This window comes from Balaenoptera physalus (assembly GCF_965194825.1).
Source record: "Balaenoptera physalus genome assembly, chromosome: 4".
In the NCBI taxonomy this organism is placed as follows: Eukaryota; Metazoa; Chordata; class Mammalia; order Artiodactyla; family Balaenopteridae; genus Balaenoptera; species Balaenoptera physalus.
The window spans coordinates 20,705,917-20,828,479 of record NC_138891.1 but is presented as its reverse complement, the minus strand read 5'-3'; the positions used below and the strand labels follow the sequence as shown (position 1 = coordinate 20,828,479).

General features: G+C 40.6%; 1 protein-coding gene and 1 pseudogene across 3 annotated transcripts; both read right to left on the bottom strand.

The window, feature by feature from the left end:
• Positions 1–8,385: 8,385 nt before the first annotated feature.
• Positions 8,386–61,617, bottom strand: CLDN18 (claudin 18; the record flags this gene model as incomplete). 2 transcript variants are annotated; one of them, XM_082459192.1, is made up of 5 exons in its annotated part: positions 8,386–21,140; positions 22,149–22,259; positions 24,276–24,393; positions 25,013–25,177; positions 45,227–61,617. In XM_082459192.1, the coding sequence occupies 5 exons, from the start codon at positions 45,672–45,674 to the stop codon at positions 20,969–20,971; spliced, it is 1,014 nt and encodes a 337-aa protein (XP_082315318.1). In that variant the 3' UTR covers positions 8,386–20,968. The 2 variants fall into 2 exon arrangements, with proteins under 2 accessions (XP_082315318.1, XP_082315317.1); XM_082459191.1 differs by lacking the exon at positions 45,227–61,617 and adding an exon at positions 35,582–35,801.
• A 6,275-nt stretch (positions 61,618–67,892) lies between these two features.
• On the bottom strand, positions 67,893–74,141 carry LOC309659446 (14-3-3 protein gamma-like; annotated as a pseudogene). The gene is made up of 2 exons: positions 70,482–74,141; positions 67,893–70,369 (listed from the first exon to the last, which is right to left on the bottom strand). The product of its transcript is annotated as a 14-3-3 protein gamma-like (transcript).
• Positions 74,142–122,563: the final 48,422 nt, after the last annotated feature.

The following is a 122,563-nucleotide window of genomic DNA, read 5'->3' as shown; positions in this document are numbered from 1 at the left end:
AACAGTATACTAATAAAAGTGGATTAATCATGCACTGTGGCAGTAACTTCTGCAGTTTAAGGTATGATAGCAAAACTAGCACAAATTTCTTTTTCCTTCTTCACAATTTCACAGATAGGAAAGTCATTCTAACCATAAGTCTAACCGTAAATATGCAACCTCAGCATATTTTTTCTTTCCTTATGTCAAGAACTTTCATCTTTTCACTTAAAGGAAGCGCTTTAGGGCTTCTCCTTGGCATATCTGAGTTGCCTGCAACACTACTCTTCCCATTGGGGCCATTATTAAATAAAACAAGGGTTACTTGAACACAAACACTGTGATAACATGACAGTGGATCTGATAACCAAGATGGCTACTAAGCGACTAATAGGTGGCATACGCTGGACAAGAGGATGATTCACTTCCTGGATGAGACAGAGTAGGATGGAGTGGGGCGGAGTGGGATGGCATGAGATTTCATCACATTACACAGAATGGTGCACAATTTAAAACTTATGACTTTATTTCTGGAATTTTCCATTTAATAATTTTGGACCATAGTTGACTGGTGGTAACTGAAACCACAGAAAGCAAAATGGCAGATAAGGAGGGACTACTGTAGCCATTAATATGTTTTGCTTCTTTTTGCAGTGCATTTGCCCTAGAACTCAGACACAAGTTTATGCACACTAGATTAGAGGACAATCAAAATTACACACTACATCCAGAATCATCCCTACTCATGCTTGAAGTAAACCTGTTCTTTGTCATTTTTCTTCTCTTGAGATGGGATTTTCTAGGACATACTTCATTCCTTATGCTCCTCAAGTCTACCAAACCCACTTGGCACAGTGGATATTTCTGTGGGAGCTGTACCCACTCAAGGTCTCTGATGAAAGCCTGGCATGGGTGTCCATGTTTCTTTTAATTAAGATACATTGGCTTTAAGTAGTAGTAAATCCCAACTGAAATTTGGTTATGCAATAAAGAAGCTAACTATCATACATTACAAAGAGTTCAGAGATGGAATGTCTGCAAATGAGGAGCAGAATTAGAGTTCTGTTTCCACTTTCCCTAGGCTTCTCTTCTGCTCTCCTTCATCTTCAGGCTGGTAGCAACCTGGCTTCAATGTTTCCAGTCATCACATATAATCATGGTTATGCTAGATGGAGGAAGAATGTGTGTGTGTGTGTGTGAGTGTGTGTGTGTGTGTATTTGGGGGATGGGTCTGTAGGTTTTGCTGTCTTCTCATTAGGAAGTGAAGAAATCTTTTCTTAGAATCCTCCAACAGACTTTCCTTTACAAATCACTAGTTAAAACCGGATCATATTCTCCATTCCCTAAACCAATCCCTGGGAAGGGGAATGAGCCACTATGATTGACTTAGGCCAATCAAAATATATCCTTTGAGCTGGGGAAAGGGCCATAGGATGGAGGGTGGATATACTTCTTTAGCAAGAAAAAGTGATGGTAATAGGACGGATGTTGAGTAGCCAAGGCTACTACAGGGACAGAACTGATTGGATCAGAGGTGCACCCTTCACAGAGGATGACAAAATTTTCATCAGTTAGTGGTCAGTCAGATTTTCTCTCGTGAGAAGAATTTAAACTAAGAGAAACATAGGTTCTGCTTAGATTGTAGTAGATACTTTAACTAAAAGTTCATGCAGAGTTGGATCTGGGTGGGGCAACCATTTTTAGTTGAGGAGTAAGCAGCTGGCAGAGAGGCCCCAAATCATACAGTGGGTTTTCTGCTCCTTGCATACAAAAAGACTTGACCAGGATATCCATATATGCTTGAATCCCAGGTTGAGCACAATGTAGATTTAGCTGGTCCCTCTGCCTACCTAGAATGTGTTATCTTTGTACTTCTAAAACTAATGAAGTAATTTTGGTGGGTAAAAAGCACTAAAGCTAAGATGATGCTTGCTCTTCAAGGCCCACCTGTTCTTAAGTGTCTGGATATAATCCTCAGTAGTATTGGCTTGGTAATACCCACCTGATAGAGTCAACAAGACCTCTAGTTCCTCAGACCTGACCCTTTTCCACTGGGAGAATTCTGTGTGGCTCACACAGTCACATTGTGTTTCCTGAGCACAATGACAGCTGGAATGGCCAGTACCTTCTATGCTGGTCCCTGGAAAGACTTCATCTTGCCCTTACTTTGGAATGATAGTTTAGCTGGTTGTAAAATTCTAGCTTGACAACTGTTTTTCCTCTGAACTTTGAAGATATGATTACAAAGTCTTCTGGCATTTTTTGGTACTGATGTCAGTCTCATTGCCATGGATTTATAATAAATAATTTTTTCTTTACTTATTTTAAGATGTTCTTCTTATTCCTAATATTCTGCATTTTCATGACTATGTCCCTAAGTATAGCTTAATTCTCCTCAGGAAGCAGTGTGCTTTTCATACCAGAGAATATGTCTTTCTCCAGTTCTAGAGACATTTCCTCTCCTCCAGGTTGACTAATCTTGTCTCTTGGATCCATGTTAAGTGAATGTTAAAGCTCCTCATCTTGTGTGTCATGTATCTAAAATCTTTTTTAGGCATTACATCTCTTTCTCTTCTTGTGCTGAGTCATTTCCTTTACTCATTCTTCTGAGATACCATGCTATATCTAGTCCGTTATTTAACCTGACTATGATTCTTACATCAATGACTATATTTTAAATTTCCAGCATTTCTATTTGGTTCATTTTAAAATACCACCTGTTCATTTTTCCCAATTCTTTTTTTGGGGGACACATTTAAAGTGTCCTTATTTTACAGCCTCATATTTTTCTATTAGCTGTAGATCTTGATTTTTGATTTCTCTTGGTTTTCAAATCTGGTGACTTTCTCATCATGATTTATTTCCTCACATGCTTTATAATTGTTGATAGTAAGCTTAATTTTAGTGAAAGATGTTTTAGTGAGGGAAGCTTGTGTATGCTGGGATGTGGATGCATCCATATGGAGTACCTGCTCTGGGACCTTATAGTTTCAGTTATTTCAGGCTATTATCTTCCTTCCTTCCTTCCTTTTTCTTTCTTTCTTTTTTCTTTCTTCTTTCCTTTCTTTCTTTCTTTCTTTCTTTCTTTCTCTCTTTCTCTCTCTCTCTCTCTCTCTCTCTTTCTTTCTTTCTTCCTCTCTCTCTCCATTCCTCCCTTCCTCCTTCCCTCCCTTCCTTCCTTCCTTCCTTTCAAAATTTTAAAGATATTTTGCTACATGGTTTATAAATATTTTATTTTAATGGCAAATTTTCTACATGTTTGTGTAAAATAGATATTCAGTACATGTTTGTTCAATAAGTGAATACAAGTGAATCTTGAAAGTATATTATATACATGAAACCCATTTGGGGAAGAAAAAATTAAGTGCCAATTCTCCTGTTCATAGAAAGAAGAGCTAGCTTCCATTTAGGAAAGAGAATGTTAAAGTGTTGCACATCCTCTCCAAGTGTAGGTGCCCCATGTTTAGCCTATTTTTGGAGTTTCCATTCCATTGCAACATGAAATCAGGGTAGAGCAGGAGAACCAGAGGGCAGCCAGCTATTGGGTTTCACAATAGTATCTTTACACTCTTTGTCTCATCCTCCTCTGTGAACCATACTCCTCAGTGACTGCTCTGCGGTTAAACTGTCAGCAGCAGGGGCTATAATAATTCCCTTGAGGGTGTCTAACATAAGGACTGCTGCTTCAGAAAGCCTTTTCTTCCACATTCAGGAGAGAAATATGCTTAAAGGGAGAGGAGAGTTGAACTATTTGCCATCAATTATGATGAGTAATTGACACTTGTAATCCTTTTTAAAAAAAGTTTCTAGGTGATTAAAAGCAGAATGAATTTAGTTTCATTTCTTTTAAAATCTTATTGCCCTACAACTTTCATATATACACATAATTCTCCCACCATCACCCTAGAGTGAAGAAATTATGTTAGCAGATATTTTCAATCAATCAACTCAATGTACTAGGCATAAAATTACATTTTTTTGGCTGTTATTCTTCTAGGAGTCCAGAAGCCTCCCATTCCTTAGCACATTCTGGTTGAGAACCAAGGACTATGAAATTGACTTTGTTCTTACTGATACACATTTCATCCATAAGCACAAAACAAAGAAACCCATGTGTTGCTCAAAATATTCAGTGTTAACACACAAAAAAGAGAGATCAAAACACAAGAAGAGATGTCTAACAGACCAATAGCTTGGTGATGAGTATAAAATGAAAACAGATTTTTAAAAAGCTGACACTATCTCCTAATATGAGACAAGACACGCAGAGAATAGCCATTGATTTGTTCTTTGTCTTCTATACTGTCTTTGTTTATCACCTAAAGACCTACTCAGTGATACCTTTGAGATATGGGGATTGTGAGGAAATTCTCATCCTGGAAGCTTCCACCTCTGTATCAAATGTGTAAAGTAACAATTTTGAAAATATTCTTTCAATTAAGTTTTCAAAGTTAAGAATTTCCTGGTTTAGTATCGGATTTAAAGACTGCCAAGGTTTGCCTATTACTATTACTTATTCAGTGCTCTTGTGTTTCCTCTTTGTACATCAGCAGATATATTTTTCTTTTTTTTTTAACATCTTTATTGGAGTATAATTTCTTTACAATGGTGTGTTAGTTTCTGCTTTATAACAAAGTGAATCAGTTATACATATACATATGTTCCCATATCTCTTTCCTCTTGTGTTTCCCTCCCTCCCACCCTCCCTATCCCACCCCTCTAGGTGGTCACAAAGCACCGAGCTGATCTCCCTGTGCTATGCGGCTGCTTCCCACTAGCTATCTATTTTATGTTTGGTAGTGTATATATGTCCATGCCACTCTCTCACTTTGTCACAGCTTACCCTTCCTCCTCCCCATATCCTCAAGTCCATTCTCTAGTAGGTCTGTGTCTTTATTCCCGTCTTACCCCTAGGTCCTTCATGACCTTTTTTTTTTTTTCTCAGATTCCATATATATGAGTTATTTGTAGTGAGGTGGTTGGACCTAGAGTCTGTCATACAGAGTGAAGTAAGTCAGAAAGAGAAATATCCTTCTTAATGTGGCTCTATTGCTACTCCCAGCCATGTGGGGGAGCGTGGGAACACTGACAGCTGCCCAGAAATGCTGTGGTGGTGGAAGGATGGATGTAGTGCACTGATTGTCTCAAATTCTCAGGCTTTGAGCCTTGCATTATATCTAGTGATATACAATGTCCTATTTAATAAGATTTGTTTCTAGTGCTCTTCATTTCTTCCTGAAGATCCTAGTTTCCATCTGGTATCATTTCCCTTCAGTCTGAAGAACTTTCTCTAGCAGTTTTTGTAGTGTAGATCTGTTGGCAATGCATTCTCATGATTTCCTTTTATCAGAAAACTATATTTTGCCTTCACTCACTTTTAATTATTATTAAAAGATAATTGAGCTCAATATATCATTTTAGCTTGACAGTTTTTTCTTCCAGCACCTTAATTATATCATACCACCGTTTTCTGGCCTCCATTGTTTCTTTTTGATATTGTCTTACATGTCACTGTTCTTTTTCTCTGTCCTTAGGTAATTTCTACAGATCTATCTTCAAGTTAACTGATGGTTTCCTGTCATCTCCATTTTGATTATAAGTTCATACATTTTTTGTTACAGAAATCATATTTTCAGTTTTAGAATTTCATTTGAAAACAGTTTCTATTTCTGCTGATATTTCTCATCTTTCCATTCATTATGAGCATATTTTCTTTTATGTATTTGAGCATAGTTACAATAGCCACTTTAAGATCCTTGTCTGTTACTTCCAGCATCTAGGTTATCTTGAAGTCAGTCTCCATTGATTGCCTTTTCTATTAAAAATGGGTCATGTCATGTGCATGTAAAATAATTTGGATTCTATTCTGGATGTTGTAAATGTTATGTTCTAGAGACATTGGATTTTACTATATTCTTCCAGAGTATTGATTTGTTTGTTTGTTTGAGTTGACAATTAACTTGCTTGTATTTGAACTGCAAACTCTGTTTCCTGGGGGGCATCTCAAATCTCCATTCAGTTTTTTACCTAAGGCAGCTGTTTTTAGTCAGCCCTGCACGTGTAGAGTTTACTCAGAGATTTGGGGAAAATATTACACACAAAATTTAGACCTTACACCTCTGGGTGTCTTTCTTCCAGTATTCTCCCCTCACGTTATAGTGGCTGTAGTTGCCCTGACTCTTTTCTCTGATTCTTCAGTCCATAAAGACTATAGATTATAAAAAAAAACAAAATTAATTAATTAATTAATGGCTGTGTTGGGTCTTCGTTTCTGTGCGAGGGCTTTCTCCAGTTGTGGCAATCAGGGGCCACTCTTCATCGCGGTGCACGGGCCTCTCACTATCGCGGCCTCTCTTGTTGCGGAGCACAGGCTCCAGACATGCAGGCTTAGTAGCCGTGGCTCACGGGCCTAGTTGCTCCGCGGCATGTAGGATCTTCCCAGACCAGGGCTCGAACCCGTGTCCCCGCATTGGCAGGCAGATTCTCAACCACAGCGCCACCAGGGAAGCCCCAAGACTATAGATTTTCTAATAGAGTTTTAGCTGCTTTTTGCTTCCTAACTCTGTTCTTCCCTTGGGCTAGAAGCCACAAAAACCTGCTTTGTGTGAGTTTTCTTTCTTCCAAGTGTAAACTACCCTCCAGAATATGCCTGACTTTGTTCACTCTCTAGTGGCTTCAGGTCGTTGCTTTTTCTATTTTTTACAGCGTTTATATTTGTTATCTGCAGGAGGATCAGTCTGGAAGGAGCTTTCTAAGCCATACTGGAAGCTCCTCCAGACGACTTTTGGTAATAATTTTTGTGCCAGGCAAAAACCCCAAGCCAAGAAAAACGTGGAGAAGCACAGATTGTAGACATGAAGTTCTATATACAACATAGAATGTGGGTTCATTTTTCTCACAGGTGATTTCTTTTCCATCTTTGGTCCACAATCAGTGGCACGTAGCTCTTCTGTGTTTTGGGGCCAGTGAGGGCAGTATTCCCCTTTATGCAGTGAGCTCAGTGTGGGGGCTGAGACTTTCCAAAGGAGGTTAAAATACAAACCCCATGATGTATGTCTAGTGGAAACCCCCCTGGGAGCCATCAACTCCCACTTATCACTCTGCCTTTGAGTTCTTTTTTCATTTCCAGCACAGTTTGGCTAAAGAGTAACAAAATATTTTTGTTTAATTTTATACAGCATACCTATGTGTTTGAACTGGGTGTGGGGGTGAGCTTCCTGTGTCAGCTCAGCTTGCCTCATTGACTGAGAGGCAAGGGTTATAACTCCAGTTGACACAAGCATCAGTTTGCTTAGCTACCTCTGTCTGAGCTGGGGGGAGGCTCTCATCCAAGTGGAACTTCACTCACCCAGTTCTAGCCTCCTCTGCCCAAAACTTGGCATAAGCTCCTAGGGGCTGGTGAACAATGCCAACCTGTGTCTGACTTAAAAACGTTCTATACCAGATATGCTGAACCACTGTTCCAGGACCACATCAGGACACCCTGCCTCTCTCCTGCCTCAGAGTGACTTTCCTCTCTCCATGTATAACCCCTCCCTTTATAACTTTGGAGACAGACTTTGTCCTCTCTTGTTGCTAAAGCCTTAACGTTGTGTGCCAGGATCTAAGTGTCAGTGTCATAGACATCTGCAATCTTTCTCCCAGATCCTCCTGCAAACAGATCTCCCTCGTGGTAGATGTTCTGTTGTGTGAGAATTCCTCAATGGATATATAGGCTCCACTCAGCTCCACTTCTCCTGCCCTCTCCTCTCCCATCCCGGTCCCTTCATTTCCCCTAGGGTCCTACTTTCTTCTATATACACACAAAAAGTGGTGATTTTTTCCTTTCAAAATTGTCTGAAATTTTACTTCCCTAAAGGACTTGCTGTGGGATTGGCACACTTGCTGCAGCAAAAAGGTTAAAAGAAGGAATTTAATATGCTCCTTTCCCATTCCCTCTGGTGGGTAGGTGGAGTATTCACCTGGGATGGACCCTAGTGGGGAGAGGGCTGAGGGTGAGGGGGCTCAAGTTCCCGCTCTTAGCCTGGGGAGGGGAAAGAGAGGGAGAGCCCACTGGTGACATAGGCAAGCATGTCCTACTCGGTTTTTTTTCACAGCAGCCTCAGTGATAGCTTTAGCTCTCTCTTGTCCTTTCTTCCTTCCCCTCCTCCATTTCTGTTTAACAGCAAAAGAGGAACCAAAAGGAGAGTGTATTAGAGAGAGAACCATTGCTTTAAACATAATTAATTCTAGGGCTTTCTTACAGCAGGGTTTCTCAAATTTTAACAAGCATAAGAATCACCTGAGGATCTTATTAAAATACAGATTCTGATTCAGTAGGTCTGGGATTGGCATCAAGAGTCTGCATTTCTAACAAGCTCCCAGGTAATACTGTTATGGAACCAAACTTGGGTCTGCTTGCCCATGCTCAGTAAAGTCAGTGTACTGACTCCAGCTTGTGGTGAAGGAAAGTGCAGTGTTTATTGCAGGGCACCAAGCCAGGAGTCCAGGGCAGCTAGTGCTCAAGTCACCTGAACTCCCTGATGGGTTCAGCAAATCATTTTAAAAGGCCAGGTGAGGGAGGGGAGTCCCAGGGTATGTGATCAGTTTGTGCACAATTCTCTGATTGAGTGATTGATGGTGAGGTAACAGGGCAGTGTCACAGGAGTTAACATTATCAGTCCTTAGGTACCAGTAGGTCAGGGGGCTATGTGCTCATGGTCATCAAGTAGTTAACTTTTTCCGTTTGGTGGTGGTTTTAGCATCTGTAAAACAACTCAGGAAATGTGCGTCAGATACTACTATCTAGGTACTTCAGAGAAGAGCTAAAGCTAAAGGATATGGAGGAGGGGTCTTTCCTGGGAAGGTCTTAGAGGGTCCTGCTCAGTTACAATACCAAAACTGCTGGTCCACGGACCATACTTTGAGTATTAAGGTATTACAGTTCAGACGTATAGCCAGGTGCTAACATCAAGGGGAGGGAGCCTGGGGGCTGGCCAGGATGTGATGTGGGATTTTTGCCGTAGTTCCTGGTCTCTACCACAATGGGGGCAATACCAATGGAGGCATAGAAGGAATGAGAGGGCATGAAATTGTAAGTTTGGGGGCTCTCTCTTGGCAATGAAACTGTACTTTTACATACTTCATAAATCTGTCTTTACCTGGGTGTGATTTCAAAGGGGGAAAAGTCCACACTGAGAAGGAGAAATATCTATGTGACTATTATGTGCTATGAAATTTTTTTTGCTCATGTTTTCACACATTTGGGCCAGCCTTAAGAAGCAGTACAATTGCATCAGTTAGGAATATATCCAACTTCTAGTAACAGAAAATCCAGTGACAGTGGGGTTTATTGGTTTCACTTAATGGGAAGTCTGAACCATTGGCTAGTGGGATGTTGTCTCAGACCTCATCTTCTATATGCCTCCAGAACTTTGTTCTCAACTCTGGCTGAATGACCTGGGGAATTAAAAAAAATCATGTTGTCCAGAGCACAGCCCAGACCAATTAAATCAGAATTTCCAGGGTCAAGACCCAGGCATCAGTATTTACAAAAATCTCACCACATGAATCTAATGGGTGAGAACCTCCACTCCTGGACTTGCTGCTGCACAGCTTTCTCCGACACTTTGCATCATGTTCTTAACAACTCTCAGCTGCTGGCATTGGTTCAGTACCGGACTGTGTTACAGCCAGCATATCTGTGAGTCTCTTGGCCTATCCAGCTTGGTTCCCAGATGCTTGATGCAGCCTCAGTCACTACATTCTAGACAAGAAGGAGGAGGAAGGGGGAAAGGCAAGGCTCAGACTGCCACATCTTATTGGCTAGAATTGTGTCAGGTGTCTTCTGTTAAGACAGAGGTGGCTGGAAAAGTGACTACTTCACATTTTCCAGCCTCTGTAGTAGAAGTAGACAAGAGCAATGTGGGTTGGGAATAGCTATGAGGTAAGAGATAGGTATTGGGTTTTTAAAAGAGTTGATTGTTATTGCAAACATAAAAATTACATGCCCGTTATAGAAAACCTGGAAAAAATGGAATAGAAGAAAATATACTTACCCTGGTCTCAGCACTTCAAGACAAGAACTGTCAATAGTTTGATGCATTTCCTTCCAGATTCTTACATGTTTTCCCTATGATTAAATTATATTGCATTTACAATGATGAATTTTACCTTTTCTTGTAACATGAAAGGATGAGAATTTCTCCATATGTTACGATGATTTCTTAAACATCATTTTATTGTCTGCATTATATTTCACTGTGCTACTGCATCATAGTTTAACTTTTTCCTTGCTGTTAAGATTAAGGTTTTTGTTTTCCCTTTTCCAGTTTTACAGAATTAAAAACAATGCTGCACTGAACTTCTTCGTGCCCAAAGTCTTCCCCCCGCTTTGTTCCTATCTATCTATCTATCTATCTATCAATCATCTATCATCTATTTTGGTGGGAGAGAGGAGGAGGCAAAGAAAAAAAAATTTTGTTTCTACTTCAAAGAACTTTCCCGAAGAGTGGGGATTCATTTACATTATACATCCTCACGGATGAACACTGTTCTCCTGGTCTTCATGACAGTTTGAACTCAAGGTAATGTGTGTCATGTTTTTCTGAAGTCCAGTGTATTCATTTGGACCTATGTGGGGTGTTTCTTGTGTTCTTGATCTCATATGAAAGGAGGGGGAAGGGTAAGCTGGGATGAAGTGAGACAGTGGCATGAACATATATACACTACCAAATGTAAAACCGATAGCTAGTGGGAAGCAGCCGCATAGCACAGGGAGATCAGCTCGGTGCTTTGTGTCCACCTAGAGGGGTGGGATAGGGAGGGTGGGAGGGAGACACAAGAGGGAGGAGGTATGGGGATATATGTTTATGTATAGCTGATTCACTTTGTTATACAGCAGAAACTAACACACTATTGTAAAGCAGGTATACTCCAATAAAGATGTTAAACAAAACAAAACAAAACAAAACAAAAAACCAGAAAGATACATGTACCCCTATGTTGATAGCAGCACTGTTCACAATAGCCAAAACATGGAAACAACCTAAATGTCCATCGACAGATGAATGGATAAAGAAGATGTGGTACATATATACAATGGAATACTACTCAGTCATAAAAAAGAACAAAATAAAGCCATTTGCAGCAACATGGATGCCACATGTTGGAGATGATCATACTAAGTGAAGTAAGTCAGAGAGAGACAAATATCATATGATACCACTTATATGTGGAAACTAAAATAAGGCACAAATGCACCTATCTACAAAACAGAAGCAGACTCATAGACATAGAGAACAGACTTGTGGTTGCCTAGGGGGAGAGGGGAGGGAGAAGGAGGGACTGGGAGTTTGGGGTTGGTAGATGCAAACTATTACATTTAGAATGGATAAACAATAAGATCCTAATGTATAGCACAGGGAACTATATTCAATAACCTGTGATAAACCATAATGGAAAAGAATATAAAAAAGAACGTGTATGTATGTATAACGGAGTCACTTTGCTGTACAGCAGAGATTGGCACAGCATTGTAAATCAACTATACTTCAATAAAAAAAAATTAAAAAGAAAAGAAAGAAAGGTATTGACATTTTGGCTTCAAGAACAAATTAAAAAATCATAAATACAACTTGTGTTTGATTTGGGTCTGGGCTGATTACCAAGCAACCATTCAGCAACAATGGTCTCAAATATTTAAACACCCTGTGAAACCGCAACTAATTTAGCAACTGTTGATTTGAAGAACTGTGCAACCAACAAGGGAATGAGGGGAGAATTTTAAGTCTGGATGCCAAGTTCAGAGCAAAATATTAATAGTCTCTTGCTCACATCTGCCATATCTGTAAATATAATAGAGGGAGAGGATAATAAGAATCATATGAATAATGTTAAATAAAAAGTGCAAATAAAGCAGGAAATTTTTTCCATTAAATTTGCCACCTATTCAAGTTCAATAAAATGGTTGTAAGGAAAATAACAATTTAAGGCAGAAGGCTTAGTTACATTGTTGCTATTCAACTTCTTAAGGGCGGAAGAATGAATACCTATCAACTCCCCTGCTTTAAACTTACTTATTTGCCTTAAAACATGTTATTTTGTAACTTGAACATCTATGTTATGCCTTGAAAAGTCCAAGAAGAAAGTAAAATCATACTGAAAGCCAGCAACTGCATCAATACATCTAGACAGATGTTTGCTGGTGGTTTTTGGTAACAAACCCTTTTTCCTCACATTGCACAGATATTCTTTTTATAGGCACAGCCCTGGCAGTAATGAGAATGCGGGTTGGTGCACGGAAATGTTACAAATTCTGCAAGTGGAGAACTTATTCTCTCCATAGGGGCTGAATTTTGCTTTTTTTAGAAGGTAAAGTTTTATTTTTGTTCAGCTTTCTCTCACCAATTTCACTAGCATTTCTTGCACATGGAAAGACATATATCTGGTGTGATAATACTATCAAAAGTACTACCAAGTACCTTCAGCTGATGGTTCCCTTAGCCACAGAACAAGCTTTTTTTAGAGTCAGGATGATTTCCTTTGGGCAGATTCCAGGAAGGGACCACTGGGTCACAGAGAATGAACCCGGTAGTGACTTGGAGTATGTTGCCAGAGAGGCCAGGAGGGTCATTCCAATGCCAACTCTCCAGTGAACACTTCACTGGCTTCTCTCTGCTCCGTTGGCTGTGCCCTTTTGCAGATGGATGGGGCTGGTCTGTCTGCACAAGGGCTAGTGGTGGGAGGGTTCTGCCAGCCCTCAGGAGAAGACACAGTCACATACACCCACCCATTCTGACGCCCCACCCCCATCCCTCAAAATGCTTGTTGGACATTTTTCTTTCTCTCATTCTCTCTTAATTATGACTTAACTCCTAAGACTTGGGCAAACACTCCCAGTACCCTAAGGGGGGCTAGCTGGGTGGCCTATGCCCTATTATTGTTATTTTATTCACCCTTCAGCCAGACTCCATCCTCCTTACCAGAGCCATTGCCATGGCAACTGTCCTCCTTTTGGCAATAAGTATGGGTGGCAAAGTCCTACATGATTAATATGTTTGATATTTTACCTTTCAAAAAAATTCTTTGGGGAAATTCACGTTGGATTGTTGAACAAAATAAATAAGTTTTTATTGTCAACAAGGGCTAAGGGTGGCAGCTTTGATAACAGGAAAAGCCTGGACTGGTCACAAACCTGAGACCAGAGTGAGCAGGTCACATCCAGCTCCAATTCAGACAAGAAAGGAATGGAAAAACTCTCGATTGATGGAAACTGACTCAGAACCCAGTGTGTTGGGGAGCTCTAACATAAGATTAGTGTTGAGATGAAATGTGCCTCAGCCCAAACCCAATCTCAGTGACCTTTGGGTGGCTTTTGGCTGTCACCACTGGAGGGATCAGGGATTTCACCTGCAGAGAGTGCCCTTTGGGGGCCCTGGGCCTTCCCTGACCCTCTGGCATCACACCACAGGTCTCCTCAGCCTTAAAAATGCACCCATGTCACACAGCACACTGAGAGTTTTGCAGAGGCTGAATGTGTCAGCTCAGAGGGAACAGCTAGCCTGATGTCCTCCTCCATCCTCACCATCTTCTGTCCACCATTTACAATAGATTTGCTCTTTTTTGACATTTTGTTTAAAATTAGAGAATTAAAGATTGAAATTTTACAGTATGTTGTTTTAAGTATTATGCTTCTCGGCTTCATAGGCAAATACTTTTTCCTTTAAAGTAGACTTATTCCTCCCTCCCTCCCTCTCTCCCTTCCTTCCTTCCTTCCCTCCTTTGTCTGTATTTATGTATGTATTTTGCCTTAGTGGGATTCACTCTGGCATAGTGGAAAGAGAGTGAGGTGTGGAGCCAGACAAACCTTGGCTGGAGTCCATGCTTTCCTATTAGCTACGTAGCTTTGGCATAGGGTGACCAGATGTCCTAATTTGCTGAGGACTGAGGGGTTTCCTGGAAGACAAGAGTTTCAGTGCTAAACTCAGGACAGTCCTGGACAAACCAGGACAGTTGATCACCTTACTTAGGCAAGCCACTTAACCTCTCTGAGCCTTGGTGTCTTCATATGTGAAATCAGGATAATAATACTTGTCTCTTGAGTTATTTTGAGGATTGGAGCTAGTGTACAAAAAGGGCCTGAAGCTATGTCTGAGATCTACTAGATCTCAGTAGATGATACTGTTAGTAGTATTAATATTAGTAATTTTCTACATATTTTTTAAGGCTCGAAGAGATCTTTCATCATCATTCAGTTCTGCCATCAATGCTTTTCTCTTAATTTCTAATGTCTGTTCAGGAAAGGGGAGTTTAGTTTGTTTTCTTCAGTTTTATGTAAGCCTAGGTTTCTAAAACTTCACTTTCCCAATTAAAAAAAGGCTACTAAATTTTGCATAACATCTCTGAGTGGAGTCTAAGGGTAACACACCAACTGAGATTCAGATTATCTTTTAGAAACCCTGAGAAAGTCACTGAGGCCCCTAAAGTCTTCCTCTTTAGATACAAGACATATGGCTTTTACCAAGCCCCTTCTTTCCCAGATGCAGGTCTGATGTGTGTCAGGTATTGAAGGCTTGGGAACTGATGGTCTGCTCTGGATACTTCCCTACACAGGAGAGTGGAGGTCCAGGCCACCTGCCAACATTAGATCACCTGCCCCACAGCAAGCTTGTCCTTGCTCTTTTGAGTTGGCCCTTTTGTCCAGAAAAAGGCGTTGGGAACCAGGGAGGCCAATGGGGTGGAAACGTGTGGCCTTGGGGAGAAAGAAAGAGGTTAAACCTGCGTGTGGACTCCAACACTTGTTCTAGCTCCCCCTGACTCTTTTCTGGTCCTTGCCCACTATCAGGGTGTTGGTCTCTGTCTCCCATCTTCAAGTTTGAGTAGAGGTGATGAAATGGAGAAATGAATGCCAAAGTATCCCCAAAGGGGAAAAACTAAAACAACCCAGTAGAGGTCCAGTTTCTGGGCTCGTAAGCATTTTATTTTATTGGTTCAGAATAAACAGAGAGCTCTATTCAGCCAGGACTTATCAGCTTCCTCCCTCCAAGCTGTCTGAGATGGTCTGGTCTCCAGGTAACAGGCTGCACCTGCCCTTGTGGCCTTCCTGCTTGGATGTTATTATTATTTTTAAATTGTGGTAAAAAAAACCCCACATGACATGAAATTTACCATATTAACTATTTTTAAGTGTATAGTTAAGTATATTCATATTGTTGTGCCATTTCTGGATGTTATTTTCAAGTTTTTGATCCTCCGTAAGTTCTTAGTTTTGTTTTTTTCCTCTGGATAGGAAATGACGATATTCTCATTGAAGAAAATTTGGAAAGTACTGAGAAGTGTAAATAAAGAAAAAGAATCATTATATATCACTATAAAAACAACCACTTTAAAATATTTTGGAATATATTTCTTTCCAGGGCATTTTTCAATGCACTATTTAAAAGAATTAATATTTTAAAAAGTCTTAAGAATTTAATGGCTGTGTATTAATTTACATGTATAAACTATTATTTATTTAAGTCTTCCTCTAGCTGGATTTTAGGATGATGCAGTTTCACTATTCCAAACAATTGATATATATCTTTGGGCATAAATATTTATGATTATTTCCTTAGAGGATGTGAAAAAAAGAGAATTGCTGGATTAAAGAAGAAATATTTTTAGCCTTTTTCATATTAGGTTTTACATTATCTTTACATTTCCTCCCAAAATCTAAGTTAAAAGATAAGACAAAATATGATATTTTCTATAGAAGGGACTTGTACGTTCCTCATCTCCAGGCAGGTCCCAACTCTCCCTGGAAGGTTCTCCAAGGAAGAAATCTCTGATTTCTTTTAGCAATCCTATAGTAGTGGTGGCTAAGGGTTTTCATCTTATTTGATCATTAGGTAGTAGCTGCCTTTAGTACTGAGTATTGTGGTGGTATGCATACTGAAAACCATAACTGTTAGACCCTTTTTTTCTGTATCTAAATTAAATACTTTTGCTCCAGAATAGGATTTGAATACTTTTGAAGAACTTTAGTGACATTTTGTCTCCATGATATAGTGTCTTACACTAAATACTAAACCCAAAGGAAACTCTGTTTATCCCTACTCCTAATTCCTCTTTTACTCATTTCATGTTAATTTGGACTATTCTGAAGAAAATAATCCCTTTCCTTCCTCAGGGTGGATTGGGAAGGATGATAAATCAGCCTGGCTTCAGCTGGATGAATGGAATAGTTCAAAAGCAGCTCTGAGGTGTATGCAAATGCCTGAGAACTGAAAAATCAAAGAAACTGTGGACACCGCTGAGGACACAGAGATACAGCTGACTGAGTCTGTGTGAGTATCGGTGAGTGTATGTTTGCGAGTGTGTGGTTCCTGACAAGTATCTGGGAGCTTTGGGCCACTCAGACTGGTCACAGGATGGTGGTTGATGAGGAGAGATCAGGGTTGTTGGGGGATTAGAGATAAAGTATGTAAAGCACTAAATGCAGTACTGATGATCCCAAGGACTCAATAAGGAAACGAAATAATGAAAACATGTTGGTGAATCATTGTGATTGATCCTTGAAGGTCACATAACTGGTTGGCCATGGAGTTGGGACCAGAAGTTCAGGTTTCCCCAAAGACTGGATTCCAAGTCCAGTGCAATGCTCCAACTCTGAGATGCCAGGCACTTTGGCAAAAATTGTGGTCATTGCACTGGTTGACCCTGTATAATATCTGTGGAGGCAGGATGGGGTTGAATATTACCCAAGAAAAAAGGTAAAAGAATTGGGCATCTCATGGAAACATTGATTAACCCTCTTTCTTTTGGACCTCAACATGAATGACAGTGAAACACTAGCCCACTCCTTGGGATTCCCCAGGGATTTTTATGGATAACAGTGATGAGTCATGTTTTGAGCTTGTACATTATGACTTGCACATACTGTCTTTGCACAGAGTCTTCAAAATGTCCTTAACCTTAGTTTTCTACTATCCAGTGTGGTAATCCCACTTGTTTAAAATTGAATGTGAAGGCTGTTTTTTTTTTTTTTTTTTTGCCATTTTTAGGTTGTAATTATCAGTTTCCTGTGAGAACCAAAGAAGTCTCCCAGATCTTCCCTCTCTGTACTGTAAATACTGTGCTATTCGGTAAATGGTCAGAGAGGTTCAGAGGTTGTGCCTCTGAAGTTTTTCTTGGAGTTCAGTTTCAACCAAAGGGGTAAAAAAAATAAAATCAAGGCAAAGCAAAGAGGGCATGATTGCTAAGGACTCTGGGTCCTTAGGATATAGTCTTTGTGGTATATGACAAATCTCCACTACTTTTTAAAGATTTATTTATTATTTGTTTATTTTATTTATTTTTGGCCGCGTCGGGTCTTCGTTGTGGCGCGCGGGCTTCTTTCTAATTGTGGCACAGGATTTTCTCTTCTCTACTTGTGGCCCGCTGGCTCCAGGGCACGTGGGCTCTGTAGTTTGCAGCACGCGGGCTGTCATCCAGGCGCGCGAGCTCAGTAGCTGTGGCGCGTGGGCTTAGTTGCCCCGCGGCATGTGGGATCTTACTTCTCTGACCAGGGATCGAACCCACGTCCCCTGCATTGTAAGGCGGATTCTTTACCACTGTAACACTAGGGAAGTCCCCATCTCCACGTTTTGACTGTGGGACCCAGGCTTGGCCAAGCTAAATACTACTGCTCTGGCTATAGGAAGAGATGATGGATGGATACCTGGATAGGATTAGATTCATGACTCAAATAGTCCAATGAGTTTTATCAGGATTTTTTTCTCCTACAGATATCAGGAAAGAGATACCTCCTTTTCGGCAAGTTTCCCTAGCTGAAAGATGGCCTCCGCCTGGAAATATGAGCAGCCATCAGTGCTAGCCTGTGGGAACAACCTGCCTGAGAAGCACACCAACTGAGAGGAAAGCAGAACTGAGATGTGAGCAGAAAAAGGTAGAGTCTGGAGCATATTCCTTGATCCTTCTGTGCCTGAAACTAATCCTGGCCTCACATGCTAGCTACACAAGCCAAGGCCCTGTTTGTCTTAAAGGTGTGCAAGTCAGGTGTTTTCACTTAAATAGATCCTTTACTCACATAATTCCATTAGCCTTATTATCCCTATTCTGTAGATAAGGAAACAGATTCTGAAAGGTTAAGTGTTTTGTTCAAGCTAACACAGCTGGGAAATGGTGCGGCCTGGATTTGAGAGTGGGATGTTCTGCTTCTATAGCTCATGCTGTTTCCATAGCCTGATGCAGCCTCAGTGAGTATGGCTAATTGAGCTGGTCAAGCCAGACCTTGATGTCATCAAGGGGACAGGCATTGACTCTCTTGTTTTACTAGCTCATGGGCTTACCAATGACATTAGACACTTCAGGCTGGCACACTCAGGGTCAGACAGGCTAAACTTGGTTTCTGGATCCCACGCTGCATGCCTGGCAGCTCTGGGAATCCCTTTTTATTCAGGCTTCCCAAGTTGCAGAAACTACTAACTGGACTGGATCAGCCCTGGCTGGCCTCCAGGCAGCCAGGCTGCTGCTGAGAAGACAGAGATTCTGCAAACAGAGACACCCCAGGGAGATGTACTCAGCTTTGAGGTGCTGAGACTCCCACCTCCACATTCTGAAGCTAAGGAAAAAAGACCAGAAGCTGTTCGAATGTGAGATAACAGTATCTTTAATATTTAAGTAACAAAACATGTCGGTCAATACTCAGTGCATATACAATAAGACAGAGCAGCAACAAAACAAATTTACAAAGCACACTCTAACTACACGGAGGCTTTCAAACAATTAAGTGTTGGATAGAGAATGTGCTAATTAAAAACCCAGCTGAGCCACACCTCAGGGCCTCAGACCTGACTAGGGACTTGGTGGTGGTGCGGGGGAGAGTTAACTGTGCCCATGGCCTTCAACTCAAACCCTGAGAACCCTGAACAATCTCTATGTCCTACATTGCTCAGCTCTCTCTCTCCCAACCTCCACTTTGTGTGTGTGCATGCACTTGCTGACATTTTTTAATTTTTAATTTTTTTTTTTTTTTACAGTAGGTCCTTGTTGGTTATCTATTTTAAACATAGCAGTGTGTACATGTCAATCCCAAACTTCCAATCTGTCCCTCCCTCTTACCCTTGCCCACTGGTGACCATAAGTTCATTCTCTAAGACTGTGAGTCTGTTTCTGTTTTGTAAATAAGTTCATTTGTATCATTATTTTTTTAGATTCTGCATATAAGCGATATCATATGATATTTGTCTTTCTCTGTCTGACTTATTTCACTTAGTATGACAGTCCATCCTGATTTTATCTGTTCATCCTTTACCCCATCTTAGACAATGATTTTCATGAGCGCTCTTATGTGGTTTGCCCTAAAACCATTGCTGTCTCATTGAGAAGTGTCTCTGGGTTTACTGTTTGGGTTCTTGGTGAACACAATTCCTCTCTGTTGAACGGGCCATGATCTGGTCTTCCCCCGGATGTAGTCTTTACAGCCTGAAGACCCCTATGAATATTCCCCCATCTCCTTGGAGGCCACTTTCATATGCACTATTGGCCTGAGGACTCCTTTCCTCCAAAGAATAACCCAATGGTCAGATTCCCCAGTGCCAGTGCTGTTCCCTGACTAGGTAGTTTTGAGAGATTGGCTTTACCTCAGTTTCCTGGGGGGGAGCCTATTCTGGCTCTGGTGCTGGGATGGGATCCTGGTGGCCTGGAAGAAGGAGGTTAGGCTTTTGGCAGTAGTGATGCAAACACAGGGAAGGCGTGTGGCTGCAGAGAGTTCTTGAACATCCAACGGTCCAACCACTCAAGATGAATTTAGTGAAGGGACCAGCTCTCAGGGTCACAAAGCTGACCACAGTGCCAAGTAAGTGCTACCCTCAACTCTTAGTGGCCTGCAGCCGTGGAAGTGTGGACACCTGTCACTTGGAAATATTACATTCAGGCTCATCACTTTTTTAAAAAAGAACCAGTTTCAACTCACTTCCTAGGACCTGCTGTGTTCCATTATTTGGTTTTTACATGGATTACACTGATTCTATCATCTATAATCAGAGCCCAGGAGACCTCAAAGGGAAGGAAGTAGGATCAGTGAGCATTTCATGAAATTTGGACTTAAATGTGATTTTACAAAGTACATTACAACATCAGAGCAATTATTTTTTCATTTTCTTCTATTCATGTGCAGGGGTGAGGCTAATTCACAGAGACAGTGTATAATTTCACTAATACATTATTTATTCTAAGTATATTTAGAATACCAAATATATTTAGATTACCAAAAAAAGAAAAAAAAGAGGAAAAAGAAAAAAATTCTTTTCTCATTCCTCTAGGGACAGTTTCTGGCCTGTGACAGAAAGAGGACCTGCAGTGGGGATTCCAGCTAGAATTAGCAGATGTTAGCAGAAGTGGAAAAGGTTGGTTTCCTCAAACTGAAATCACTTTGGTCCAAGTAATGTTCAAGATCATAGTGGAAGAAAACTCAGATAATGAGCTGCAGATATGATAAATATTTTTCCCTACCAACTCTCCTTCAATCAGTGTTTATTAGTAGCCAAGTTAGGGCGGGGGTGGGGGGAAGGGGCAAAAATCAAATAGCAGAAAATGATGTCTTTTGATTGACTCTTTTTTTCCTTTCAGAATTGTTCTGGGGGATGAGTTGGGAAATAGATCATCAATGGGCCATTGGCTAGAAGGAGGAGGGAGAGTCTGCCTAAATTACCTAAGTGACTGATAGGAATTCAAACCACATTCTATCATCAGATTTAAAAGGTTATGTTAGAAAAAAAGAAATAAGAGGATTGGAAAATGTGGGCTATAGCCTCTAATGCACATCTGATAACTCAGCTGTTTTGTGATGGAACATTTAGAGACAGAGAACGGTGGCCAAGACCATCTGGCCTCACCACAGGTGAAACCAAGGCTTTCTAACTTCCAACTGTGAGTCAAAAGCAATGGGAAATCAGGGTAAAAATTCCTTGTTTTTGGGTGAGCTCTAGTTGGGGGATTTCTTCTGCTCCTGCCGAGGTGTCTTGGAGGGCTACACGTAGTCGTACTTGGAAGGATGAGATTGTCCCTCATCTTCTGTGCGGGCACCCCCATCGTATATCTTCTTGGTTTTGGTGTTGGACTCAAAGCCAGTGCTGGCTTTGAAGCCTCCAGGCCTGTAGGCAACATTGTGGCCCGAGGCGTGATAAGAGACGGCTTTGTAGCTGAAAGCAAAAGAAACATTCTATGACCATAGATGTATTTGGTAGGAGGACAAGCTACTCATTTTCCCTAGGATGTCTGACTTTTAGCACTGAAAGTCCAGTGTCCCAGGAAACCTTTAGTCTTGGACAAACTGAGACAGTTGCTTCCCTGGGCTTTGGGACACTGGCTTTTCAGCCTCTGCAGTGGAGCAGAATTTCTTGCTTTGTATTGGAGCTGGGGGGTTAGTGACTAGTGAGTTCCCTCTGTTCATCAACTAAGATGAAGCTGAACCAGAAATGATGTCCAGGGGAACATGGTTATGCCAAAGAAGCATAGAATTTGTGAGCTGGGAGGTATTTACATGCAACCCATCTCCCCTAATCTGCTTCGTACGTGGATGAGGTAACAGAGGCTCAGAGAGGGCAAATGACGGGCTAGAGGTCACGGGACTGGTGAGCAGGAGAGCCTGACTGGGATCCAGGTCTCCCAACCCCAGGCCCAGTTACAGAGGTACAACAGGTATTCTCAGCAGCTGTGCTACTAACATTTTGGAACGGATACTTCTTTGTTGTAGGGACCTGTCCTGCGCTTTGTAGGATATTTAACAGCATCCCTGGCCTATACCCACCAGATTCCAGTATCACCCAACCCTTCCACCCCAAAGCTGTAACAATCAAGAGTCTTCAGATGTTGCCCAATCTCTCCTGGGGACCAGAGCAGGGGTGGGTGGGGGTGGGAGGTGGGTAAAATTGCTCCCAGCTGAGAACCATTGAGTTACATCATGCTGGAGTCGGGGGGTGGGGGAAACCTAGAGGGCTGGGTTTTTCCTTCAACAGCATCATTTCTAAATCTGCTCAGGCAGAAATAGGCCTGTTCTGTTCTTTAGGTCTCCTCATAAAAGATAAGGTTCATGATCCTTTTGTCAGTAGAGTTCTTCCATGTACCTATACTGATCATTCTGCCTGCAAATGATGTGTTAAAATGGACTCGGATAAAATGTCTGATTGCATTGGGATGGGGAGACTCACTTGGTTTCCTCGGGCGCCAGGCCCCGGCAAGCGATGCACATCAGCACGCCCCCAATTAGCGTGAGGCCTCCAGCGACCCAGCCAACAAACAGAGCCGCACCAAAGGTGTACCTGGGTGGGGAGACAGTGGCTGTGAATGTGGTTGACTCAACTCCCCGGGCTCTACCCAGTGAACTTGGCCATGCCCATCCTCTCTGTCCCCACTTTTGGATTCCACATCTATCCCAGCCCGCCCCTGAACACAGCCCTTTGGTTCGCAGTCAACTGCATCAGGTGTCCTGGAGAACAGAATTGGGACTGAAGTTACTCAGCAAAACAGCTGTGGGATTCTTAGGCCCCTAGCATCACTCAGGCATAGAATTAATTGTAAACTTCTAATTTCAGAGAAACATCTCAGGAAATCCCTCTCCCTCCCTATTGGCAAAGGGAAGTGTCTTGACGGTTTGGTAAGAGAAGTTTGAGACATTATGGGATCGGTCTCAAGTTATTATTTCAGAAGGAATTTTGGTCTCTTGGGTTCTTACTGTGGGCCAAGAAGCCTTTATCTTCTCTAACTCAAGTAACCCTGGTAACCGTCCATGCTGGTAGGAGCATTATGTTTAGAAAGAACTAATGTGAAGAGACCAGTCATTCTTTCATTCATTTCTTCACTCATTTGTTCAACAAGTATTTATTGAGCTCTTACTATGTGCCTGGCACTGCCTGGCACTGGGAGAGAGGGGTGAACAGAACGGACACAGACCCCGCCCTCAGAGTGCTTCTGTTCCAGTCCGCCAAGGCTGGTGCTCTTCCCCTTGGAGGGTTGCCTCCAGTGGGACTCAATTACATCAAAACAGGATTGTCTGAGATCAAAATCTCTGAAGTTGCCTGCCCAAGGGACACAGGAATGTTCTAAGGAGACGGTGTAAGAGAGTGATGGCAGGCGTTAGCGCTGGGTGCCAGGCGGGTGGGTGACTCCTCGGGCAGGGGCAGTGACACCAGGCACCCAGATACTGCAGCCAAGGTGGGCTCTTCAAAATAGGGTGACCAACCATCCTGATATGCCCATGACAGAGAAGTTTCCCAGGATCTGGGACTATCAGTGCTAAAACTGGGAAAATCCCAGGAAAACCAGGATGAGTTGATCAGCATGCTTCTAAGTTGCCATTGTAGTCAAGAGACCATGGGAAGACGGTAAAGGAGGTTGAGGGCAGCTTATGGGGATCACATTTTTTCCTATTCTTGAAATAAAGCAGGAACATGGATGGCGAGTGGAGTTCCAGGGAGCCAGAGAGTAATGGATTTATCACGTGCTCACGCTCATCTGTCTCCCATGATGGTGTTGCTAGAGAAATACCAAGTGTATCCGCTCCAGAGATGACGGGTCACTTTTAGGTATAATATTTACATTGCTCTCCCAGAACAAGATCTTTCTCCTTCAGGAATTTGCTGCTGCTTCTTGCTATGAAATACATCCCTTTGAAGTGGCTAAATGAATATAGGTGTTGGAATTGCTCTTCCACCTTTGAAAAGTTCTACTCTGCTTCCGACACCAAATTACAGTGAGGTTTCATCTCCCTCCACTAGACCGTGACCTCTGTGAGAACGAGGACCTTGTCGTTATCCCCAGACCTCAGAAGAGTTCCTGGCCCACAGCAGGTGTTCGATACATTTGTAGAATGAATGAATTAATGAATGCGAGAAAGAGCAGCTGTACAAGGAAGAAACATTACTTTTCTCATCTGTACTGCACCTCCCTCATTTCGATTCCAGCTTTTCCCTGTCCCTAGCTGGGTTCCCGTCATGGACTGGAGACGCGGGGGTGATGCCCATTTACATGCTTGGGTTAACAGTGCCTGTTTCGTTGCCACCACAATGGGGCCTGTGTAAGAGTGTTAGATAAATACTGTGAACTGTCGCTATATTTCAATGCAAATGTCAGATCAGCCTCAAGTCATATCACCAAGGATATTTCACTGAAATGAAGTTTATGAATTTACAGATCATTGTTGATTTATGATATGGCATGGTTGCCTCTGGTAAATTTTTGCTATTTCAGGCGCTGACAGTCACATTAGGCATACGTGTTTAATCAGATTTTTACAACAGTGTTCACCACGGAATACTGAGACTCGATTAGGAGGTTACCTGGTCTGGACGGTCTGCACCATCCCACCCATGCTGGTGTACATGTTAGCTGTGGACATCCAGAAGTTAGTAACCAGCATGTTGGCAAACACAGACACTCCAGCGATTGCACAGAGACCTGTGGGCAAGAACGAGAAAACTCCGGAGTCAGCTTTAAATGGATCACATTGTTTGTGAGGCAATGTATGTTTAAATGAGTTTAGAGGAGCAGGCTGCAGTATATTCCATTCCTATAACAGGATGGTCAATCCAAGCATTGATTATTGAATTCCCACTATGAGTCAGACCCTGTGCTAGGTGCCTACACTCTCTTATCTCTCTGGTTGAGGAAAGATTTGTATGTGCGCAGAAAGAGATTTTCCATCTTGGGACCAGGTATCAGTAGTACAAATATTTTGGGTCTGGTCCTTTGATGATGTCAAGGGCTTTTCCCTTAAAATCATTTTCTAAAGTCTCACCAAAATAATGCCTTTAGGGATTGAGTCACATGTCTACCTAGAGTTGAGAATCTCTCATAATGAGGCGAGGGTGGCAACTAAGAGGGACATCAGCACTCATGATAATTCTGTAGAGTGTAAGTGAGCCTTAATCTCAGATCTTGAATCCCAGCGTGTAAAGCTCGGATCCATGTTCAAACCATGCTCACTAGGGAGAAGCCCTGTCCTCTGCCAGAATGATTTTGCTTTGACATTCCTGGATGCGCATTTGAGAGAGGGAACCCCAGGCTCCTTGTTTACCTGAGATGATGAACATGATCCCGGAGGTAAGTGTCATTTTGGCTTTGGCAGAGTCATCCATGTTGCCAATGCGGATGCACTTTAGGGCGAAGATGGCCACCAGGAGGCCGATGACACTCAGGACGATGCCCACAATCATCAGGGCTCGCACTGCCTGCAGCATGGCTGCGGGTCGAGGGGCAAGACACAAGCAGACAAGTAAGACCACCTCAACGTGATTGATTAGGCTCTGGTTTAATACAACAAAACAACTACAACCAACCAGCACCAAACCGCTGAGAAACGGCAAGTCCATAAACTGTGAACCTTATCATCATCAGGGGATATGAAATTGTGAAAAATACAAAACCATCGCTTACACTTCCCTGATTGATGAAAGACATGCACGCAGAAGTCTATAGAATGAGAAAATTATGAACTGTTGGAGCTGGGAGGGCCAAGGGAATTTAGCTATTTCATGTCCTCATTTTAAAGCTTGATAACCTGGGGTCCAAGAAGGGGAAGTGGCTTGACTAAGGTGCCATTAAAAATTATTGATAGAGCTTATAGTAAAACTGTGTTGCTTTGACTTCTAACCCAAACATCTTTCTTCTCTAGTCTTTCCATAGGAACGCAATGCTTCATAGGGTTGTGTCCACTTCCAGAAAGCTCAATACTCATTTACAGCCTATAATGAAGCAAGGTCACTAGGTAGTACACCAGGGGCACTGTATTGTTGCCTCCTCCCAAAGGGACTACTAAGGTCATGGTGAGCTGTAGGTTTGGGGTCTACATAAAAAGATGATTATATCAATTATATCAATCTCAAGCCTTTCAGCACAACCACAATTTATCAGCAGTTCCCTTTCCAGGAATCAATGGAAGCTGTACGTCCTGCTGGGACTCTCCTGCAGTGACCTCCCCTCCAGATATTTCCAAAGAGGTTTCTAGTGCAACCTTAATGTGCAGTGACTCATCCCAACAGTTTTTTACTGAGCCTGCATGACTAGGCATGGGGATGACGGTGAGTAACAGGTCAGATATGGTCTCTGCCCTCACGGAGCTTATGCCAAAGTGGGGAAAGAAAGTCATTAAACATGTCCACCACAAGCATAATTAATTTTACAAAAGGAAGATAAATTAGTTCTTGTGTCTTCCAGAGGGAAAGGCCACTAGCGTGGGTAGTTCTGGTAAAGCAGAACTGAAGAACCATGTGAAGCAAAGCAGAGAGCTCTGCCCTATCCTAGTTGTCATAGCCAACTGCTACTTTTAATTGAAAGCTATTAGGTACTTTTCAACATTAAGAGATTGAAGCCATATAAAAACTCCCTTGCAATGTAGGTAATATTATTATCTCTATTTTATAATTGAAGAAATTGAGACTCAGAGGTGAAATAAGCTGCCCAAAGACACATATCAAAGGAAAGGCAGAGCTGGGGGTCAAACCTGGAACTGTTTCAAAATGGTTATTTTCCCATCACAATACATTGCTCTGAGGTACTTTATCCTTGAAAAACAGGTAGAGTTCTGGCTGCCAGCAAGGTATAGGGATCTGTAAGCTCCTAACAGAATGTATCCTTCAAACTTGGAGACTAGACCATAAAATGTCATCCTCTGAAATGGATGCTAAGAATGTATAAAGGAATATTCTCCAAAAGTCATCTCAGGGAATTGCCTGTCCCAGGAGATTATTTATAAATGTGACTCTCAAGACAAGGGAGCCCTGGGAGGAATTCTCTCCAATCTCTTCGGGAAGATTTCATCTCAAATATGGCCAATATCAGGGGAGCTGCCTGCTTATTCACTCTAACGTGTGTATCATAAAGCAATTTGTCATGATGGAAGAATTGGAAATCAATGAAAGATATTGAAAACAGGAGAAGTAGATCATGCACAATTCATTAAAGAGCCTTCTGCAGTGTCTGAGGAATGGAGGCCCTGGCAACTTTCTCATCAGGTAGCGAGACAATGGTAACCAGCTACTCTAGTTCTGTGCCATTGACTTCCATTCACTTAATTCTGATTCTCTTCTCCCTAAAGAAACTTCTGCTTTTAACTTTGCTTCCCTGCTGGGAAGAGATTTCTATAAGCATCCATCATCAGTCTTGGTCCTATTAACCACTATATTCTGGGGGTAAATGTGTTGGTGTATGGTGTGGATCAATCTTCCAGGATCTGACCATTCATTCCTAGAAGAATTGATGAACATTAGCGTCTTGGGCCTGCAGTTTCCTGATGCTAGAGCCACGGTGGCCCCAGTAAGGTGAAAAGAACTCGTGAGGGCTTAAGAGTGGTCTCTGGATCCACTCCTTAATATAAGAGGGCTCTAGTGTGTCGCCTCTGTTTTCCAAAGCCTTGCCCAATGGCTATGTTGACCCCACTCATACTGGGAACAAACACACCATCCATTCTCTCATTAACAAATGCAAGCATGTGACATCTACTTGTGTATTTATTTATACCTTTGTGTATTCATCCAGCACATGTTGGTATACTCTCATAGTCAAACGTTAACAGATTCATGCGCTCATCCATGAATTCATTCATTCATTCATTCATCCATCATGTATTCTTAAGCTCAAATTCTCTGCAAAGCCCTTTGCCAGATGCTGTAGGAAGAATAAAATTTCATGAGAAATAATCTCTGTCTTCAAGCAGCTTACAACCTGGAAAGATTATATTTTCACTGGAAATCCTGAACCTCAAATTTCTTTTCACCTTGGGAGTACTTTGGCTAAGAAATCATAATAGAACCCCTTTCTGACAGTCACTCATGGTGTGGTTCTAGCTCTCTTTCACACACACAATTAAATTCTAAGGCTGTGGTTCAGGACAGCTATGGAGAGGAAATTTGTGGGGCAGCCCCAGACTTCAGGAAATACCCTCAGGGCTCTTCTATTTTTGCATGTTGCTACCAGAAAACTGGACTTATGAGAGGCGGAAGGGACTTTGACTTTCCTTCCGTCTTGTCCTCATGGGCCTCTTATGAACTTCAAATCTACTCAGGAACCTGTTAAAGGTTTTAAAAACTGCTCTTGTTCTGATATTTTAAGCTTTAAGCCATTCAGAGAACAAAATCTTTTATCCCTTTTGAGAAGCACCTGGCAAGGCATCTGGTTAAAACAACCAAAACCCAATCAACCAACCAACCAACCAGCCAACCAACCAACCAATCAACCAATCAACCAGCCAAATAAACAATATTAACCAAGTAGGATAAAAAATATCCCTTCCTCATTCTATGAAAAATTTTACTTATCCTGGACTGTTGGCAAGGATGGGGTCATTGAATCTCTTTAATTGAGTGGTTCTACTATTTGTCCCTGGAAACATACCACATATGTGCTGTGGTTGTGGCTGAAGTATGTGGTCTTCCCTGACATTGTTGGATTAGAAGGGATGACGATGCCAGCTGGTGGGAGGTAAAAGCACCGGGCTTGCCTGATGTGCAGAGCAGCTGCTGCTGTGTGTGCCACAGGATTCCTTGGGTACTGAAGCCCTAGCCAGCCTGTCTTTGCCTTTGCAAAGACAGCCTTTGCCTCAGGCTCTCAGATGCCCTCTTGCCTTTGCTGGGTCAGGTTTGCATGACAAGACCTCATTCTTTACTGCTCTCTCTTGATCTCTGGATTTCTGATGAACACTGGTACCTGCTTTGAACCAGGGGTCCACCCTGACCCTGAGCTCCTTTTTATTTTTTAGAATCTCCTTCTAGGGTTAGGGTTAGCTTACCACTTTCTTTTAGCCTGTGGTTGGGCAAAGACACAACACTGTCTTATATCTTGTGGGGCCACTGTCAGAGCCACAACTCTTGACCTGGATGGATGAACCAAGATCTTCCTTGCTTTGGAGACCCCTTGTGGGTGTTCTTCTGAGGGTGGGAGCTGTGATGGGGACAGCTGCCAGGAAGCAAGGGGAAATGTTCTTCACTACTCATTGCTAGAACTCCCCTATGTCTAGTAATGACCATGGAGATGCATGGTGGTGACCCAAACTTCCTTTCCATCTGGAATATTCTACCACCTGGAATACTAATCCGTCTCCAAGGATAAGTCACCAGAGGAATTGCTTCCAAAGGAGGTAGATTTCTCTTTTAGCCTCTCTGTCTCTCTTTTTTTTTTTTTAAAACATCTTTATTGGAGTATAATTGTCTCTTATTTGATATTCTGAGCAAGAGGCATAGGCTTATCAGCTGATAACAGGTGAGTCAACGGGTTCTATAGACTGATTCACTGCACCAAAGGTGTGACTACAGCATTCTTTCCAACGAACAAAGACGTATTATCAGACATGAAGGGTGGGCAGGATTCAGGGCTGACAGAAGCAAACAGAAAAATGGGAACTCGGTGTCCCCCACCCCCACCCCACACCATTGCAATATATCTTATTCCCCCAAAGTAGCTATGAACTGACAGGCAAGGCGTGGTTCCCAATCCTGGCTGTACCTTAGCCTCTCCTGGGGAAACTTTTAAAGAAACGTTAATGTTTTGCCCTGATCCCTAGGGATTTTCACTTAATTGTTCAGTGACATAAAATTGCAAGGAATGATCTGAGAAAACAGCCCTCAAGAGGGCTTAGGAGGAGGCGCTCAGAATGGGGAGTTGAGAGGAAAGAGTTCCCAGTGGCTGACATCACTAAGCTGGCTAGGGGGTGTGGGTGGGGCTGATGAGACCGCAAGTCACAAAGTGCCAAAGACTGGACACGGGGCCTTTGTTGGGGTGGGGCCGGGGAGGACCCATACCTTCAGGCACAGCTTGGCTTCAGACTGAAGGCTGGAATGGCTGGTGGCGGAGCCCAAAGGAGGGGATCTCGGAGGAGGGAAGTCTGAGGACCTTCAGAACAAGGTAGGAAGGCCTCAATTCTCCAGAGATCCCAGGGAACCGATATGGAGGTCCTGCGTATCTCATGAAATCCTGCAGACTTCATGATACCAGGTGAGTGTCATTAGGCGAGTCTTTTAACCTCACGGAAGCCAAGTCTCCTCAACTCTGGAGTGGGATAGAGATATTTCTTGAAAAGAAATGTTGTGAGGATCAGATGCTGCTTGGCCCCAGCATGGAACTAAGCCAGCCTCAGTAAGTTTTAGTTTCTTCCCCTTCCCTAAAAAGAAGTCATCTCTCCATAGAGAACAAAGTAGTGGTTACCAGTGGGGAGAGGGGGAGGGGCAGTATAGGGGTGTGGGAGTGGGAGATACAAACTATTGGGTGTAATCTAGGCTACAAGGATGTATTGAACAACACGGGGAATGTAACCAACATTTGGTAATAGCTGTAACTGGAAAGTAAGCTTTAAAAATTGTATAAAAATTAATTAAAAAAAATAAAACAATTTGAAAAAAAGCAGTTATCTCTCTCCAACCCGACATGGCTTTGATTTGTGCTAACCGTGTACAAACCTGAATCCTCTTACATGGCGATAAAATATGGTTGAGGATTTGAAAGCCATGGGTGAGAGAGTGTGAAGGGCAGGAGTGGAAGAAGACTTGAGAAGAGGGGGAAGAGAAAGGCCTGGACCAAGGTAGGGGGGAAGATCAGGAAAAATGGGCTCAGGGTCTGGCGGGCGATGAGTGGGCTGATGGTGGAAGCAGCGTAGGCAGCTCCTATCCTATTGCCCTTCCTTTCCAACTCTAAGGTGGGCTCCAACTACATAACTCTGACCGTGTGTGTCCCCACCAGGAAATGATGCCCCACCACTGACCGGTCCATGCTAGGGTGTGATGCTTTGTGGATGGCTGCCTCCGCTATCAAAGCCACAGGCTGAGGAGGCATCCTGATTCCTGGGTCTACATAGCTTTGATCATAGAGAAATCAGAGCAACAACTTCCTTTTATATGTAAGGTACAGGTTCTCTTGGGCTTTGTACTTGTGTTCTCAGTTCTCTGTGGGATCACCTTCAGAGGTACAATAGTGTGTACACATTTAGATGTTTGTCCACATGTTGAAAAAGGCATGTTTGTGCTAAAACATGTCTCTTTTTTGAAGAAAAGGAAAGCAGCTTGACCAAGAGGTTCCCCCAGATCTCACTTCAACTTTACAACTAACTTATAATCATTCTACCTTTTAGGGCCAGTTTCTTCCACCTGACATTGGGGAAAGACAAGCTGGTTTCACAGAATCATGACTTTATGTGAAACATTCAGCCAATAGTAAGAAGAAGTAAACAAGGCAGCTCCTTTAGAAAGGATACATAAGAACATTTTCATATTTTTTTCCCTTATGGATTTTAGATTTTGTGGAATTGTTCTCTCTGTTAAATGTGGTTTCCTTATCCGCCCTCCCCTCAGCCATTGCCGTGTGTGTAAATATGATTGACAAGTTGATGGGACGCTCCCTAGCTCTCCAGTGGCTGTTGTTTTTTCACATTGAGGTGGTAAAGGGAAAATGCAGCCAGTTGTGTGAAAAAAATCAAGACCCTCAGTGCCTGCAAAGGGGCTGAGAACCAGTGAAGTGTTCAGAACACAGGTGGAATGGGGGATGGAAAGGAGAAAAAAGGATCCTAAATAATTTTTTCTTTGGATATTTAGATGCATAAAAGGTGTTTGATTTTGGAGAAGAAAAAAAACCTGGAAGATAGAATGTCCTGTTCGAGAGCTTTGGGTGGTATAGACATGACAGTAATGATTTAATGATGCCAAGAGCCAGATCTTGTAAATGCGTCGCAGAGCACTTTCACACAAATGCCTTCCTGTGAGGCACTGCACACCTGGAGAACACGAGGTCAAGAGATGTAGGTGGCCAAGCTATACCCTTGATACCAACTCACTCGCCTCTAACCATAGGGCCCTGCCACTGCACCAAATTCGGTCCAAATATTTGCAAACACGTTAGAAAAAACAGTGCTTGACTATGATACCATCATGGAGGCCAGAGACCTGAGTCTGCCAGGCCTCCTCTCCACCCTGCTCATTGACTGCCCTTTTCTTTTTCTTCCCACTGTCTCCAGGGCGGGGAAGTGGGAATGACACACAAGTCATCCACTCTTTAAACTTAGTATTCTTAATTTTGCATTGTTAATGATATTGCTATAAATGGGTCAAGGTGCCGAGGTACCCTCTACTTTTATTGTGCTCAATCTCTTCAACCATAAGGAAGCCCCTTCTAGCTGAAATGAACATGGACAGGGGAAAAGACACGATTTGGAAGTCTTTTCAGCCCTGTGTTCATACCCTGCTTCTGCCATCTTCTACCCATGGGAGCTTGGGCATGTTATCTTGCCTCCCTCTCTGAGCCTCAGTTTCCACTTTTGTAAAAAATAAAGCTAATACTTCTTTCCTTGTATTGTTGTGAAGATTAAACTGGAGAGTTTATGTGCAGTCCAATAAACCAGAGCTGTTTTTATTTCTGGGCATTGTCTCTGTAGAATTACATGCTACATTGGCTGTTTGGAATCCAGTGGAGAGAATCTTGGGCTATAAATTATACAACACTTGTAATATACAGGTAAACAGTCCTGCTACCACCACCATTTACCTCATTCATCTCTCTGTAGATTACGTAGTACAGCTAGATGAATGGAAACAGGTTATTCTATGGCTGTCAGTTCCAACTAAAAGTGATACATTTTTATCAGATGAATGAAAAGTTAAGTGAGATTTTTGCAAGAAAAGAGCTTCTACTTAGGAAGAATTGAATAATTGGTAGTGATGATTACAATGATTAAAGCATTATATTGGTATCTGCCTCATGCCTTTACAGCACTTGAAAGCTTACTTCCCTGAGTTCCAGGTCAAAATTAAACTCTCTGCAACCTTCCATTTCTACCTCTGGGCATTTCTCCCGGCTCCTCTGCTTCAGGTGTCTCTTCCCAAGGCCCCTTGTCAGGCTCAAGAGCATGCTTTCAGCAGCCGTTTCCACTGGCCGAGTCCCCCCTAGGCGCTGGGTCCTGGCTGGTTCATGTTACTCCTTTCAGTCCCTCTGGGAGCCCCGCAAGTGTCCACAAGCCATCCTCTGGCCTCCTCTCTGGCTGCTTCATTGCCTTATGTTCCTGCCTTTAGCTTTTGAGTTTCTTTCTAGCCTTTTCCTCCTGGTAATCCTGCCGCCCTTCCCTCATCTCAGTCAGTCAGCTACGTCTTAAGTCATCAAAAAAATATTTGCATTTCAGGATGCCAATTGACACTGTAGTCACTCCTGCTGCCTTGAGGACTGGCTATTCTTAAATCCACACTGTTCTCCAAGGCCATACGTGATCAACTATTTAAAGTATCTCCTCTTCCACAAACTCAGTCCCAAGAAATGTCTTTCCTGGCTTTTGGTGGGATCCTGTTCCCCTGACGCAGACTGGCAGGGCTGGGGTCCCCCTCTGTGAAGGCTGCCTGGGGCTTTTCAGAGTTTCAGATTTGTGAGCAGTTGTCAGGAGGGGTACAGGATGTGGTACAGAGATCTGTGGGATCCTTTTTAATTTGGGGATGTGAGGAGGCTTCTTCAGGAAGGAGATGGTATTTGAGCTGGACCTCACATATGGGAAGATTTGTGCAGATGGCAGTTGGGGTGTAAGAGGGGGGACATTTGGGCAGCAGGGGCAATGGGTATCCAGGACGAAGCTCATGGTATAGTAAATGGACAGGGAAAACCTTAGGCTGTGGGCAAAGGGCTGGTAAGAGATGGGTCAGGGAAGGGAGGTGAGCAATGCAGGAGGGCGTGGGTGTCAGGCTGTCATGTCTGCACCTAATTAAGCTGGGAGTGGGGAACCATGGAAGCTGTTTAGGTCTTGAAATATCCAGGGAGATGAGAGGTGAGAACTGGAAGTTGGTGACTGGAAGATTCTGCCCGACCTTCTGCCACAGTCAAAGCAGAAAACACTCTAAAGAGATGAAGGATAGAAACCAGATTGTGAGAGGTTAAGAGTGAGGGGTGGTAGAAAAATTTAGTCTTTTAATTTGATTGTCAGTGAGCCGAGGAGAGACAAAAATTGACAATGATCCGAATCAAGAGAAGGTTTTCCAGGAAAGGAGGATATAAGCATAAGAGAGGAGGAAGGATGAAAGAGGCAAAAAGGAGAGGGGCTGATCAGCGGTGATGGCCAGACAGGAGGGCATGGGGCATTCATAGCCGGGATGGAGAGGTCGGCCTTGGGTGGGAGGGAAGGAGGGGATCTTGTTCTGCAGAGAGGTGGGGAGATGAGGAGAGATTCTGGGAGGGCTCAGGGAGGATGCGATCCCTCGGTGGAACAGGAAAGATAATGAGAGTGGCAGCGATGGGGTCTGGCCATTTAGGAGAGTGGGGATATTTGGGAGCCCCATGTGTAGAAAGATACAGAATGAGCAAGAGATTGATAACATGTGATGGGGCCCTGGGAAGAGGTTAACAAGCTGAAGTCATGGAATGTCATGCCTTAATTTTCAACATAAGGTCAATCTTATTTTTTCATTTAATAGTTAAAATTAGCTAGCAACTCAACAATCCACGGTCTCGCATCGCCTCCCTTCTGACCTTTGCCCTCGCGCTATAGCATCATTCCTCCTCCAGGGTTTCCTTCCCTCCGGCCAGGTTCTACCTCCCTTGATTCTCTAAGCAGGTCTCAGTCAGTGATCTGTCTGTCCTGCAACACAAGTGGCTTCTAAAAATGGAGTCAATACCCCAATTCTTCCACTCTGCCACCCACCTTCTATTTCTTTCTGTTCATGGAGATGAATTAGTTGAATTACTCTTTACAATTCAATTTCAAGGGCTTCACAGGCTCTTAACAGTTTTGTGCAAATTTATCCCCATCTACCTGTCCACAAAGTGTTTGTTTCAGAGAGGCAAAACCCAGCCCTGTTTTCCTTTCCTCACCAAACTCACATCTGGGCCACTCCTTGGAGCCACTGATTAGCCTGACCTTTTATTTCTTTTAGCTTAAAAAAAAAAAATACAAGTAGAGCTCCCATAATATCTAGAATGCAAAGTTCCTATGATTCCTATTTGAAATAACTCTCTGTATGAGAAACAGGGACTTAGCTGATTTTATCTTCAGGGGTGAAACGATGTCACATTTATAATTATATTTATATTCTGAAATTATTATAATATCATTACAGTTCTATAATTATATTTTGACATGTATTGTTTTTTAGGAGTGCATACCAGAACCTCTCAACCCAAATGCAGAGAAAGGATATTTATAGTTTAATGGCAATGTATACTTTCTGGCACCTACAGAGACTCCAGTTTTTCAAAGGAAAAATTAATTGAATTGATAATGAAATGATATTAGCTCCCAATAAACTTTTTTGACTGTAAGAAAATATTCACCATCCTACCTACTCCCATGTGTGTGCAGGCAAGAGCAAGTCACATGCACATATACGCACACGATTACTTTTCTCCTTGAGAAACATGGTCTATTCTAGTATCATGAGCCTGTCTTCACAACAGACCCATTCTTTTCATGACCTGCTTCCTTACTAGCAATTCCTTTGACCTGAGTATGAAATCGCCGATATTCACCGCTACGACTATAGCCCTCTTTGACACAGGGTCAACTTCTCCTCTTATTCACACCTCTGATCCGGAGCCCGTGCTGCGAGGGTCATGCCCTGCGCCCATCTCACCCAGTCCCTCCTGGCTGCGGTGAGAGAAGCAGGCCCTTCCCTGCCTCACCTGTGCCCTCGCCTACCTGGCAGGCCCAGGATGGTGAAGTAGGGCCGGCACTGGGTGAAGCCGGAGCTCTGCTGCACGCAGCTGCGCCAGAGCCCTTCGTACTGGAACACGGCGGTGACAGGGTTGTCGTACAGGTCCTGGGTGGTCCACATGTCCATCACCGTGGCGGCGATGCAGCCGGCCAGGCCCAGGATGGACAGCAGGAAGCCCACCACTTGGCATGTGGCGGTGGACATGGCCTGGGTCCCCGTCCTCCCGCCCAGCTGCCGCCTTCGTCCTGCTGTGCGCCCGGGGAGCTGCTCTGATTAGATGGTTTCCCTCAGCCCTTGGTGTTTGCTCACAGTGTTTTCCTTAGATAGTTCAGTTTCACTCTTGGTTCAAGGGCATTGTTTTTTCATTTGTTAGGGAAGCAGTCCCAAGAGGCACTTGTCCCGCTGAGCCGCGCAGACCCAGCTGGTTCGAGGGCGAGGCGGTCTGGGTGGACCTCCGCCCCCCCCCCCCCCCCCCCCCCCCCACCAAAAGCCCTTCCTTTAGGCTCTGCTCATCACAGGAAACCACTTCGCCTGACCTCACTTAAAAAAAAAAAAGGCTCGGGGCTTCCCTGGTGGCACAGTGGTTAAGAATCCGCCTGCCAATTCAGGGCACAAGGGTTCGAGCCCTGGTCCGGGAAGATCCCACATGCCGCGGAGCAACTAAGCCCACGCACCACAACTACTGAGCCTGCGCTCTAGAGCCTGTGAGCCACAACTACTGAGCCCATGTGCCATAACTACCGAAGCCCGCGCGCCTAGAGCCTATGCTCCGCAATAAGAGGAGCCACCTCAATGAGAAGCCCGCGCACCGCAACGAAGAGCAGCCCTTGCTCACCGCAACTAGAGAAAAGCCCGCACGCAGCAACGAAGACCCAACGCAGCCAAAAATAAAAAAATTAAAAGATGATGTTAATATTCATTGAGGCAAGTTACCTTAAAAAAAAAAAACAAAACGGCTCCAGGAATCTCCTCTTACACCAGATGTTAACATTTTCTCCTCATGACTAAAACCACGTTTCACTGACATAGTTCCATTTTGTTCTTACAGAAATAGGTAGGGCAGGTATTATTATTTCCCACTCATATTTTTGGGGGGGGGGGGCTGTGAGTCAAGCGACCTACAAACAGGTTAAGAAACTTGCCCAAGTGCCTTGAACCACAGCTACTTTAAAGATGACAAAGGTGGAGCTCCCATCTCAACTTCCAACCCGGGGCTCTTTCTCTGTTTCCATATGGAGTGACAGAGACAGGCAGAATTGACCCCTCTTTTGAGAACAGGAAGCCAAATCCTAGAGATAGGCTCTCAGTCCACCGGTATTGGAACTGGGATGAAGAAGAAGCAGGGCATTGTGTTGACGGCCATCTCACCCTTTCACTCCTGTTGCAAGAACCACATGAAGACCACGTGGCAGGCAGACATGGAAGTTCCACAAAGGCCAGGAGGAGGGAACAGGGCAGGCTGGGCCAGAGACCCTGACCTGGTTACTGAGAGGCCTAGCATCTGCTCCTGACACTGTCCCTAACACGCCGTGTGCTGCATGAATTGGGACAAATGGCTCAACCTCTGTGGGTCACAGTTTTTTCATCTGTAACATGGACAGATTAAACTAGAACACTTCAGAGCCCTTTCAGGTCTCACACACTGTCATCTTCTACATTTTGCAAAAACGGTTTTCACTACAGTTGGTCAAAATATCAGGATTATATAGTCACACAAAAGAGAGACTTGGCTGGAGATCAACCATGGCGTTTTGTCTACATAATTTGATTTTAGAATTATGTTAGAGAATTGATGGACCTGCTGCTTCCTGTAGGTGGTGTGTGTCTGGCTTCTGAATTCAGACACATTTTAATGAGACTTTCCCCAAATCTGGATGTCAAGGCCCTGATACACAGCGCCACACACCCATACCCCAATCTCTAGACTGCAGACAGGTTCTCCCGGAAACAGGCCTGTGCATCTGGACATTTCAATGTTATCTTGGGTGCACCCAGCCACCACTCCCATGGCTTTATTCCCAGCAAACACAGAAGGCAAATATGCCAGGTGTCCCCTCTGATTTGAATGGAGGCAATGGTCCCCTCAACCGTACACCTTGCTTTAAGTTCTGTGATCAGTGTTTGTAGAGAAAGAAGAATGAGCCAGGAAACCCAGAAGAAGAGAGCAAGCAAGAGTTATATGACTAAGGTCAAGTCGTGGCTCTGTATCCCCTGAACTGAGCTACAAGGCCAAGTCTGAAAAGTGGGTAGAAGGCAGCTAGAAGAAGTGACTCTGGTCTCTGCTGGTGGACAGGGATTGACCGATTCAATTGGAAAATGTTGGAGTAATTCAGGAATTATTCTGCCACTGTCTCTGTGGACAGAGCTCATTTTACTCTTTTTTTCAACTAAGAGGCAGGCTTTTTATCCACAAAGAGATCTGTAAGAGTTTGGTTTCCAGTTGTTCATTTTATGACACCTGTCTACCCCCTCCCCACACATTGACTACAATACCACCAGAACAGTAGATTGAAAATGGAAACATTAAAACGAAAAAGTTATTATAGTTATCTATTCTGATTCGTGGCAGTTTCCCCACTCACTCTCCTATGCAAATGTCTTTATGCAAAATTTCAGGACAGAAAAAACAAAATTATTCAGGTAATAATGAATTAAGCTTTCTTTCTTGTTTGAAATGGAGACAGTGACTTTATGTTTTTGGAGGAAGGAAAAACTAAGTTTAAAGGATGAACTAAAGCTCCCTCTACCTAGGCAGAATACTGAACGAATAGAGAGAAATTCTAAATCTATACACTTTTAAAAATATGAAATAAGTACTAACATGTTTTAAAACATGTGAAAGATGGGATTTTTCACTTCTTGGTGAGTTTTCTGTGCTCCAAAATGAGTGGACCACTGCTTTAGCTGTCACTGCCAAAGAGTGAATGGGGGTCTGCAGAGGAACATCTGGCTTTCTTGTTCATGGCAATAGGCTTTGTTAAAATATATTAAATGTATCTCTAATGATAGTGATAGTTTGTGGTCTGATTATAATAGTATATAATAATAATGGCAATAATTCATGGTCTGATTGTGTTTAACAATAATGGGGTTGTTACAACTTTGTTTAATCACCTTTAAAATGGAGCAAAAATTTTTGCTGACTTCTTAGGGGGAATCCTCCCTATATTCAACTTTAAATTTGGTTCTGGTGGTGGCATTTCAGGTTGTAAGTTTCCAAGAGCTTATATTATTTTACTGACATTGGAGAAAACATTTCCCCTACCTTTTCTTTACCTCATTTTAGGAATATTAATATAACACCATCTATGGTAATTAGGCAAAATGGTGGTCAAATAGCAATATAAAATATCATAGCTAGGAATATAGGAGGAGTAAAATTAGTATTATTAGCAAGACAAATGATTGATACATCTATTGATTTTTATCTTTTAAACTGTTAACACACTTCATATTCTTAATTTCTGACTCCACCTTTTGGTGCTCAAAATAGAAAATTTAGAAGTAGGGAAAATTAAAAAAAATCTTACTCACAGTTTTAAATCCTAGATAAAATATCTGGCATACTTTCTTTTTAATCCATTCTCTGTATCTATTTTTACATGATTAAGAGATTATACAATTTAATGTTTTGTGCTTTTCACTTGATTGCATACATGTGCAATTAAAGTATTTGGTAAACATTGTTTAATATATTTAATTTAGTATATTAATATCCCATTATATAGAAGTGCTACTATTCACTAAAACAGAATCTATTCTTATATAGTTAGATTATATCCCTTCCCCAGTTGTTTTTTTTTTTTTTTTATGGAAAACAATGTTATGATGAACATTTTTCACATAACTCTTTGCTAGCATTTATGATTACTCTTTCAGGACAGATTCCTAAGAGAGGAATTAAGATGTCAAAGGGTGTGAGGTTTTAAAAAATCTTTCTTATGTAGAAGCAGATTTTTTTTCTGTGAATTTTATTCCTAGCAGCAGTATTTGAAAGATCTTGCCTCATTGTATCCTTACCTACACTGTGAATTTGGTAGGTTATACACGATCACTTGTTTTGATTTGCATTACTTTGATTACTAATGAGTTTGAAACTATATTTTTTAAACAAATATTTATGGTGCATTTGTTTTTCCCTTTTCTTGAGTTGTCAGTTTGTACTTCTTCCTCATTTATTTGCTGGAATTTTAGCATTTTTTTCTATCAATTTATATGAATTATTTATTTGTTAAGGATCTTAATATATTGCTATGATTACTAAAAAGATCTTTTCACATCGATTATTTCCTTTTTAGTGTTTTTCATGGTTCTAGAAAAAATACAGCGTATTCCATTTATATGTTCACACTACATGGTGCATAATAATACGTGCTTAATAAAAATCTGTCAAATGATGTAGTAAAATGACTGTTCTTTTCTATGCTTAGGAATTTAATTTCCATTTAGAAATGATATTAGAATTATTTTAGAATTTTAGAAAGTTTAAAAGTATTTTATGTATCTTTACATTTAATTAATCTGGAATCCATTTTGGTTTATAGTCTATGATTCTTTTTTTCCCTCAAAAAGGTTAATCAATAATTTTTACAGCACTTACTGAATAACCTTCCCTCTCCCCATGCTTTGTAAAACCTCTTCTATCTATATTAAATTCACGTATATGTCTTTCTTTAGACTTTGTTCCATTGACCTTCTGTCCATCTTTGGGCTGAAGCACCCTTTTAATTATCACAGCTTTAGAATTTGGTTGAATATCTGGCCGAGTTAGCTCTTTACTTTTGTATTATTCTTAAAAAAAACATTTAAAAGTTAATTTCATCTACTTTCTTCTTATAGATAACCACTTTGTCAAGTTCCCAAAGGAAAACTCTTACTAGCATTTTGATTAGAATTCTTGTAATATTATCCGCACAAGCTTACACTCTGCAGAAATTCTTCCTGGGTTTGAATTCTCACCTGCTACTTACTACTACAGTGTCATTGGGCAAATTCTACAGCCTTTTTGTGCTTCAGTTTCCTTATCTATAAAATGGAGGTAATACCACTACTTACCTCATAGTGTTGTTGTGAAAATTAAAGTAAGTGTAAGGTAATTTATGTAAATTTATACAACCATGTAAATTATATTTTAAAATATAAATTAACATATGCTAATTTCTTGAGCCAATGCCTAGCACAGAGTAAGGTCTTAATACATTTTATTATTATGTAATTAGTTAATTATATTATTTATTATTATACATTAATTAGGAAAAAATTCACATCTTTATAATATTCCTATCTAGGAACCTGTAGTATATATTTCCATTTAATTGACATTTAAAATTTTCTTAGTAAACCTCTTTTTTCATCTTTATCCTTGCCTGATATTTACACTTGATCTTAGCCAAAAGGCCGAGAAGTGATCCTTGCCTAATATTTAAAGATATTATTCCTAAGTGTTTAACACATATTGTATTGTGTTGCCTCACAAAGAGGTCTAAGTTATTTTAATTCTCTTAATACACTACACTCTCTCATGCCACTGTGTCTTTTCCAATGATGTTCCTCTCTTTCTAGAAAATTCTTTACCTCCTTATCTTCCTGGGTAACTCATACTTGTTGTTAGTAACTCATCTCAGCTGTCATTTCCTTTAGGAAGTCCCTTCCCTCATGTCTGCACCCTGTACCATACAAGGCACTGACTATGCTTTATTGCAGTGATTCTTAACTGGGGCTGCTTTTGCCCCAGGAGATATATGGCAACTTCTGGAGACATCTTTGTTGTCACAACTGGGGAGGGAGAGGTGCTGCTACTCCCATCTAGTGGATGGAGGCCAGGGATGCTGTTAAATATCCTATAATGCACAGAACCGTACCCTACAAAAAAGAATTACATGGCCTAAACTGTCAGCAGTGCCGAGGTTGAGAAACCTTGCATTGCAATGGTTTGTTGAGTCTCTGTCTCTCTTTCTAGATTTGTGAGCCTTTTGATATCTATGTTCCCCATGTGCAGACAGCTTGGGACATAGTAGGTGCTCAACAAATGTTTGTTGAACAAATAAACGTTCTTTCTAGTGCCACGATTTCTGTGTTACTGGGTTTTAAAATTTAAAAAAATTTTTTAAAATTTAAATTAATTAACATATTTAATTTGTGTTGTTTATTTCCTGTTATTTCTGCCTGTGTAGGAGGACCAAAGGCTTTGCCTTTCTTTCCTTATCCCTGCCAAGAGGAGAACTTGTTCAAACCCGGTCAGCCCAGGAGAGGGTGGCTGCCAGTAATGGTTCTAGTAAAAAGACTTTGTCTAGGAAGGTTGGCTGCCAGTCCTATGGCTCAGATTTCTCTGGAGGGTTCGGTTGTGCCTGATTTTTTCCCTCTGAGCCTGAGTATCTGTGTTTGCGTTCTTGGGAGTATGTAGCTTCTCCATGGAAATTTAAATATTCTGTGCTTTCATTTCAATGGCAATGGAAAGGAAGTTAAAACGAGTATGTTCCAGATCCTCAGGCTAGCCACTTACGGTTTGGGTTCATTTTGGTGTTTATGATCATGTTTATATCAGGGGTCAGTGAAGTGATAGCCTCAGCTGCTACTTGAACAAAGGGTTCATTCCAGCTCAAATAGAAATGGAGTCAGGGGAATTTCTCCCTACCTTGTGGCACTGGCACCATGAGCTCAGACACCTGTGCCCTGGTGGTCAATACACAGCATCACCAGCAGCATTGTTCTGTCCTGTCTTTGCATAAACCCGATTGCAACAGTTAGTGGTGGTAAATACACAGCAGAGAACTATTCCTCCCCAATTCCAGAAATAATTGGGTTGATAGCCTTAGAGCCACATTCAGTAGTTCCACATCCCAACCTCACCTCAAATGAACAAGACAATTGCAAAAAGCAGTAAGTCACAGATGCCTCATCACCACAGACTCAAGGGGATGATTCTCTGATGGGGCGGTGGCTAAGTGTAAGATGTGAGTACCTCGAATTTATTAATACCATTTTGTAAAACAAACCCACGTGAATAGAGAATCTGCATTAATAATACTAAAGTCAAAACATTGAGAGAGGTGAAATACAAAATCGGACTTGAGGCTGTCTCTTTATCCTGTTAAACTCCAAATGAAAACCAACAATATCCCTAACACCAGATGAATTTTGACATTTGTGTTTATTAGTTTTTTAGTGGTATTTACATTACACTTGCAAGTGTGGCTTTGGTCCTTGTATAAGATTTATATGCATTAGGAATTTAAATCTATTGTTATACGTGTTTATATTAAAGTGACACTAAAATGAATATAATTGAAATCAACATTGAGGGGCTGCAAGAATTTTTTTCTTTTAAAAGCGATTCTTACAAAATTCTCTTTGAAAAATCCTTCTCTGAACTATCTAGTCGCAGGATCTTCACATATGAACACACACAAAATTTCTAAGAGAAGGTCCTAGAGCAGCTTCAGTCTGGCTCAGTTTTAGCTCTGTGGACGTGGGCAAGTCACTTTGCCCTTCTAAGTCTCCCTCTCTTGACCTGCAAAATAACTACCGGGGTTGTTGACAGCTGTTGCTAGTCCAGGACACTCCCCAAGACTGCAACCCCAATCTTAGGCAAGAGGGGAGGATAGGAAAGGTGCCTTTGCACTGGGGATTTCTGCTTTGTGTCTGAGAGCCTTGGGGCTCCCAGTTAGGGCTGCGAGCTGGGGCTTAGGTGCAGGCAGGACAGGGTCTGAGCCCTGGCTCCATTTGCATGTGACTTTGGGCAAGTTACCCCAGCTCAGCTTCCTTGTTTCTAAAAAGGTGGTAGTGATAGCACCAAGTTCACAGGGTGGCTTGTAGAGATTGCACAAAATATTGCAAGGCAGTTGTTGGCTCAAGCGCTAGTGCCAGGTCTGCCATTGTTATTTGCCCTTTGTGAAGCCTTATGACTCCTCAGATGTCACGTGGGTGCACTGTGCGCGAGAGGTCAGCCTCAGGCTGACTCTCTCCTTCGTGGCCTCTAGCTCTGCATGGACACAGGTCCATGGACCAGACCTCTGAGAGATTTGGGGCATTTTGCATTTGAGGTGAGGGAGAATCCCAAGGGCAGATGGTTAGCCCCGAAGCTCAGGAGGGGTCAGCAGGACATAGGGATGTGGGAATGGCTCGCCTTCCTCCAGTCCCTGGTGGAGGGAGACCCCACTGAATCGGCAGCTGGTCACCCACGGATCTGACTCACATTCTCCTGTTTGCACCCAGGCCCTTCATCTCTTAGCTTGGCATTCGATGCTCTTCATCATCATCTCCGTAAAAACCCTCTTCTCCAGCCAAGGTCATTCCTTCATTTTCTCCCAAGTAAGACTTGGGTGGAAGCACCCCCATGCCTTTGCCCATGCTGTTTTTCCTCCTGGTATGCTGCCCCTCTAACTCTTAACTACCTTTCAAGGGTCACTTGTGGGATTTCCTTCTCGGTGGGTCTCTTCCTGAGCAGGTCATCCTCATCTCATTTCCTGCAGCACCGGCCTTCTGTCCTCCTTACTTGTCACCTTGTCATACACAGCCTGCAGTGCACTTTCACATTTTGGGGGGCGGGGGGGCGCGCCAGGTCCACAGAATCCTGAGGTTGTAGTGAGCTCTCCATCCATAAGTGTGGAATGTATGAAAGACTGAGTCACTGCGTCACTGAGTCTTTACCTCTTACCTTCTGTGCGGGTCTAAGTCTTGACCCTGCAGCCAAATGGGAAATTCCTGCAGGAGAAGCCCTAGTTTCTATTTCTGATCCTCCTTACTGTGTCCACCTTAGGAAATGCCTCTCTCCAGACTTTGATGTATATTTATGGAAGGAAAAAAGAACTAAGAAATAAAAATGACAAGTGTATTCATTGTCTTACTATGTTACCTGAGTGAAAGACACTTTTAGCATTCTCTACTCTCGAGACTTGAAGTTTTCTTCATTATCATGACCCATCTACAAATCCTTGAAAACAAATCCTTGTGTGGCTAATATGCCAGTCTGGACATCACAGCCCACACCCCTTTGCCCCACACAGTGGAGTTCATTTTCTACAAGGGTCCTCTGTGCAGAGAGTGCCCTGAAGCTGGTTCCATGTGTCCAATACATTCCGGAGGTCAGGAGACGTGGAGAAGGGGCCCATCTGGTGCCCCCGTCCCTGAGAAATGCAGCAGAAAGAAATGCAGTTCTTTTTCTCTGTCCCTTTCCTCTGCTCCCTTTCTGTTGCTGCTGCATGCTGAGGTGCCCCCTGGAAGCTGGGACCAGGCACAAGGGGGGCTGGAGATGGAACTCTGTTCAGGAGATTCACAGTTCCCAACTCAGGGAGGGGAGATCTCAGGGCTAAAGGAAGGAAGTGCCTATGATCTGGGCCTCCTGAGTCCTGTTCCTGTTGGTGATTGAGACAATGCTATTGCTTGCATAGGAGTTATTTTAGAAATGTGCCCATTGGGGAGAACTGGGTACCATCCGGTTAGGGATACAGGAGCCCTACCAGCTCTAGGAAGCTCCTCTCCCTAAGTTTCCTGCACTCCTGTTCCTGCCTTGGTGGTGGAGGCTTTTGCTTCTCCCTCCCCCGTGGTCCTTCTGTGATGCGCCAGACAGAGGCCGCTGTCTCCTGTCCACCTCCGTCTTCCCCCACATCCTGCCAGGTACCAGCCCTTACCTGGCAGCCCCAGCAGGGTGAAGTAGCCCCGGCACTCGGTGAACCCAGAGCTCTCTCGGACACAGGAGCGCCACAGCCCTTGGTAGTTGAATACAGCTGTCACCGGGTTGTTGTACAGATCCTGGGTGCTCCACTGGTCCATGCAGGTGGCGGCAATGGTGCCCGCAACCCCAAGCAGTGAAACCACAAACCCCAAGCCCTGGCAGGCGGTCACGGACATGGTGGGGTGCAGAGTTGACACAGAGCGCCACTCAGCAGGGGGCCAGTCCAGTTCTGAGAGCACTGAGTGTAGGGATGGAGTTTTCTCAGAGAGGCTGGCACATACGTCACGAATGGGCCATGTAAGGAGGGGATTCAACAGTGCCACCTGGGCTCGCCCTGCTCCTTTATCTACCTGAGTGAGATAATTTCCATAACATGGTACCAAGAGCCATTTGTTTTCCACCATATGTACACTCTACTCACTGTTTACCTTTTGAAGGAGTTTCCTGATTAGCCAGTCTCCCCTCTGTGGAGGGTAAAGCAGGAACAGAGGGCACTGCCTGCAAGACCCACAGGCTGGCCAGGCAGGGCTCCCAGTGGCTAAGCCACAAAATACTTGGAGATGTCAAAGGAATGTATCTATCTATATATACATATATGATAGATACATATGACTGAATCACTTTGCAGTACAGCAGTAATTAACACAACATTGTAAATCAACTATACTTCAATTAAAAAAAATACTTGGAGATGAAAGGGCTTCATCCATGTGCCTCTCCCAAGGTACTGCTGCCACTTTAGTTAAAAACCTAGGTAAGGCAGGTTATGAGGCAGGATGAAATACAGCCGATTCTCCTTAAGCACGTTGCTTACGTTCTATAAAGTTTCCAGGAACACTGAATTAGCGAATACCGAATCATTGCGCCTGAGAGGATACAGGGTTCGGTTCCTGTGAGCCTCGGGTCACATTTCCGTCAACCGATCAATACATAACCTTGTTATGTGTGGGTTTCTGCCTAAAGACACCTTATTTACATTGTTGATTCATTATCATTGAACTCGTGGCCATCCGCAGTAGAACTCAGGCCTGAAGCTCAACTAACGCGTCCTTTTCTCTGTAAGGCGCATCCCAGCCTTCTGGCCTTAGGAGCACTAACCAGCACTTCAGCACTATGCTTGGGGCCATTTTAAATAGAGAAATCACCAAATAAAAGCACAAAGACGTGAAAAACATGGCACCAAAATACTGCGAGAGAGGCATTTGTTTACAGGATGAGCTGAAACAAGAAGGCAAAGAAAACCTTGTTTGTTTAGCCTCACCTGGGAACATGTACCTCCCACCGCCCATGTATCTTGCCGTCTGCATACGCACATGTCCGGTGACCACTGAGGAAGCACCATGAGCACTGACTAAAGTACATTCTAGCGAATAGGTGAACTGGCAAATATGAATCTGCAAATAATCGACTAGTTATTTGATGGAACTGAGTAGTGACTGTGGTCAAGCTGTTTGCAGCTTCTGTGGCACTGACTCCACCTTCAGCCCAGAGATCATGGGGGAGGGAAGATGGCAGAGGGAAGGAGCAGGACGGTCCTGGGCTCTGGAGTCAGCAGCCTGGGTTCACCCTCATGGAACTAGCTGTGTGAGACAACAGCTAAATCGCTTAACCTCTCTGAGTCTCATTGTTTTCATCTGTAAAATGAGATAATAAGAGTGATTACCTCCCTGGATTGTTTTGTAGCTTCAATGTGATAATGCATGTGAAATGCTAGGTATTACATGTGGAGCTCTGGACTCAGAAATAATAGCTAATATTACTAGGGCAGACTGATAGTAGTAGAATTAAAAGCTTTAGTGATCGACTGATCACTTTCACATTGTGTTTCTTCACATTTATCAGAAACTAAACCCCAGCCTCTCACACAAAGTATCTCTAGTTGTAGAGAGGTTTTAAAATTTTTTGGTCCAAATATCATTTCTACCTACTTTGACCCTGGATTCAAGTCTCAACTCTTTTACCAACTCACAGGACTATATTATACATTGTTGGCTAATACCTCTGTGCCTCAGTTACCCCAAATTATTAAAGTATTTGTAATGTATAGAAATATTGGATCACTATGTTGTGTACCAGGAAAAAATAAAGTAAAAGGTATGGAATATCTCAGAAATCTCATAATTTAAAAAAAGAGGAACCCCTTTCATTGTCTGTGATATTGTCAGGAAGACTAATATGTCATGTAGGTAAAATGTGTGTGTGTGTGTGTGTGTACGCTTATGTGGCAGTGCAAGGAGAGGAGAGGGGTGTGTTACCCTGGTTTTGAAGCAGCAGGGAAGAATCTGCCCACTTTTCTCTTGCTCCCTGAAGTAGCTGCTTGGATCATTTATTAGAATCCCTCAGGGCATCTGGGGACATAGTTTGAAAACCACTGGACAAGATTCATTCAATAATCTATTCAACAATTTATACAGTGAAGGGATGGACTAGAAAATTCAGCTCCCTGGCACAGGGAGAAAACAAAGAAGCTTGTTAGGCTTAGTCTGACTTGGTCTCCATATGGAAAAAAAAAAAGAAAAAGTCGTCTGAGAATATATGACCATGAGACTTTGTTTCATATGTGACTGGGTTTGAATTGACACATCCCACATCATGGTCCTGGAACTCCCGTACTAAGAAAATAGCATTAAAAGGTGATTCCAGGCTGATAAAACCTCAAGAATGACTTGCAGAGGCAACTGCACAACCCTCAGTGAAGACTGAATAGACTTCTACATTTAAACCTGTCAAACTTGAGCTCAAAACTCAAAAATTCTAAGTCTATTATGAATAGTGGTAAACCAACTCTTTAAAAAAAATCGCTGACTTTATAGCATTTGCCAATTTGCATGGCGTAAATACTCCCATTATGGCTGACTTCAAGCCACCATTGTGAGGTCACTGAATGAAAAGTTGGGAAGAGATGCATGAATCAGCTCCCACAAGCTGACTCCAGCACGTCACTTGATTACAACTAATATCACGAGACTTAACAAACAGTTACAATGGACCCCCTAAGAAAATCAGATAATATTGGTTAAAGACGCAAAAGAAGGAACAGAAATCACAAGTAACTAAAAGATGCTATGAAAAAAAGAACAGGAAGATTTGACCACTACCCACCCACCTAGAATTCCTAGAAATTAAAAATTTAGTCAATGAAACAAAAAACTCAGAGGATAGTGTAACAGGTGCAGTTTTTGGCCCGATGATTTCTGCCTTTTAGGTTACACCATGGTTATATTATGTCATATGGCAAAAAGAGTTTTACAGATGTCAATTTACTTATCAGGGGACCTTAAAATAGATTATCCTAAATTATAGGATAGGAAGCACAATGTATTCCAATGATCCCTAAGAAGCAAAAGAGGAATGCAGGACAGATAGTGAGAGAAATGCAGCGGAAAGGAAGTCAGAGATTAGGAGAACGAGAAGGATCAATGCACCAGTGTTGATGTGAAGATGAAAGGAGTCATAAGTCAAGGAAACAGGGACCTCAGTTCTACAGCTGCAAAGAACTGAATTCCTCCAACCAACAGTGATCTTGGAAGAGGACCTCAAGCCCCATATAAGAACCACAGCCATGGCTGGTACCTTGATTTAAGCCTGGTGAGACCATAAGCAGAGTATCAAACCACACCATGCTAGACTTGTGACCTACAGAAATTGTGAGATAATAAATGGATGTTGTTTGAAGCTGCAAAGTTTCTGAAAATTTGTTATGGAAGCAATAGAAAACTAACAACAGGTAATTAGAAGATTAAATACACCTAAAATTAGCATTCATAAACTAAAAGATAGAACTGAGAAAAGTATGCAAAATGAGACACAAATAAAGAGATAGAAAACATGAAATAGCAGTAAGAGGCATGGAGGATAGAAAGAGAAGTTCCAACATACATCCAATGTATGAGTACTGAAAGAAGAGTATAAAGAAAATGAGAGAAAGGCAATATTTGCTAAGCTATTGGCTAAGAATTTTCTATAGCTGGTGAAAAGCATTACTTCCATATTAAGGTGTTACAGTAGTTCCATGAAAGGTAAATAAAAATAAAACAAGAGCTGCATGTATTGTAGTATTGCAAAAATACCAAAGATAAAGAGAAAAACCTTTTAAAAATCTGAAAGAAAAGAATTATAGCCATTATATCAATTGCACCAATAGAAACCAGGAGGTGAAAGAATTATATCTTTAAAAATTGAGAATAAAAATAACTATCAACCTCAAGACAATGAGAAGATAGGCCACAAATGGAGAGAAAATATTTGCAAAAGGAACATATTTACGAAAGAAAAATATCTGCAAAAAAGTATTTTTTTTAATTAATTTAAATTTTTTTTTTTTTTAATTTTTGGCTGTGTTGGGTCTTCGTTTCTGTGCGAGGGCTTTCTCTAGTTGCGACAAGTGGGGGCCACTCTTCATTGCGGTGCGCGGGCCTCTCACTATCGTGGCCTCTCTTGTTGTGGAGCACAGGCTCCAGACACGCAGGCTCAGTAATTGTGGCACACGGGCCCAGTTGCTCCGCGGCATGTGGGATCTTCCCGGACCAGGGCTCGAACCCGTGTCCCCTGCATTGGCAGGCAGATTCTCAACCACTGCGCCACCAGGGAAGCCCCTGCAAAAGTATTTTTTATCCAAAAAATTTTTGGATTGAAGACTCACCCCAAATATACAAAGAACTTTTGAAAATCAACAAGAAGAAAATGAACAACCTGATTAAAAAATGGGCAAGAGATCTGAAGAGTTCCTCATCAAAGAAAATATACAGATGGCAAATAAGCATCTGAAAAGATGCTCAACATCATATGTCATTAGGGAATTACAAATTAAAACGGCAACAAGATACTACTACCTACCTGTTAGAATGGCTAAAATCCAAAACACTAACACCAAATTCTAACAAGGATGTGGAGCAACAGGAACTCTCATTTATTGCTGGTGATAATGCAAAATGGTACAGCCATTTTGGAAGACAGTTTGGCAGTTTCTTACAAAACTAGACATACTCTTACCATATGATCCAGCCAATCACACTCCTTGGTATTTACCCACGTGAGTTGAAAACTTATGTCCACACAAAAACCTGCACACAGATGTTTATAAAAACTTTATTCATAATTGACAAAACTTGTAGGTAACTAAGATGTCCTTCAATAGGTGAATGGATAAATAAACTGTGGCACACCCAGACAATGGGATATTAGCTAGTGCTAAAAAGAAATGAGCTATAAAGTCATGAAAAGACATGAGGAAACCTTATATGCACATTACTAAGTGAAAGAAGCCAACCTGAGAAGGCTACATACTGTATGATTCCAACTATACGACATTCTGGAAACGGCAAAACTATGGAGGCAGTAAGAAAGATTAGTGGTTACCAGGGTCTTGGGGCTCAGGAGGGATGAATAGGAGGAGCACAGAAGATTTTTAGGGCAGTGAAGCTATTCTGTATGATACTATAATGGGGGGTGGGTATCTGTCTTTATACATTTATCAAAACCCATAGAATGTACAACATCAAGAGTGTACCCTAATGTAAACTATGGACTTAGGGTGATAATGATGTGTCAGTGTAGGTTCATTGATTGTAATAGAGGTACCATTCTGGGGTTGAATGTAGGTAGTTGGGAAGGCTGTGCATGTGTGGGGGAGGGCTTATATGGGAACTCTCTCCATATTGCTGTGAGCCTAAAACTGCTCTTAAACATAAAGTCTCTTTTTAATAAAAGGGCTGAGTTCCATATTTGGGTTGATATCTGAGTGGAGAGAGAAGAACAGCTCTGGAAGTGCAGAGCAGAGAACAAGACTTCCACAGGAGCAGGGACCTGGAATGAGAAGTGCTCGTGAAAAGGTAAAATTGCTGGGAATTCTGAGAAATCTTGGAGTGGGCAGTAGACTTTCTCAAGGTGTGGCATGAGAGCTCAAAACCATCTCATTTAGGTCTTCAGGGACAGGGCAGCCCCTAGGGAAAATCTCAGTTACATGGCAAGCAGAAGGAGCAAGGACACTATCTCGGATGTGCTCAGTCATGGGGAGGACATAAGTCAGAACACTTTCAAACTCTCGGTAACGGGGCGATTGTGAGGCTTGAATTGGGAAGAGAGAATTCTGACTCAAAACATTCTCAGTGACTGCAAGGCTGGCTCCGTGTAGCTCTGACCCTCTGGCTGCCAGATGTACACCTTAAGCTCTGTGGCCAAGAGAACACTCTTTATATCTAACCTTCTGTCCAGGTGGTCAGTGGTCAAGGATTCTTTAAAAAACTTGTAGGAATTTTTTTATCACCAAATCTTGGAATCAGAGGCAAAGCAATCTCAGTATATACGCTAACATATGAAGAAGTTCATGTCCTAACTCTAACATTGTGTGGTTTTACTTACACCATTTTACCAAAACTGGACCTCTCTCCCCCAGAGAAATAAGGAATATTTTGAAGAATAACAGGCTGAATACCACTATATGCAGAGATCTCTGGCACTGAGTGTGGGCTCTGAAAAAACAAACTCAAATTTCCCAAGAGAGCCGGTCTGCTCTTTCCAGGTAAAATGTCTACCCCAGATTCTGCAGGAGAAACTCAGCATGTCCTTGTCATAAGCTTATGCTCCTGAGTTAGCTATGACTCAGAAAAATGACCACTGAACCCTGAGTTTCAGCCTAATGTGGGTGTTCCAAGGACAGGACTCAGCCACACGGTGACTCATTTCCATCTGGTTTGGCTTGTGGGAGTAAAAAGATTATACTCCCTTGACTGTGGTGGGTATAAACGACTCAAGTACCCCACCCCATTTGAGTTTCAAGATTCAATTCTAAAGCCAGTAAGCAAGGCTAATCAATATACTGCTCAGCATTCATCAGCTTTCTAGACCTGGCTATATTTTTGAGTCCCAATTGGAGTGACTAATTGCATATGGATTTTTAATAAAAAATTTGCCTAACATATCTAGAAAAGAATTTGGACAGTATGCATCATTTCAGGCTAGACAAGAATTAAGTCCCTATTTGTCTGCCAAGCAGGGTTTTAGTTGGGAAACCCAAACCTTGCTTCTTTGGTGATAAAGCAAAATGCAGCAGCAATATGGACACATCCACAGTGTCCATGTTTTTCTTGTTGCCAGCACAAGCCAATATCAAGGTGTCCCCTGAAATATAGGAAACACTTTTAGGGCAAAAGTTCTAGGACAGAATCAGCCCTTGATGCAGGTATGATGATGTCACAGATGATCCTCTTACTCCCCTGCCCTCACCTATATCCCTTCCTCATTGATGCTCATTGATGCTCTGTGCCCCAGGCTCCTCAAGCTCACTCCCAGCTCTAAAAGCTGCTCTCAGGAAAGAGATGTGCTAAGGCACAATGATTGAATGGCAAAGCTTAGTTTGTAACCTCTTCTGGACTCTGTGTTTTACCCCATGAATCAACTTCTCCTCTCTCCCCCTAAAAAAACAAATAAAACAAAACATTGTGTTTTTGTTAATGGTTTGGTGATCTCCAGTCTTCTGGATTGTATGAATGAGTAAATTTTCATATAAAAGATGCCAGGACACAAATAAGACCACCAAATTTTAATTTTTCCCAGTAAAGACAATAACTAATTATTATGATCACCATCATTTGTAAGAGAAAAATGTTTTGATATAAAAAATATAAAAAACCATAATCTCAGAATAAAGAACAGTCATGCACAGCTAGAAAACCACAATCTCAGAAATATATATATATATATATATATATTTGGATTTATGATCCACATTGTCCTCATTTCTCCCCTCATTTCTTTTTAGATGGGAAAACCATCATCATGGTCCATGGAGCAACATGGCTGCAGAAGCCTGGAGCTGGAGGACTGGGTGTTTTCCTATAGCTAATGAGATGCTCACTGCTAAGGTTTGTTGAAGGGAAGCAATGCCAGGATATAGGGGCTAGAAACATGATTATTGAATGGAAGGTGAGGGTGGGAGTTTTGGTGATCCTGAAGGGAGTTGTTAGCTTTGGGAGGAGATATAGATGGGCAAAGGTGGGAGATCTTGAGGATTCAGGATGATCTGGTTGGGGGTGTACAGACTGAGGTGGGTGGAAGGGCAGTGTGTCTGCTAAAAATTCATTCTCATCAGGCGTGGGAAAAAAGCAATGAAAAGTTCCTAAGGACAGTGATTATAACCTTACAAGGACTTATTTACAATGTTCTGTAGACAGAGACTAAGGAACATCATTGACTGATTGATTTTGTGTGACCTATTTGATTCATTTACGGATGCATTTGCCTAAAAAGGAATTGCGGAGCCAGGTGTACACTAAGCACTGGAAATCTGGAAATAAATAAGATTCAGTCCTTGTTCCCAGATATGTAAAATTATTTATAAATGATATATATGTGCTACCATATTTATGTATTACATTGCAAAACATAGCCTAACAAGAAATTAAAGGAGGATAATACAAACTGATTGTAAATAGAAGTTCATAAATAATCTTCCTGTATCCCGGTGTATTGTTTTGTCTGTCGTTGCACTGGGTGTTTCCTTATTTGGAAATTACTGGCCAAATCAGCTGTGAGCAAGTTGAGAGATAGACTGGTAAGTCAGAGCGATGATGGCTTTGCAGAGAGAAGTATTACTACAAGGCTGAGGAATAGACATGGGGCTCAAAGAGAGTAGCCCAAGTTCTTTAGGATTAAAGAGAAAAGAGGGGGGAAAGAGTGAATAAAAGTGAAATGAAGCAAAAAGAAGAGAGAAGAATATGTAGCTTGGGCCTGGGAGGAAAGTAGAGAGGTCAAGAAACCTGTTGAATGACCCTTGAGGCAGAGCCTATCAACAGAAAGGGAGCTTGAAACTCTAGGTGGGGTGGATCAGGCTCATTTGGACCCAGCTAAGTGAGCAGTATGAGGCTGGGTCTGCGATTTAGCCACTCAGCCCCACACTGTAATACAGTGATGACGGATGGCTGTGCTCAACCACAGAGGTCTGGGTGGGAAGGGCTTCCATGAGACCTGAAATAGAGAAAAACCAGAAATCTTCAGGGAGAACCTTGCACTGCTGCTGATATATACGTCACGAGGCACTGTGGCTCAACGATAGCTTTTTGAATCATCTGATATCAGCACTGGGGTTACCAGTCATCCTGGTTTGCTTGGGAGTGTCCCAGTTATATCACTGAAAGTCCTAGGTCCTGGGAAACCTCTCAGTTTTGGGAAGATTTGGACAGCTGATCACCCTAAGTTAGAGCATCTTGCTTGGTCTTTTGAGGAATGACCTCTTATCCCTTTCAGTCCATTAGGTTCCAGTGGAGTGGTTTCCTCTCTAGAGGTAGACATGTGACTGCAGCTGGTCAATCAGTATCTTTCACCTCCTCGGTCACAGTGATTGGATTATGAATGAGCACAAAATACAAACCAGGTCAGCGAGACAATTCTAGGCATTTTATTGGGCTGTTGGGAAAGAAAAGGGGCTGTTTTCACTGGGACTGCAGGCATTGAGTCTGATGAACACTTGAAGATGCTGGAACCACTTAGTGGAATCTTGAATGAATCAACTTAGAAAAAGGTAGAAAGGAGAGATGGTGAGAGATACTGATGATCTTGATGATGTCTGATTCCCTCTACCAGACTCCGCCTAAAGAGATTTTACACTTAAACTTTTCAGTTATGTGAGCCAACAAATCTCTCCATCCCCACATCCCATCCTCTGCTCAAGCCAATTTGAATTAGGTTTTTCTAACTTTTAACTGATAGAGTCCTGACAAATACAGCTTGTGGTGATCAGACAGAGACAAGGAAATACATATTGTTCTATCCAGAAGACATCTTTCATTCTGCATCTTGATGCTTGGGGTAAGGGGTACAAATAGCTGTTAGCCCTCCTCCAAGGTAAAAGAAATAATCAGTAGTTGTGTGGAGTTTAATAGTCAGGAATAAAAGTGGAGAACTGATGTCTAATGGAACTCGGTTAGTATTTCAGAAAATAGTCAGGAATAGTAAGGCAGGACCAGTGCTATAATAAATTTGGAAAATTCTAGATTTTTGTCACTCCATTATATTTACTTTATTTTTATTTATTCCTCTGTGCAGAGTGATTAACAGTAAAATCTTCAAAAAACATATTAAAAATTAGCTTGTAAGCATCTTTTGGGGAGCAGCTAAGCTAGGGGAAGAAGAAATCAAGAAACATCAAGTGAGACTAATAATTTAGAGCCCTCTGTCCAACCAAAAGTCTTTAAGTATTTGTTCAACACTTATTTAGAAGTGATGAGAAAAACTTATATTTATTAAAAATTTACTTCCATTAATTAAAGTTGTCCTAAAAACATTCCATAAAATGTTTTTGTAGTTCTCATTCTTCCCTACAGTTTTATGATTTACTGAAGCAGACATCTCCTTGGTAGGCTTATTACAAAGTTTAAAATTTTAAAAATAAAGTTCAGTAAATGGCACTGTGCTATGCATGATTCAGTTTTATAATTTCAGTTCTCTGTGACAGAGACCTTTGGTGGCCATTAGCAGGCTGGCTTTGGGTTTGAACAGTCAAGAGAAAAAGAGGTGCTGGAGAGATGTGCTTGAAAAACTTTTACTGGAGGGCATATTCTACTTTGGAGGCAGTGGGACTATTTAACTTTTCACCAACAAGCTATAGAGTTGTGTGAGGAAACATGAGTTAAATGACATCATACTTCCAATTTATTCAGTGATGGTGTAATATTCCATATGGACTCTCACCGCTATCAGCTGCCTGGTTAGCCTAATCCAGCTCTGCAGAGAAAACATGGTAGCAGATACTGAGGGGGGAGAAGAATTTGGATCTCTGAGTCTTCAGGAAAGGATGCTTTAAAAAAGAGTAAGAAAACTGGTCTGTTGTCCTCAGGATGGGCAGTAGAAATGGTAGAAATGCCAGGTGGAGAGGTTCCTTGTTTCTAGAGATGGTGAACTATGTAATTTGATCAACCCTTCCACTGGAAACTATTTAAAAAGCTGAATAAAATATTAGGAAAAAGGGTTCTTAAAAAATAAAAGGATCACCAGCCAAAAGTGAAGGAAAACCAGAACCCTGGGAAATAACTGAGCACGGAAGTGACTTTTAATTGAGGGCATTTGCTGACCTTTCAAAATTAGAATCTTTGTTTTGACAACCTAGTGAGGTATGTGTGGAGAACAAAAATCAAAATTCCATGAGAGCTAAAGATGAGGACTCAAGGGACTATCCCACAATTAACTGAGAATCCAAACATCTAAACCCTCAAGATAAGGGTGTACCAGAAGTTTAGAACTTAAGCTATAAAAAAATTCCCTGGTATTCCAGATAGTTTGATTTAAGGTTGTGTTGGACTGGCAATAACCTCAGGCACCTGGCATAAAGCAAACTCAAATTCTTCCTTGCAGAACGTCTCTTTATTGTGGGCCTCGAATTATTTCTTCAAATAATTAAAAAATATATAATATATAACATACAGCCAAAGATAACCAGGCACACATAGAAATAAGACTCCATGAGAAAGAGCCAGCAAAAAACCAAAGCAAAACAAAACACAACAGCAGATTAGACATAGTCAAAGAAGGAATTAGTGAACTGATAGACCCATTAAAGAAATTATTCAGAATACTGTATGAGGTAAAATGAGGGAGAGATAGAGATGACAGAGATAGAGTTAGAGATAGAGATGAGAGAGAAAGAGAGAGAGAGAGAGAGAGAAAGAAAGAAAGAAAAGGGGGTAAGAATCCTGCAAGATACAGTGATAAGACATAAACATATGTATAATTGCAATCCAAAGAGGAGAAGAGAGAGAGAATGCAGCAGATGCTGTATGTGAAAAGATAATTGCTGAGAGTTTTTCAGAACTGATTAAAGACACCATTGCACAGATTCAAGAAACCCCCCAATCCCTAGCAAGATAAATAAAAAGAAATGTATTCCTAGACACATCATGACATTACTGAAAATCAAAGATAAGGAGAGTTTTTTAATAGCAGCTGGTGAACAAGAGATTAATTTAAAAGGAGCGGCAGTAGACTGTCAGCAACAATGGAAGACAGAAGACAGTGGAATGATGTCTCCAAGGTGCTGAAAGAAGATAGCTGCCAACCTACCATTTTATATTTGGCAAACACATCTTTCAAGACTTGCGATAAAGAAAAAACATTCAAACAAACAAAAAATGAGTGAGTTCTCCATTAGCAGACCTATAACTAAGGAAATTCTAAAGGAATTTTGTAGACAGTAAAAAAAGTGATTTCAAATATCCTAAATCTGATAAAGAGTATCTATTAAACCTGAAATCTGATAATGAATATCTATTAAGCCCTCAACTAACATCATATCTAAAAAGACAATGTTTTCCCCCTAAGATCAGGAACAAGACAAGGATGTCTACTCTCATCACTCTATTCAACATTTTACTGGAGATTCTAATCTGGGCAATGAGTCAAGAAAATGAAATAAAACGTGTCCAGATTGAAAAGGAAGAAGTGAAACTATCTCTATTTTCAGATGACATGATCTCATATACAGGAAATCCTTAAGAATCCACTAAAAAGCTAATAGAGCTTATAATGAGTTGAGCAGGTTACAGGCTACAAGGTCAATATATAATTGCATTTCTATATTCTTGCAATGAAAAATCTGAAAAGGACATTAAGAAAACAATTTCGTCTAAAATAGCATAAAAAAGAACAAAAGGGTTAGGAATAAATTTAATGAAAGAAGTATAAAACTTATATTCTGAAAACTACAAAACATTATTGAAATAAATTTAAAAAGATTGAAATAAATGGAAAAACATCTCCTGTTCATGACTTGGAAAACTTAATATTGTTAAGGTGACAATACTCCTCAAACTGATCTTCAAATTCAACGCAATCTCTATAAAAATTCCAGCTGACTTCTTTATAAAACGATAAACTTATACTAAAGTTCATATGGAAATTCAAAGGATCCGGTATAGCCAAAAGAACCTTGAAAGAGAACAAAATTGAAGAGTTCACACTCTCCAATTTCAAAACTTATTACAAATCTACAGTAATCAAGACAGTGTGGTACAGGAATAATGGAATGGAATTGAGAGTCCAGAAATAAACCATCACCATAATGTCATAAGTCAGAAAACTTGTTTTTGACAAGAGTGCCAAGACAATTCAATAGAGGAAAGAATAATCTCTTCAACAAATGGTGCTGATCAACTGGATATCCACATGCAAAAGAATGAAGTTGGACCCCTACCTACACTATATACAAAAATTAACTCAACATGGACCTAAATGTTAAGTGCTAAAGCTATAAAACTCTTAGAAGAAAACATAGACATAAATCTTTGTGATCTTGGAGTAAGCAATGGTTTCTTAGATATGACACCAAAAGCACATGCAACAAAAGAAAACAGAGAAACTGGACTTTATTAGAATAAAATTTTTGTGTGTCAAAGGACAGGATCAAGAAAGTGAGATGAATCAGTGGAATGTGGTACTGTGGAAATCATCTTTTTTAAGCATTTGAAATCCAATTTTCACTTTGAAGAATGGAGATATGCTAAAGGAAAGTATACTGTTAGTCCTCCCAGGAGAGAAGGCTAGTAAAAGGGAGTGCAGTGATGCTTCAGAACACTCCTGATAAAGGTCCTGTACAGTGACTGTTTTCCAAACTAAAGAGATCATGTACGTGAACTGAGGCAGGTTCCCCACCCTCGCTTTTGATTTAAATGAAAATTTTTAATGAAAAAAATTTAATATAAATGAGTCACCTTTAGTTAATGTATGCAATAAGATGAGAAGAAACCCCCTACATGGCAAGTGGTTGGAGTGATATGGTCGTAGGAGTTTTCATTCACCACTGGCACACACCTTATCTGAGCTGACACTCAGAATCAGGAAGCAGTGGTACTCTGTTGTTCCTGCTCCCAGAAAGAGAATGAGGCAAGAGAGCAAACAAGGTGGGAGGGCTGGCTGGTTTCTGTTTGATTAGCCTGGGCCCAGAGGCACCCTGACTTCTCCTGGTACTCCACACGGAAACTGCATGTTCACCTTTCGGTGCTTTTATTCAGTGGAGCTGAAAGTATTCTCAAAGTGTTTCTGAGTCACAGGGAAAATGAAAGCTCCAACATGCATTTTCCTTCACAAAAGAGTTCCTTTAAATGACAGTATTTTATTATTATTATTATAAAAGTAATATAAAATGTAGAAAATGTTACAGAATAAAAAAAATGTGTAAATCCAAAGAGGGAAGAATAGGTGGAGCATAGGATTTTTAAGGCAGTGAAACTACTCTGTAGGATCCTATATTGTCAGTTTATATTTGTCTAAACCCATGGGACGTACACCAAGAGTGAACCCTAATGATGTGTCAATGTAGGTTCATCAATTGTAACAAATGTATCACTCTGGTGGGGGATGTTGATAATGGGGGAGACTCTCCATGTGTAGGGAGGAGGTTATATGAGGAATCTCTGTACCTTCCCCTCAATTTTTCTGTGAACCTAAGACTGCTCTAAAAAAATAAAATGTAATAAAAAATTTTCAAAAAATTTTAAAAATCCAAAAAAATAAAACCAAGAAAAGCATAGAGAATAAAACAATAAACTGTGACTCTATCTCTAAAAGGCACGATTGTTAACATTTTGGCTTTATTTCCTTCTAGTCTTCTTTCCTTGAATACATGGTTTTTAAATAGTTAGGATCATACTACACGTATAGTTTTTACTCAAGCTTTTTAATTTAACTTTATATCTGTCAAAAATATTTTCGTACTTTATCAAAAATTTATTGTAAGTGTAAATTTTAATACTTTATCACGTGGATGTACCATGTTTGTTTAACCTTTCCCCCGCTGTTGAGTATTTAGGTTATTTGTAGTGTTTACTTTTTACGGGTAATATGATTTTTGAAAAACCAGAATCTCTGATTTTTGAAATCTTGATGGTTAGAAGTTTAAAAAAACTAACATTTAAACTGTAAGCAGTTTTCTGTTTCACTAGCGATAGAGGCTTTAATACTCCTTCAAGACAGGCTGTATTTTGTTCTGGGCATCACTGGAATTAACAATATAATCACACAAATGTAAATTACTCACTTACTATTCTTGGAGAAAATGTGGTATCATCATCAACCATAATATAGATGTTTGTAGACTGAGAATCCAAGTATCCTGATGGGTAAAGTACATTTTTTTGGTGTGTGCCTGAGTCAGAATCGTGTCTCTGTAGAATTTTAATTTTTTTTGTAAGGAGAAGTTAATGGAGTAAAAAAAAAAAAAAAAGTGTTTTTTTTCCTCATTTTAGAATGAAACTGCTTTTTGCCTGAAGGCTGGTTGTTCCCCTGGATATGGATATGCATGTGTGTGTGTGTATGCTGTGGTTACCTGGAGCATTCAGCCTCTTGCGATCTACATAAGCCTGGTTCTATCACTCATTCTGCATCTCCTGGGTCTCCAAAGCCCTGCCCGCAATTTCTGCAATTTCCTGACAGTCTTATGTTCTTGTATCAATTTTGCCTCTGGGATCCTGCTCCCCTGCAGCTGCTCCTGTTCCATACCATGTATACTCAGATCTCAAATTCAGCTTCTTCCTCAATTTCCATGATACTAACTCACATAGAGCATCCTTATGTAGAGAAATAATAATAGTGACCACTGACATTTACTGAGCACTTACACTGTACCAGGCATTATTATAAGAACTTCAGAGGTATTGCCTAATTTAATCTTCATAACAACTCTATGAGATAGGAATATCCCAACTTTACAAATGGAGAACCTGAGACACTGAGAGATTAGGTACAATTTATGTTCAAGTATGTTTACTAAAGCATAAATTTATTTTAAAAATTAGTAAGCATCCTAATAATTCTGCAAGGTGCTAGGGATTCAATGGTGAATAATACAGATGTGGTCTTGACCATCAGAGAGCTCATGGTCTAGAGGCAGGATTAAGACAATTATCAAATTACCAAAAACATGAAATAGATGAAGTACAGAGTGATACTCCAGAAAATTTCATTTAATCTTTGTATTTATGGAAACTTCCTGAGTGAAATGGCGACTAAGAGAGACCTGGAGGACGATTGGAAGTGAGCCATAAAAGTGGGAAGTGGGAAGAACGAGGTAAAGAGTGTTTTGGGTACAGAGTAGTTTGTGCAAAGGCTGAGAATGAAGAGTAAGTATGGGAGGACCAGGTGCTATAGGAGGTTGGGAATGGCTGCAGCACAGAGGGCTGTGGGTGAATGTGAGAGAGGGGCTAGGGAGTTGGGGAGTTGGACAGAAGCCAGGACATAGAGGGCTTGTAGGCCATGGAGTAAACATGAAGGGTCTAATAGGTCTCTTAAGGATTTTGGCCTCCATCCCAAGTGTGGTGGCAAGCCAATGAAGGGCTTGAGAGGGGAGGGATAAGCTCATCTTTACATCTTGCTTACTTACTTTGGTTGCATATGGAGAATGGGATTGACTAGCGGGCAACTACTAACAACAGGCAATCCAGAAGGCTTCTGAGGGAGCCTTTTATGGTGGCCTGGACATACGGTGGCCTGGACTGAAGGAGTGGCAATGCCAATGGAGAAAAGTAGATGGATTTGAGGTTTACATAAAAGGTTGTATCAGTCTGGGTTCTTAATTGCAGAAAACAGAATCATTCCAGGTGATTTGAGCAGGAAGGGATTTATTATAAGATATTAAGTAGCTCACAAAATGTATAGGAAGGCTCAGGGAATAGACTCTAGGCTGAGCTTCCAGAAAAACAGCTAGAGGAGGTGGTAGAGAAATCCCTCTGCTACAGCCAGACAGCTGCTTCTGTCACTATCAAACTCAGAACTACACTGTCTCTGCTGCTACCCACATCGGCAACATAGATGCCCCACGCCCTGTCTCTTTTACATAACTCAGTTTTGATCAAAGCATAATGCAACTTTATCTAACGAGAAGAACCTTAATCACATAGGTCCCCCCTAGTGGCAAGGAAGCAAGAGAAATGTACAATCTCCGTACAGGAAGTCATGCTAGAAAGTAATTGGAATGGCATTGAGTGAGTCAACATGAAGTACCTGTTTCAAAGGTGGCAGGGCTGATAGGCTTTGGTGAATGATTCTGAGGAGAGTAAGAGAGAAGAAGGTATTAAGAAAAGCCCCTAATTCTAGCTTAGATCCTGAGAATATCATGGTAGATTTTTATTAAAGTAAAAACATGGCAGAAGGAGAACCTCTTTGGAGGTTGGAGAAAGGAGAGAGATAAGTTCATTTGGGTAGGGATTGACTTTGAGATATCTGTGGGTTGTATGTACAAAGGTGACCCCTGGATAGTTAGATGTAGGCATCTGGAGGTATAGATTTCTGAGTTATCAGTGTATGGATGGCACCCGATGAGAGAGATGAGACAGTCGTTAGAGGAATGAGATCATATGGGAATAGAGTATAGCATCTGTAGCATGGAGGGCCAAAGATAAGAACCTTGGGAATACTACCAACACTAGAGGACAGGTAGAGCAAGAGGCGTCAGCAAAGAGACTGGGAAGGGTTGACCAGAGAGATGGAAGGAAGTTGGAATGTGGGTCATGGAAGGCAAGAGAAAAGAGTGTTTGGAGGAGAAGAGAGAGTGTGACAGTGTCGAATGCTGCTAGAGGTCAAGCAAATGGAGGACTGAGTGGTGTCCAGTGGATTGAATGATAAAGAGGTCATTCGTTTCTCTTCTGTTCTCTTTTGAGGGCAATTTCAGTCCAGTGAGTGGGAAGAAAGTCAGATGTAGGGAGCGGAGGAGTGCATAGCATGTGGGGAAGAGGAGAGTATGGCAGTAGATGTCTCTTCCCATAAGTTTGGCCATGAAAGGAGAGATGAGAAAGGGATATGGGATTGAAGGAATATGGGGGGTGGGTGAGAAGGCATGGCTAGAGTGTATAAATGTTGATAAACAGGAGAGAGGAAGAGGAATAAGGTTCAGAAGAGAGAGGGGATAATTGAGAGATTGAAGTCCCTAAGAAGATAGAAGGGGTAAAGCCAGAGTTTAGGCAGGTAGAGAGAGAGCGACATTCATTCATTCAATTATTTTTATTCATTCATTCATTTAATTAATTTTTTTCTGAGCCACTGCCTCCTTCAGCTGGGTATTGTGTAGTTCAGAGGCCATTAAGCATTTCTCCATTGAATCATCCTTCTATTTGCTCTTGAATTTATTCATTCTCTACTCACTCACTTAATCCTCCCTCCCTCCCTCTTTTCCTCCCTTCCTCCCTTCCTTCCTCCCTTCCTTCCTTCCTTCCTTCCTTCCTTCCTTCCTTCCTTCCTTCCTTCCTTCCTTCCGTCCTTCCTCCTTTCATGGGCTCATCCTGGGCCAAGGAAGGGCCAGTCCTTTGGGTCACTTTTCTTTCTGAGCCATCTGCCTCCTTCTCCTGGGCCTTGTGTAGTCCAGAGTTCACTATGAAATTCTCCATTCAATCATCCTTCTAGTTGCTCTTGAATTTATTTACTATCTCAAACATGCCCATACTTTATTCACCCATTCAGCTACTTACTCATTTATTTATTCATTCACTTATTAATTAATTCATTCATCCATTCATACTCTATTTACTCATTCATTCATTCACTCACACATTCCCACTTAACTCATTTACTCAACTGACATTTATGTGTTGGTCATTGTGGGGATAGAGGAGAGCAGTGGGTCAGTTCAGAGTCTGGAATTCAGAATTGTCTGCTTTGGCCAAGGGCACTGGGCAGACCCATCTTCCTTCTCCTATACACCTCTGCTTGGCTGGTGGCTCTCAAGCTAAGTGCTTCTCAACTGCTGATGTTCGCACAAATAACCTGGGGATCCTGTTAAATGAAAGATTTTGGTTCAGTAGCCATGGGTGAGGCTTAAGATGCAGCATCTCTGACAAGATCCCAGGTTAGATCTATGTTTCTGGTCTTCAGACCACATTCTGTGTAGCAAGAGTCTTGATCAGTGCTGTCCAATAGACATGTTAGTGTGGCCAGATAATATTTAGGATGCCCAGTTTAATTAATGAATTTCAGATAAACAATGAATTTTATTTTTAGAATAACTATGTCCCAAGTAGCGCATGGGACATATTTATACTAAAAATTTACTAAATATACCAAAAAAATTTGTGTTTATTTGAAATTCAAACTAACCTGGGCATCCAGTATTTTTATTTCCTAAATCTGGAAAGCTTATGTATGATCTGAGCCACAAATGTGAATCACATATGTAATTTAAAATTTTCTAATAGCTACATTTTAAAAAGTAAAAAGAGGTAGGTGAATTAATTTAAATAATATACTTTATTTAACCCAATATATCCAAAATACCATTTCCACATATTATTAATATAAATATTATTAATGAGATATTTCTCATTCTCTTTTTTGTACTAAGCCTTTGATATCCAGTGTATATTTTACACTTACATCTCATTTTGAATTAGCCACATTTCAAGTGCTCAGTAGCCGCATGTGGCTAGTGGCTACTGTGTTGGTCAGCTCAGGTCCAAATCTCCCTAGCTATTCCTATTTCATTGACCTGGGGCATGAGCTTTAAAAGCTCCAATGATTCCAATGTGCAGCCTGGTTGACACTTCTGCCCTTCAGGGCTGCCTGGTCACAGATCATTCCATGATGAGCGGCAGCTGCCACAAGAGGGAGCCAGCCCTTTGGAATAAAGGCTTCTCAAAGCTGCCCGGTCTTCACTAGGCAGGGACTCGGGAAAACCTGGACGCGTCCACGAGCGCAGCGGCTGGACCTGTTCCTCAGTTTCCCTCACACTCGCTTTCCCAGCCAAGGTTTCCCACAGCCCGGGCCGCTATTGCAGATCTCTCTGTTAAGTTGCTCCATAATTATCCCTTTCCTCTGTTGTATCTTGATCTCCCTTCTCCCACCATCATGAGGTCTTTCCCCCCTTAGCAGTTTGTAAGGTACGAAGACTAGGAACCAGCGGTCCTAGAGATTGGGGTCTTATCCCAGCTCTGCTACTGACGAGTCAAGCGCCCTTTCAGGGCTTCCCATAATCATTGCCAGCTTCTTCACTAGTGTGGAGATACTATCAATCTCATAAGCATGTCGAGAAAGGACAACGTGTGATGATATACTCCTAAGAAAATGAAGCAAGGTATGTGCTCAGGGAGTAACAGTTCATTCCCCCCCGCCCCCCTGCAGATGTGTTGGAGGTAATGTGACACACCTAACATATTAGCTCCCAAACTTGGCTGTACCACAGTATCATCGAACGAACTTATGCATAAATCCTATTTCCTGATCCTCCCAGAGATTCTGTTTCAGTAGGTCTGGGATGAGGCCAGGGATTATGGATTATGAATTTTAAAGAAGTTCTCCAGGTGATTCTGAGAAGCCAGTCTGGTACTGGTTTTGTGGCTTGTGTGGGAACCACCGACATGTGGAAGGAACAGGGGATTTGGAATCAGGGGTCCTGGGCTTCACTTCATGCTTTGCTGTTTACTTAACTTCTCTGAGCCTCTGTCATGCCATTGCTAAAGGAGACAGTATAAGACCCCTGCCCAGGAGGTGGTAAGATATATAAGGCAGAGTAAGGGCTGGGTAACCATGCTCCATCCTTTCCCCACCACTTCCTATGCCCCCTCTTTCCTAAGTCCCTGGCCTTCCTACTGTTTCTTGCACAGGCCATTCTTTCTCACCTCCCAACCACTCCACACTCTATATGTTATTGGGATGTCCTCTGTTTCTTTCTCTGTCCAAGCTGGGCCAGCTCAACCAACAGCACTGCTCGCTTCCCTTGGACTTATTAGATCCCGTCTTTGGTGCCCTATTGCTCCACCCTGGTTTCGGATTCAGTTTCTTTGATGGAGCAATGAGTTTATCCTTGGGCCAATTCAAATATGGCCTTTTCTATCTCCTCACCACTCTTCCCACCCTACTCCCCACCCCACCTCCCACTTCACTCAGCCCCAAGGAGCCGGACTTAGCTGACAGGTCTTCCTGGGAGGCAATGGGTGCCATAGAGGAAGGAAAGAGGAGAAGTTCCATGTGGGAAAGAACAAAGTAGACAACCTTTGCAGGTTTTGGCCTGAAACAGATTTGCTCTACAGCAAACCTATCAAAAACAAAGCTAGAAGACAAATGCCAAAAGGTTAATATCTTACCAGGTCTCATATATAAATGATATTAAATCAAGTTTGCAGTTTTGATTAATATCCTGGACCAAACATTCTGATTTTTCACTTGAGACAGTAATTGTATCTTAAAGTGACTGTAGGATTGTCAACCAAGAGTGAGCAGAAAAATCACGGGCTTGCTACAGTTTTCCTCTAGTTGCAGAGGAAATTTACACTCACTGACCAAACTTTAAAGTGACAATACCAGACCCAAAATAAAATTGCATTTTTATTATGTCAGCACTGGTAACTATTCATTGTACCGGTCATACCCAGTATTCTTAACCTCTTTATTTATTTATTTTTTCAGATCTGTAAGTTTATTTGCTCAATGTACGACAGCTACATAATGACTCACATTCATGATATTCCATCACTGAGGAAAACTGCTAAGAATGGTCCGTGTGTGAAATAATTCCTTAGAGAAACACGGAGTTGGAAAAATAATCACTGATTAGACCTTAAAAATAGTTCACTGCATAACATGACAAGAAGCTCAAAGGCTCATTCAGAGAACATATTCGTTGTTCTCCTACACTGTAATAGTTATAATTTCACCATGACAAACACCAGACATTAAGATTAAGCTGACACTGGTGTTTCTTTTGCTTCCCCCCCACCCTTAAAAACAAAATCTATAACTGCATGTCACTATAGCAACATCCAAAACAGATCAGTTTGTTACGATCACTATTTGGTAGAGCAAACTTTACCCCCAAAAGGAAAAATTAAATTAAAAATACTTTAAAAAATTAGAAGACAATTTTTTTTGTCATAGGAATACATAACACCTACAGTATAAGTTAATAAATTTCAAGCTACTGTATAGAAATACAACACTAGCATGCACAATATTGTATCAATAGCGTAATGGAGGAGTAATCATTTCACTGGAGAGACAGCATCATAGGCAAGTGCATTTCTTTAAAAATAAAGAAAAGAAAATAAACCATTCAAGCTGCTTAAATATCAAGTCTACCGTTCCCTCCTTCATTTTTAGCCCTCAGATATGGCTTTATCTTGCATTATTCTAAAAAGCAGCCAGAGTCAAAGCTGAAATTTAAAAGAAAAATAGGTTTTGTAATTCCAGTAAATCATTTCCAAATGCTACATGAAGGACAGAACACTGCTCACTGGACATGAAGATAAATTAAGGAAAACCCCACCTACCCACCCCCCCCAAATCTGTTCTCATCTGTGGCATTGACCTTAGGCCCTTGTTAGGGCACAGAAGCTATAAAGCTGTCTTCTATTAGTTCTTCTGGTAGGTTTGGTTAGTTGGGACTTCCGCTCTAGCATATGGAGGGGGCCTTCGACGGAAAGTCATGCTGGGTAACTGTGCCACATTACAGAGCATCGTCACACTCTGCTATCTTCACTGTCACCTGGATCCTGGTCAACACGTGCATTTCACAACTGGAAGCTCCATTTTGGTTTTAGCAAAAGCAACTGTCAGGTTTTCCTCAATTACTACTCATTCCTCTCCCTGCCTAAATAAAACAAAGAAACAAACAAGTCTGGTGTCATTACCTATCTCAGCAGTTCACGCTGTTACTGACCTTATAAAAAAGGCTGAATGCACATGCAACAGGTCGTGTGTTAAGACTTATCCAAAATGAGAACCAAGGACCTAAGGCTAACTGAAACAAACTTGTGGAAATAGCATTGTGGTTTCCTTCAATTCTAAAACGTGTACAGATGGCACAAATCAATTTCCAACTTCTATGCTTTCATTAAAAAGAAAAAAAATACATAGAAAAAGTTTTGGTCAAATAGGAGTTAAGTATTTATTATCTGATAATGATTTTAGTTTATTTTCCTACAACGATTATTTGGGGAAGGAGTGTTTTCAGGAAAGAAAAACTGACACACGAGACTACCGAAATTGGACTGAATGTTTATGAATAGAGCTCTTCCTTTAGGATTTTTCTACCAGTAAGTTCCTAGCACCTGAATTTTCACACACTGCACCACAAACTTTCTCAAAACGACCGCCAACTTCTACGACCCAACAGCTTTTCAACCCACCCGAGTGCATGCCCTGGGCACAAGGTACAGTAGGGAAGACTCACGTGAGGAGTGAGACAGCAGTGCAGTCCCTGAGGAAGGAGCTATGGCAGCTGAAAAAAATCAGGATTTCTCTGGAAATACCAGCACAATAAATGACATACAGACCTGAATTTTCTCTATTTTTGTGGTGTTTAACGTTTCTATTAAAGTGATTAATCATTTTTGTGGTGAATTTAAGTTAAGAAGAAAGAAGGACAAAAATCCCACCGCCATCTGCCAAGCACTTATTAAACAAAACCTAAAGTAGCTTTGATTCTCCTCAGAGAAGCCTTTTGGCCTAGGAGATAGATAACAGCAAAACCAACCTGGATAAGGCTGAATAAGGATGTAAAAGCCAAAATAAGAAAAACACACAATCAATGGCTTGATGTCACATATGGCTGTAATGTAGAAATACTGTAAACTGCAATTTAGTGTTAATACTGTCAACTAATCAGAAACTTCTGAAAACTGGCAAGGCCTAAACCACAAGGATAAATATACCTTATGTTCTAAGTCTATCAGCTTGGGATTTTAACTATTCCATGTTTGGTAGAGTACACCCTGAAAAACAAAATGCACAGCTAAAACAGATGAGCTAGAAAGTACCCAGAACTTGACAGACAAGCATATGTACATAAAAATCCTTACTGGAACCACAGAACTTATTATTATTTTTTTTTAATGCTTCGGAACTTTATTATTTATTTATTTATTTGGCTGTGTTGGGTCTTCATTTCTGTGCGAGGGCTTTCTCTAGTTGTGGTGAGCGGGGGCTACTCTTCATCGCGGTGCGCGGGCCTCTCACTGTCGCGGCCTCTCTTGTTGCGGAGCACAGGCTCCAGACGCGCAGGCTCAGTAGTTGTGGCTCACGGGCCCAGTTGCTCCGCGGCATGTGGGATCTTCCCAGACCAGGGCTCGAACCCATGTCTCCTGCATTGGCAGGCAGATTCTCAACCACTGCACCACCAGGGAAGCCCCACAGAACTTATTGAATGAGGGCTATTCCGTTTAAGTTTTCTTTTCATCTTAAAACCTTATATTCTAGCAATAAGTTAAATTAAGGACAGCTCCACTTGCATTAATCTACAGAACAGTCCATATGCCAGTGTGAGGCTGCTATTCCAATACCAGCACAGCTAGCCTGATTTTCCACTAGTGGTATTTTGGCAAAAATGTCAAAGAGGCGATCAAAGACAGGACAGGTTGTGGGTTTCTCCCTAGGAAGGTCATGGCTCCCTTTCCCTCCCCCACCCGACCCCCAACTCATGGGAAAAAAATAAAGACTGCAGTAGTAGCATCAGCGTGTGCTGCCAGCCCACCTGGGGGCCTTAATTGTTGCCTTCTCCACCGTTGTCGTCTTGCTGATCACTTGTCCAGAGCATGAGGTTGTCGCGGAGGAGCTGCACGATGAGCGTGGAGTCCTTGTAGGAGTCCTGGTTGAGAGTGTCGAGCTCGGCAATGGCGCCATCAAAAGCGGTCTTGGCCAAGTGGCAGGCTTGCTCTGGGGCGTTCTGGATCTCATAGCAGAAAACGGAGTAGTTAAGGGCCAGGCCTAATCTAATGGGGTGAGTGGGCTGCATGTGCTCCTTGCTAATCTCACGGGCTTCGCTGTAGGCCTTCTCAGATGACTCCACGACGGTCGCCCTCTTCTCTCCAGTGGAGACTTTGGCCAGGTAGCGGTAATAGTCCCCTTTCATCTTCAGGTAAAACACTTTGCTCTCATACTAGGTCTCACTGCAATTCTTGATCAGGTAGTTATCCAGCAGGCTCAGCACATCCTAACATACGGCCTCCAACTCCTTCTCTATTTTTTCACGGTAAGCACAGACCACCTCTATCTTCTTCTCATTACCATCTGCAGATGTCTTCTGCTCAGTGCTACTAATGACCCTCCAGGAAGAACGGCGTGCCCCAACTACATTCTTGTAGGCCACAGAGAGAAGGTTTCTTTCTTCATTGGACAGTGGCTCATTCAGCTCTGTCACCTGCAGGAGCAACGGGCGACTAGCCCCCAAGTCGACCCAGCGAAAGCCCGCATCTGCGAAGGGGCTGGGGCGAGGCAGCAGGGTCGGGGCGGGGGGTGGAGGAGAAACTCACGTTCTTCATGTCCGCAGCCGTGTCGTCGTAGTGCTCTGCCTGCTCCACCAGCCGGGCTTTCTGCACCAGTTGCTCGCGGTCCACCATCTTCATGGGCTGGGTCGGGCCGGGCGAGGAGACCGGGGCGGCCTGAAGGGCTGGGAGGGGGGCTGCGGGCGCGGCTGGAGCCCGTGTGCTGGAAGGACCGACCCACGAAGCGAGCAGCTGAGGCGACGGCGCGAAGGCTGCGGCTAGAGCTGTGACCGCGGGACCCGGCGCGATGCGGCTCTTAACCTCTTTATTTTTAATTTTAATTTTTTAAATATAATGGGATAATTTTTTATGCTATTACATCAAAATTTACCCCAGTCTTTTAAGACCCTGCATAGTATTCCATCATTGGTCTATACTGTAATTTATTTCACATGATCCAGCAATCCCACTCCTGGGCATATATCCAGAGAAAACTCTAACTTGAAAAGATACATGCACCCCAATGTTCACAGCAGCACTATTCACAAGAGCCAAGGCATGCAAGCAATGTAAATGTCCATTGACGGATGAATGGATAAAGATGTGGTACGATGGAGTATTACTCAGCCATAAAAAAGAATGAAATGATGCCGTTTTCAGCAACATGGTTGGACTTAGAGATTATCATACTAAGTGAAGTAAGCAAGACAGAGAAAGACATATATCATATGATATCACTTATATGTGGAATCTAAAAAAATAATACAAATGAACTTATTTATAAAACAGAAATAGACTCACAGACATAGAAAACAAATTTATGATTACCAAAGGGGAAAGGGGGGGAGGGATGAATTTGGAATTTGAGATTAACAGGTATAGACTACTATATATAAAATAGATTACCAACAAGGACCTACTGTATAGCACAGGGAACTATATTCAATATCTTGTAGTAACCTATAATGGAAAAGAATATATGTATATAGATCTCTCTCTCTCTCTATATATATTTTTTCTAATCACTTTGCTATACACATGAAACATTGTAATTAATTATACTTCAGTTAACAAAAAAGGGAAAAAATTCAGCTAGTTTAAAAAATAATCAGTCGCATATAATGTATATTTAGTTGTTTCCAATATTTAAATTATAATTATTTATAATGACATCAATGATATTGATATCTTAGAACATTAATCTTTTCCCCCTCATTTCATTATTTCCTAAAGATAAACTCCCTGAAGTGAAATATCTGGTATGAGCATAAAAAAGGTACATATTTAAAATTTTGATCATATTGTCTGCTCAAAAAGTTAGATCAGCTTATACTCCTGCTAAAAAACAGTATATTTAAATGACAATTTTCCATATCCTCAAAAACTGAGGATTATCAATATTTTATTACTTTCAAGAAAGAATAGATGGAAGTGATGCCCCATTTTAACCTGCAATTCTTTGATTATTGTCTGCCAAGTACCTTTTTCTGTATTTGTGGACATCTTTATTTCTTCTCTTTCGATTTGCTTGTTCATGTTCATGAGTAAAGTTTTAATCAGATTAATAATTCCATTACAAGGTTGTGTCTTAATATCTTCTTTCAGTGAAATTAATGTCAAATTGATGGGCAGAGGTCTCTACCCTCCAATTATATATAAGATTAATGCCTCCAATTACTGTCTTAGATTAAAGTACTTTTCAGATTCTTATCTTCTGTGCAACCCAAGGTTTTATGGTATTTTTATTTATTTTTTAGAAGAATGTGAGTGTAGTGTGAAGCTCACTCAGACAGAAATAAGGTTGCTAATGTGGCCTTTGGTAGGGAAGAGAGCTGCATCTCTGTGGGACCTACTCATTGATTCTAAAAGCCAGGCCATCCAGATCTATTTGAAACAGTCTTTGAGGATGTTTATTAAGACCAAAAAGAAGTTTGTTAATGAGACTGAACTCAATTTTTTTGCTGGACACTTAACTTAAATATAAATGTATCCATCTGATGAAACATATACCGATAGGTTCTGTCATCACTTTCAATTTTCTCTTCACTATGGAGCTTTTTGAAAGTCTTCACCTGGGATGAGGAATAGAATGGCCACTCCTGGCCCTTTGGCAGCGACCGGGTTTCTGGGAACCTTTTCTATGTGTCTCCATAGCTCTTGCTGTGCCAGACACATCTTTACATGAGATGTAATGGTGGCACTTGTTGGCTGATCCTTCCTGCTCTTTCTGTCATGTTTCAGTTCAGTGTAAGGGCCCAGTGTAATCATGAGAGTAAAGCTCAGGGATTTTCTTCCCTCCAGTATGTTTTACAAAACACAGTGAAGGAGCTGAACCCATAGGTTACAAACCTAAGACAATTTTCCTTCCCCGGTGTCTACTCAAACCCAGTCTTGGAATAGTCCTCCACTACTCGTGGGTGACATCCCAAGCAGACCCTGCTTTCCCAATCATCCTTAGACACAAAAGGTCCACAAATCAGAGACCAAGAAAAGGTCTCGTTTCAGTGATCAGTATGTCCACTCTAACAACGGTGTGTGTCCACTGTTATTTGACACCCACAGAGGATCACTTGTCAACATTTCCTCCCTCTATAGGACCAAATTATTTTCAGTATAATCATGAAAGGAAACAAATAATAACAATGGCCAAAGAAAAAAATGTAAACAGTGCAAGTTTTCTTTTCTCAAACGTCCATATATAATCATGTCAGGAAACAAAAAATAAGTAAAAGTAAAACAAATACTACAATACAGGAAAGGGGAAAAGTAGTGAATTAATACTTTCTACTTAGGTTATGATTATTTTAAACAAAGAAAGAATTACACTGTAGTTTGCACTCGCCTTTAAATTTTAAACCAAGAAAAACTCCAAGTGGTCTCAGAGAATGACAGAATTGAAATAACATGTGTTCTTTGTCTTTACAATAACCATGCTATCATGGCTTATTTCAAATCTACTGATTAAATGCAGGGATATGAAGTACCACAGGAGCTGGAGATATTAAACTGTGCCTGAAGCAAACACAGTGATTCTGAACCCTTAAAATTTACTCTTAAAACAAATGTGTGCAGCTAAGTTCAAGTGTGTTGGGGCCAGCTGGGCAGCAGGAAACTTTCTGAATTAACTTCCAGGCAGAAACTGTTTATTAAAAGAGAAGTCATAAAAATATCCTAATTTGGAGCCTACATATATAGTACTCAGAGTATCCACAGCAATTGTTTAGATATTAGACCAACAAAAGATACTTTGGGAGGGGAGAAGTTTATCATTGACATTCTATAGAATTGTCACATGATGATAATAAAAAGCAGATTGACGTTGATTAGACTTTATTATTGCTTTTAAATTCACTACAGACGATGCCTACCTGATGCCTTTATACCATATCGGCTCTGGAGCTTGGATTCAACCCTCAGGAAAACATAGGAGAAAGATACGAGTTTTGGTCATTGAGTGAAATGGGGCTCAAAGTAAAAATTATGCTCAGTTATTAAAGAATGGAAAAAGTTACTCTCTTAAACATCTGAGTCTGTGGCTGGAAATTTGTAGCTTGTTATTCCAGAAACTGCTTCTTGGTGCTTGCTGCTTCCCTTTCTCTGTCTCATCTGAGCCCATATAGTATAGTTTCTGTTGTATGGGTAGAAGAGATTTTTAACTTCTGTTTTGGAGAGAAGAATCACTTAGTAAATGGGATCCAAACCAAACACAGACTTGTGGGTGGGTGGGTGGGTGGGGCAGAAGCATGAACGTGTAACCTCAGTACACGATTTGCACAGAATTCAGGGGACATCCACGCTCAATGTCAAGTGGGTCACAGAAGTCCCTTTCATCTCCAATCCCCTCTCCTCTTCAGGGCATTGCACACCCTCATCTTCTTTGTCAATTCCTGGCCTGAGGCTTCTCTCAGGAGCTAAAATGGCAGGTGCCGTTCATTCCCAATGTCTTCATTCTGAAGAGCATCCATTTGAATATCTGTGGCAGCAAGGGAGGGACCTGCAGCCCTAGAGGAGGACTCTTTCGTAGAGCAATGGAAATTTTTCTGAATCCTGAAATCCAACATGGCTTTGCAAATGACCATGCTGGTGAGTGAGTCTTCAATCAGGATGCCTCTTTGGTGGTGTTTCAGCTTGCAATTAGCTCCAAAGTCCTCAGGGGTTGGCACAATCGGTATGGACCCCCACTGGGTTTGATAACTCTCCAAAGCATCCCTGGGGGTGCCGTGCCCATGCCAAGAAGGCACTGCAGCAATTAAAGAATGTTTTCTTCCTGAGCTCTGGGGTGCATTTATCTTCAAGCTAATGTTACGGTTGACGCTTTCTTTTGCCAAAGCTCCATGACAGCTGGGCCTCTTATTCCTTCCCAGCCTCATCACGGAGTAAGAGGAGGGTTCAAAACAAAACAAAACCCTTCCTCCGGTGAGGGGGAAGAGTGCTAGTTGAGTATCCACTAGACTCAATAAGTCAGCCTCATTTCAAAGGCATCTTGTTGACCTATCTCAGGTCCTGCTGAAGCTGTGACCCAGAAGAGGCGCTGGGCCTCTTTTGTCTCCAAGGGCTGGCAGGAGGGAAGCTGGGCAGCGAGACGGCGCCCTGCTGGACAATGGGGAGTGGTGACAGAGTGCTCCCATTTATTGGCTGAGTGACTACATCAGTCATTCATTCACAGGCACAAGGTCTAAATTGCAGAACCAATTAACAGCACTAATAGCCCTTGCCTGAATTAATCTTTGAGACAAAGGGAGGAGAAGTGGAAGTGCTATTAGCAAATCAAGCTGTACCATCCCTGCTTTATTGCGCAAATCTCAGTGTCTGTATGTGGCTATTGTGCGCTGACTGCAATTACAGCCCTCATTTAAAAATGATTAAGTGGTTATAATTATTTTTCAATTAAAACTTATATCTTCCATTTATGCAACATTTCAGACTTCAATTACACTTCTTTTGAAAAGTGCCACTGAACCAAAAGATTCCCGTTTCCTCTTTGAACCAGGAAACCTGAAACTCAGCCCAGATAGGATTTTGATTTCCGACCTTCAGAATTCATTTTATGAAACGTAGACAGCGTGATGAGAGTTCCCAAGCGATACAGAGATGTGTGGTACCTGCTGGAAGTGACCACCGCCATCCAGGGGGTGGAAAGAGAGAGAGTTCAGGCTCCTCCTGGAGATTTGTGACGACTGAGAAGAGAAGATTGTTCCTGCCATTGGAAGACAGTGTCACTAGGGGAGGTGATACCTGAGGCTAAATGTTTAGAGGCTCAGCTGTGCTCTTGTGACAGTAATGATTGCTGTAAGAAAGGTGTGAAGCTGTAACAGGGAAGAGCCAATTCTGACTCCATGTTGGATCTTTCTTTTTGACTTTAACCTTTGCTTCTTGTTGCTTTTGTTATTATAATCATACATAATGGTCTGCCTCAGGAAACCCCACCCACCTGTGAATAGCTGCAAGAAAGAAGAAATTAACACATCCCCTCCCCAAGGCTGGCCATTCCAGGAGATGTTTTGCAAGACTGATGGCCCTTTTTACTTTACTTCCTCCCCGCCTCGCCCTCTCTATTCTGCCTTTTTACTTTACTTCCCTCTCTGATTCTATAAAAGAGACTGGCATCCAGACCTGATAAGATGGTTCTTTTGAGACACTAGTCTGCCATCTTCTCGGTCTGCCGGCTTTCCGAATAAAGTCGTCTTCCCTGCCTCAACACCTCGTCTCCGATTTATTGGCCTGTCATGAGGCAAGCAGAGTGAGCTTGGACTCGGTAACAAAGTTTTGAGCAATCTAATTCATTTGAGCAATCTAATTCATAAAAATTACAGCCATTTCAGAGTTTTCCCCTTAAAACCCATCTCATTTGCTTTTAATGACTTTCTTGAGAAGGAGAGAAAGGAATTGCTAGGCATTACACATAAACCATAGTCGATTTTATCTTGCTGCAGCCCATAATCGGAGTACATCCATGGCGTTGACCCTCAAGGGGACATCATGGATCATGTCTGTAGTGGTGGAAAAAAAGGTGTGAGAATCTCTGGGGTCTAGAGGTTCCAGTCAGGACTGTGTCCCAGAGCCCTGCTCACCAACTTTAGACCAGAACTGTAAAAAGCGGTTCTTGGCATCAGAGAAGCAGTATAAAGTGTTAGCTGCTATCCTCATGCTGGCTGACCTTGGCCTCCTATTCTAACTGGATATTCTGAGTTAATAGCCTCAGTTTAATTCTGTGCTGATGAAGGCATGCATGCCACATGTAATAAGTTTAAGACTCACACAATTAAAAGAAATTATTTATAATTCTTACTCCTTAGTAACCAAGTCCTGGTTTCTCTGACCTAATTTTGGCTCTGGTGAGGAAAATTATGTCTTAAGAAATGAAAGGCAATGGCAGTAATGAAATCCGTTATTTTATGTAGTTTCTATAACCCACCTATGATGTAGATGATATAAAATTAAATTTCCAGATAGGATGAAAGAAGTTGCTCAGAGGGCTAAGAATTTTGCCCCAGTCACATAGCTAATAAGTGGCAGAGCTGGATTTACTTGTCCATCTTGGCACCAGTAACACTATTTCTTAATCACAATAGCTTTATAGAAAGTCTGATATATGGAAGGGCAAGTAACTTCCTGCCTTGCCCCACTGCCATCTCTCAGTCCCACCCTCTCCCCACCTACCCACCTTGCTCCTCTTCTTCAGAACAATCATTGATTTTCTTGGCCCTTTACTCTTACATGTGAATTTAAGGATGAGCTTATCACATTCCATAAATAAAACCCCTGTTGGGATATTGATTGGAATTACATTAAATTTATAGGTTACTTTGGGGAAACCTTGACATCTTTATGAGATTAAGTCTTCCTGTCTATGAACGTGGAGTATCTCTCTGTTTGCTCAGGTCTCCTTGCATGTACTTCAATAATACTTTATAATTTTTTCATAAAGCACATCTATTTATTCCAAGACTCCTTACAGATTTTAATCTTTTGGTACTGTGAATGGGATCTTTTCCTATTATCTTTTCTATTTGATTATTGCTATTGCATAGAATTTCAATTGATTTTTGTAAATAACTCCTAGCTCTAGCAAGCTTGCTGAATTCTCTCATTTGCAAATTAATTTCCTCTTTTCAGTTCTATGTTTGTATGAATTGAATTGCTTGTATTCAGTACCATGGTGGATAGAAGCAATGATGGAGGCATTTTTGCCTTGTTCTTGATTTTAAAGGGACGACCTGTAATGTTTCACTATTAAACATATTATTTGTGTTAGGTTTTGATAAATGCCCTGTCACATGTTAAATAAATTATTTTCTAAAAGAATAATAATTATTTTATTAGAAGTTACTTTTTATCCTGATTAAGTGTTAAATTTCATCAAATCTTTTCCTGCATTTACTAAGCTAATCACATAGTTTTTCTCATTTAATTTGGTATTGTGGTATATTATATGAATAGACTTCCTTGCATTCCTGGGATATGCCCTATCTTATCGGATTATACTGTTGTATTCAATTTAATGATATTTTACCTAAGTTTTTCCATTTAGTTTTATAAATGAGATCGATCTATAATTCCCTCTCTCCCTCCCTCCCTCCCTCCTTCTTCCCTCCCTTCCTTCCTTTCTTCCTTCCTTCCCTCATTTTAGTGCTGAGCCTGTGCCCTCCCCTACTGTAACAGTGAAGAACAAGCCTGACTCCATATTGGACCTATTCCTTTAGCTCTCACCATTGTGCTCTGTTGCCTGTGCTAAGTCTGCTGGCTCTGCACCTTTGTAAAGTAATGTTGCCTGTAGCCTGAAATATACCTAATAGCACATTCTCAAGGCTCTGCTTCCCAGGTTTGACCTTTAATGGTATAACACTTTTCCATTCATGTAGAGATAAAAAGTTGCAGAACAGAAAATAATGATTGTCTTGTTGGAGGTTTACAGGAACATTGTGACCAGACCTCCATGGACAGCTGCAGGACCAAAGGATTCTGGCACCAAGAAGTTTGCAACAACTAGCCACACCTCTCCCCTTTTAGTATAAAAGATGCCTGAGTTCTAACTCAGGTAAGATGGTTCTGTGGGACACTAGTCTACCATCTTCTCAGTCTGATGGCTTTCGGAATAAAGTTGTTATTCCTTGCCCCAGCAACTTGTCTCTTGGTTTATTGGCCCGTCATGTAGTGAGCAGTATGAGCTTGGACTCAGTAACACCATCAGTTAATTTCCATCATTCCATATTTTTCCATTCTTTGAGACAGTTTATCTGTGATCAGGATTGTTTATTTATCACATACTTATTGAGTACTCACTATGTGCCAGGCCCTCTTCTAGTTTCTGGTGATATGGTAACGGATAAGCAAAAATCTCACTTTACACATTCCTTAATACTTTGACCAAACTCCCCTGGCTCTGGGTCTTTGGGAGTGAAGAAGAGTTTTCCCCTTTTCAACTCAATTTCTTTTATAGTTCTTTGGTTTATTCAGGTTTCCTTTTCGTCTTCACTTTGTTTTTTAGATTCTAATATATCTGCTTACTAATATATTGAGAGAAAATTATCTATAATATTAAGTTATGATTTTTAGACTCTGCTGTAGATGTAGCTTTTTCTTCTTTTTTTCCTCCACAATATTGCTTATTTCTGCCTTTTCATTCTTACTTAGTCTTGTTAAAATTCTGGTTAAAATTTTGTCTGTTTTGTTATTATTAAACTATTTTTGTTAGTTTTGCAAGGAACCATCTTTTATTTCCTAATTTCTGCCCTTAACTTTATTATTTTCTTCCACTACTTTTTAAAGGACTTTTTGCTTCTAGCTTCTTGAAATGACCACATAACTAATTTATTTCCAATCTGTCCATTAAAAAATGCATTTCTCTAAATATCATTCCCACAGAAAGGAATCACGGCTTCTTAAAGAATTGCTGAGTCCAGATCTGGGGCAGAAAATGTACAAAATGAGCCTGGAACATCTGTCACAATAGATAACAAAGAAGCTATCAAAGACTACCAGGGTCATAACAATAGGGCCCTGAAGCCTAATTAAAGGGGTTCATTGTCATTGGCCAAAGATGGCACAATATGACCGTCAAAAAGAATAATATCTGCAGTGGATTGAAATACATCACGCATATTAAAATCCATGAACTCATAATGATACTAAAAATATCCTTCATGGAATCTTTGAAGTTTGGAGATCAAATTACTGTCCTGAAAACCTTTTAGAAATGGGAAGTGTCAGTATTTATCCTGCTTTCCTGATACAAACCATACCTTGGGGTAACTAAATAGTTGATGAAGGAAAGCTCTTTTTAGAATAATTTTAGTTAATAAATAAAAAATGATATTCTAGGAGATCACCACTTTGCGGCTCTTAATGGTCAAACGAAGGTGGGCAATAATCCCTGATGACTTCTAAAGTCTCCTGAGTTGATGTGCTGGGAGTACACACCACCACCTATGATGTATTCTTGCCAAAAATCCAAACCTTGACCAAATTAGATCTCAACATCTAACTAATAATTTATAGGAAGTACAGGGAAACAAGGAATATGTTAAATATTCCATGTTAAAAACAAGGAACATTCTGACCCCACGAGGGCAGAATCAATAAAATCCAGAACATGAGAAATTCCACAAGAAAAACACCACTTTTTCAACAAGTAATTAGTGAGAGAGAGAGAGAGTTGAACTTATAGATTAAAAGATACCTAAGGACACATAAGCCAAATGCAATATATAGACCTTGTTTAGAATCCTTATTCAAACTAACTATATAAAAATTAATGAGGAATTACTATTAGTTGTTTTAGGTGTGATGACAGAATTGTGGTTTGCTTAATAAAAGAGAGAGATGCTTATCTTTTAGAGATACACACTGAAGGATTTATGGATGGAATGATATGATGTTTTTTACTCCAAGACAGTCAAATGCTAATAATGATTGAAGCTGGATAATGGATACATAGGGTTGCATTATACTCTTCTCTACTTTCGTTTGAATTTTTTCTGTAATCAAAAGGAATGTACCTAAAGTTTTAAATTTGCTCTGCACTGGGACATAGAGTGTGTGAGATTTTGTGTGAGCCCTTTAAGAACAGAGTCTCTGTTTCCTACCTCCTTCTGGCTCACCCGTACTCAAGCCCCACTGACCTTAAAAGAAAGATGTTCTGGGGGCTTGTCTTCCTGGTGCAGGACCCCAGAGCTGGGGCCCTCAATATGGGGCTTGGATCCTTCGCTAGTTGGGGAAAACCTTTCCAGTGGTGCTTATCTTCCCATTTGTGGGTTCCCTACCTGGGAGTGTGGGTCTTGACTACACCACATCTCCACCCCTCCTATTCATCTCCTTGTGGTTCCTTCTTTAGATCTTTAGTTGTGGAAAATCTTTTCTGCTAGTTTTCAGGTCATTCACATCGATAGTTGGTCTGTAAGTAGTTACAATGTTGGTGCGTCTGTGAGAGGAGGTGAGCTCTGGGTCCTCCTACTCTGCCATCTTGGCCACCACTCTGGATTGTTTGTCTGTTTGTTTTGATATTGAGTTGTATAATTTCTTTATATAATTTAGATATTAACCCCTTATCAGATATATCACTGGCAAATATCTTCTCACATTCAGTAGTTTGCCTTTTTGTTTTGTTGATGGTTTCCTTTGCTGTGCAAAATCTTTTTAGTTGGATGTAGTCCCATTTATATACTTTGCTTTGTTGCCTTTCCTTGGGGAGACACATCCAAAAAAATATTCCTAAGATTGATGTCAAAGAGTGTACTGACTTCTTCTAGGAGTTTATGGTTTCTGGTCTTATGTTTAAGTCTGTAATTCATTTTGAGTTCCTTTTGTATATGGTTAAAGAAATTGGTCTGGTTTCATTCTTTTGCATTTAGGTGTGCAGTTTCCCCAACATCACTTATTAAAGAGACTGTCTTTTTCCCATTGTATATTCTTGCCTTCTTTGTTGTAGATTAATTAACCATATAACATTGGTATATTTTTGGGTCTCTCTGTTCTGTTCCATTGATTTATATGTCTGTTTTTGTGTGGGTAGCATACTGTTTTGATTACTATAGCTTTGTGGTATAGGCTGAAGTCAGGGAACATGATACCTCCAACTTTGCTTTTCTTTGTTATTGTTCATTTCTTTTTTCTTTTTTTTTTGTTCATTTCTAATTTAATTGTGTTATATCAAGAAATGTTGTCTGTATAGTATTGATTTGATTCTTTAAAATTATTCTAGACTTCTCTTGTCACCTAATGCAAGGTCAAAATCAATTTAAAAAATAATGAAAAAAATAAGTGTTGCATTTAAATGTGTAAAGAATATGTTATTTATTTTGTGGGTTTAGAATTTGCCTATCTATTAGATCAAGTTGCTAATTGTGTTGTTCTTTATTCTTACAATTTTGTTTTTGTTTGAGCTATTGTTTTTTGATAGAGCTGTGTTAACATTTTCTACTATGATTATAAATTTTAAAATTTTCTTTGAAATTAAAAAATTTTTATGTCATACATATTGAGCCTATGCAGTTTATTTTACTTGATTTATTATATTTTGAGCCTATTTTGGTTATCTATCACTGTAAAACAGAGCCTGCTTAGTGGCATAACACATAATATTTTTATTATGCTCATGAATTCTGAGTCAGGAATCTGTGCAGGGAATATTGGTGATGGCCTGTCTTTTCTCCTCAACCTGTGGAGCAAATGACTCAAATAGCTAAGCACTGGGATCACCTGGACAATTCTTCACATGAAGTCTAGAGCCTGAGCAGTGGTGACTCAAAGGCCAAGGCTAATGTCCAAGGCACCTACACATGGCCCTTTATGAACCTGACTTTTTCATAGCATGGCATTCAGCTGGGTTCTGAGAGGGAGCACCCCAAGGAGGAGAGTCTGGAGAGTGGGTTTCAAGAGAACAAGGAAGAAATGCAAGCCTTCTTCTGACGATGCCCCTCAGAAACCTCATAGCATCTGTTCTGTTTCATCTTATTGGTTTCAACCCAGTGATTAAAGCCAACTCAGATTTAAGGGCAGGGAAATCAGACTCTATCTCTTCATGGGGAGTAACAGGGTCACACTGCAGAAGATCATGTGGAATGGGAGATATTTTTGTGGCCAACTTTGGAAAATACAATCTGCCTCAGAGCCCATGTTGTTTGGTGCATATTTGAAGCCTTTATTATTCCACATTTTTTGTTTGAATGTTCCTTTTATTATTCCTTGTATTGCTCCTTATTTTTATTAATCTTAAATTTTTTTAATGCAATTAATATTGCTTGCCTAGTTTCCTTTTTGGTAATATTTGCAAGATATATCTTTTTTGATTCCCTTATTTTTCCATCTTTCTTGAGGTTTTAGTTTAGGTTGGTCTTTTAAAAATACTTATAATCTCCATCACTTAATTGGTAAATGTAATAATATAATCTGTTTACATGTCTTGTGATTCCTAATATACTTTAGTTAATTCCACTATCTTAGAAGAATGCCTGGCATATAGTAAGTTCTCAATATTAGTTACTGCTGCTGCTCCTACTACTACTATTACTATTATAACTCTTATTCTTGAATTCCATTTCAGAGCCCTTAGTCATGAAACCAGAGAGAAGAACTTCCTCATCTACTTTTTACTCATTTTCCAAACTTCTCTACTGAAAAATGCTGTGCCTGCATCTCTATATGGTAAGGATGTTCTTCAGAGACTTTCAGTGCTTCCTGATATCTGGCTGGGGAAAGACAATTTCTTTCCTGGACCCATAACCATGGGGAATTTTCAGCACAGGCTCAATGTCAGATACTATAATTAAGAACAGAAGTTTAGAATTATTTTATCACTCACTAACTGTTTGACTTTGGACAAGTTACTTAAACTTTCAGAACCTCAGTTTTCATATCTGGAATCTGAAGATGCTGATTGCAATGAAAAGTAAATGAAATAATGTAGACTGCTTATCACAGTGATTTTAAGTGGAAGATATAGTTATTAGTATCATTTCCAGGGGCACTTTCTGAAGGAAAACTCCAAGTCAGGCCCTAAGCTGAGGCCTGGGTACTGCACTCAGGAACCCACTAGTGGGCAGGGGAGTAAGCTTCCAGCCCCTTCTCCCTCATGGGGACACACACCTTGTCAGGGCTCCTTCTCAACTGGTCTGCAGGTATACATTGCCATCTTAGTTTCATGACATGAAGTTAATCCAAATATCCTTTCCCAGCAGTGGTCTCATTTAGGGTGTGAGCTGCCCAGCGTGAGGTGTCTAATCACTTTCTTTGAAGATGAGGTTCAGCAGAATGCAAGGGCCTCTATGGGTAACAGAAGAGCCAACATGCTTGCTTAAAACTGAATTTATCATTGTCACTTTATTCTTTTTGCCTTCAGATGCCAGCAAGTTGGCTTCACTGGGGCTGATGGGCACATCATAATTACAGGTTCAAGTGGGGCTGAAATTCAGCAGCTTTTTGCTCCAGTACTCATGCACCTGCTGGGCTGGGCTGCACCAGGCAGGGTGGGGGCTACTTCGGCACAGTAAAGTCCTCAGAGTATCAAGGATAAGCAGGGATGTGCCTGAGAAGGTTGACTCATGCTACCACCTTCCCTATTTCTATCTCTCATTGACGATGGAAGTGTCCATGGTTCTGATGAATGCCACAGGGTTGGAAGCATGCTTGGAGCTAGTGTTGCCTCCCTCTCCCTTTCAGCTGTCTTTGTCTTTCAGTATCCTTAGCACAGTCTCATCCGAGGTGGGACTGACAATGGAAACCAGCTCCGGAATTTCTTTCAGTCTGTATGGACACCTATTGTGTACCCTCAGCAGTAATGTTCTTCATCAGAGGCTACCTGATTCTCTACCCCATCTCCCTCTCCCACCAGCCATGGGCACATTGCTTCTCAAGCTTGTTGTTGGCAACCTGTGCCAGGCTTAGAGTAGGTGCAGCCTTGGGAAGGGTAACACATTAGTAAAGTCCAGTGAGCAGCCTGTCAACTGAACCGGTACCCTCAGAGTTTCCAAGAGTGTAGCTGAGCAGCTACCAAGAGTCCTGTCATATTGGGAAGAGCATGCCAACACTTGTTTCAAATTAAGTATATGCGATACCCTGGGTCTTTCCCATGTTCTCTATTGGTGCCATAGAAATCCCTTCTTTTACCCTTAAATAACTTCAAAAAATATTTTTAATATAAAAGCACAGCTTTCCTTAAAATTCTGAGTTTTATAAAGACATGATTAATATTTATTGACTACTTAAACACTTGCCAGATATTTTACACATGCTATCTCATTCAGTTCTCACAACTGGGTGAGGTAGTGATTATTGCCCTCAGTTTACAGATAAAGAAATGGAAAAGAGATTAAGTAAGCTGCCCAAAGTCACACAGCTAGAAACTGAGGTACAGAAAAGTCAAGTAATGTTCCCAAGGTCACATAGATCTTAAATGTTATCATGGAGGCTTGAACTCAGGTCTTATGATTTCAGATAAAATATTCTTATTGTAGCACATAACCAGCCTTTCATTTCTGTTCCCTAAGTCACTTAATCTTGCCTGGTCATCCATCATAATTAATCTAATACTAATCTTTTCCTCTCTATTCACTCTTGTGAGTTCAACAAGCACTGGTTGACTGGCTCTATGAACCAGCTGGGCACTGACTCACTACTTCCCAAGACCCCTCCTCATGGGGGCCCCTTCCCTTGCTCCTACTTTACCTTCTACTTCCCTTGTAATTATTTGATTAATATCAATTTTTCCCTAGACCATAAACTACACTCACTGTGTATGGCACAGTGCTGGGTACATTGTAGGTGGTCAGAATTTTTTTTGTCGAATGAATGAATAAATGAATAAAATCCTCCACCTGACACTCATGTCCATACTCTTGATTTTGCCTGTCTGATTTTATCTGCTGCTCCATTTCAACTTGAGCTTTCTGCTCTAGCCCGCCTGGTCTTTTTCCCTACTTATATGCTCCTTGCTCCTGTCATTATGCATTTCTCTTATGCTGTTAGCCCTGCTTGAGACATCCTCTCTCTGTTCTGTGCACATAAGTGTTTTTCCCCACCAATGCGGATCACCTCGCCAGCCCTCCCATGAAGGCTTCTTTGAACGTTCAGGCCATCACAGGCCACTATTTTCCTTTTTTTGTGGCTAGCCATCTTTATTCGCCTTTCCAAGTAAGATGGCAAACTCCTTGATTAAGAACATGTAGTATTAGTTTTGTGCATTCCTCTGCAGCCCATGTAGTGAATGGCTAATAACTGGCAAGTGATAAATGATTGTACATGCTTTGCTGGTTCTGTGACTCAGCAACTGGAGGACTAGGTCACACTGTATAACATCTCCAAGGCTACATGCCCAACTATAAGACAGGAATAATAACATCTACCTTGTAAGGTTGTTTTGACAATTAAATGAGATGATCTATGTAAAGAGATTAGCACCTTGATTGCATTTGTTACATGCTCAATAAATGATATTCAAGATAGGCCAGATTATACTGAAAAAATAAACAAGCCCCAAATCTCAATGACTTAACCCAGTGAAGGTTTATATCTTGTCCATGCTACATGTCCAACAGGGGTTGTTTTTGTTCATCAGTCACTCAGGGACCAGGCTGACAGAGGTTCATCTTGATAAGTGCATCCATGATCACCTTGGAAGGGGGAAAAGATTGTTGTGAATTATGCATTGATTCTTAGAGCTTATGCCTGAAAGTGGCATGTCGCTTCCACACGTATTTCTTTGGCCCAAGCAAGTAATATGGTCATGCCTAACTTCATGTGTGTGGGCGGGAGGGTGAGTTCAACCCTACTTTAGAGTAGCCTGGGCAGGTTCCCCTATCTGTAAAGAGGTAATGATAATTATTGTATCTATGTCATAAGGTTGTCATAAGAATCGAATGAGTGATTGCATATTAAGTGCACATAACCATGCCGAGCACATAGCTAAGTGCTTGCTAAATATTAGCTGTTAATATTCTGTCTATGGAATGAGCCATTTGACATATACAATTGTGTGGATTCATTTAACCATTTCACGAAACTTAATCGAGTGCCTCCTAAATATGAGACCATGTGCTAGGTGTTGAGGATTATAGAAATGGATGACATAGGTGCGATTGTCAAGTTAGGATATGTTGGAAACTCTTTTAGTTCTGATTCAAAATCTTGACTCATGCTAAGATGTACCAAAGAGGATTCTGAAATGTTACAAGGAACATAGAGTCTACCCATTTATTCGACATATTTTATGTCACTAATATACTTAAGGTATTGTCAAGTTTTGATGGTGGTTGTGAGATTTATTTATTCTCTGTTTGAAGTTAGCCAGATATTTACCCCACATTTTCCCATGTCTGAACATTTTTTTTGGTATGCCTTTCTTTGTGGCATCCTAACAGTATGCGACAATATAGCTCACTGGTTACATAGTCCAGAGACTTGAAGACTGTATTTCCATATCCACAGGAGGTAATCATCCCAGGGGCTACTCTTTTTTACAACCACTAGAGGGCAGTAGCAACTCACCGATGCATTAGGACAATTAATACCATGATCAAGTGAGATTTATCCCTGGGATGCAAGGATAGTTCACATTTGCAAATCAAAAAGCGTGATACACCATCTTAGTGGAATGAAGGATAAAATCATATGATCATTTCAATAGAGGCAGAAAAGGCATTTGACAAAATTCAATATCCTGTCGTGATAAAAACTCTTAGCAAATTAGATATAGAGGGAATTTACCTCAACATAATAAAAGCCATATTTGACAAGCCCACAGTTGACATCATACTCAACAGTGTAAAGCTAAAAGCTTTTCCTCTAAGATCAGGAACAAGACAAAGTTGCCTACTCTCACCTCTCCTACTCAGTGTAGTGTTGGAAGTCCTAGCTGGAGCAATCAGGCAAGAAAAAAAAATAAGGCATCCAAATCAGAAAGGAGGAAGTAAAATTTATCTTGCTATAGAGAGTCATGTTGTCTGAGATCAAACCTTTATGGAACAGCCTGAATCCGGTGGCTAAGCAAAGCCGGGGTATAAAACCTTGGCCACTTTGACCTGATGTGGGAAATTATGACCGGGAATATTTGCTCTAGTTCTCCCCGTTGGGTTGTCTAAGGTTTTATCAGGGCTGCATTTCAGTTTGACTTCTCCCTCTGCCAATCCTACTTCCTCCCTTTGAATCCCTTTATTGAGATTCAAAAACATTTCATACCTCAAACTCCATCTCCAGTGTCAGCTTCTGGAGAACCCAACTGGTAACATTTTGCCTCCCATCTTGAGATATATTAGCTGTGTTACAATTTCAGGCCTTTCCACCATTTTAAGAAAAATTCATTTAGCAAATATCAAAAAAAATTGAGGATTTACAGAGAGTAAAAGTAAGTATAGTGACCTTCTTGGCTTGTTCTCCTGCCCTCTGCAAGACTGTCAACTAGTGCCATTAACTTGGCCTCAATTAGGATTCCAGGCCCAATCCTCCCTTAGGCAAGTCCTTGTATTCCAGATCTAAGTAACTAGGTTCTCATATTCATTTATGACTAAGCTCCCACCTTGTATCTTATTTCCAGTAACTAGTCAGTCTCGTGCCCTATATGCATTGTTTAGCCCAAGTCGTTCTGGGTTGCTGTGTTAAATTACCAGAGCACAGAGGAAAAAGCCCCTGCTTCATATAAGTCTTTTGTTTGCTGTCTCTGCTCTCCTCTATCTCTCCTTACATTAGCACATAGTTTTCCATGATTAGGTACTTATTTTCATATAAAAAAGATAACCTGGGGCTTCCCTGGTGGCGCAGTGGTTGAGAATCTGCCTGCCAATGCAGGGGACACGGGTTCGAGCCCTGGTCTGGGAGGATCCCACATGCCGCGGAGCAACTGGGCCCGTGAGCCACAATTACTGAGCCTGCGCGTCTGGAGCCTGTGCTCCGCAACAAGAGAGGCCGCGATAGTGAGAGGCCCGCGCACCGTGATGAAGAGTGGCCCCCACTTGCCGCAACTAGCAAAAGCCCTCGCACGGAAACGAAGACCCAACACAGCCAAAAATAAATAAATAAATAAATAAAATTAAAAAAAAAAAAAAAAAAGATAACCTGAAGGTGGTGCTGCTTTTTCTTTGCATGGACTTTTCTCTTCTTTCTTATTTAGTCTCCATCTTCTCCTTCTCCTCCACCTCCTCCTCCTTTTACTTTCTTCCTCCACCTCTTCTGTTCCTGCAATTATTGATTTCTTCTTCATGTCAGGAGAACACGATTAGACAAAGAGATGAAAGACATGGTCCCTTCTCTAGGGAGCTCCCAGTCCACTGTGGATTCAGGGAAATGAACATGTAATCGCCAAGTGACTGCTCAGTGCTGTGTTAGTGTGGACCAATGGCTCCCTGGGAGCAGGGTGCACATCTTGGTGAAGGTGAGCCTTGGTCACAGTGCTGAAGGATGGAAGGAATGTGGTCGTGTTCACTTCTGGATTCTTGGCTACATTTGTTCTTGAAGTTTTGGTCAGTTTAGCTTTCAGATATGTGACATGCAAATGTAACGAGCTTGTCATTTCTTTTTTATAAATGACTGTTTCTGACATGTTTGAAGGGTATTTTTAAGTTATTTCAATATGAAAATTTCATCTGAAATCTTCCCTCTGCATTCTTAATTTGCCTTATAAACCATTTCATTCCAGGAGGCTGAAAAACCAACTTCATCTCAGGTTTGGACCGTATCACCTCAAAAATCCCAACAAGACCTGTGGTAATCTAGGAAGTTTAGTAGTACATTGAGTGTCTCAATATTTCCTTATGGCTTTTGAGTACATACATGCAGATTTTCTCATCACAGATGAAACTCTACATTTTAAAAACGTAATGATATTTCTCAGTCAGAGCACAGTTCATCAAAAGGTGCCATTTTTCAAACCTGAGACTTAAAGGCTTGGGGCATATTCTGAGGATACCTAGTGCCAGCGTCTTTTCCCCCCTCTAAACATTTGCATGTTCTCCACCCCATACGTTGCGAGGGCTGGATGCTGCCCTGCCACTCCCAGAAACCTCTGCATGGTGGTAATGTCAGACCTTTGCCATGTAACACATATTTAGCTTAATTCCCCCATTTTCAGGAGAAATAAGTTAAAAAAGTATGATGATTGCTAATCTGTCTCAACTTTTTTACAAATGCTTAATACTGTATCACTTGAATGATTGATTCCTTGATAAATCACTTTCAAAGCCATAGTATTACTTATGTATCATCTTCATCAATAATTTTGTTGACACAAACTAACTCCACTGTTTAGAGTTAAATAGAATTTATTAGTAGAAATAACATAAATTTATCACTGTGTAATGTTCTAGAATCAACTAGCATTCATACTCAAGATCATTAATGGACAAAAAATCTAAACAACAGACAGCAATCTGAAAAACTAGTTCTAGCTGACTTAGGAGAGGCCATGAATAATTTCGGTCTGCTTAAAGTTTTGCATCTCCCATTCCTTACTTACATTAAAACCAAGTCAGCTTAGTATTAGCTTTGAAAAATAACACATCTTTTAAAGTGAAATCAGTCAGTCGTTCAGAAATCATGGCGCATTGATTATTTATCTTAATTAGTTCTAAGTCCATTCCCTTGGTTATTGGCATTATCCATAAATGAGAACTTTTGCCATCCTGAATCCAATGCAGAGAAATGGGTGGAGCTTGGTCAGCCCCTGGCCAGCACACGGGTCACTTCTCAATCTGCAACAGAATGATGTTCTGAAACAACCTTCTTGCTCAAACCATCAACTAAAGTGCTCTTCACAGACTGACCACCAGGCTGCAGTCCTGCCTGTCTCACAGACACATTGGGGTCAAAACATTGGCCCAAGGGGTTGGCTTGGACTATCTCAGGATTGTCCAGCTGCTCTGCACATATTCAAGGAAATTCCTGAAGGATGATGAGATGTCCCCAGAACCAGCATGTGCACAATGCCTTCTTGACGACTAGAGTGCCTTGGACAAGAGATCCCCCAGCTGTCTCTACAGAGACGCCTGTCTTCCAGAAATGCATTGAGACTCCATAAATGACCCTCCAGGTGAACACTCCTACTTATTAGTTTTGCCTAGTCACAAACACGTATACGAATCCTTGAGAAATTATGCTATTTGCCCACAAAGCCAAAACAAATCAAACACTCATCACATCCTCCGTTAACGCATTTGACATAAATTGCATTTAAGCGGAACTATGGGTGTGATCGCATAGCTGTTTGATAGCAGTCGTTTGTGCACACTGCTCACTTATACTCTGGGTTTATTACTGATATTATTCTGTACGAAAAATGAATCTTCCCATGTTGAGAAATTAACTTGGTCTTAATGGAGATAGTCTAGAGGTCACAAAAATGGTACATTAATTCAGCACTTCTGTCTCCAAGTGATGGTGTTGCAACAAATTGTGAAGTGTAATTATGGTTATAGAACATCAGAGCATTTGGCAAAATCAGTTAATTCCGTCAAGACAAATCATTCAGAATTGGCTTTGGCTTTAGATTGAATTATTTGCATTTTCATTTGGTGCTTTGCCATCATGTATATACACGTGAGGAGGCTCCAGGGGCAGGATTTTGGAAACTCACTTGAAAACTCACTGCTTCGGAGATAATCCTGCTAAAACCCAGTACGTTGCATCTCGGCTTCAGTTTATAACTAAGATTGGCATATGTGGGTACTTTGAGGATTAGGAGTGAACAAAATGAAATACTAATGCTCAAGGTCCCAGTATTGGATGAAGAACGGGGACCCTAAGAGGATCTGTCCTGCTCCCTGCATCTCTGGCTAAAAGCTAACTTGTCTTCTTCCTGTGTCATTTTCTGGAGGGTAGAGCTGACTGTGGAAGTCACAGGACAGAATTGACCAGACCAGATAAATTACCCTGGGGAAGAAAGACTCAGACTTACTGGAAGTGTGTCAAACAACTGGTCTACCTCCTGGCTGTGGGGAGCAGAACCGCGAAACGCATGCTGGGAAGGATTAGACATTCTCTTTTCTCTTTCTTTCTTCCATCTTCCCTTTCTCTCTACCACCTTGTCCTCTGTCTCTCTCCCTTCTTCCTCCTTCCTTCCTTTCTTTCTTTCCTGTCCAAATGGTGGGGACAGTCTGATCAAAGCTATAAAGGAGGAAAGAATGACTTTTGGAGCAGGGGCTAGTCAGGCAATAGGTTTGATCGAAATGAAAGGATGAGGTTTGGAGTAAAAGAGCTAGTGGGAAGCAGCCACATAGCACAGGGAGATCAGCTCGGTGCTTTGTGTCCACCTAGAGGGGTGGGATAGGGAGGGTGGGAGGGAGACGCAAGAGGGATGAGATATGGGGATATATGTATATGTATAGCTGATTCACTTTGTTATACAGCAGAAACTAACACACCATTGTAAAGCAATTATACTCCAATAAAGATGTTAAGAAAATATATTATTAAAATTGGCAAAAAAAAAAAAAAAAAAAAGTAATTTGGGCCTGTACTCATGCAGATGACATTGAAAGTTGGGGTACTTTAGTTCCAAAGGACAATTGTGGGTCTGGTAAATTCTCGAGCAGGAAATTGATGTGATAAACATAGTACTGAGAAGGACATTTCAACAGTGAGTGGAACTAACTGTGGCAGAACCTAATATTTCTTTATCAAGGGACAGAGTCATCCATCTGTCCCAGTTCTAGGTCACAGAATCTGCAAGTATCCCAGTTAATTAAAAAATTGATTGTTAACAGCAGGAATTCACTCTGGAAGATTTGAAGATGCTTCTAAAAGATACACATGGCCATTTCCTGCCTGTATCCAGGCTTAGGGTATCTTTGCAGAAGATCCGGCCCTCCTTCATGGCTCAGCTGCAGCACCTCCTTTTCGGGGAAGTCTTTCCTGACCTACTCCATTCAGGTACTTTCCTCTGTCATTGTTTATATCACCCTACTCTTTTCAGCTGCGCACACTGGATCTTGTCCTCTGAGCCCCCATATTCCTCCACTCCTGTTGCCCCTTGGAGGTAGGGGTTGTCTTTAACTCTCCAATCAATGACCCCAACACAGTGTATTATACAGCAGGTGACTATGGACTGGCTGAGCCTCCATAACTCTGGGCAATCAGGTGGGATGTGCAGATATCACTCCATAACCTTATTGGAAAACATTGTTTTTCAAATGCACTTTCTTCTTTTTTTTAAAAAAATTAATTAATTAATTAATTAATTAATTTTGGGCTGCATTGGGTCTTTGTTGCTGCACACGGGCTTTCTCTAGTTGAGGTGAGTGGGGGCTACTCTTCGTTGTGGTGCGTGGGCTTCTCATTGCTGTGGCTTCTCTTGTTGTGGAGCATGGGCTCTAGGCGTGCGGGCTTCAGTAACTGTGGCACACAGGCTCAGTAGTTGTGGCTTGTGGGCTCTAGAGCGCAGGCTCAGTAGTTGTGGTGCATGGGCTTAGTTGCTCCGTGGCATGTGGGATCTTCCTGGACCAGGGCTCGAACCCGTGTCCCCTGCATTGGCAGGTGGATTCCGGGAACCCCCGCAAATGTACTTTCAAATATGTCTTGTCCTAAGAAGAGGTCAGACTGTGAAAGGTCAGATTCAATAGGATTGGGTTAGGTTGTTTGCAACTCTGACATTCTGTGATCTAAGTGCTAAGCTCCCTGGAAGGAGGAGGCGGTAGAGTCAATGAGGCTGTCTGCTAGGGTTATCAGGGGAGTTAGGGGCTGGAGGAAACCAAGTACTCCAATCTTCCCTAACCCACCCACATGGCCCAATCTAATCAAGCACTCTTAACATCAGAAACTTTAAACAAAACCCAACCCAAATAAGACCTCTTTGTTGGTACAGCGAAAAAGAAAGAAGCAAAGATACCAATTTCCACACTCCCTAATTTCCTTGGATCTTGTTCAGGATGGATGTGGCTGTTGACAGACAGGATGGTGATGATCTTTCAGACTAGGTCTTGACTGCTGCTGGACTCTCCACCTTCAGGGACATCAGCACAACTTCTGATAGAACAGGATGCAGGATGCAGCGTGAAGGATATAGGGACGCCACTTTGGTACCAGGACTCATACATCTCACAGTGGTTTTCTTCCCAGGGCTTTATTCCAGAAGCTGGTACTCATTTCTCCTTGCTTGATATATACCTAAGGCCCACCTCGTAGAAGCAGGGGTAAATCTCTGCTTTATCTTCCTTGGTAAGTTTGGTAAAACACCGGAATTAAAATATTCTTGTGTAAGTACTTGATGTCCAGTATAAAGGTGTTACTTTTGCTTCTTTTTCATAATACTTGATCCACATAAACAAACTAAAAATATCTCCCCTCCCATTCTCCTTCTTTATATATTAAGGCATGATGACCATCACAAACACTATTTTAACACATTCTTTTTACACTTTGGCAAGAAGGAAATCAGAGGGGAGACAGATGTTAGAACTGGTCAGTCCAAGAGCCTTCAGGTGTGAATGATTAGGAGAGGGAGGTTGGCAGATGGTGTTAGCAAATGTGTGGATAAAAGGCTGTTACAGGAAACAGGAAAAAGTCTAGTTGTCTGGGGGGTTGGCTGTAGAGCAGATAAAGATAGAAAGGCAGGTTGAGGTCATATTGTGTAGCGTCCTGAATTAGGTGGGCAGTGGGTGAACCATTGGATGACACAATTGGTGCTGTGATTTAGAGAGGTTAATTTGATGGTGGATCTATTTAATCTGTTACCATCTCAGCTCCAACAACAGAATGCTGAGCGCTGTTGGAGAAGTTTTTATAAACTCTGCAGATAGCACTGAAATGCATTGTCTTCCATCTCAGCAGGTTGGTAATCTCACCTTAGCAGTCCTTCTATGTGCCATCAGTTCATCACTCATCTGTTCCCAGCAGTAAACTATTGGTATTCCTATTACAAACCATTTCCTTATGACCCTTGGAAATTTCTTACTTCATAGATCTAATTAAAGCCATTACTATAAGCAGTGGGAAAACATTAAAAAATTATAAGCGAAGGAAAGCCTTTGATTTGCATTTGGGAATGTTCATTTCAGGTGTAGAATGAAGAAGGGATTGTGAGTAAGGTTGAGGAGTGATACTTCAGGCAGGAAGAGGCAGAGGAGAGAAGATAGGGTCTAGAGCCATGCATTGCCAGTGGAGATGAAGGAGAGAGAATAAATGTGTGAAGTGTTTAGAAGATTAAATTCACAGGACTCGGATTACAGGTTGGATGTGAAGGTTGAGAGAGCAGGGAACATCTTCCAGGTTTCTGACTTGAGTGGTGGATGGTTATACCATTAGAAAATGCAAAATGAGGAACAGCTCAGGAGGAAGATGATGAATTATTTCTGGAAGATTTAGCAAGATAGAATTGTCTTCAGACTCTACTTATATAAACAGTTTTTAATCCTTAATTTTGAAAACCATCTGCTACAGTTGCCAAAGTTGTTTTTAATATGAAATTTGCTTGCTCCATTGAGTTGCCTCTGCTTAGGCACTTCTTGTGATGGAAGTGTTCCATCTCAATTTTTCTTCCCCAAAGTGGGCATGCCTTGATGTTGTTATTATAAAAAATTCTAAACACACCACCTCAACTTTGATAGCATTCTGGATTGATTTGGAAAAAAAAACCTAAATCTTTCCCTATTTCTCACACATACTTATGTGTATCGCCTTCCATGCATAAAATACACATTACCTCGGTGTAGATGCTTCATTTCTGACTCTGGTGAGGGCTTGATAGTTTGACTCTACAGAATTGTATACCGTATTTATACTATGAAACTAGAGGGAACATATAGGTCTATGTAATTTTTTTCCCTTAAAGCTGGAGCATGAAACAATGGCTCCTCCATTCCTGCCTTAGCTGAAAGAGAGCTTCTCCTCCTTATCTGCCTAAGTTACCTTGTAAGATCCTGGCATTAATGGACTACATTTACTGGAGGGCAGGGTGACTATATTTCAAAACTGCTTTCTTTTTCACTGCCCAGGTACAGCCGACTTGGTCCCTGCTCCTGTGGCATCATGGTAGAGGGCTCAGTTTGCAGCACTCACTCCTTTGGACTGACCTTAGTTTCAGTGATTATTTCTTGATCCACGTACCCACCTCCCCCCACTGCCAGCAGCAGGATGAATGACCCTTGGCTTTACTCTTGTGATTAGAAAGAGGACCTTCCCCCATGCCAACACCCTTGGGGATCTTCAGAGACCTTTCCTTTGGGTCCTTCTTGTGACAAATAAGCCTGGCTTGTGGCTGCTAAAAGGTGACCCTCAGTCTGCTCCATGCTGTAGCCGGTGGAAGGGGACACACTGGTCCTGAGGAAAAAGAGACATTGCATTGATTTTCTTGACTTTAAGTGATAGCATAAAGAGACTTAGAATTGGAATAAGAAAGAATTTTTAGCCATCAGTTATTCACTTGTCCAATGTTTACTAAACATGGGCTTTTTGTCAGCTATTATTTCTGTTGTTAGGACTATAGGGATGACATGAGACCAGGAGCTCCCAAAGCAACAGGGAAGACATTCAATACAGCCTGAAGATTCTCTTACAGGACCAGGGCAGAGGCCTGTGGGAGAAGGGGCACTTTACACAGCCTCAGAGTTGGAGGGCATTGCTGTTGGTTAAAATTGAGTTATGAAGAGCTAGAAAGGTAAGGAAAGGAGAGAGAGATATCAGGCAGAGGGGACGGCATGAGCCAAGCACTAGAGGTGAGCTTGGGACCAGCATGGATGATTGGGGCAAGTCTGAGGTCTTGTGCCCTGGACGAATTTAAGAAAAGGCCACATCTAAACCATCAGGCTGTGTGCGTAGAACGTGTGATGCCCAGAGGCAGGTTGAGCTTCCTATAATGTCACAAGGTTGCTCTAGACTTAAGGGTTATGCTGAGCATTTTTTCCCCCCTGACACATAAACTTTCAAAGCACCTTGGACTTCTCAGAAAGTTAGATGACAAATCCAAACACATCAGTCACTTGGTAGTGCCTTTAACATCTTTGGTGCGTACTGAATTTCCCTCAATGAAAACAAAACTCCACCTGTTTTCAGTTACCTCTCTCCTAGAAGGAGTGAGGGTGGGGTGCTGGAAATAAATGCTCTGGTTGCATCCTTCATTTGTACAGAGGCACGTAACACATTATATTCCCTGCCGGACATTTCTTTGTAAAAAGACACCTTTCCTCCTTCTCCAGTCTGTACTGGAGACCATTAATTAGAACAAGTTTTATCTAGCAAGCTTAGAATTTCTTCTTCTCTGCCCCTCTTCTCCACCTCTCTTTGCTTCTAAAAGCAAGGACAGGTCACTTGCTTTTGTCGTGAACATTTGGATGAAATGTTCTGATGAATACACATATGTGTGTACACAAAGGCATGGAAGCCCAGTTTTCATCGGAAGTGTTTTGTTTTCCTTGGGTTTTTAACTTTAAATGGAGCTCACGCTCCCCCTCTTAGGCTGGCCTTCCAGGCTGCTTTTTTTTCTCTGTGTCCATGCTTTCATGGTGTAGAATAATAGCTTTTGTTTCAGAAGCACAGGGCCAGAGGACCCCGAATGCTAGAGGTCTGCATTATAACCATAATGGTAGATTTGGTTGGCAAAGCAGAGGTTGGGGGAAGGTGAGAGTGAGCGATTTCCATTGGTGAGCCCGAGTCCTTCTAGCAACATGGGCACAATGGACGCCATTCTGAGCACAGAACAGGCTCTGTTGTCGGAGACGCCGACACACTCATTCATGCCCCACACAATGGGCCCTGTGTGGCAACCTTGCCCAACACTGTGGCACCCGCTTCTCCAGGTGACTGTTACAGAACAAAAAGAACTTTGTCTCCTATGTATCCACTGAGCCTTGTGTGTTAGCATTTCTTTCTTTAAAAAAAAATTAAAATTTGTTTTCCCATTCTTGTCTTTATTCCAAAGTGAATGGACTAAAGTGAATTTCAGACTTGGTTCCAGAATAAGGAACCAGTGGAGCACTTGAAATGGCTGGTATGAAAAGAAAAGCGTGGACGAAGGTAACAAATTAAAGAAGCTCTTGATTACTGCATCTCTTTCATCCTATTATCATTGAGGAAAGGGAAAATGGAGGCCAGGTGGCCATCTCAGGCTTGGACCCCATGAAGAGTGATGACCAGTAAGGGCTTGGGTTTCTAATTCACTAATGAATTGTCTATGGCTCAGGGCAGGACCCAACTGGAAGAGTTCCTCCTCTACTGGTTGAGAACCTAAGCTCCCAGACCCTCACACTCTCCTCCCGGAGATACTCCATTGCTGTGGAGACAAGTTCACATCCATGTAAACATCAGTATTTGTGGAAATTCCAATGCCTTCAGGCTTATTTAAATTTGTTCTTTCAAAATTTAATGGTCTATTTTAAATTTTGTACTTATAATCTGTTTTCTTTTAGTTTGTGTTCAATCAGGCAGCAACACAAAAGCTCCCCTGCTATGTTTTGAAATGAGTTTTTCTCTGGAAGTTAACTCGTTTGGGGACTTCTGGAGTCAGAGTGTCTAGGTTTGAATCCCAGCTCCAACCCTCAGTAGCTGTGTACCTTAGGCAAGTTAGTTATCATTGTAGGGTCTTACTTTTCCTATAAAATGGGGATAATGATAGTGTCTACTTAAGGGATAGTTGTGGGATCAAATATGAAGCTCTTAAAAAAGTACCTGGTGGGTTTCCCTGGTGGCGCAGTGGTTAAGAATCCTCCTGCCAGTGCAGGGGACACGGGTTTGAACCCTAGTCCGGGAAGATCCACATGCTGCGGAGCAACTAAGCCCATGTGCCACAACTACTGAGCCTGTGCTCTAGAGCCCGTGCTCCGCAACAAGAGAAGCCACCGCAATGAGAAGCCCGTGCACCGCAATGAAGAGTAGCCCCCGCTCACCACAACGAGAGAAAGCCTGTACACAGCAACGAAGACCCAACACAGCCAAAAATAATAAATAAAAATAAATAAATAAATAAATAAAAATAAAATAAAATAAAAAAGTACCTGGCACCTAGTAAGCCTCAATACACTTTAACTGCTGCTAATGCATATAAGATAGACATTAAAATCTCCTAAATGAATCTTCTCAGAGTTTCTTATTGAAATTGATGGTTTTCCTTCACCCAAAACACTGTTCATGTTCTTGTTCTTGTAGCAACCCAGGAAGGCTGGCTAGTCCCTTTCATGCCCTTGCTCTGCATCCCACATAGACCACAACAGTCCTTCAGTACCTAAACTACTTATTCCCATGACCACTTTTTCCAAACAGAAGAGGATTTCTCAGTCACTTTACCAGTGAGCTGCCTTTCTCACTCCTGGTCAAGACATCGTTCTAATAACACAGCTTATGTTTGCATGTTAAGCATTTCACTCCAGACCCTAATCACACAGATTTGATTCAGAAGTAAAAAAAAAAAAAAGTTGAATCAAATACCTGGCATTGTAATGATTTATAAACATTTATATTATGATGATTTTTTTTTTTTAGTTAATGCAAATTGTTTCTTTTATTGAATCAGTTTGAACATGGAGATTCTTGTCAGAGAGAATTTCTGCCCATTCTTCTCCCAAAGGGAATGTATAATATTAATCTAGAAGAACTGGATATGAATGTATATTTATAAGATATATAAAAAGCTACATATTAATTTTAATGAAACATCAAAGCAAAACATGGATTGTAGCAAACACTTTATATGTAAGCAAAGGGCAAGTACACTTAGGTGGTGGGGCTGAGAGGTAGGTGAGTCTGTAGGTGAGACTAGATTTGTGGAGCTCTGTCAAAAATGGAAAAGAGGCCGCTTGAAGGACAGGAGAAGGGAAAATGTGCAAGGAGAGAATGTTCCAAGAAAATTCACCGGACTGGAGGTTTAGAGATGTGCCAGCTCCTCCATGCACCTGACTCAAGCTGTGACTATAGGTGACGTCACCAAAGTTAATCACCGGGAGATTCCTGGCTGTGATCCCCTTCCTACCTCTAATGAAAACAGAATGAAAAGGGTTGGTAAAGGTCTAAATGAAAGGTTTCAGCCACTTATAGGACCATTCCTGGGAGATCCTGGTGGATCTGACTATAACAGCACAGAGGCAAAAATGTAAATGGACATACCATTCCATGTAGCAAGTTATACCTTTGACAAACTATTTATCCCTTTGAGCTTCAGTTCCTTCATCTATAAGCTGGGAATAACAGTAGCAACTACGTTTTAGGATTGTTGAGAGGATGGCCGCAGAGCTCATAGCTCAGGGTCTGACACGTAGGAAGGGCTCAACAAGTATTCATCATCATCGTCATCTTCATACTCTTTATCATCATCATCAAACAGAATAACTGAACTGATTGTGACCGTCTCCATGACAGAAAGCACTGTATATCATTTAATGTCAGTCTATTCCATCTAGAACCCCTTTGACCCTCTCACATGGCACTGTGTCATTCCTATGCCCTGCCAAGTGAGAACACCCTGCTGGTGGTAAACTTTTCTACCTCAAACTTTTCAAAATACTTCTCCTTTTAAAATCAATAAATTAGGCTCATATTTGAAACTAAAATATTGTCACATAAATTCTGAAAAGACTTTAGGCACTGGGTATCGGTCAGAAATGGACCTGTGTGTCAGCTGTAGCCAACCAAACCATCTTTTTTTTTTTTTTTGGCTTTATTTATATTTATTGATATTTTCTCTTTATGCTTTGTGATTCCAGTTTAGAAATAATAATAATAGTAATGATGATAATAATAATAAAATTTACATTTCAAGAAACAACTTGCCATATCAATTGAAGTATCATGTACCAGGGCTGGCCCGGTGAACAGATTTAGTAAAGAAAAGAAAATGTCAAACCTGTCAATGGGAAAAAGAGAGGAATTTCCAGAATTCCGTTCAGGGGAAAAAATAAAGCAACAATTCTGCAAGTGACACTGGGAGACATGTCCTTGTATAGGACGGTCTAGTCTCCATGTAGGAAGAATCCCCATTCAGAGAAAACCTGCTGGAGCTCCGTGTTTTCCAGAAGCCGTCCAGCCTCCAACCAAGAAGGACCTAGCAGCTTCCCCTCCTCCTCCTCCTCCTCCACCTCCGGGTGAGTGGGTGCACTGGCGCCCCAGCTCAACAACAGCCCAGCTTCCCAGGCCCCTCTCTCCACTCCACCAGGCCCACTGCCTTCTGGCTGCCCTCTCTGGCATTCCCTACCTACTGCTCCATCTGAGGGGGCAACTGTATTCAGGATATTTCCTTACTCCCTTCCCTTTAAAAATCACTCTCCCCCAAACTACAAGCCCTTCTGAAAGACTTGCAAATCTGTTCAATGTCATTAAGCTAAGGTAGGCATTTATGGCTTGATATGCAACTTCCCCCAGGAACCTACATAGACTGGTCAGAAGACTCTGGAGAGTTGGTGGATGAGATGGGGCAGGGGACACAGCCTCAATACCACTTCTCAAATCCTGCCTGGAGGGGGCTGAGGTCCCCTCCAGGGCTCTCCTAGTGGCCACCTCCTTATCCCTGCCTCTGATTCCAGCCTGAGTCAGCTGCTTTTTTTTTTTAAAACCCTAGGACCATTCTTTGAGCAGGATTTGGATTTTCCTGATGTCAATCTGCTAAAATTCAGAGCGCTGCTTATTCCTTGACTTGGCTGGCGATCACCAGCAGAATGTGTACTCACAATAGAGCAGGTTGTTTGGCCATAGATGTGGATGAAATAGTAGTAAGTTACATTCAATGGAGGGAGGTACTTATAAAAGGTTGGTCCATCTCTGCCTTGGGAAAAAGTGATACCCGGCTTTTGAACAGTCTCTTTCAATTACAATCAAGGTCATGGAAGTGTACTGAGGGCATGGGGTGCACATACAGAGCACAGCGGACCCTCAGATTTAGCAGTTATAGCTTTCTATTCTTGAGGTACACTGAGGATCTATGACAAGTAGCAATTTCTACCTATACAGGGTGAATATTTTAATTGGTTTTTTAATGAAGCCAGTGTGTGGGGTCAGCCACTGGGCCAATGAATGAGCCCAACCCAGTGGAGACAGTGATGAGGTCTGGGAGAGGAATAGTTCTCAAACAGAATGCAAGTGCTTTGACCAAATTAAACACAGGAATGTGCAATGTCCAAGCCATCTTTTGTCGAAGAAAGATTGATTAGTTGATAAAATATACATCATCTTGGCTTCCAAATCCTAGAGGCCATCAAAGGTATCCTGATGTTAAAGATATCACTATTTTAATGATCCCTGTTGAAGAGTGTTAAAAAAAAAACAGCTGTGCTTTCAGACCTTAAGACTTATTGCGTGTATTTTCACAGCTTTCTTAAAGTAAAAAGGGGTGTTGTGGAAAATGATAAAATTTATCATTTATAGCGAAATATTAATGTAGTAGCAGGAGATTCGATGAGGCCATCTATCTATGAGCATTCAAACTTCAAAGGAAGCATAAACATGAAATTAATGGTTTGTCTAGTGTAAGAGACAAATAAATGCAAATGTGGGCTCATTAATATCAAGTGGATGACTTCTTGGTTTATGGGGTTTGGATTGATTTTGTCAAAGGCCAATAGATTTATTTTAAAAAGCCTTTGAAATTTAGCATCCATACACCCTTATTGAGAGAAATAAAACTCCCAGCACTCCCAGACGGCCTCTCTTCCTCCTCCTCCTCCCCCCCTTCCTAGATGTTGCTTTACTGAGATAAAGTTCTTACATTAGGACTTACTTTCACACTGAAATATGTCCCTTGTAGGAACTGCTATAAATGTCAGCATTTTCCACAGCATTAGTTTATGGGCAGAGTGAATTTTAATGGCATCATAATCTCATGGCAATCAATTGTGGTGCTTGGAAGAAAAAGTTCTGGGGTTGTCCATTAAACGGGCTTTGCATCACTTTTAATGCTCCAAAATCTTGAAGTCTCTCCCTGTCTTTCCTGTTTGTCTATAGGCAAAATAGTTTTCCTTTATTCCCCCCGCACCCCCGTTTTAGGCTGAAGTAGAGTTAAACACTTTCATATACAGCTTAATTCTCTAATAAAGAGGGAAAAAATCATTTATTCTCTTTCACTTGAGCAAGGCCATGGGTCTGTTGGTTCTGATACAACATAGGGAACCAAAGCATGAGTTTTGGTGGGCTTTTCGCTCTTTCTAGATCATCAGATGCCTCTGCCATGGTCAAAATCTAGCTTTTGTGGTTGTCAAGTTATTCTGAGTGGAGTGGGGTGTCCAGTGTGAAGGGCACCCCTACACAGCGGCTCCTCCTCTTTCAGAGTTTCTGCTGTCTATTCCATCTCTACCTCCAACTCCAGCGCAATCTCCGTACCTATTTCTATGGATCACATACCTATATGTTGAGCATAGATGATGTATGGGTTATCACAATTATTTCAAGAGAGTTTTCCATTTCATTGTTCTTTTTTTGCTTAGTTTTTCACCTTCAAGAGATGACATGGATTTTTTTCAGGTTCACTGTATTCTTAATCATTTTGTGACACTTTCTTACTTCAATCTCTCTGATCCTTCTTGAGGATTTATGTGTACAGTAAACTAATTTGGGAAAAGAAATTGTTTAGGACTTGGTTCTGTGGTCTGTTCTCCACAAAACTTGAAAGTGAGGGAAATGATATTACCCTCTGAGAGTTAAATTATAAAGTCAATACACGAGGAACAAGAATAAAGATTTGCAAGGTAACCGCAAGGAGGTGTAGGCTCTGAATTAACTGTGATCTGATGCAGTGCATTCACCAATTAATGATGAACAGATGTGTCAATCAGCGGTCAGCTACAGGAGTGGGGAGGAAGGAAACAACAGAAATAAAGGTTGTTGTTCCTGTCCTAACCCCACCCATGGGAGAAGAAATCATACAACCAAAGGATGGAAGAGACAATTCATACAGTCAAATAGCTACAGCAGGATATATTAGCTAGAGCTATTTGCGAAAGTCACTTTTTAGAATATCTTCCCATCCCCAAATCCCCTTCTCTGAGAATCAGTTTCACCCACCTATAAGCATGGGCTTGGACAGAGTTGATTGCCCCAGGGTAGGGCCTCAGACCCAAGTTCAGCTATTTGGAATTTGGCTCCTGCAGATTTGGATGGGGATTCTAAATAACCTCAACTTACCCCTTGAACTGAGGACATAAAATTCAGTAGCCCTGAGGGGGCTGTGTTTGGTCACAGCATGCTCAAGCAGTAAAAACAAGTCAGCAGAAGGAGAGGAAGGATGAGAAAGGGATATGGAGTGAGAAATAGAGACACTGGAGGAGAGAGAGATGTGGCGTGGCAAGGCCTGAGATCCTGAGGCTTTCTTCGTTTTATCCCTAATGAAGCCAGACTGTGCTGTCTGCCTTAGGGATACCCCAATTCCTTATAATGAATCCCCCTGGCCTGAGGGGAGAAATGGGAGGGAAATCCAAAAGGGAGGAGATATATGTATATGTATGGCTGATTCATTTTGCTGTACAGTAGAAGCTAACACAACATTGTAAAGCTACTGTACTCCAAAAAAAATAAACTAAAAAAAAAAAAAAGAAAGTAGAAATTATAGAGTGAGCTCTCACTCATGACTTCACTTTCAGGCAATTGCCACACACTGCAGTGTAAGAGTGCCCAGTTAAGTAATGTAAAGATAATAGTATATGATTTTAATTAAATAAGAAATGTTGGTTGAAGATGTTGCTAACAATGAAAGCATAAGGGAACAAGGAAATGGTTGAGCCGACCCTTCTCCTGCTCCCTCGAATGAGTGCTTCATCAGTCACCATGTGAGGTCAAAAGAATGAAAATCTAATCAAGTATGAAAGGAAGAGAAGCAAATGCAAGCTCCAAATTCTAAAGGCTGTTAGAAATATGAATGACATCCACTATCATTATCAAAAACCTCTACCCATGTTCAACATTGACCTTGAGATATTAACCAGAACTAAAATTCAGTGAAATGTAAAATGCAGATATTTAGAGCATGAGGGCAAGCCTCTATAATTTTTTCCAAAAATGTCTAAAGTGGTTTCGAGCCATGTTTAAAGTTTGAAATATTCGATTCACTTCTTAAACATTTTAAATTAAACTTAATAATAAAAAATGATTTAGAAGCATCTGAAATTTCTTACTTGGGAGTGAAGGCAAAACGCCAAATAGTGGGAAAACACTTAATTCTCCCTGCCATGGTAAAATAATAGTTAATACAATATGGTGACAAACTAAAACATCCCTTTCCTTTGTTAACAAATACTATTGAAGACATGGAAAACATCACTAAAGATTTGACTAAGCAGGTATTGAAAAAATCATGCCATGTTGGATTTTTCTATATAGTTGGATGAAAATACAGATGTTTCATATATGACTCAGGTAATGGCATTTGTGGCAGGAGATAGGTACACAAATGTTATTAGCATTTATCAAAATAGCCCCAAACTATAAATAACCCCAAAGAATAAATAAATTGCAAAGTATTTTCATGCCTAGGAATACCATACAGTAATAAAAATGAACTACCCACAACATATTGGCAACTGATTTTTAACAAAGTGGTTGAGATAAGTAAATGAAGAAAAGATAGGTTTTCCAACAAACAGTGCAGGAACAATTGGATACCCATATGCAAAAATATAAACTTCAACTCATACCTTGCACCATATTAAAAAATTAACTCAGCTTATAGACCTACAGGTAAAACCAAAGACTATACCACTTCTATAAGAAAATATGGGAGAAATTATTAGTCATCTTTGGCTGGGCAAGGAATTTTTAGATAGGACACAAAAAGCAGGAAGCATAAAGGGTTCTACTTTCCCTGAACCCTTAGACACTGTTCCACTGGGAAAACCTCCAATAAAGAATGAAAGGGCCTATTTTCCTACAGCCTTGACAAAGTTTATTCCCAAACTCTCTTTTTTTTCTCTGTGTCACTCTGGTAGGTGAGAAGGATAGCTCAATGTTGCCTTTCTTTGTGTTTCTTTAATTTGAGTGAGATAATTTCATTTCATATGTTTAATATTTCTTTTCCAGTGAACCATCTGTCCAACTTCTGTGCTTACTTTTCTTTGGAGCTGATTTTTCTTTTAATTTTTCTAGAACATCTTTGTGTATTTGGAAAATTAGCTCTTTGTCTGAAAAAAGAATTATAAATATTTCTTCTAGTGTGTCAGGGATCTTTTTACTTATGAAAAGCTGTTTTATTTCATGTAATCAAATTACTAAACTTTTAAAATGGCTTCTGGATTTTGAGTCAAAGTTAGAAGAGATCTTCCCCATTCCAGATTTATAAAGGAATTTATAAATTATTATATGGGATTTATAAATGATTATAGTTTTTAGCTAGAGCTTGTATGTTCTCATTTTTTATATTCAAGTCTTTGGTCCATTTAAGTTTATTTTAGGGAGACCCTCTCCTTCTGGATGGGAATATTTTCTGGAAATTTCTAAGATCTATGAGCTCTTCTGCTCCCTCCATACTTCTGTTCTTTGTGTCACCTCTGTGACTTCCAACAGAGGCTTGTGGTTCAGCTCTGCCTTTGACACCACTTACATGCAGTTGGAATTGTCAGGTTTCTTCTGTCTCTTAGTTTCCCTAAAAATGTGTTTTATGAGGTTTTTCTCCCCCATTTTCCTTGTTCCTTTTGGTCTTTAGGGGAAGTGGGAAAATTCAGAACTAAACCACTGTCACATTTAAATCATAAGCAAAACTGCTATGAACATGATTTTAATGATTGTACTTATACACAAAATAAAAAAAGAAAGATGACAGATGATAGATAGATAGATTTTGCAATGTATCTGCTGGGGATAACACAGTGAACAAAATATTCACCCCTCATTCTTAAGGGTGGAGACAGATAATATTCAACTGAGTACATAATTTAATAATACAGGTATAATTCAAAATCTCTGTTTCTGGCCTTGTAAACCGTATTTCATATTTTGCACAAGCTATTCTCTATTACTGAGAACTTATCCTATAGAAATGCATGCACGTGTATACAAAGTTAAAATGTGTCCATTGGCACATTGCTAATGATAGCAAACATTTGGAAACCCTCTAAATATCCACTTACTGGAGGCTGGTTAACTAAATTATGGCACATCCATACAATGAACTAATCTGAAACCATTTAAAAAATGAGGCAAATCTGCAAGTAATCACATGGAAAGAATTTCAAGACACATTGCTAATTGAAAAAAAGTCTTGAAAATATACGATGATTGCATTCTATAATTTTTTTGTTCCAAATTATATAACACATATATACATATTTATACTTAGTGTTGTATATAAATATATACTGTTTTATGTATGGTAACACATATAGCATATGTACAGCATATGTAGTATGGTTCCATTTGTGTGTTAAAATGTATGTAAAATTCTCAATTATTAATAGAGATGATTAGACAGAGGTCTGGAAGGATATGAAACAAACTGTAAAAAGTGATTACCTGAGGGAAAGAGAGTGAGGTTGGGCTGGGGCAGGGGCAGGACTGTTAAAAGCAGTAGTTAGTCCTGAGCCTGTTTAATCTCCTGTCCATTCCTCACCCTGTCCCCTGCTCTGCCTTACATCTGACAGTGATTGAGCCCAGCAGGTTGTGTTTGTCATTGGCGTCCAGCTGGGTACTAGCAGGAGAATAAAGGACAGGAGGAAAGGAAAAGCCACAATCAGTATTTTCCCTCTCCTCTCTTTTATTAGGTGATTTCTCTAGTGTCAACTGGTCTCCTCTATGGGTCCAGCTCCCACTTCCCAAATCCACCACAGTTTCAATTTCAGTGGTGTGGCCTGGGTCCCTGGTTCTGGCAGTGTACCTCCTTTGACCCTGAAGCCTAAGTGTGACAAAGCCTCCCTGTAGCTGTTAATCTTTAAATTGTTTCTTGGCTGTTTGACTTCTGAGAACTTCCACCACTGGTATAGCCAATTCCCTGTATTAAATACCTTCATGTTGTTCTCGTTTTCCTGCTTCTGTTTGATATAGGAGAGTTCGCTTTTTTAATTTACGTACTTCAATTTTTGTTTTCTTTTCTTGAACCTTGTGATTGGATTAATTGGATTAATCATAATCCTTGGTCATAAAGTTTTATCACTGTTTTATGCATGGCTCTTCATTCATTCATTCCTAATGCAGTAAGCACCAGTGAACCCAACACAAATTTAGAATTCAATTGATAATTTATATCTACTTATGTGCTCCCCTGCAGTATGTTCCCTCCCTCCTCTCCCTGTATTCCCCCTCCCACAGATATAACCATCATTCCAAATCCTGAGTTTAGCATTCCCTTTGCTTTTAATATATTTTTATATGATATGTATTCCAAAAATGTATAAATATTTTAATTTGTTTACAACTTAAGAGTATTGTGCTATATGTAAACTTATGGGTCTTACTATTTCATTTAATGTGTTATATTGCTAAGATTCATCCATATTGTGGCATATAACTAGAATTTGTTCATTTTGACCACTATATAATATTCCATTCTGTGACTATACCACAGTTTAGTCATATAGTTTCCTGTTGATGGGCCTATGATTGTTTCCAGGTTTTTGCTATTATGATGATTCTTGTACATGTCTTCTAGTACACAAGAGTGAGAGTTTCTCTTGGATATATATCTAGGAGTGAAATTTCTGGGCAAAAATGTATGAGTATTTTTGACTATATGAAATAATCCCAAACTGTTTTCTAAAGTGGGGTGTGAGAGTTCTTTTTGATCTATGGTCTCTCCAAAATTTATTCACACTTTAAAATTTTTGCTAACCTAGGTATAAAATGACATTTTACTGTGGTTTTCTATGTATTTCTGTCTTGTTTCCATTTTCTAATAGGGCAGGTAGTTTTGTAATTATTTTAGTTATTTTATTAAAAAAACCCAACTATATGATTTGGATACATTGCTTCACACAGTTAATTAGATGGAGTATTTGCTAATCACTCAGCCTATCAAACTAGAGCAGAGAATTCATTTAGTTAATTCTGTTTGATTTTATATCTCTATCTAGATCATGGGTATTACCTGAAAGTTATAGGCAAATATTGTAGAGAGTATTGATTTATTGTACAATATAATACACCATCCTGCTCAGGAAAACCTTATCCAGCATAATCATTATCCAATTCAAGAAACTTCTTTCATGTATGTTGATTTGATGGTTCCTGTCAATTAAATGTGAAAACCCCAAGTTTAAACTTACTATCTATATGGCACTATGGGCATTTATTTAAGGCTTCATGAGTTTGGAGCTGTATAATAAATGGGAAGAAATCAAGAAAGTGCTAGAAATGGCCTCTCTTCTTAAAGACCATGATTGGAAGGATGAAAGATTTACACCAAAATCCACTTTTTAAAAAATGTTATTGAAGTATAGTTGATTTACAATATTGTGTTTAATTTCTGCTGTACAGCAAAGTGACTCATATATATATAAATATAAATATATATATATTCTTTTTCATATTCTTTTCCATTATGGTTTATCACAGGATATTGACTATAGTTCCCTGTGCTATACAGTAGGACCTTGTTGTTTATCCATTCTATATACAATGCTTTGCATATGCTAATCCCAAACTCCCAATCCTTCCTTCCCCAACCTCCCTGGAAGCCACTTGAGACATATTTATGGAGTGACCTACTACCAACCACGAAATAATTTGATAAAAATTAAAGTAAGTTCTGATGAGATAACAAATGAAGGTGTGGTCAGGGTGGTGTGTGGTAGACCACTGATGGCTTCCTGTAGGCGAGGATATTGGAGCTTCCAGATTTTGAGGAGGTGATTGTTTTTTAGATACCATAATTTTGTAGTGGACAGAACATATAAATTTTGGGTAAGAATAATATTCCATCCTCAGGGAAAGCTAAAATTTACTTTCATTTGGTTTCCTCTTAAGATTACAGGGATAAGAGGAATATGACATAGAATATCTTCCATTTTGCTCATATAAAGCCAGCACTGACTGAATGGTTCTTCCTGAATAACTTTGCCTGGAATTCTGCCATCTTTCTTGGAGTTAGGTGGTATTTCCAATCAAGTTATATTTTCTGCCCTTCCTATAGGTACAACTTGTTTCCTGGTGAGCTCCTCTTGCAGTCAGCTTCATTTCCATTCTCTTTCCACCCCCCCACAAACTGTGAACTTTTGTTTTAAAAATATGATTCTAAATTCCTGTTTTGTGTGCCAAGGTATAAAGTAGACAAGTCAGATGAATGCCAAAAAAAAAAAAAAAAAAGGTTGAAAGGATGATAGAGAACTTGAGAAGGTTGAAGACCTGATGAAATGTTTGCTTAATTTGCTCTTTATTATAAAATTTTCTTTGTTTGTGTACCTCTGTGCCTCTTACTTATCAGCTTTTGAGGTTTGAGGTACTGTACAACTAAATTTGCACAGTTACACAAGTTGGAGTGGAACTAAACTCAGAAAGCATGCTGGGCCAGAGGTTCACAAGATAATGAAGGATTTCATTTGGTCTAAGACACAAATCTTTAAGTAGTTTAACATCTCTGAAATCAGGACGGCATTTTAGTCTAGAAGGAAATAGAGTTCTTCTAGAGAGAATCTGCTCATCACCTGGGGGCACTGCCAGCCTGTAATTACTTTAAGTTCTCTGCTTGAGGGTTTTGGGAACACACTGATAGTGAGAATTTATTTATTTATTTATTTTAATTAATTAATTAATTAATTTTTGGCTGTGTTGGGTCTTCGTTGCTGTGCACAGGCTTTCTCTAGTTGTGGTGAGCAGGGGCTACTCTTCGTTGTGGTGCACAGGCTTCTCATTGCAGTGGCTTTTCTTGTTGTGGAGCATGGGCTCTAGGTGCGTGAGCTTCAGTAGTTGTGGCACGTGGTCTCAGTAGCTGTGGCTCATGGGCTCTAGAGTGCAGGCTCAGTAGTTGTGGCCCACGGGTTTAGTTGTTCTGCAGTATGTGGAATCTTCCCGGACCAGAGTTCGAACACGTGTCCCCTGAATTGGCAGGCGGATTTTTAACCACTGCACCACCAGGGAAGTCCTGATAGTGAGAATTGAGGCTACAAACTTGCTTGACTACCAGTTTATGGTTCAAATTCCCAGAAAAAATTTTTCCTTCCTTAACCCAGTGCCAAGATTAAGGAAGACAAGAATATTTCTTGTTTAGTCCTGAATCTCGGGCATGGTCCATTTATATCTCAGCTTTATACTTCATCTTAGGCATTTTATTTCTCTCTTAATGGTACATAAAATGATGGTGTATGCTGGAAATCGTGGAGCCCACAAAAGATGCAGACATGAATGTGGGAATTTCCATAAGAATGAACCAACCTATTATTTCTCATGAAGGGTGATTTTAATGATTCAAAGCATGATTTTAAGAGGTCATTCTCATGTACAGAGGATTTAGCCCCATGTTACCTTAGCTGGGAACTTGGCATCTGAAAAAATAAAGAGTCACTGAATCTTCCACTTTCTTGATGAAACGTAAAAAGTAACAATTTGATTTTGGAGAAATAGTGTTTTCTATTTTAAAAGAAATTTTGATGTATTTTTTTCTGAGATTGACTGTTTTCTGAATGTATTACTCCTTTTCATTACACTCAAAAGCTACAAAATCTCATTGACCCTCAATTTACCAGCACATTAGCTAGTTTTATCCTTTTGACTTGGACAGCTGCCTGGTTCTGAGCTCTGAGTTTCTGATTGAGATTCAAAGTCTGACAACAATGGAAATGGATTAGTTGCACTTGAGTGGAAAAAGTGGAAGGGGAGAGAAGTGGTCAGAGTCAGAATAGAGCCAACATGTTTTGCTGGTAGATTTGATGGGGTCGAGAGAGATGATGAGATGCAGAAGATGATGGTCAGGACTGGGGGAAGAGTAACAGTGGAGACGAAGCAAGTCTTTGGGGAGGGATAAAGTGTTCTGCTGAGTGGCAATCACTAATTTCCATTACATTTTTTGAAAACTCAATCAAATCACCCCCAAAAAGATTCGTGAAATGCGATGCTGTCTCCAGCAATGGTATAGTCAGCTTTGTCAGACGGAACATGCCTCCCAAGTCACTGGAAATAACTGAAGAGCTAAATAGAAGTGCAGACTCATTAGAGCTATCTATGGGACATTGGTCTTTTTGATCTCTGTCTGCATGCTAAGGAAAGTGTAAGTGAGCCTCCTTTTCATCTTTCCCATCACACTTTAAAAGGCTGCTGTAATGTTCCCACCAACTGAATCATTTTCATTTCCAACACTAATCAGTTTGTGAATAAATATCCTTTGGAGTGTGAGCTGCTTTAAATGATGGCTGCCTTTCCACCTTTAATCTATGACACTACAGTTCTCTTGAGAGAAAATAGCTCCTTGTGTCTTTATTCCCTCTCTGAGTTCATATATGCAGGACACCTCCATTTTTATTATCACATAATAACGGCTTTAGTAGGTGAATAAAACGTTGCACAAGTTTTGCAAAAATGAGAGGATATTCACCCTTGCTACCTTTAATCTCCTGCATTCTCCTGTTAATGAGTATAAATTATCAAAGCTATATTTCTCAAAGTCTTTACATAGCACAATACCAGTGGCAGATCATTCTCAAGAAGGGCTCTTTTTAAATATCATAATTAGTGGTATTACCTTTAATCTTTTGTGGTGTGAAAATCAAGGACAACTTGAAACTTGATACAAGGTAAGAGACTACTTATTTTGGTGAATTTTAGGAGATGAAAATGAAGGTTTGAATCAGGTCTTCTTCCTTTGGATAATTCTTAAAGATTCCAAAAGTATGAGAAATAATGGTAAATATCTTAGCGTATATTTCTTCTAAGAATTGGTTTACTGCTTTGATCAGATGAGATCCAATTTGATTCTCTCCCCTAAGTTCAAAAGGACCAAGAGCCAAGCATTTTCTGGAAAGGTCTGAATATATCAAACTAATTGCTCCTAATGGAACATTTGGTTTGGGGGGCCCTATAAGATTATTTTTTGAAATATATTCATGTCAAACTTCCAGGTTCAAGTTGGTAAACTGAATCAACAGAGTTACGTCTCTTCTCTTCCCTATCAAAATTCTAAAAGGATATTAAAATGTAAGAACAAAAGGGGAAAAAAAAACCCCAAATCAAAGAAACAAACAAAATGCCTGTGAGCTATGGGAAATGGTGCAGGGTACCATACATAGATTGGAAACTTTGAGGAAGTTCTGAAAATTAGAAAACAGATTGGACAAAACTAATAGAAAAGTCAATCCATGCTTACAAATCAGCACTAGCAAAAAAGAAACAGTTGATGTATTTCCCCAAGTGAGTTCCAGAAAACCTGAAATCTTGGAGAAAGAGGGACTAGGACATTGAGGGGGGTGCATTGCTAAGAAAACTGTCAGCACTACCCTCTCTGCCTGAACTTCCCAACACACACACACACACACACACACACACACACACACACACACACACACACTTAGATTGGGTGCCAGTAACCTTCAATCTCTGGCCTCACTTGGCACAAGTCTTGCTAAGTAAACGGGGGATTTTTCTTACAGCCATTTCAACATTGTCAATAAGCCCAAAGAAAGAAGGAAGTCTATAGTTTATTTTAAATGTTACAACAATAATGGCAAAACAAAGCAAACAAAGCTAGACAAAGCAGTGAAATTTCTGAAGACCTTTTTACTCCATGTATCTCCTCGGATTCTTTCTACAGGCAGTTAGGTCTTTCATAAGATCCAGTCATATTTTAGATGCCAAGCAGCAGCTAGATGAATCTTCAAGAAAGGGACACAGGAAAGGACCTTGAGAACTTCATCAAAGCCTGAACATGAGGCAGGTGGTCACCGTGAAGCCTCAGGCTTCCCTGGGGTCTGATGGCACCCAGGGGAAGTTTGGCCTTTTTTACAGGGAAATCTCACAATCAGTGGCTTTGATTGAGGGGTGTGCTATGGACTCTAGTCTACTTCAGGGATAGAATCACGAAGGGAAGCCTGTCTGAATGTTTGCCTTTCCCTACCATTCACAATAATAGCAGAATCTTCAAATTATCTATGATCATAGAAATTTGAATATTTGATTATACCCCAGGAAGTGGGTAGCTACTGACAGGAAAGCCTATTGACTTTTGGAGTGATAGAAACATTCTTTATCTTGATATGGATGTTAGTTACATGAGTGTATACACACAGATACATTTATTGAGCTATACACTCAAAGCTTGTTCATTTTATAAATTAATAAATAAATAATACCTAAAATCTATAATATTATATTGGATAATACAAATGTTTTTTAGAAAAATGTAAATTACCAAAATTTATCCCCCCCCAAACATAAAATGCCCTGAAAGACACAACTATTAGAAGGAATTAAAGAGGGAATAAAAGATGTACCTATACTTACACTTGTGCCAGACATTATTAGCCAGGTTTGAATAAAAACTTCAAAATCCAGATAATTTCTATATCATTTAAAACTTCATACTGCAGGGAAAAATTAGAAGTGTTCTCGATCTCTTCTTTGAGATCGAACCCAAACTCTAAGATATACGAATGTACTCTCAACACTAAACTATAAATTAATTTCATTTTTTAATATAAATGTAAAAATCATGAGTAAAGAAGGACTAGATGAAATTCTAACAGTATGTTAAAATAACAATTCAATATTACCAAATAGCTTTATTCAGAAAATGCAAGAATAGTTCAATATTAGAAAATTTAATAATATAATCCAAGATATTAATTAATTCAGTATTAAATGATGAATTAAATGGGAATAAATATGATCATAAGTACAAATGCAAAAAAAGCAGTTTTAAGAAGTTTAATGCCCATTCCTGATTTAAGGAAAAATAATGTGGTAGGAATAGAAGATATTTTATATTTTCTTTTTCTAAATGTCTTATTTTTTAAAGATATAATACATAAACATAGTTTAAATTTCTAAATGTATAAGAGGGTAACATTGAAAAGTAAGTCTTCCTTCCACCCAGTCAACCACTCACTCAGTTTTGCACAGTCTGTAACTTCCTAATCCCACTATTTTGCAGCATTCTGCTTTCACCTAACAATATATCTTGGTATCCAAAACATAGTAGGATGTATAGAATGACCTCATTTTAAAGTGGCTGCCTCATAGACCAATGTCTGGAAATGTAACGATTCATTTAATCATTCTGTTTTAGTAATTGTTTTTTTACACAGTCTTTTGCTAGTTCATGCAATACTTAAGTAAATATCTTTGAAATGCATATTTGTGCACTTGGATGAGTATATCTGTTAAACATTTCTAAATGTGGACTTGGTAACAAACAGTAGGTGCACTTCTGATTTTGAGAGATTTTTACCAAATTTTCGTTCTTCTTTTTTTTTGGTTGTTGTAGTTTTTTTAATTAAATTTATTTTTTTATTGAAGTGTAGTTGATTTACAATGCTGTGCCAATCTCTGATGTACAGCAAAGTTACTCAGTTTAACACGTATATACATTCTTTTTTTAATATTCTTTTCTGTTATGGTTTATCCCAGGAGATTGGATATAATTCCTTGTGCTATACAGTAGGATCTTGTTGTTTAGCCATTCTAGATGTAATAGTTTGCATCTACCAACTCAAAATTCCCAGTCCATCCCTCTCCTTTCCCAACAAATTTTCCTTCTTGATGTGCTTGTACTATTTCGCAATCCTTCTATCAGTGTATGAGAGCGGACTCCTTGTTTTCCTGGCAATATGGCAGACTAGGCTTCTTGACCCACTCTCTCACTAAAAACAATTAAAAATGATAGATAAAATATCAAAATACATTTTAAAGACACCAGTGAACTAGCAAGGAAGTAAGGGGGAAATATCTCCCTGATAATTGTAACCAAAAATTTTTGCCTAAATTCAAACTCCTAGGCAGACCAAAATATCTCAAGCTGAATATTAATTTTACAGTGACCCTGGGTGGGTTATGACCCTAGATACTTGAAAAAAAAAAACAAAACAAAAATAAATCTTCTGGTGAGAAAAAAATTCCCACAGAAAAAGTGAGGAAAACAAGACTAAAAAATAAGTGAAGATGGGAAATCAGGAAGGTTAACTACATATCGTACTTCTGAGTGGTCCCATAAAATAAAACTATAGATCAGCTGCAGATATTAATATGATATACATGTACAAATCATAAGTAAAATGGGTAGACAAAATTCTAACAAAATATTTAATCTAAATAAGTGAAAATAATAATGCACTATTATTCTTTTACTCACCTTCAAAGCAACTTGCAGAGAAAATAACTAAACACACAGGGAAACAAGGCAACATGAATGAGAACCAGCAGAAACACAAGATAATAGAAATAGACCCCCAAAGACTTCAGATATTGGAATTATTAGAGACAGAAAATAAAATAGCCATATGTGTCATATGTAAAGAGATAAAAGACAAGCCTGAAAATATGAGTATGAAATAAGAACTCATAAAGAATGTCTGAGCAGATCAGGAAAGGAACCAAATTTAACTTATAAAAATGAAAAATATTATGACTGAAACATAAAACATAATAGATAGTATAGTCATGATGGAAAACAATAAGGAGATTCCTCAAAAAATTAAAAATAGAACTACCATGTGATACAGTGATCTCAGTTCTGGGAATATATCCAAAGGAAATGAAATCAATATCTTGAAGAGCTATCTGCACTGCCATATTCATTGCAGTACTATTCACAACAGCCAAGATATGAAATCAGTTTGTGTCCATCAACAGATAAATGGATAAAGAAAATGTGGTATATGTATACAATGGATTATTATTCAGCCTTAAAAAAAGAAGGAAAGCTTGTCATTTGTGAGAACATGGATGAACCTGGATGACATTATGCTGAGTGAAATAAGTAGGCACAGAAAAACAAATACTGCATGATCTCACTTAAAATAAAAAAATCAAAAGTCATTGAAGCAAAGAGTAGACTGGAGAGGGGAGGAAATGGGGAGATCTTGGCCAAAGAGTACAAAATTTTGGTGAGGAGGGATGGTAAGTTCTGGAGATCTAATGTACAACATGGTGACTATAGTTAATAATACTGTATTGTATACTTGAAATTTGCTAAGAGAGTCGTTCTTAAATAGTCTCACCACGAAAGAAAAAAAAAGATAACTATGTGAAGTGATGGACATGTTAGTTAGCTTTATTGTGGTAATAATATCATAGTGTATACATATATCAAAACATCATGTTGTACACTCTAAATAGATTTACAGCCCAGGCCTAAGAGACTGGCAGCTTCTACTTCCTGTCTCTTGGGACACTTGCTCTCGGAGTCCCGAGCTGTCACATAAGAAGGATGACTGCTATGCTGGAGGAAACACAGGGGGAGGCCCTGGTATCACATGGAGAGGAGAGGCAGCCAGCCAAGCCCAGCCTTCAAGCCACACCTGCTAAGGCACCAGGCATATGAGTTAAGCTGTCTTGAACACTTTAGACCAGAACAACTACAACCGGGTGATCCCTGTTGACATCATGTGAAGAAGAAGTGTGACCCAGCTGAGTCCTGCCTGAATTCCTGACTCACAAAATTATAAAATTATAAAATATTTATCTTAATCTATTGAGTTTGGGTTAGTTTGCACACAGCAATAGATAACCAGGAAAGCCATCTTCAATGGTTGTTAAAGCTGTAGCCATGGATAGGGTTGCTGAGAGCAAACAGACAACACCAGGTTTACTCTAAAAATCATCTGGAGCAAGGCTGTGCCTTACCCACAGGATAACCCTTTATATATTGGAAGATGAGAATTATAATCTCCTCTATGAGGCTTCCCTGGTGGTGCAGTGGTTAAGAATCTGCCTGCCAATGCAGGGGAACACGGGTTCAAGCCCTGGTCCAGGAAGATCCCACACACCGCAGAGCAACTGAGTCTGTGTGCCACAACTACTGAGCTTGAGCTCTAGAGCCCGCGAGCCACAACTACTGAGCCCGTGTGCCACAACTACCGAAGCCCACGCGACTAGAGCCTGTGCTCCGCAATAAGAGAAACCACCACATTGAGAAGCCTGCACACCTCAGTGAAGAGTAGCCCCCGCTCGCTGCAACTAGAGAAAGCCCATGTTCAGCAATGAAGACCCAATGCAGCCAAAAATTAATAAATAAAATAAATAAATTAAAAAAAGAATCTCCCCTTTGATGAACAGCTCAAGTCCCTTCTTTTCAAGGAACAATGTACTTAATTTTATCTTGTTAGTAGTATTCCTTCTTTCTGTTTTCCCAAGTTTTAAAAATCCTATTTGCTACAGTATATGTTTTCATCATCCCTCTGAATTTTTTGTCTTTCATACATGAACACTCAAGCATGGATTTGATTCCTTATTTTTTTTTTAACACATTAGGCTCCTTTTTAAAGAAAACTCATTAGGCAAAATTACCAATGAGATTTTTTCAACAATAATAACAACAAAAACTTAACTTTTCCACCAGTAGTTCTAAAGACACTTCCTTAAAGCTTATGACTGATGGAGAAAGACAAGGTCTCATCGTCTACAACCCAGAAAAGAGAGGCGGGTGGGAAAACGCTGCATGGGGTCTTTGCCTGGCAATCCTACCAGCTCCTGTGAAAAGGGGCAGGATCAGTTCCCCAAAGGGAGAGGTGGGTACCCAGAAGAGGGACAGGGTACCCCAAAGGAGGGGAGGGATGCTGAGTAGTCAGAAACAATAAAGTCTACTGTAGTTTCCCAAATTATATTTGAGTAGACACCTACAAAATCATCATTTTTTTCTGGGTGTCACTTAATGTTTATCTTTTTACCATCAAAGCCCTACGATATTTTATGCTCCATTGCTTTTGCCTGAAATTGGATGAAGACATCTTTATTAATCAGGGAAAATATTACAAAGTCTAGGGAAGGCAGGATAACAGGGTGTTTTTTTTTTTTTTTTAATTCAGCATCTTGTTGTGTAACCAGATGTGCCTTTGCTTATTCATTAGATTTCATTGTTCACAGTGATCTTGTAAGAATCTGGCCAAGCTTTGCAAGAGGATGTCACACTGGCCTCATTCCAAGGAAATTAATAATCTTATTTCAAGCTCCTCTCCCTTCTCTTAGCCGGGCTTCTAGGCAAGGCCACCGGTGTTCCCCTCTCTATGAATTACAAGGTGGTTCTGGCCCCCAATATTTCTATTACAGAACATACTGCCTTTCATTTAAAAATTGCCTCTTATGAGTATTATTCTCTGTTCTAAAAAGATGTCATTGTTTCACTCTTATTCTACACTCCTTCTGTGTTCAAGGTCGCTAGTTACTCTGTTATTCAGGCAGACAATCTTGTCATAATTTTTTTCCAATCAGTCTCAGTTCAAGGACTTACATACTCAATAGCCCCCATAAGTTTTGTCATTTCTTCTCTTGAAAACATTTTCTGTAGCGACTCTTTCTTCAGCAGCTTCCGTGTATTCAATTTCTCCTAATGCATTGCTGTATGGAACGTAGGCAAGCCTTGTTTATGGTGGGTTTTGTTGGGGGAAAATGATTTTTTCTTATTTCCTTAGATTCAGAAACTATTAACTAAAGTTTCTTAACTGATTTGGGAAACGAACTGTTTTCATCTAGCTTACGAGGCGAGAGTTCTCAGCTTCCAAGGGGCAAGAGATAAAAGTTTTGAGGGTAGCAGAAACAGAGCATAGATCAAAGGCGAATGTTAACAGAGCAGGAGTTTAGTGGGAAGAGTAAAAGGATACTTCGGATCAAAGTTTCAAAAGAAAATCCAGGGTGGTCAGAAATCTTGCTCAAGCTAAAAGTGTATGTGTTGTATTGATTTATTTTCTTCCAGTTTGATTGAGAGATAATTGACATATAGCACTGTATTTTTTTTTTCCCAAAATGCTGTCAATGATAATTTCCAGGATTATCATCATAGAATATCCTTGAGGGCTAAAAACTTGTCTATGAAATCTTTTTTTTTTTTAAACATCTTTATTGGAGTATAATTGCTTTACAATGGTCTGTTAGTTTCTGCTGTATAACAAAGTGAATCAGCTATATGTACACATATACCCCCATATCCCCTCCCTCTTGCATCTCCCTCCCACCATCCCTATTCCACCCCTCTAGGTGGTCACAAAGCACCAAGCTGATCTCCCGGTGCTATGCAGCTGCTTCCCACTAGATATCTATTTTACATTTGGTAGTGTATATATGTCAATGCCACTCTCTCACTTCGTCCCAGCTTCCCCTTCCCCTTCCCTTTGTCCTCAGGTCCATTCTCTATGTCTGCATCTTTATTCCTGTGCTGCCCTTAGGTTCTTCAGAACCTTTTTTTTTTTTTTTTTAGATTCCATATAAATGTGATAGCATACGGTATTTGTTTTTCTCTTTCTGACTTACTTCACTCTGTATGACAGACTCTAGGTCCATCCACTTCACTACAAATAACTCAGTTTCATTTCTTTTTATGGCTGAGATATATTCCATTGTATATATATGTGTCATATCTTCTTTACCCATTCATCTGTCAACGGACACTTAGGTTGCTTCCATATCCTGGCTATTGTAAACAGTGCTGCAATGAACATTTTGGTACATGCCTCTTTCTGAATTATGGTTTTCTCAGGGCATATGCCCAGTAGTGGGATTGCTGAGTCATATGGTAGTTCTTATTTTAGGTTTTTAAGGAACCTCCATACTGTTCTCCATAGTGGCTGTATCAATTTACATTCCCACCAACAGTGCAACAGGGTTCCCTTTTCTCCACACCCTTTCCAGCATTTATTGTTTCTAGATTTTTTGATGATGACCATTCTGACCTGTGTGAGGTGATACCTCATTTTAGTTTTGATTTGCATTTCTCTAACGATTAGTGACGTAGGGTATCCTTTCATGTGTTTGTTGGCAATCTGTATATCTTCTTTGGAGAAATGTCTATTTAGGTCTTCTGCCCATTTTTGGATTGTGTTTTTTTTTTTGATATTGAGCTGCATGAGCTGCTTGTATATTTTGGAGATTAATACTTTGTCAGCTGCTTCATTTGCAAATATTTTCTCATATTCTGAGGACTGTCTTTTCATTTTCTTTATGGTTTCCTTTGCTGTAAAAAAGTTTTTAAGTTTCATTAGCTCCCATTTGTATATTTTTGTTTTTATTTCCATTTCTCTAAGAGGTGGGTCAAAAAGGATCTTGCTGTGATTTACGTCATAGAGTGTTCTGCCTATGTTTTCCTCTAAGAGTTTTATAGTGTCTGGTCTTACATTTAGGTCTCTAATCCATTTTGAGTTTATTTTTGTGTATGGTGGTAGGGAGTTTTCTAACTTCATTCTTTTACATGTAGCTGTCCAGTTTTCCCAGCACCACTTATTGAAGAGGCTGTCTTTCTCCACTGTATATTCTTGCCTCCTTTATCAAAGATAAGGTGACCATACGTGCGTGGGTTAATCTCTGGGTTTTCTATCCCGTTCCATTGATCTATATTTCTGTTTTTGTGCCAGTACCATACTGTCTTGATTACTGTAGCTTTGTAGTATAGTCGGAAGTCACGAAGCCTGATTCCTCCAGCTTCATTTTTCGTTCTCAAGATTGCTTTAGCTGTTCGGGGTTTTTGTGTTTCCATATAAATTGTGAAATGTTTTGTTCTAGTTTTGTGAAAAATGCCATTGGTAGTTTGATAGGGATTGCATTGAATCTGTAGATTGCTTTGGTTAGTATAGTCATTTTCACAATGTTGATTCTTCCAATCCAAGAACATGGTATATCTCTCCATATGTTGGTATCATCTTTAATTTCTTTCATCAGTGTCTTATAGTTTTCTGCATACAGGTCTTTTGTCTCCTTAGGTAGGTTTATTCCTAGGTATTTTATTCTTTTTGTTGCAATGGTAAATGGGAGTGTTTCCTTAATTTCTCTTTCAGATTTTTCATCATTAGTGTATAGGAATGCAAGAAATTTCTGTGCATTAATTTTGTGTCCTGCTACTTTACCAAATTCATTGATTAGCTCTAGTAGTTTTCTGGTAGCATATTTAGGATTCTCTATATGTAGTATCATGTCATCTGCAAACAGTGACAACTTTACTTCTTCTTTTCCGATTTGGATTCCTTTTATTTCTTTTTCTTCTCTGAATGCTGTGGCTAAAACTACCAAAACTATGTTGAATAATAGTGGTGAGAGTGGGCAACCTTGTCTTTTTCCTGATCTTAGTGGAAATGGTTTCTGTTTTTCACCATTGAGAACGATGTTAGCTGTGGGTTTGTCATATATGGCCTTTATTATGTTCAGGTAAGTTCCCTCTATGCCTACTTTCTGGAAGGTTTTATCATAAATGGGTGTTGAATTTTTTCGAAAGCTTTTTCTGCACCTACCGAGATGATCATATGGTTTTTCTCCTTCAGTTTGTTAATATGGTTTATCACATTGATTGATTTGTGTATATTGAAGAATCCTTGCATTCCTGGGATAAACCCCACTTCATCATGGTGTATGATCCTTTTAATGTGCTGTTGGATTCTGTTTCCTAGTATTTTGTTGACGATTTTTGCATCTATGTTCATCAGTCATACTGGCCTGTAGTTTTCTTTTTTTGTGACATCTTTGTCTGGTTTTGGTATCAGGGTGATGGTGGCCTCGTAGAATGAGTTGGGGAGTGTTCCTTCTTCTGCTATATTTTGGAAGAGTTTGAGAAGGATAGGTGTTAGCTCTTCTCTAAATTTTTGATAGAATTCGCCTGTGAAGCCATCTGGTTCTGGGCTTTTGTTTGTTGGAAGATTTTTAATCACAGTTTCAGTTTCAGTGCTTGTGATTGGTCTGTTTATATTTTCCATTTCTTCCTGGTTCAGTCTTGGAAGGTTGTGCTTTTCTAAGAATTTGTCCATTTCTTCCAGGTTGTTCATTTTATTGGCATATAGTTGCTTGTAATAATCTCTCATGATCCTTTGTATTTCTGCAGTGTCAGTGGTTACTTCTCCTTTTTCTTCTCTAACTCTATTGATTTGAGTCTTCTCCTTTTTTTTCTTGATGAGTCTGGCTAATGGTTTATCAATTTTTTTTATCTTCTCAAAGAACCAGCCTTTACTTTTATTGATCTTTGTAATTGTTTCCTTCATTCCTTTTTCATTGATTTCTGATCTGATCTTTATGATTTCTTTCCTTCTGCTGACTTGGGTTTTTTGTTCTTCTTTCTCTAATCGATTTAGGTGTAAGGTTAGGTTATTTATTTGAGATTTTTCTTGTTTCTTCAGGTAGGATTGTATTGTTATAAACTTCCCTCTTAGAACTGCTTTTGCTGCATCCCATAGGTTTTGGGTCGTCGTGTTTTTTCTTTCTTTCTTTTTTTAAAA